The sequence below is a fragment of the Manihot esculenta genome, chromosome 1 (assembly GCF_001659605.2).
Source record: "Manihot esculenta cultivar AM560-2 chromosome 1, M.esculenta_v8, whole genome shotgun sequence".
In the NCBI taxonomy this organism is placed as follows: domain Eukaryota; kingdom Viridiplantae; phylum Streptophyta; class Magnoliopsida; order Malpighiales; family Euphorbiaceae; genus Manihot; species Manihot esculenta.
The window spans coordinates 42,150,484-42,290,675 of NC_035161.2; the positions used below are offsets into that span (position 1 = coordinate 42,150,484).

Below are 140,192 nucleotides of genomic sequence, written 5' to 3' on the forward strand. Positions count from 1 at the left end.
CTCAGTCTTTTTATTTTCCCATAACTCTTTTCCTAAAAGAGTTGTGCTTAGAACCCACTATCACAATCTCACAGATACTCAAATATCTTTATGTGATAGAGTCCTTTATCTGTAACACTTACAAATAGACTGCAGATCTTTTAAATATTATTATCTCATAATAATAAATTATTATTATTAATAATAATAACACTTATTATTATTAATTATATTAATAATTAATATTAATAATAATATTAATAATAATATTAATAATAATAACACTTTATTATTATTAATTATACTAATGGGCTTTTAGCCCATTAATATAGCACATCAACAACGTTCTTGTGTGTGACCCAATAGGCTCATATTAATTGGCAATAGGCCCAGTCCAACAAGGCCTATAAGTCATAAGTGGCCTCTAGCAAGACATTATGACTACCCAACTAATATGAGGATCAATAGTCCGATAAAGCCTATTAAATAGAACATGTATTAATCCCTTTGTCTCACGATATCTAGTTTGAACATAAATCATGGTCAATGTCAAACTTATAATGTTCAAACTTATGATTTCTCGATCTACAAGTAGACTGATAAATTCAAATGATATTGATCACACTATCAATTCATTTGAGCACGGCCATGCATTTCTCAGTCTCACTTATCGAGGGGCCCAGAAGATATCTCTCTCATAGAGAGGGACAAATCCTATCTTGATTGTTCATTTTCCTCTACATAATTTCTATTATGCTCAATCATAACCTTTATGATTGTCCGATTAAAGACAACGTTTGATTATGTCAAAACATAACAGTCCTTATGTTGGAAACTATGACAATCTCAAGTCAAAGGATTAAGACATAACTACTTTGAGATTCACTTATGACAATGACCCATGTAGTGATCTCAATGCGGGTCCATCCAATACTTTGTTCTCTAACAAGTATTTATGATTATTGATTTATATCAACATATACATAATCATCTCATGATTATCAATCAATAATCATACTAGTTATATTTTATTATTATCAACATAATAATAAGTAACCAGGGATGATAATCATTATTATGTAACATGCAAACAAATAATAATGATAAAAACCTCTTTTATTAATAACCAAAATGACATACAAAAAGGTCCAAGATAATGGCCTAAAGCATATACACTAACACAACCCTTACTGTCTAGAATATCGACCCAGGACAGCTATAAAATCTCAAGCTTTGGCTGACTTCATAGCAGAATGCTCATTCAACGAGGAGCAGGGAGGATCATCCTCAGGGATAGCAGGACGGGAACGTGAGGGGGAGCCTCATCCAGAATTTAACTGGAAGTTGTATGTAGACGGAGCATCAGGCACTGAGGGCAGTGGTGCCGGAATAATGCTTAAGGGGCCAGAGGATTTTAAGGTATGTTACGCCTTACGTCTAGAGTTCAAAGCCTCGAATAATGTGGCAGAATATGAAGCCCTGATAAATGGGATGTTGGTGGCACTGGAAGTGGGAGTAACCGATCTCAAGATAAACAGCGACTCTCAGCTGGTGATCAACCAAGTAACAGGGATGTATCAGGCTAGAGACCCCCTTATGCAGAATTACCTAGCTAAAGTAAAAACTTTGGAAGCTGAGCTCACAAGTCGAGAAGTAACCATCAGGTTTCAAAGAATACCCCGAGAAGAAAATGAGGAAGCAGATCTGCTTAGCCGATTATCCAAAGAAGAATTGGAACAGCTTCCCGATGAAGTGTACATACAACATGTCCATACACCTGCTTTTAATAAAACTAACACAATATTGCAGGTAGAACAGAACCCAACTTGGATGACCCCTTACTTAGAGTACTTGGAGAAAGGTAAACTCCCCGAGGATAAAGATGAATCCAAAAAGATAGCAGCTCGTGCCGCTAACTATCAAGCGATAAGGGGGACCTTGTACAGAAAAGGAAAGTCCAGTCCGTGGCTCCGATGCGTGAGCCCGGAAGAGGCTACGAAGGTGATGGAAGAAATACATAGAGGCATGTGTGGAGCCCACGAGGGAGGAGGGACATTAGCTAATAAAGTATTCAGGCAAGGGTATTATTGGCCCACTGTTAAAAAAGAAGCAGAAGAGTTCGTCCGAAGATGCGACGTATGCCAGAGATTTGCTAATGCCATCAAAACTCCAGCCACTCCTCAAGCTAGCATATCCAGTCCATGGCCTTTCTCGCAATGGGGAATTGACATCCTGGGACCCTTCCCCAAAACCACGGGGCAGAGGAAATTCGTAGTGGTGGCTGTAGAATACTTCTCAAAATGGCCAGAGGCAGAAGCAATAGCCACAATCACAGCTCGAAAGATGATAGATTTTGTGTGGGGGCATATCATCTGCAGATTTGGTGTACCCAGAGTGCTTATTTCAGACAATGGCAGACAGTTTAATTGCAGCACCTTCAGAGCTTTCACCATGAACATGGGTATCTGGCATAAATTATCCTCTGTGGCTCACCCTCAAACTAACGGCCAAACAGAGGTCACCAACAGAGCCATCCTACAAGGATTAAAAAAGCGACTAGATGGGGCAAAGACAAATTGGGCAGAAGAACTCAACAACATCCTGTGGGCACTCCGAACCACTCCTAGAGCACCCACTAAAGAAACACCCTTCGCACTTGCCTATGGTACAGAGGCCGTAGTCCCAGTTGAACTGCAGATTCCTACTCATCGAGTCCAATTTGCTAGCGAGAGTACTAACGATGACAAGCTAAGAAGCAACCTGGATGCCCTTGAGGAAATCAGGGAAGAAGCTCAAATCTGAACTGCCGCCTATCAACAACGGGCAGCACGATACTACAACCAAAAGGTCAGAGAAAGAAGCTTGAAAGTGGGAGACCTGGCTTTAAGAAACCTGGAAGCCACAAGAAAAAGGGCGGCAGCTGGTAAGCTAGCACCGACCTGGGAGGGTCCGTTCAAAGTAACAAAAGTAGTCCGGCCAGGAGTATACCGGATTGAAGATATGCAAGGGAACCATGAGCCCCACGCTTGGAATATTCAACACCTAAAGAGGTATTTCCCCTGATATAGTTGTAAAGAAAAACATTGTATTCTGATGAATATGAAGGAAACAAGTTATTTACACAATGAGATTATCTTTATTATCATGAATAATATTCCTCCATGAAAAAGAAAGGTAGGTGTACAGGATCCCCTAGATTTCCTGACACCGCAAACCAAATTGAGAGCACAAACAGCCGGCGGGGCCCCGAGGTCACCCCAGAACAAAAACAACCGGCGAGGCCCCGAGATCATCCCGGAAATACAAAAATGACCAGGATCCCGTAAGATCTCCTGGAACAAAAACAACCGGCGAGGCCCCGAGGTCATCTCGGAAATACAAAAATGACCAGGATCCCGTAAGATCTCCTGGAACAAAAACAACCGGCGAGGCCCCGAGGTCATTCCGGAAATACAAAAATGACCAGGATCCCGTAAGATCTCCTGGAACAAAAACAACCGGCGAGACCCCGAGGTCATCCCGGAAATACAAAAATGACCAGGATCCCGTAAGATCTCCTGGAACAAAAACAACCGGCGAGGCCCCGAGGTCATCCCGGAAATACAAAAATGACCAGGATCCCGTAAGATCTCCTGGAACAAAAACAGCCGGCGAGGCCCCGAGGTCGTCCCGGAAATACAAAGAAGACCGGGATCCCCTAAGAACTCCCGAGAAAACAAAGCAAAAAACAGCTGGCGAGGCCCCGAGGTCGTCCCGGAAACACAAAGAAGACCGGGATCCCCTAAGAACTCCCAGGAAAACAAAGTAAAAAGCAGCTGGAGAAGGCCTTAAGACCATCTTTAAGCAAAAATTCCCCATATCATATGCAGGGACAATGCATAAAAATACAGTTCCGACCTCACAAAAAGATGCGTCCAAAGGCATCAAAGAAAGGCCAAAATCCGATCTCCCGAAGGAGCTCGGAGCACTATGGCCAAAAGGTACTGAACTTAAAAAGTGATCACTAACGCTAAGCTCAGCTTACAAAGAAGTCTAGACAGCAAATAGCCCGGAAGATACCCAGGGATATACGAAGCATCACAAGCCATAGGTGTAAAAGCCTAAGTGAAGAGTAAAGAGCCGAGCTCTCTGCTCGGATATATAAAAAAAAAAAAAATTCCATATGAAGCTGAAGGACCGCGCTCATAACTCGAGTCCGTCAAATAGACATCCGAGCTCATAACCAAGGAAGCAGGAAAAAATTATTTACCCCCTCAACACTCATGTAATGAAAGGTTGAGGAGGTCAAGGGGGCAATTTGGGAAGAAAGGACCTCAGCTTCATTTCCTGACAAGACAGAACTAAAAGCAAAAAGGCAGCTCTGCTAATCACCATTAGAAGGTATGTGATCTGACTTATAAGTTCAGACAGTTAGCTAAGAATCGAGCTCATGACTAAAGGCTAATCTAGTTCAGAAAAAGCTTATGAATAAAAATATACAATGTCAGCATTACAGTTACAAGAAGGAGAGAGAAATTATAAAGCGAAAAATAGTTCAAATAAAAAGAAATTAAAATTTCATTAAGAGTACAGGGCTGTTACAATCTACTTATCGGACGAGGTTGAAGGAAAGATAGTCCTTAAAGGACTTACATTTGTAAGAACATCCTCGCCTACATTATGTTTATTTACAACTATATCTGGAGGAAGCCCGGCATCCTTTGGGTCAGATGTCTTAGTATCAACAACAGGGGCAATCTCCAACCCTGGATTGAGGTCCTCCCCTCTAGATTCGGGGTCGCCTCCTTCAGACTCAAGGGCTCTCAGGTCCTCCCTATCCGACTCGGATTCTTCTTCAGAAGATACAGCCGACGGACCTCCAACACGACAGTCCCCTCTAGGCATAGGGAAATCATCTTCTCCATACAACACCGGCTCACCATCAGAGTCCACTTCAGCCATACGAAGCTTTGCCAGAGGAGTATCAGGAGCATGCCTAGCCTCTCTTATACCGCGATTGTAACCAGTTACATACATGCGGAAGGCTTTCTGAAGAACAGCAGCTTTCATGTCTGCAGAGGCTAGATATTCGTCAAGATGCGTTTCACAGGCCTCAGCTATAAATGCCTTCAACTCAGGAGAATCCTTGTAGTCCTGAAGGTGAGCTTCACAGGCCTGCTCAATCTTTCTTTTCAGCTCCTCCGACTCCTGATATTCTGCTAGACACCTCTCGCGTTCTAGCAGGAGCTTGCCTTCAGCATGTTTCACCACCTCGAGTAGGGCTGAACATTTACGTTCCAAAGTCCTGACTTCATGGTTAAGCTGTTGATGGCGAAGTTGGGACTCCTCCGCCGATGAAGCCAGGACTCTGATACGTTCAGAGCTCGTGCTCAAGGACTTCCACCCGAGCTAAGGCCCTCTCCTTCTGAGCATTCACCTCATTCAGGCGAACTTGAAGTCCTTCAGAATCAGCCTTTAAGGCTTCATATTGGCACTGGACTTCATCCCTTCGACTTACAGCCTCATCTCTTTCCTGAAGAGCTGCTGTCATAGAGGACAGCTGCTTTAAAACTTCTACACAACGAACTTCCACCTCAGCTGTCCTCTCATCAGACTCCTGGAGAACCCTGCGAGTACGAGACAACTCTGCTTCCAGGGATTTAGTGTGCTCTGCTGCCTCAGCCGCTCTGCCTTCAGCTCTTTTAAGGGCCTCCAACGCAGAGTGCAACTCCACCTGGAGGGACTGGGAATGCTCCCGGGCAGCTAGAAGATTGCCTCTGGCATCATTGGTGGCAGATATATTCTCCTCCAGGCGCGCCTCTTCAATCCGGCGATCCACGGACTCCCGGAGGGAGTGGTCACGAGCGTCCACCTCCATAAAAAGACCTGTCACCTAGTAGGGGAGGACAACCGTCAAAAGAAAGAAATAAAGAAGACCAAAAGAGAGAGAAAAATAATTTACCATCAAAAGCATCTCCCTGATTGTATTCCCGAGCTCTTCACGAGATCGGGATCGGAAGGACGCTTGCTCCTTGGTAGAACTGGCTAAAAAACCAGTAAAGGCAAGCAGGCGTGGATCCGAGGCCTCTGTAGCTCCGCCAAACATCCGTTCTCTAAGAAGTTCGGCGACGGCATTGGCCAGAGATTGAGAGGTGATGTCGGCAACGTTCAGAGTGTCGTTGTCAGTAGAAGACAATAGAGGTACAACAGGAACATTTTTTCCCTTCCCAATAGGAGGAAGGGCAGGAGAAGATCCTTTGGAAACCCTGGGCTTCTTCTGGGCAGGAGGAGGGGCAGGTGTTCCATGAGGTGCTGGACGCTTGTCCCCAGTTTTCCCTACGGAGTCTCCAGACTCAGACCTGACCCCCACAGGGGCAGGGGCATCTTTGGCAGGCGCCTCCAAAACGTCATCCTCCACAAGGACGATCTCTTTTCCCTTCCCAGGGACCTCCTCATCCTCGGTAATGGGGGACTTAAATTTTCCCCCTGACACCTCTTCAGAAGAACGAGCAAGACCCAACTGTGCCTGTTCAATGACCTCGGTCTGCTCCACAATGGCTAGAGAAACTTCCCTCACACCCTCTGAAGAACCTTGAGCAGACTTAGACTCTTCAATAGGCTTAATAGTCAAGGCCGACTTGCCACGACTAGAGGGCCGAGATGACTTAGAGCCTCGAGAGCTCAGCTTAGGATCTCGAGAGGAAGCCTTGGTAGGAGGTCGGCTAACTTTCTTGGAAGAAGCAACTTGAGCCACCTCTGCAGCGACCTCAGGCACAGAACGCCCAGCCCGAAGGGCATCAAAAATTGCATGCATATTATCCCGAGACAGGACTAAATTCTTCGGATGCCTGATCTCTTCCATTTCAACGACAGAAGCTGCAAAAACACGAAACTATAAAGGATTAGCGCATTTTATAATATCATTTACAACAAAGAAACAGTCATTGGACGAGGCACTATACTCGTATCCCGGATATCCCTAAGATTAGACATGAACATACACTTCTCGACGTCATACTTCTCGACGTCATACTTCTTTTCAACAGAAGTCAGTCGAAGCAATCCCACCTGCTCAATAAGGCTCAACCGGGGCAGGTCATTGCAGCCCGGAGGAACATCCTCCCAACTTAGATCCACTTCCCATGATAAGGCGGATTCTAATTTCAGCTCCGCCACAAGGAAATTCTCAACCCATCCCTTTATGGAATCCTTGTAGCCCGTGAAAAGAGACAACCCACTACGGGGGGAAAAATAATAGAAATTCTGAACCGCCCTAACGAGACGGAAGAAAGTGACGAACAGACAGGCCGTGGGCGTGAAACCCCAGCTTCGGCAGATGGATTCGAAACAACTCATGAATAGAATAGAATTTGGGGATAACATCCGGGGGGTTACTCCGAAGTATCGGAAAACCTCGGCAAAAAATGGAGTAAAAGGGAAAGGTAGACCGAAATCCCTCTGTTTGAGAAAAAAGACTATACAACGCCCCCTCTGGGGATCCATCAAACCAGGGGGGAGGGTTTGGAAGAACTATCCTTTCATTTTGGAAAGGAGCTCGAATAAGATAAAGCGGAGTATCTAGATACCTCCGAGAAATATGTTTATTTATGGTAGAAGAAGTGATATGCGACCTAAGATTAGCGACATCCGGGAGCTTTGGACCCTCCATGGAAGAGCAAAGAAGCGTACCTGAAAACGCAATAGGGTGGAAAAAACAGAAGAAGTTGCAGGAAAACAGAGAGCGAGTTTCTTCAGAAGACAGGGAGAATTCGAAGTGAAAGGCAATAATGAGATGAAACGTTGTTCTGAGCAGTTTTGTCTTGGAGCGGCGCGATCATTAATTGCTCTCGAAGTTTACCCTCTCAACGGTTAGATAATAACCGGCGAGAAGGTAAAGGGGCAAGGAGATGACCGCTGGGCTTCTCCACCCCTACAAAGGGCCAGGCCCACGACAATAGCCCATCAGTCGAAGGCCCACACGCTATCTGCATAAAATAAACCCAAATTGTCAAAACCCTAAGACCGAGCTTGTAATACCCGGCTAGAGTCCGGCACCGGAATTTCTATTGTCTGATGGAATCCGGGGTGTTGGGATTCTATATAAGGGTAGGAGTTATGTTTTCTCAGTATTATGAGGTGTTTTCTGGTTTTACAGTTCTTTAGTTTTGAGTTTTGAGTTGAAATGAACCAAGGCAGAGGAGCCAAGTTCGGCCGCCGAAGATAAGTTCGGCCGCCGAAAGTGCTCAATGTTTGGCTTCCGAAGTTCAGGTTCGGCCCCCGAATGTTGCATGGTTTTGCATGCGATTCGGCAGCCGAAGCTGTGTTGGTCAGCCAGCTTTTGAGCCATCCTTAGTCCGCATTGTGGACAGGTGTTATGTCCAATTTGTTGCCAGAAGTTGGCCACGTCTCCCTTGGTTTATTTGCTGAGTTTGCGCAGCTCATGCAGGAGTTTGCTCGTTTACCAAGTTTTGAAGGTTGTGAAGCAAAAAGTGAGTTTGAGAGAGTTTGAGAGTGTGAGAAGAGGTGATCCGTTTTCAGAGTGTGTAGCTTCTTACTACAGGAGGTAAGTGATGCTCTTAACTATGTTTTGATGTGTTCTGACGGTTTTAGTGGGATTTGTGGAAGGAGATGCATGTTTAGGTTTTAATGGGAGTTTAGCTGATTTATGCATGTATACATGATTATGTGTTATGTTTGTTTTGTTGTTTGGGGTTAGTAGATAGTTTTGGACCCCTGTGATCATATACATAAGTATATGTGTGTTGAGGAGTTGGAGTAGATATGGTTTGAGAGATTGAAGGGAAGGAGAAGATGGTTTGCCATTGAAGCTGAGTTCTGGATGAACTCAGGTTCGGCAGCCGAAGGTTCATTCGGCCGCCGAACCTCTTGCATGGTGGCTTGGCTGCCACAGCCTGTTTTGCATGTTCGGCTCTGTTTGGGGGATTCGGCCGCCGAAGGTGCCGCCGAAGGTGCTTTAGTTTCGTCTCTGGAGAAGACTTTCGGCCGCCGAACCTGCCGCCGAAAGTGTTCTGTCCAGCTTTCCTTTGCTTGCTTTGCATGACTCTTAGAGAGAGGTTTAGGGGATTCTTGGGGAGTTTAAATAGAGTTATTTCTACGCTTGTTTGGTCCCTCATATGAGTCCATCTGTATAGGTACAGACCAGAGGAACCAGAGAGAGCAGCAGTGAGTACTGCTCCAGAGGTTCAGAACCTGCAGAGTCAGTCAGTCCAGATAGCCAGAGGTGAGTGGAACTAAACTTATGACTTTTAATTGAACCACAAACTGCTTTTAGCATATCTCATGCATCATGTTTATGCCATAGGTTGATTGCATTAGTAGTCACGAATATGTTGCATTGCATTGTGATTTGGTGATGTGAGTGAATGCTGAATGATCCAATAGTCTCAGACAGGAAGTCCAGGAGCCTTTGACTACGCCCTGGCACGTATAGCAAAGTCCAGGAGCCTTTGACTACGCCCTGGCAATGGTAAGTACAGAGGTGTTATATACACATATACATATATATGACAGGAAGACCAGGTGCTCGATTCTACGCCCTGGCACAGAGTTACTGGGACTATGTGGTGACAGGTTTACTCTTGATGTGGCTTGTCTGTGTTATGGTGCATTCCATGAGATCATATTTTACTGAGATGTTTTACTGTTCTCCTCACTGGGCTATAGAGCTCATCCCACTCCCTTAACCCCAGTTTTGCAGGTTCAGTGTACAGTGTACAGGGACAGTCCAGCAGAGTACAGGAAAAGTGAAGAGATCTGTAATAGTTTAGAGTGGACATGTAATATTAAAGAGATGTAATAGTTGTTGCTTGACCTAGACCTAGTGATGTATGTTTTGTACATGATCTGTATATGTATATATGTTGTCCTGTATGTGAAAACCAAGCTTAACAGGTATGAGTTAACCCATCTAGAGCAAGCTCTAGTCAGGGATACAGAGTACAGAGTACATGAGTACAGAGTACAGAGACAGTGCATGCACAGGTTAAGCCTTGGTTCAGAAAAGAGTTTTATTTTCACATAAAATGTATGATCATGTATGAGGTTTACAGGTACACAGAGAGTATAGCAGGCTTGCTACGGGTTCTGGCGGCCTTAAGCCGACCTGAATCCTAGCGCCGGTGACGGTCCATTTTGGGGTCGTTACAGATTCCAATTGAATCTCTCACTCAGGATGACCTGACACGCAAAATGCACATCATCACCGCTCAGGCAGTAAAAACTAAGGAAGAAGAGTAAGTCGTAGAAAGACCCAAGGAGACAAACAGGGGGAAGCATGATAAAGGTCAGACCAGCCTATCACCTAAGAAGGATCATCATTAAGCAAAGGGCAGGAGCCCAGAACGAAGCGACGAAGACGCCTCGGAATCTTACAAAGTTATGGGTCAGAAACTCAACCCATTGATTAAAGACAGAGCTCACAGGTCGGTTAGTCCAGCTCGGAAAAAGTAAATTGAAAGCTAAGGGAACTTAGAGCTCGGCTCATTGAACGCAGACAGAGCTCACAGGTCGGTTAGTCCAGCTCGGAAAGAAGTAAATTGAAAGTTATGGGTCAGAAGCTCAATGTAACAGCCCGGACGTGATTCCCGGCACTGTTACCGCTCACAGCCCGTGACCTTCCTCTGGGCCCAGCCACTGTGAGCAGCTCTTAACATCCCTTCACCCTCACGGGTTCCAGGCAGGATTTGTCCCTCGGGGGAGCCATTACGGCCCGCCCTAGCCCGAGTGGATTTGGCCCAATTCCTTCCTCTGGGAATTAGGTCGCCTCCCCACTGCTCGAACCCTTGACCTCCCACTTTAAGGGAATAGTCTGGTGAGAGTGAGTACCAATTGTTCCAATTGGAACAATTGGTACTCACTCTCACCAGACTATTCCCTTAAAGTGGGAGGTCAAGGGTTCAAGCAGTGGGGGAGGCGACCTAATTTCCAAAGGGAAATTTAGGCCAAATCCACTTGGGGAAGGATGCGTTTGACGAGAACCCAAGGGGACAAATCCTGCCTGGAACCCGTGAGGGTGAAGGGATGTTAAGAGCTGCTCACGACGCCAGTGGAAAGCCCGAGGTGGCAAGAGGCCAGGCGAGGGATAGCCCTGGGCCGTGAGCGGTAACAGTGCCGGCAAAGAGAGAGGGCCGAGCTGTTACACTCAACCCCTTGATTAAAAGCAGAGCTCGCAGATCGGTTAGTCTCGCTTGGATAAAGTAAACCGAAAGCGAGCCCGCAGGTCGGTAGGTCTCGCTTGGATAAAGTAAACCGAAAGCAAGCTCGCAGGTCGATCGGTACAGCTCGAAAGGAGTAAACTAAAAACTCAGACTGGCTAAATGGATTTTGGGTCGGGTCAATTAAAAGACAAGAAGGAAAAAACAATATCATAGACTTCTCAGAGACAACCACGAAGAAAACAGTCTCAACATCTCATTCATAATAAAGAAGGAACAGTTTGGATATGAGCGAAAAAATGAAAGTTTCATTACAGCACGTTACGAATACCCACATTACAGAATAAAAAGCTATCCTTAGAGGATTTACATGACCAGATACATCATCTACGTTTACATCACTATCACCCATCACACTATCCTAGTTTTCGATACAGAGGAACTCTCAGATACGGAAAACGAGCTCTGTAGGTCGGCCGAGCCCTGCTTCGTTATTATAGGGGAACTGAATAAGTTGATTCCCATAAGCATTTCTCACTGTTCCCCTATAGACAAACATTCGGTTGCCCAAGTGTGATTCACGGTACATTCGAACAAGCTCATATATTATATGCTGTTCGTATATCACGCATGAAAAATATAAGTCTTCGAGGTACGGCTTCAAGCAGATCACAGAGCATATATTCGAAGGCATCGACGGAAGCTTGACTGAGTGCAGCAGATCTCAGCCTCTCATAATACAGGTATTCCACACCAAAGGGGACAATAAATTGATCATTTTCGGCACCTCCATTTATATCAAAAGCAGACAACATGGACATCGGGGAAATTTCCTTCTCGAAGGAAGGTAAAGTCAAAACAGACCTCTCAACAGCCCATAGCCTCTTTGGAGCTCGAACAACAACCAGAGGAGGAGGCCAGCCAGACGATCTGGGTAAAACAGTTTCAACGACCTGCCAAATGACTCCACCCATCAACCGCCCTGCTAGGAGGACCTCAGAAGCAACCTTCAGACTCCCTCCAGGTAATATCAGATTGTCAAGAGGTTTGGACTGACCCATCTTTATCTCAGGTACTGCAAAAAGTTCCAAACAGAGACAAGTCAGGATAATCTTTTGTCAAGATAATGAAAGCAAGATTAAAGCAAACCCCTGGGGCAACAAAACAATGAAGCCCCAGGCTCACCTCAATCCGTTTGAAGAAGGCGTCAAATGGATCCTTTGCAGAAAAAACAGGAGAATCTCGCTGGAAGAAGGAAACAGACAGAGGGCTGGAGGGAAAGACTCCCTTTCTCCGACAAAGGGCCTAGAAGTGAAGAGGAGTCAACACTGATATATACTCAAAATCTGAAGTCTTAGCGCAAAGTAACTCTAGACTCTAAGCCCACGATGTCAGGATCTTTAAAAGATATTCATGGAAAAGGAAAAAAGAAGTACGTCCAGGCGATAATGACAGGAAAGTAAAGAAGAGCAGAGTATCTGAGAGGTAAGGAAAGGCCAGAAAGGGAAAGAGGCAGATAGGATTCAAGAAATGAGGAATGACAAAAAGATGAAAGGGAGTTATGAAGGCATCTACACGCGAACAGGCGCGGTCATAATGGTTCTCGATATTCACCCCCTCGGCAGTCGGAGCAATAACTGCCAAGAAGGTGAAGGGGCAATTGATTACCGCTGGATTTCCCTACCCCCATTCTTGGGCCTAGATTACGGCCACGGCCCATGAAAGGAAGGCCCGCACGCCCTCTCAAAACAAGCCCAGATCATCAGACCCCTGAGGCTGGACTCCACCAGATTCTTCCTCATCGAGATCGGCCCAGCCCGTATAACCTCCCCACGGATTCCTTCTCCTTTTGAGTTCCGCGTCTAGCCCAGCTCTCGGCCCAGCCCAAGATCCAGAACGAGACTCGTCATACAGCCTGGCAGATCCGCTCGAGCGTACGCACGGGGGAGAATCAGAGGCCGTTACGCATGGAGCAGACGCTTGATATCCTCGTACGCCCATATCTGTATGGCAGAGACACGTGGCCCAATCATAGGAGAGCCGTTGTACGTCATCAGCAAGCAGACAGAAAGGATAAAAGGGATACCCCTCTAGAGAGATAGAGCAAGCTTTATTTTTCAATACCAAAACCCTTGTAAAACCCTATTCTATTGGATCTCAAATCATCAGAAGGTAATTGATAAATGATTAAAATATTAATAATGATAAAAATGAAGGTGATTGATAAAATGATTTATCACATACTGAAAACCTGAAAAAGTAATAAATTTTAGTAATTGAAGTTTTTTCTTCCAAGAAATAGGATAAAATCAAAAACTATATTTCTCAAATAATAAAATTAAAATTTCTGCAATTTTTAGATTGAAATAGTAAAGTAAAATAATCGATTATATTTGATATTTATGAATTTTGATAATTGATTATATTTTATGTGTATTATTAAATTACAATATAATTTATGAGGTTAGTAAGAGCTACAGCTTTTATTGATAAGAAATTATTTAACCTTTGACTTTTTTTGTTGTTAATAAGACAGTTTTTTTTTTTTTTTTTTTTTTTTTTTGTTGAAGTCACTTAGTTAATTATAAATGTAATAGAGTAATTATTTTGTTTAAAAAATAAAAAAAATAGTACCTTGTGAAGTTATTTTTTTTATTAAAAAATACTATAGTGTAAATTATCCAAATGGTAAAGAGCACACAAAATTTATCTGAACGAAAGGATTAAGAAATTATCCAAAATAAACTTTCTACAAGCAAGGTACGCAGCTATTAGGCCTTAGCCTTGGGAAGCAATTACATTTAAAAATTTGTTTCATTTTGATACCGAAATTTGTTTTTTTAAAAATACTGGTAAATCACTTAATCTCAAGTTTTTATTATTAAAATACATTTAAACTCTATTTATTTATAAAAAAAATATTTTTTTATAATTTATAATATTTGAGACACTCAAAAATTTAATTAATAAAATTTATTTTCTTAAAAAAATTTAAGTTATTTTTAAAAAAAAATTATTTTGCACTAAAACCTTTGTATATAAATTTATTAAAGTATTTTATTTTTTACATTAAAATTAAATAATAAAAATAAATTATTTTGTTGAAAACAGTTTCCACAAAAAATATTTTCCATTTCTGCAAACAAATTAATTTCCAAATTTAAATTATTTACCTCAGTCATTTTTTCATATCCGTATACAAATAGTAATGTAAAAAGCCCCCGCCATTCTTTGTATGCGTACGCCTTCTCACACAAATGACAGAGGTAAAATGTTGAAAGACAAACTACTACCAGTGAATGCTGCTTTATGCTTCCTTTTACATTCGAGAAAATCCATCTCATACCTACTTTGTTTTTTCCTTTTTTTAATGAATGAAAATATTTAATCATACAGCAAATAAAAAGAAAAATTAAAATTCTTCTTCGTGTGCCACATTGGTAGGATAAATTCATTGCATATCCTACAATATTTTCTAGTTTCTTTTTACATGTGAGAAAAGATTCTCATAATAAAAAATCCCTATAATAAGTTTCCTACACTGTCATGTTTCTTAGATGGCGTGCTAGTTACAATTTCACTACTTAGACAATATGCCACTTCTTTTTCCAGATTGTTTCAGCCCTTAATTTCTGTATTATAGGAGATATAATTATATCTAGCCACAACAGTCGAGGACTGTGACTGCTTCATGAAGACGCATAGACAACAATGCCACCTAGATTAAAATAAATAAAAAAAAAAAAAACTCTCATTCCTGGTCTTGAGATGAAGTACAAACGTCGTCCCATCCAATGCATCAAAATATCATCGCTGCTAGTGTGTGTTTTGGGTGGATGGGAGAGGGGGGGGGGGGGGGGGGGTGGTGGGAGCCCTCCATAGCGACTAATGAAAAATATGCCAACAAGGATTCCAGGAGCAACAAAGAACCCCCTGAACTTGAAAAGTTCATCATTTTGATATCTTTGCTGTCAGTTCCCTTACCAGCTTGGCAGCAACCATCGCAGTCATCCCGTCAACTGTGTCCCGCTGTGGATTGAATTCAACCACATCCGCAGCAACAACATCAGCTTGAAGGTTGTGGAGGATGTTGAGAACATCACGGAAAGAGAGACCACCAGGCTCAATGTGAGATACACCAGGAGCAAAAGCAGGGTCAAGGCAGTCCACATCTATGGATATATAAACACCCTTTACACCTTCCCCTAATTTCTGCTTGGAAAATCCTAAAAATCAGATTCTCATTCACATGCAAGCATACAAAAGAGAGAAAGAGAGAGAGAGAGAGAGAGAGAGAGACCAGATTTTCCAAGAGCTGGCGATCTCTTGAGAAGGTTCGCATTTCAAATTGCTCAACTCCAAACCTTTTGCCCTGCTCACGACCTTCTTTTGTGATTGATCTGATACCCACCTGAAGAAGGTCAGCATTCAATTTCATAAGAATTCTAGAAACAATAGCAATAGGTCATAGTGGCCAGTGTGAGAGGAGAGTGACAAAAAGAAAATGAACTAAAATTTAAAACACTCAATTTCAAGAAACCAAAACATTTGTAACTTGTGAAAAATGACTACACATGAAGAATGAAAAACATACTATTCTCCTGAGTTATACCTCTACATAGATTCATCACATATGCCTTCTAGTAAAGGAAAGACAAGGGAAAAATGCAGGTGATAAGAGGATATCATAATTGCATGAAGGGTGACAAATTCCATCACCAAATTTATAACAATAAAAAAAATTCTGGAATGAGTGCCGTGTCCATATTCTATTAACAGCATTGTTCCTACAGCAGATACATTTGGGGTAAAGCTGCTGAAAGTATACATAATAACATAAAATGGATGAACTAGTGTAATGTTCTTCAAACCAATAAGTTTCTATAGATCAGGACAAAGCATCAGAGCAGTGAAAAGAAATGGAGAGTGCAGGACATACTTGCAAGAGCCGCCGAGCATAACCACCTTCCATTATTCGGGCAAAAGATGACGCATGAGAATATATATTTCCTTCAAAAGCATGATAGATATCTGGATGAGCATCCAGATGAAGAATATCTACAGGTCCTCCAAGCTTCTCAGAGACTGCTCGTACCACAGGAAAAGATATTGAATGGTCACCACCTAAAACTAATGGACGCAATGGATCCTGCAAGGTCAGAATATCAAAAGGTTAAAAATTAAATGTCTAAACCAAAATGTAGCATGGGAACACCTGCATCCATTGAGAAGCTGAATCCCATTAGAGAGTAAAATGGTAAAAAGCTTTAGAAAAACGTTCTAGGCATTCTGAGAATACATTATATGCACTATTACCATGATTATTGTTCATTTCACATCCATAATGTAATAAAAATAATTGGCCTGAGATATTAGTTTAAAAAGCCATGTTTATTTAGAAACATATCCAGACAATTAAACCAATCTGTCCAGTAACTTTGAATTCGAGATCATTGAATAGTCTAACTCCACAAATAATAATCAAACTACAATCCCCTATTGGTTGAGTCAACACTTAATATTCTGCACTGTTACACAACACAAACATTAAATGGTTCACTATCCGCTAGGTGATTTATTATCTCCCCAAAGTTTTGCACATTTAAGAGAGTCAACAAGGAGGAGCAAATATGACCTTTTACACTAGGCAGTCTTTCTTGTGTAGAAAGACAATGACATGACCCAATACCTCAGGATCATTGGTAGTGAAATTTTCTGAATCTCTAGTTATATTTGCTCCTATCGGTGGTAAGAATATCACAGAAGTGTTTTTCCAAGGCTTCAAACAATAACAATCTCGTGCTGCATTGTTGTCTCATGTTGGCTATATACAATGGTGCAATATAAACTCAAGGAAAATTTTCAAGACTAATATAAAAACTCTCAGACAGCTCTCACGTATTTAAGCAGGCAAGAATTGTGGATTAGAGAAGCAAGGTAAGCAATGAAACTGCTTTCTGCTTCTCTGGCATGAATAACCAATTGCTCAATTGAATAATTCACCAGTGCCGTGAAGGAACTATCAAATTTATGGAGAACATTTAGCTGCTATTTTCAGAATCTCAAATATGAATATAATTGGAAAGGCAGATGAAAAACAGCAGTCACCTGTTCCATCACTAGCTTGACGGACTCGCTTATAACATTCATCAATCTGTCATCATCTACACCACAATCTCGAATTTCTTGAACAGGTACATCACCCACATCAGTTAGAATCCGGGGGTCATTTAATTCTTTCCCTGCAGCCAGCAATGATCAGCTATAATAAGCATATACATTCAACATTATCACAAAGCAAAGCACAAAAGCAGCCAGATATGCAAAACAGGTATGAGATCCCAGGCGATTAGATATCAATGTACCATCTTTTGATTCTTTTCTCACTTGGCATAATTAGAGTAAATATAAAAGATTCTACTATCAGGACTCCCCGGTTATATTAATGTTTTAGAACATATTAATAAATAAATTGAAAGGCACAAACTTCAGATGCAAGCTCTTGGAACTTTTACATTTGCAAAATACAGTGTTTGTTCTGTTTAATAACAAGAGTTGTTCAAAAGCCGGGTTCCGGGGATACCTTCTTCCGTTGTCGAGTTAGTGCTACCACACCAAATGGCCTCTCTAATTCGAGGAGGAGCAAATGCTGGGCCCTGAAGAAATGATGAGTTATGTCCCAGAGGAACTCCAAGAAGAGTCGATGATGCTTTAACACCTCCTAAAGCACGCACAAGCTCTCCCTGGGCAACATCATCATTAAACGTCAGAAAACTAAACTAGACGACGTAAAAAGCATATAATCCCATGGAAAAAAAAAGGGGGGCTTCAACAAAAAGCTTTGCCGCATAATTAATGGCTACGGAAAATCACGCAGAGCATTGATTAAAAGGTTTGGAAGATATACCTTAAGCTTTGCTCTCTCGCGAATAAGAGTAAGAGAAGCATCAATAACGCGATTTTGACCCTTCTCTATCAACTCAGCAGGGATGTTCGCAGCTTTTAGTTTCTGCAAGTAATGAACTCCTCTCCGCCCTATAACTGACATTTCTGAAATTTAAAAGTGAAAAATTAAAATTAACATCAAAATATCATAAACTCACGTAATTACAAGGCGAATAAATTACTTTGACTATAGCTGTCTTATGAACCTGAAATTGCTCCGGGAATACCTTACAGAGGAAGAAGAAAGAAACAGATGACAGTGCGAGTAGCGAGTCGAAACGGCAACGCCTCCAAAACAAAAAAGAGGTACTGGCTGCGGTAATTTAAGGCGACGCAGGTATGCAGCTTTTCAATTGCACGCTAGCTCTCAATAGAAGCCTGAAAATGGCGCTGCAGGATTAAGATGACGATGCGTGTAATATAATGATTTGGATTCAGAATGGGCTTCTGCGTGGTGATTTGGCATTTGGGCACTCGCATAGGCGGCTCCACCTGTAAAAGACGTTATTACCCAGATAAGACGTTTCGATGAAGGGTATCTTTGTCCAGTGGAGTGGGGACTACGGAGGCACTAGGGAGTGCTTAAATCAATAGGAGGGTGGGTGGCGGTAGTGTAAACTGAGAGGGATGATTAGTGATGACGTAGCACCTGGTGATTTGCTGAGTCATGAGGCAAATCGAGCAACTAATAATCGCAAAAGTGGAAACTGACGTCACAGCGCTCCAAGCAGAATTTTCTTCCTTTTGCAGATATACCAGATGAATTGCACCGCAGGACTAATCACTCAACTCGATGTATGTGTGTCCAAATTGATGCCTCCGCTGCTTCATGACTACACTGGCGTAGCCTGCTCCAGGATTGCTGCCTTTTAGGCCTTATTTGATTGGATTAAGATTAATTCAGAATTTTTTTTAGAAAATTAATATATTTAAATCGTTTGATCGGTAATGTTTTTTACGACTTGATAAAAGTTTAAGGAAGTTATTTATCTTATTTTAAAGGAAATAACTTATCTCTAAGTAGGTAAATTAATTTCTGAGAAATTTTAGTGTTTTGATAAATCTAAATCAGTTTTAAACTTTTCATCAAAATTTAAATAAATTAAATTTAAAAAATCGAAGTTTTAACTTAAAATAAATCATGGCGTAATAAATATTATTTTAAATAGTAATTTACTATATTTAAAAATAAAAACTAAAAAATACAAAACACAATAATAAAAATAATAAATAATTTATAATATTTCAAATTAAAAATAATAATAATATTTTACTATTAAAGGCAAAGTTTATGATTCTGTTTTGTTAAAGAAGTTAAATATTATGAGGCTTACTTAAATTTTTTTCAGTATCTTTTTAGTTGTTTTCTGAAAACGTAAAAATTATATATATTAATCAATAAATAAATTATCAATAAATTTTTAATATTTTATATATTTTCTTTAAAAACATCTTTATTTAAATGTCTAAATAAAATTTTAGTCGATTATTCACACTATTTTTAGATTGAAAGAAGGAAAATATAAAGAGAGAAAAAAAAATACAAACCAATGATGAAAGAAAAATAAACTCAAACTTTTATCTCATGCTTGAATATTGAGGAAAAAATAAAATGGAAAAGTGATTTTATAAATAGTAAAATCATCATTTTATCTCATTACTTTTAGAAATAAATTTGAAAATATAAAATTAGCATTTTGAAATTTTCTTCAAATTTTCCTAATAAATTTTATTTTAATTGTTTTGCTCTATATATATATTTTTTAATTTAAATATGTAAATTGAGGAAAATATTGATACTCTTTTCCATTTTTCTTCTCTTATTTTTACCATTCCAAACAAGGCCCATCGTAGACCACACAAACATGCCTAATTCATGATAAACGATATTTCTTTTTGTTTTTTTTTTCGCAAGTGAAATGGCACAAGGCATTTGCAGAATCAAAGAACTAATGAAAGATGGGTTAATATTATCTCAAGAACTAAATAAATTATTCTGGGCTCGAAAACTAGCCGAAACAGCTACAGAGGGAAACAAGAAGTGATCAGCTCAACACAGAATAGTTATTGGTAAATTACCAGTGGGTTTTCAATCATCTTGTCAAAACGCTTGTAAAATCACAGATCCCATGAACCACTCTCATTGAGAGATCAGGAGTTGAATTGAATGCAGAAATAAAACGATAATTTTTTTCAAAAAAAAAAATCAGATTTTACTTTTTGAAAGAAAAGAAGTAAATAAAGGAAATTCGGAGAACAGTGAAGCATCAGAGTCATGGAAGTATGAGGTGAAACACTGCTGGCATTTAAAGAAATGCGTGCTTCTAATAAACCAATATCCTCATCATTTGCTTACCTTTCATCAACTTGTAATCGAAATATTTAAATCATCAACTTGACAATACTATATTAGACAAAATTGGGAGATCCACTTGACAATAATATAATAGATAAACTGGAGACAGAGAAAGATGGGGTACACGACTAGAAACTCGACCATTAGATCACCAGGCTAAGAGGGCAGTCGCTGAATTGTGTTTCTTCAATCTTATATAGCAGAAAAGAGCCCTAGGGTTAGGGTATTTTGGGCTATTCATATTGCAACGTTGCAGCACTCGAAACTCAGAATATCAATGGCCCAAATGAACCAAGCTATTACCAGATTGGGTTGGCCCAATCAAAATTTTAGTCCACTTGTGCTGCACCCAATTGATGAAGTTATGTGATCATGCAGTAGAGTCTGAGGTCCCTTAATCAGGTTGCGGTGGATCCAATTATTACACTTTTTATTGGGAATTATTTATTACTATTAATTTTAAATCCACATGCTTCCAGAATCAATGGAATGGAGCCATAGAATCTAGAACAAAGCCTAAGCGATGGTGTGAAGATGCATTCTTCAGGAAAAGGGCAACGAAGGAAAGATGCCACCGCCTCTATCTTCGAGGTTCTCTTCCCCTCTGAGCCAACCTCACTTCTGCGTTTTTCCTTCAACCGTTAAATTCCTGCCTGATATTACAGCCACCGTCTCAGCCAAGAAATCAACCCCAACCACCATGGCCTTCTCTTCTTCATCATCGCCATCGCCATCTTTAGCCGACCCCAAAGAAGGCAAAAGTCCTAAACCAGACCCCCAAAAGCTAGCCCAAGTACTAAAATACCACAACCAGACCAAACACTCCTTTACCAACTACGCCAGAGGCCCTCGCGGCCTCGACTGGGCTAACCAACCCAATCCATTTCGGCGTTACATCTCTGCTCCCCTCATTTCTCTCCTACATTTTCCCACTGGCAATGAGACCCCTTCTGTATCAACTGCCGATTCTGCTCCTTTATACGATTCTGTTTTTAATTCTCTTCCTCCTCCAAAACCCATCTCCAAATCATCGATTTCTCAATTTTTCTATGATTCTCTCGCTCTCTCTGCTTGGAAAACTACGGGCTTCTCTACTTGGTCTCTCCGGGTTAACCCGAGTAGCGGCAATTTACACCCAACAGAAGCATACATTATTGCCCCACCAATCGAATCTCTTTCTAATTCTGCATTTGTAGCGCATTATGCCCCGAAAGAGCATTCTTTAGAGCTTAGAGCTGCAACGCCACCTGATATTTTCCCAAAATTCTTTTCACAAAATTCGTTTATAATTGGAATTTCATCTATTTTCTGGCGCGAGGCGTGGAAATATGGAGAACGAGCGTTTCGCTACTGTAATCACGATGTGGGTCATGCTATTGCTGCTATTGCAATGGCTGCAGCTGGACTTGGATGGGACGTCAAGTTGCTTGATGGGCTAGGTTATAAGGAGTTGGAGAGGTTAATGGGGCTTGAAATGCATGAAGGGTTTCATATTCCAGATACGACAATTAAGGGGAAACTTCCAGAGATTGAATTTGAGCATCCCGATTGCTTGCTTCTTGTTTTTCCTAATGGGACCAATAACATGAATGTTAATTATAAGGAATTGAGCTCGGCGATAACGGAATTTAGAAACTTGGAGTGGAAAGGGAAGCCAAATTCGCTGAGCAAGGAACACGTCTGTTGGGATATTATTTACAGAACTGCAGAGGCTGTCAAAAAGCCGTTAACTGTGCTAGATAGGTTCTCGATTGATCCATTTCAGGGTAGTGGCGTTTATAGTGCAGGGTCTTACAAAGGTTTCACGATAAGAGAAGTTGTGAGGAAGAGGAGGAGCGCTGTGGATATGGACGGCATTACTAAAATAGATAGAGAAACATTTTATCAGATTTTGTTACATTGTCTTCCTTCGGGTTCTGGAAGTGGAGAAAACCAAAAGAGGCAGTTGGGATTGCCATTTCGGGCTCTTTCCTGGGATGCTGAGGTGCATGCTGCTTTATTTGTGCATAGGGTGACTGGGCTGCAAGAAGGGTTGTATTTCTTGGTGAGAAATGAAGATCATTTTGATGAGCTCAAGAAAACTACAAGGGCTGGTTTTAAATGGGAGAAACCAGAGGGATGCCCTGATGATTTACCTTTGTATGAACTTGCCAGGGGTGATTGCCAGCAGATTGCCAAACAGCTCTCCTGCCATCAGGTATGCCAATTGTTATTTGAATTTCTGCATTTTGACCTGTCCCTTCTTTCACCCCGGTCTTTCTTAATGGTTATTAGAATTTCTAGGAAGAATGTGATTTAAAACTTGAAATGGTATTTGACCAACAGTCCTAGACGTCTGGTTTATGGAATTTAAGTTGGAAATGACCACTGAGCAATGGATGGTGTAAATGAAGAAAAACTAAGATGTTTCTTTAATTGGCTTTCAATGAATCGAAGTTGATAGCTTGAGAATTTGCTTAATAAATTACAACTCAAAATTTTGCATTATTTCTAATGGGGGACGATAAGTTGATTCTTGAATTGGATTAAGCACCACTATTTTTCACATATTTAAAAAATCAATTCGATACTTTCATGGTGAATAAGAAACTGTGGCCACAACTTCTGATCATCAAAACTGTGGTGAATAGTATTGGATTATCATCAGTGTAAAGTGGTTTTTAATGTTTATTAATTGTTATTTATATTATTCAAAAAATTATGTATTTTGTCATCTGGGAATATTTCTGAAATGTAGATGTTACTGCTTTAAGATGTTCCTTCTTGTTTTGATAAGAGGATGATTACTAAAGGTGTGTGACCTACCATGCCTTGTCTCTGTCTATTGAAAAACATTACCCTAATGCAGGATATAGCAAGCGATGGCTGCTTCAGCCTGGGCATGGTGGCTCATTTTGAACCTGCCTTGCAGGGCAAGGGCGTCTGGATGTATCCTCGACTGTTTTGGGAGACTGGAGTCCTTGGTCAGGTGTTGTACCTTGAAGCACATGCAGTTGGCATTTCAGCCACTGGCATTGGTTGCTTCTTTGATGATCCTGGTATGTTTATTTTATTCACCTCCTTTTGGCCTAGGATTTGATATGTTGAGGTGAACATGCATGGTCCTGTTAACTTATTGTAGTGTTAATGTTGTTTACAAAATGGTACTATTACAGATGACATATTAGTTCTATAGAAATTTGCATAATAAACTGTACGTTGCTCGATAATTGTCCAACCTTTTCTTGTTTGACAAGTTTACTGAGATTATCCTGCTTGAAAACTCATGTGCGCTGATACCATCTCTGCAGTGCATTTGTTGCTAATAACAATTAAGGTTTAGGGAGAGCTCCAATGGTTTGCTACTATGGATACTATAGATTAACTATTAGTCAATGAAAATAAAATTATGTGTTCTCTGCTCTGTGGATTCTACTTGAATACAGAACCATTATTGTAGCCTCTATGATTTCTTTTACATGTCCTAAAAGTATAATATTGAAAAATTATGACTCTTGTTTGCAGTTCATGAAGTTCTTGGATTGGAAGGATCAAACTTTCAGAGTTTATATCATTTCACCGTTGGAGGTCCAGTATTGGACAAGCGGATAATGAGCTTACCAGCTTATCCTGGACCTGGTGTTGATGCCTGATTTCAATAGTTTTACCTGGATAAAGCATAGCTTTGGGTGCATTTAACCCGTCACAAATGGTCTTCGTTGAAAAATCTGATTATCTATCGACTCCTTGGCCTGCCACAGCGCTTTTGTTAGCATCTGTAAATGCAATTTGACTTGTACAGCTTATGCTAGAGAGTTGGTAAATATTAGTGCCTCTGATTGCATCAGGGCTCTCATGGACTTTTATGAGAATTTTAGAGTGGTAAATATATATATTTTTTTATTTTGAAATTTATTCCTTTTAATCCCTTTTAAGCCTAGGCTATTACGGAACAGAGCAATAATATTGTCAAAGATTAAGTATAATAAATTGAAAACAAAAACCACCATATCATGTTCTGTAAATGATAGAAGACAGGCGAAGAGCCCCATCGTTACAAATTTCTTTTGGTAAGTTGCAAAGTTTTCAATCCTATCGATATAAGAAAATCGAACTATAGTGTGAGACTTTGCCAAGCTCTAAAGAATCACCGATAATCTTAGCTATAGCCAAAGGAATTGGGTTCGAAGACAAAGCTTGAATGACCCGAAGAGCATCTCCCTTGATGATAATGTGTTGACTGCCCTTAGTTTGGGTCAAACAAAGAGCTTCACAGTAAGCTAACCTTTCCAAAACAACAGGATTTGTTGTTTATGATTGAGATGGTAGAACTTGTGCTTCTTCATTTATATACCTCCCTTTTTAAATATTCAACACGAGCCACTACGCCTTTCTCTCCTCTCTATACTCAACGTCAAAAAAGGCTTCTCTCACTTGAGTTTCATGGGATTGTTGTCCAGTCTTCTTTTGCTTAACCCTTCTCTTTTTTTTTTTTTTTTTCTTTCATTAATAATAACTATAAATGTTTAAATTTACGAGCAGTTTCATTAATTTAATTATCTTTCTCTTAAAACTGTTTCTAACCTCATGATAGGATCATAGTGCATGTTTTTTTAATATTTGCCTATACGAGATAATTTTCGAACAACTACAAATATTAATGTGAGCTTTTATGATGTCGCCAATCTATCTATTGTCTATTACTATACATTAAAAGAGAAACCAATTTACCATAGCAATGAGCAGTGGATGAATTGGAATGGTAAAATTGGAATGGTAAAATTGGATTGAGCTAGACAAATTGATTGGGCTTTCTTACCACTATACAGGGAGAGAAGAGTCTTTCTTGCCCCTCCATTTCCCCACAAGTGTATGAGACTTCACTATTCTGTAGGGTAACTTTTCTGTTTCTCTCTTCTTAGACCTCTATTTTATCGATAGCACCAGTAACAATCCTACTTTGCCTCTCAATCTTCAACTCGGCGCTTCATCGTCTCTAACTGAGCAGGATAAAATCACAACAACTAGTGCCATTAGTTGCTGTTAGCCTGTTGGTTAGGAAAGCCATCATAGGTTTAAGAGAAGATATGTGGGTTTTTAGGGTTTCCTCCTCATCCTCATTAGAGGTTTATTACCTTCTTCTCAAACTCCCTTTGTAGCCATGTCTTAGGTTCTCATTCTTCTCATCCTCTAATTTATTGGCTTTATATTCTTTCTTTCTTTCTTTTTTTTTTTTTTTTGTGGGGGAAAACCTAGATGATTTAATTATTTTTCTTATATGTTTCATTAGTTTATAAATGAAGATGAATAAAACAAAAATTGGCACAACCTTTTGGACCCTTTTTACTTTATTTTTCTGATATCTCGAATGCAATGAAGCTAAATCTTCAATTTACGAATATTAGAGTTTCTTTAAGTAATATATATAAATCTTCAATTTATTTAGAAAATTTTCATCTATAGCATCTCTGTATTGAAAGATAAATTAAACTAAGTACTCAATTCTCTTATTTAGATAACAACATTTGGGAAAAAATTAATTGAATTTTACGTAACTAGACATGATTTATATTCATTTAAAAGATTATTAAAAATAAATATAAAAGTTAATAAAAAAATTAACTGCACGGATTAAATATTTTAATTGCAAATGGAAATTTTTTTTCTTGAGCGGTGTTGGCGTTTGGTTACGTCAATTTGTCATGAATTTAAAATTGCTTATTTTAATACCATAAGTCTAAGCCGGACACCGATTCAGTGAGAGCGTTGAAACCCAACACCATCAACATCCCCACCCCAAAGTCTCTCTCTTTGCATTTTTTGGATAGTTATTGAACGGAAAAAGTGAATAAAAAAAGGACGATTTCCAGTTACGGTTTATTTTCGTGGCAAGCAAGCTATGGCTTCATCGAACTTCGGTTATCCATCGGTTTCTTGCCCTCGCTGATCTTCAGCGATTCTCCGGCAACATTTGCGATCAGGTATCTTCTATTCGTCCTCCATGTCATCTGCCTACAAATCAAGGGAAATTGTATAAACGCCAAAATTTACATTCGCAATTGTAAGCTAGCTTAACTGAATTTAGAGTTCTTTATCACTTTGGTTTTAAGGAATTCAAAATTTCTCTAGGGAACTCTCTTGTTTCACATGTGCTACCTAAGAAGTTCAAGTATTTGGCGTCAAATTAGGCGTTTGATACCGTTGGTGTATTTCTGTGTGTGGTGTGCTTTATAACTACGAGTTGTATTTGCCTTGTCAGTTGATACATTGGGAGTTAATATTGGGTGATCAGCTACTCTTAGCTCAATATAATCAGTTATGGGGTTTAAATTGAGAGAATCTTTGCGGATTTCGGAGACTGCTGGTAGTGGGTTTTATTCTCTGAAATTTTAACCCTTGATGTGTGATATAATTTTATTGCTATAACCATCCATAGTTTAAAAGGTAGAGAAAACTTCTATGATGTTCTAGGTTGTAGCTATCAAGCACAAATAGTGTGCAAATGGTCTAACAAGTGTTGGTTGCTCCACTCACAAATTTTTTGGTACTACTTTTTTAATTTCACAAGGAAGATAATTCGATATTGGTTCTTGGCACTCTCCACTGAACTTTATTTTAATGACAAACTGAATGTGTATTGGTCTGTATAAGAAATCATATTAGGACAGTCAGAATAAACTAATTTCTTTGATTCATCTTTCTAGGTTGGAGGCTATTATGTTTGCTGGATACATTCTGACAGTGGTCTGTGATCTTTCTTGGTAAGAAGCTCAAACAAACACTTCTTATCATTCTGCGTAATGTGAGTAATTTTTTTGAGCTTTTGTTTTGTTGAAGCAGCATTGTTTTCTCCATCTGCTGGTCTTTTCGAAATATCTTATGATATGCCATTGATTCCATATAGTCTAAAACACTTTTTATGGGATTTTTAAATACTGGCTATTGACTGTAGCAACCGAACTCCTTTTATAATGTAAATTGTTGCAAGTCTGAATTGGTTCCACTGTTTGTGTGCATGTTATTCTGCATGAGATTTTCTTAAAGATTGATCTTTTAAAGGAAAAATGGCTGTTCCAAGTTGTGCCTGCATCTTCCGCAATCAATTCAATAGCTTTTTTGTATGCATCCTTGAAGTTGCAATACCAGTAAAGCAAGAATTTTGGATATACTGATGTATTTAAAGCAGGAATTTATTTTCATAAATCATAAGATGTGCAAACTAGATTTTTACAAAATTCAAATTTAGTGTTGGTATTGGCCTGTGGTTGACATAAAGTTAGACCTTTCAATGTCCAGATCCAGACCGGTCCAACCCAGAACTGAACCGTCTGCACTCGCCTAAAATTGGTTACCAAAACCAGCTTTAAACGAAATTGGAACTGGCTGGATTGGTTCAAAACTGGAAACTTTTCCTTTTATCCCTTTCATTCTGCATTAGATTTTCTTAAAGGTTGCTCTTTTGCAGCAAAAATAGCTGTTCCAAGTTGTGACTGCATCTTCCGCAATCAATTCAATTGCTCTTATGTACACATCCTTGAAAGTTGAAATTGCTTTACCAATAGTGCAAAAATTTTGGACATACTCTTGTAATTAAGGCGAGAATTTGTTTTCATTAATAATAACATATGCAAACTAGAATTTTATTACAAGTGCAAAATTTGTGCAACTACTTAGGTTTTCACAACTGAGTTCAGGTGACGGGTTGAGTTGAGTGGTCAAATTTAGTGTTGGTATTGGCCTGTTGTTGACGTGAAGTTAGACCTGACCATGTCCAGAACTGGCCCTGTCCAACCTAGAACTGAAATAAGTTTGACCAAAACCAGCCTCGAGCCAGATTGGTCAAAACTGGCAAACATACACATGAAAATTGATCTGTCTTTAAAGTTCGACTCTCTTGGAGTGTCTGCGAGATAATATTCTACAAATTATTAGCTTGGATGCTTCCTGTTATTGAATTTGGTTTTAACAAGATATCTTCTTTTGAAGCTTTCATTTCCCATCATAAAGTCTTACCTGTTGTGATCTGGGTAAGGTTTCAATCCATGTTGTTTTAATAGTCCCCTAATAATATTAGGGTGATCAAGCAGTACAACTTGTTTCACAGAGAGTGTAATTTTGAAGGTTTATATTGAATCAATTCCATGATGGGACACCAAATTTGATTGCCTGCCTGGTTTTTGTGTGTTGGCATGCTTTTTCAAAAACTTTTGTTCACTAAGAGTGGTTGGGTTGTTCTTAAACTTTGTGTTTAGTAATCACATAAAGGTATCATTTGGCGTATGCTAGTGTGGGTTTAGATCTTTCATCAAACATTCTTCTCACTATCACAGTGGCCTTTGGTCTGAAGGTTATGGCATCTTCACATCTTTACATCATATTATTGTGATGCATGAACAATGCATCGCAAGACATGGAGACAGATATTTGAAAATAATAACATGATGTATATTAGTTTAGGTCTTATGCTCACTAACACTCTCCTGCATCATTTCTGATTTACCATATTGTTGATACACTATTTTTTGTCGCTTACACTTATTTAGAGCTTTCAGGTTGTGCTATATTGGTGCTTTTTCTGAAGGAATCCAATTTCAGCACCCATTCTTTAGCAGTAAATATGCTACCCAGTGGGTTGAAAGATAACCAACTCCGTGAGAGCAACAGCCAAAAGGTCCACCCTCAACCCATGGAAGAGTCCACTAATCAAAATCCCGAACCTTTGGAAGCCTTGATATCCAAGATATTTACAAACATCTCCTCCTTGAAGTCATCATACATCCAGCTTCAATCTGCTCATACTCCATATGATCCTGAAAAAATCCAGGCCGCTGACAAACTTGTTATTTCTGAGCTGAAGAACCTGTCTGAGCTTAAGCACTTTTACAGGGAGAAATATCCAAAACCAGTATGTGTTTCCCCTGAGGACTCTCGCTTAGCTGCAGAGATTCAGGAACAACAGAGCCTACTGAAAACATATGAGGTTATGGTGAAGAAATTCCAATCTGAAATTCAGAATAAAGATACTGAGATTCTTCAGTTGCAGCAGCAGATTGAGAAGGCAAATCAGAAGCGAGTGAAGCTGGAAAAGAATCTTAAGCTGAGGGGCTTGTCAACCAAAGAATCAGAAGGGTCTGGAGATGAAAATAGAATTTTTCCTGTAGAGCTCACGCCTGAGCTGTTCATATCTGCTGTGGAAGCGGCTTTCAAAGTCATTCATGCTTTTTCTAAACCTTTGATCAACATGATGAAAGCAGCTGGGTGGGACCTCGATGCTGCTGCCAACTCCATTGAACCTGATATTGTTTATGCAAAGAGAGCTCACAAACAGTATGCATTTGAATCTCATATATGTCAAAGAATGTTCAGTGGGTTTCAGCAGGAAAGTTTCTCTATAAAGTCAGATAATGTGACATTCACCAAGGAGAGTTTCTTTCACCAGTTCCTTGCACTAAGGGAGATGGATCCATTAGATGTCCTAGGTCAGAATCCAGATTCTGTTTTTGGTAAATTTTGCAGGAGTAAGTATCTGGCAGTGGTTCATCCAAAGATGGAAGCTTCATTGTTTGGAAATTTGGATCAGCGAAATTATGTGATGGGAGGTGGGCACCCTAGAACACCCTTTTATCAAGCTTTCTTAAAACTGGCCAAGTCAATATGGCTTCTGCACAGGTTGGCATATTCTTTTGATCCGAATGTTAAGGTCTTTGAGGTTAGGAGAGGTAGTGAGTTCTCGGAGGTTTACATGGAAAGTGTTTTGAAAAATCTAGTACTGGATGAAAACCAGAAACCTAAAGTTGAGCTAATGGTCATGCCTGGTTTTTGGATAGGAGGCGGTGTGATTCAGAGCCGCGTTTATCTCTCAGGTGTGAAGGTTGCTGAATAATGACCAACTAAATTAATTGGGATGTGCTTTGTTTCAATGTAATGTACATCCTTCTAATAAGGGGTTGTAATGTTTGTAAGGGTGTATTGTTAATTTGTGTAGGTGTAAATTAGCTTTCACATCTATCGAGTCTTAATCTCGCGCGTGTATTGGGCTTTTTGGCGTTAGGCTATGCTCTGCAGGTGGCAATTCAATTATGCTTATTATTATTATTATTAGTTACTGATGCAACCATTGTAAAACTTGATTTCTTCAAAGGAGCCGGTGCCGCCCGTACCAAGAAGGCATGAGGTTAGTGCATGTTTTGAAAACATAGATCAGGAAAAGTTTGTTTATATTTGTGGATCACGAATGTCCCTTGTATATAGTCAAAGTTGTGGTTGTAAACTTGTAATATAAATATTTCACTACGTTTTTTTTCCGTCAAATAATTATCTCAATATGTTGGATGGGAACTTTGTGAGCGCTTCTAAATGAAATATAACTTCAGTTTCTATTTAATTATATGATTGGATTGTGTATGCGGCATTGTAACAAATATATCATATCTTCATCCTCCTAGTTGCCCGCCATGTACTTATCTACTTGCTGAGTTGTAGAATTCTAGCCAGATAATCAATATTATGTCTCTCCACAGAATAATGACTTTTTAAGTTAACTTTTATACTTACGTACCTTTTTTCATTCAAATAACAATCTCTTGTTGTTTATCAAATCTTCCCCGCAATCTTCTGTAAGATTGATTTGTCAGTTGGACATTTATAAACAACAAATCCGTTGTAGTCTAGTCGGTTAGGATATTCGGCTCTCACCCGAAAGACCCGGGTTCGATTCCCGGCAACGGAAACATATATGTATTTTTAATTTGCCCATCTGGCGGTGAAATACGAGGCAACTCGACGAGCACGCTTCTTAAGATTAGGGTGCTGCAGAAATGGAAGGATCTCAAATCCCTCATCCGCGCATCGGTTCAAATGGCCGCGTCTCCGATCCCCCCCTCCGTCAACAGAATTCGATCCGTTGTAATTTGCTTCTTCTCTACATTATCTTTATCTATTTCAAGATTGCTTCATTACGATATGAAATCGCAGGGTTGATTGATTCTTTTGATTCATACGGACATGTATCAGCAAGAAGGGCAACAACATGAGCCTTTATTGGAGAGCATAGTTTCTCCTTTGATATGGACTGTGCGTTGCGTACTAAAACAATTGAATTAAGGGTTGCTTCGGGTGGCTTTCTTCAAGTAATATGCATCATTATTTATTGTTTCGGTTTGTGGATACGAGGCGGTTATCAAGTTTCCGATTTGGGACTCGCAGTTTCTCTCTTGGAGAAGTGCCATGATACGGCTTCAGCGGCGTCTTTACGATGTGATACAGGAGAGATGAAGCAAAATGTATATATGGCCTTCGATTCTTGTATTAGTTCCATTTGACACCTCCTACGACGGGTGGATTGCTGCTTTCTAGGCTTCTAACTCGACCCCATATGGCAAACGCATTTACCGGGTATTTCTCATTATTCGTATCGTATCACTGCTTACTGTTAATGATTGAAATTTTTGTTGAAGCAATAGTCAAACACTGCAGATTTTCATATATTTATAGTGTTGATTGTTGAGCTTGTTGATTGTAGTATTTTCCCTGAAGAGTACGTTATGGGTGTTTATTTTGGTTCAGAATATTTGATTACATGGATTACACTTATTTGCACAAATAGATTAGATGATTCCCGTTTGTTAGTTTTTCTAATGACGAGAATTGACATGTTAAGATTTGTCATCATAACCTTCTGCACAAGATCTTTTCTTTAACAACTGAAGATCTAAACGTCAAGCGAGTCTTTAGAGAGGGTATAAATGTGGGGGGATTGGGTTGCCTCCAGTTTTCTGGAGGGATGATTCTTGGAATACTATGGTCCCATGATGTCCTCTTTAGCTGGTCGTAAAGCCGTCTTTTGTATATAATATATGTAAAAAAGTCGGTTATGCTTTCTCTTACTGCTTTTTATTATTCTTGTTTTTTAGGGCACATACATGTAGTATTATCTTCTGGCACGGAAGATGTCATGTCACACTAAGTAAATAGTGCATTTCTTAAGTCTTGTTTTTCCCAACCCCATCAGAAAATTTTGATGTGCAATCCTGTTTTTTCTTAGTGAATAAACTATTTGTACTTTTAGTTTGTGGGGAACTAATTTCAAATTTTTCTTAATTATCATTCTATTGAACTTATCTGCCTATCAGTTTACCTTATAGACTTAAAAATCCATAATCCGACAGACCCGAAACATGATCCGAATTATATTATAGAAAAAGTCTGCACTTCATCTCTATCAGCTTCGATCGCTGTTAATGGTGGACCAAAAACCACAAATGGAAAGCATCATCGTGAATGGTGGACCAAAAAATACAAATAGAAATCTCCAACAAGAGATCATTCACATGCAGCAGAGAAGAACTATAAAAATAAAGCACAGACATACAGAGAAGAACTATAAAAGTAAAGTACGTACAATAGTGTAAAAAACTCGTACAAATTTTTTGAAACAAACTAAAGAGGAAACTTCCACAACCGCCTTTCATTTTCACCGCTAAGGCCAACGAAAATCGCCTCTAGAAAATTGATGCCAGTGAGAATGAAGATGAATGCTCTTTAGCGGTGAGCCATTTCTACCTCCAAAGAAGGAAGCCACGTAGTTTCGTAAAATGTAACCTTGTGCCGGAGAAATGATATCTGACAATACCGCACGTTTAAAGTTTTAAAGCTCTCAAAGAAGTCCTACAAGGATGAGCAGATGCCCCTATCTTACTCAAAAGGGTTTATTAGATATATGAGCGAACTGTTCAACTTTAAATAAATGATACCTATTTGGATGGGTGACGAGAATTTTGCGGAAACAAACGTATTATCGCCTCTGTAGTTGGGCTGGTTGCTGGAAAAACCTTTAATCGCTTTTTCAATCTGGGCTTGTGGCCCAAGTTAACTTAAATTGGACTAAAATTCGCTAAATGAGCTTTAGCACTGGAATTTAGGTTTGGCCTCAAAGGCCCATGGGCATTTAGTGGACTTTTGGTATTGGGCCGATGAGGCTCAAAAGTTAGTTTTGAGTGGATACTACACCTTTGCAAATCGGGCTCTCAAATCTGGCTGACCAGGACCCCAATAACTAGAATTTTGGGCCAGCGACAATGTTGGGCAGCTGAGGCCCAATACCTTCAATTCTTAGCCACTTGTTGGCCATAAAATTGGGCCGATTAGGCCCAATACCTTCAATTCTGGGCCATAGGTTAGGCTTTAAGTTGGCAGCTGGGGCCCAATACCTTCATCTTTGGGCCACCGTTAAGTCTTGAAGCTGGGCCACTGAGGCCCAATTACTTCGATTCCGGTCAAAAGTTGGGCCGTTGAGATCCAACATCGCTTCATTGAGGACCGATGGATTTCAATTTTGGGCCGCCAAAGCCTAAATGCAGTTCAATTGGGCATTTTAATTTGTTTGGTTAGAGCCCATTAACCATACAGCTGAGTCTTGAGCTTTTCCCATTCGGCTGCTGAGTATACTTTGCATTTATATTGCGCCACCGACGAGAATACTACAAATTTTGACCACATTTTACATCATTTGGGCCTCCAAATTTGGTTTGTTAGACGCTTTGAAAGACCAACTGAGCACATGAGCACCCTAGGCCCAATAACGACATTCGGATCTAAGGCCACTTTAAGGCCATGGACCTATATGTACCAGAATAAAACGTCCAAATGAAAATCCTTAACAAAAATTTCATTAATTCCCTACGCACTCTAAACCTTACCCAAGCCCCGATTCAAAATAGACCGATTTTTTCTTTTTGTAAAGGCCGAAAAGAAAGGTAAATTGTTATAAACGAGATATCCTCAGGCACTCAACCCAAGGGTCAACCATTGCAGCAGGTCCTCGTGAAATTGCGAAAAGTATGATATATATGTAACAAATATCATGAAATTACTACATAACAGGGCCAATCATGCATTTAACCATGGGAACACACTGGGCGATGATGACAGCCGTGCTGTCAGAACTTCAACTCCTGTTTCTGTCACCTGCAGTAACATACATTGAATACTGAGACACTGCAAAAGGGCATAACAGAATGATTCACAGCTATAGAGTGAGCACATTTACCAAAAGAGTGTGCTCGAATTGAGCACTGCGTTTGCCATCTGCAGTGACAGCAGTCCATCCATCAGGCCACATTCGATCTCGCCAAACCCCTATTTCAGCAAAACAAATCTCAGAATTAGCAAAAGCAAAACCGCTCCCCAATTAGAAAAATCAAAGAAATACCTGAATTAATCATGGGTTCAATAGTAAAGGTCTGTCCAGCCTTCATCACGCCAACAGCTTTATTCCCTGATTAGGTTAAGGTAGGGCCACAGAATGAAGGAGAGAGAGAGAGAGAGAGAGAGAGGGAGAGAGAGAGAGAGAGAGCGTTGCCAAAGTCTATGAATTCAACAACGTAGTTCACTTAGGATACTTCCATAATGGGGAATATTTGGTGCACAGTGGAAGAGCTCCCCAATACCATGACCGCAATATGACTTCACCTGTTGCACTATCAACACAACTAAGCTGACAAGCCTAGGCAAAGTACACAAATTTTGGCAACAGGCACATTACCACAGATAAACCTGACATTGTAGCATGACGGTTAATAACTTCTCCAATTTCACGAAATCGGATTCCAGGTTTAACTAAACATCAAACAAGAAAAGAAATGTCAGTCAAAATCTCTCATAAACTATTAAAAGCAATAGAGCATAGTGAACATCCCATCTTAGATAGGGTTTGACTATGAACTTATAAATTCAGCTTATAAGCTTAAAAAATAAAAAGGACAACCAAAATTTTCATTTTTGTAATTATACTACCATTTAATCTTAAAACTTCACCAATATATTTTTTAATATCCATTTTAGTATTAATACATGTGCTTATAAACTACTTGGTTTGAACTACTTACCCGTCATTTATAAACATTTTAACAAAATATGTAATACTCAAAATTTTAAATATTTATAAACTTTAAATAGCTTAGAAATACTAAACGTTTACAAACTTATTATTATTTCAGAAAAAAAGCAAGAGCACAAATATAACATATACCCATGGATATTGCTTTCTCCAAACATTCATAAGTACACTGGACCAACTGACGAGATGCTTCATCAACATTTCCTACGAAGTATGTTTCATTGAGATCCCCTGCATAATTCGTTGATCAACTTAACAAGAACTATAAAACAAATTATAACGATATTCAAAACAAAAACTGAAAATTTTTGTACCATGGACACCTTTGTAGTACACTGTGACATCCACATTTACAATATCACCATCCTCTAATTTCCTGGTGTGATGAAGACAAATGTAGGTTGAACTCAGACACTATTACAAAAACATTGCATGAAAGCCAAAATAACGTTACACGATGGAACTAGCAAGCACCTGGCATCAGGAATTCCATGGCAGATTACTTCATTAACTGACCTGCAACAGACAGCTAAATCTACATTATGGTCCACAGCAAAATTATGGAGAGCAGTACACAAAAGGACTACCTACGTGCAGCAAGACTTTGGAAAGAAATGATAATTTAAAGGGGACGGATATCCTCCTGCAGCAAGTAAAAATAAAAAGAAGCTTTAGAAGACTATAATTAAAGCAGCTAGTTACACCTACGGATATATAATCTGATGAATTGTGAATTAATACTGTTATAAAAGACACATACCAGCAGCAATAGTTGCCTCATGAACTACTCGATCAATTTCATCAGTAGTTACACCAGGACGAATGATCCGAGCAGCTGCATCCAAAACCTCTCTTGCTATCTGAGAATAATAATTGTTGCAGAAAATTGTTCATATATGAAATTGGAATAAGAGAGGTCACATAAATCATTCATCTGAAGAAGGCCACCAATTGTTGGGTAGTCCAAGGTCAATTGTTCCTCTTCAATTTTTTAAGCCCAGAACAATGGAAGAGAACAGTGGCAAATAAGGTTTTTAAGGAATAAGAGAGGTCAAATAAATTCTTTCAAGGAAAGCTACTTTTGTTGCAATATGGTCTCTAAGGATCCAACGCCGCAAATTGTGCAAGCATGGATTTCCAAAAGCACTCTTATTCTGACAGTCTGTGACCATGATCTCCTCATACTAGGCTTTTTCCAACAAAAATTACTGCCAGGATAAGCTGTGGTTGCTACTCATAAAATGTTTAGTTCAGTAATCATCAGATTCCATCTCATTAAGAGAATTTAAGCATATGTAGCACATTGACTTCCATGCATATACATGTTAACCCCATTTAGATAAAAATACAAAACTAGCATGAGAGTTATAAGGTAAACATAGTGGGACATAGAAAGAACTACAATGGAGGTGGAGAATTGAAGAATAGCTTACTCGACAAGTTTCTCGCATTCTTTGAATTTGATCTGGTGTTTTGATCTGCATCATATGAAATTGAAGATAAGAAAGGATCTAGAACTACAAGGAATTACAGTAAAAAACAAGTCTACCTCCACAATGTGCTGCAATTCACTGTTGGGTTCAATCTTTGGGATTCCCTGCAATTTATAGCATGAGAAAAGTATGTTGGTACTGTATCATAGTATCGAGGCACATGGTAGAATAATAGGTTCTGAAGAGACAAATAACACAAAATATTATGACAATAAATGACAAAATGGTGTTCAAATTTTCATATCAAATTGCTTTACAAATTAAAATAAAAAGACAAGTAGAAGCTGTGGGTCCAATGTAGAAAGAAGACAATGAAAAACTCACATCAACTGCCCAGTCCGGTCGATCAATGTGAGCTGGAACTACTCGTGTGGGGGATATGGGATAGGGTCTTAGTTTCCTGTGCAAAAACAAAACTCCATTATGCTTTCACAAAATGAAGAACAAAGCTGAGGTCTTATTCTGAGAAGGAAAGGAATTTTAGCATATGTACATTATCAATATCTATATTTAGCCATTTGCAACTAATTTTATGAATTAACACAATTCAACTATATCATGTCTAATAGAAAATGATTTAAAGTCATGTAAGAATGATATAGAGATAGTGTGATCTTTCACCTATCAACCTAATCAGAGAAAAGAATTTTAGCATTACATGCCAGCATGTCATCAAAACACGAAATGAGATCACAAAAGCTGGAGAAATGCTCGAGTGTACAATATAATAAATTGGCTAGATTTGTATTAAGTGGGTCATCCTAGAGAAATACCCTGTCCAATCAAAATGAGGAAGTTTTGGAGTTCGACTTTGTCCTCTCCTCAAGCAATACAGCCAACCTTCATTAAGTACAGCTAAATCTTGTTCACCTGTAGAACCAGTCCCAAGCGAGGACAGTTTTGCCTTCAAATGAACTGATTTATGAGAGCTCCAAGAAGCCTTAAAGCAGTCCTGTGTGCTGATAAGAAGGAAAAACACCCATCAATATGGGAATGAAAAATAAGGCACGTTTGACATGATTACAACAAACACATATGAAATGAATTTCTAATGAAAAATCAATCAACATATACAAGAAGACTAACTAAATTTCAATTGCATCCAATGCAAAGTGATTTAGAGAGGGAGCAACTGGATCTTTCATAATTTAAATAGGAACTGGAGATTTGAAAAGGTGATATAATGACATCATCATATTCAATTATAATAGTAAATATGATCTACAAAAGCAAAAAAAAAAAAAAAAACACGACAACTAAGCGTTAATTTCAAACTACTTGAGGTGGGCTCTATAGATCCTTTATAGCCATTTAGCTCTGTTACAAACCAAGTCAGCACTAATATTTGATCCCTGTGATATAAAGGCCAACGATACATATATATATATAAATGAAGAAATCCAGGTCTGAAAGGCACATGTCATTTACAAAAGCAAAAGTTTTCTGTGGTGACAAATAACAAAAAGGAGAAGATGAGAAAAGGAAAAAGGTATATAAATTGACTGGTAACTTGAAACTGATGAACTAGAAAGTTATATTTCAGATTGAAAACCATCAGCAACATCAGGAGTTATGACCATTAACAATTTTAAGCAAAAGGCTAGCAAAGGCCAAATACAATTATTAAGGCAACTAGATCTCAACAATTAAGACTACAAATAGGATATATATACCAGCACTCCTAGTTAGGGTAAATCCTAGCGGTGACCGAAAACTAGTAATAATCTATAAAAGATTAATGGGTAATAAACCTAAACAAACATGGAAAAGAAAACTTGGAAAACTGAACAGAAGGATTTGGATGCCTCTGCATAAATTACATACCAGAAAGCAGCACCTTCACGGGGAAGCTTTAATTCCATGCACTTTGGGCACCTGCAAATAATAAATGTTGTAAAAGAATGAGAAAAATAAGAAAAAAAAGCCCCTCTATTCAAGAAAATATAAATCGAATTGGAAGCATACAAAATCAATTGGAAAGTCTATAAATCCATTAGAACCGAAACGCTCAATCTTTCTAAATAAGAAACTGTTTGCCAACAGCCGCAAAAGTTAAAAGTAACAAGTTATATTCCCTGTGAACCAAATTCAGAACTAAGAGTACAAATTTTAAGAGATTAATACAGCAAAATACATACTGAAGGTGCGCAGGCTTCCCGCATTGAACACACGACAGGGCTGCAGTTGCTTCCGCCACATCAGAGCCGCCGGCCATCGCTAGGACTCTCTTCCTCTTTCTGTCCCTCTCGACAACTTGATTTGCCCAATTATATGTGAAATCAAGTGATCACAATCAGTAGCTACAAACACAATATTAGAAAGGAAGTTGTGCCATTTGAGTTCAGATTATTGAAGATGATAAACAAAACGAACCTCTGGTTGATTGCGTGTGGTCGGGAGGAGGATTGAGATTCGGTGAGATGTGTAATATAAAGCGACGAAACAGAATAGGGCAAAGCAGCTAGGGTTTTCTGAGGGAAGTCTGCCAACACGATAACCGTCGAAATCAAAGTGTAGTCTAAATGGTCAATTTATAACACCTGTCTTCGTTTTATTAACCCGGTAATTCAGTTTTCCACTTGGCAATAAATATTAAAATGAAAATAAAATATTTTTCTCTTATAAAAGGGCAAAAAAAGAGATGAATTATGTTGAAATCTAAACATTAATTAAATCATGTTTTATACAAAGTGGTCATATTACGCTTTAAAATTTTTAAAAAATAATGATATTGTTATATTTTTAATAATAATTTAAAAGCAATTTTAAATTACACTCTCAAATTTAATCTATGTTAATGAATTTAAGAAATTTTATATTTTACTTTTCAATCTCTAATTTTTAATTTAAAAAAATATAATTTTAAATTAAAAAATAAAATTTAATACATCTGACTTTATCTCATTAGTAGTTTGTATCCTATTTATCAATTGAAAGTTGAATATCTTGAACATCTTCTATTTTAGTGTGAGTATGCTAAAGCAATTTGATTTTTTAGCCCATGTTCCTATAAACCATAAAGGATGAGTTTTGATTCATTCAAATCGTAGTTAATTAAAATCTTAGACCAGTTTAAAGATTATTAATTAGCAGTTTTTTTAATTGCTGTGTGTTAAAATATTTGAAAAGGGAGATTTTTTTTTAGAGACATATAATAAAATTACCAATAATATGGGTGATATGAAATTAATGCTAAAAAAAAAAGCTAGGGAGCCTATTTTAAGAACTACCTCGTTTATGATTGACTCTATTTGGCACCCTTCCCGAGTTTGTTTAAAGTTTAATTCAGATGTTGCTTGGAGGTCGGATGGGTTCAAAGCGAGTATAGTCCTGGTCTACATGAACCATTTAGCACAATAGGTGGATGGCACATCTAAGATTGTCTGGACAAACACCCCCTTATTAGAGAACTCTTGGAGCGATGGGAGCACATAAAGTTATTTTTGAGACTGATTTGATTATCCTTTATAATTCAGTTCGTGGAAATTTGCATGATGGAGCATGGGAGATCCGTGCAACAATTCAAGCTATCCAAAAGTTTTGTCAAGAGTTCTCAAAAAAGTCCTTTTCCTTGGTGCATAGGTCTGCAAACTGTGTAGCAGATTGTTTAGGGAAATTGAATCCTCTTGGTAATAGTTGGATTTGTAATCCCGATAGAGTGTTGTTTTGTTCAACTTTTGATACCCACTGTAATAAATTTCCTTTCGATGTTCAAAAAAAAAATGTACAAAAAAAAATCTTTGAACACAATAAATTTTGCTTTTATCATTTCTGACATTTGATTTTTTATTTATTATTAAAAATTATTAATCATATTTATTATGAAATGACGAAATGCAGGAAGTAGGTCCATAATTCAGTGCACTGGGCTTTGAAATTATTGTAGCGCTTAGGGTCCATAATCTGGAAAAATTAGTATTTATAATTATATATATTAACGATCAAAATTAATGATTTATCCTTCTGTATTATATATAAATTCAGTATAATTAATAATTATAATAAAACATGCAGAAATTTGTATGGCAAAATTTATCCAGAATTAGGGCATCAAATGAGTTGGACTTCTTTGCATTATGATATACGTACACTTGGGTTTCTTTCGTGATGAGAAGATCATGGACTTTGTGATGTTATTAATACCCATCAAATGTTGCCTTCATCGACTGGTCATTTATGCAAAGCAGCTCTCCTAAAAAATAGCCACAAAAAAGATAGATTCCCAATAAAATAGCTCAAATCCATTTATTTACATGGAACTAATTATTGATCCAGTCAAATTAAGATTTTCTTCAATAATTTATCTTTAAGGGGTGCAAATAAATTAGGTAGAGCCAAATGTTAAGGAATTAAAATTTATTTAAGTAAGCTCAATCTATTTAAAAAAAAAAAATTTAAAGTTCCATTAATTTTATGGGAAATATTTTTTTTAAAAAAATATTTTTTATATTTTTTTATGTTTAGATCATTAAAAAATATATAGTCAATCAAAAATATATTTTTGGTTAAAAAAATTAAATTATTTTAAGAAAAATAATTTCTTTTTCTAAAAAATATGTTATTTTTACACTTTAAAATTTTTATTAAAATTTTTTTATAGAAATTTATTAATATATTTTGTTTTTTAAATTAAAATTAAATAATAAAAAATAAATCATTTTGTTAAAAAGTATTTTTATATATAAAATATTTTTTAAATACAAACTATTTTTCACAAATTCAAAGAATATAAATCAAATTGAGTTTTAATCAAACGAAGTCTCACGTGAATAGTTCTGTACAATTTTATAATCCAAAGTATTTTTAATATCCAATTGTAATAATCGAATCAAATTAATATAAATAAATTTTAAATTATTTTTTAAATAATTTAAAATATTTAATTTAAATTATTTAATAATTTTTATTAATTATTTATAAATTCATCAATTTTCTCACAGCGATCAATGTGGGACGCTGCAACGTGATTCTTCTATTAATTGTACATACAGTCCTGTCAATTTTTTTTCCCTTTTGGCTGCCATTGTTTTTGAGTGATTTTTTCTTTTTCCTTTTGGTTGCCATTGTGTTTGAGTGAATGAGGGTTGTGATCAGTATAAATTTGCTACTGATCTATAAATCTAGCTTTTATAGAAACATTATAATATAAAAAAGAATGACGGTTTTATTGGACAGCATGAGTGCGGACCGGCCATTCCGTGTAAATTTGAAAATTGCAACTGAATGATAAATGAGAAGAATGTAATTATAATTAATTAACATAAAAATGTATATATTTTTAAAATAGTGGATAAATTAGAGATGATCAGTAGTGCTGCTACTTTATAGCAGAGGATAACCACCACCTTCTTTTGTGCAAAAATCGAGTCCATTTAGAGAGAGGAAAAAAAAAAAAAAAAGCACAAAGGTACATTTCACAAGAATATTAAAATAAACATTCCGGAGTCTGGACCCTTCCATGGCGACTGACCCTATCTCTTTCTTAACCTGCATGCAAGAAACCCACTATCAGTAACATAAGCAATCACTACCTTTTTCTTGGTAGTTATGGTTCTTGTAAAGAATAGCTTCCTTAGATATTTACCCATTGATTTCCGGCAAATTGAGAGAAGAACTATTAGAACAGCCAGCCCTGCTAGTACACCAACGATGATGGCTACTGTTTTTCCCACTTCATCCTGGTTGGAGGAATCTAATGCAACCATCAAAAGCAAAAGTGGAATTACTCCTACTCAAATGGCTTGATAAGAGACTAAACAAAGCTGCCACTACCATGTAGACTTGTTTCTTAAAGCTTCATCTCTGTCATGCTTTTAATTTTTTTATGTTAATGCTTGTTAAAAATAAAAATAAGAAGCAGCAAATAGTTAAGTGAAGGAATAAAATTTCCATTTTGAGTGGTTCTGATAGATACTTTAGTTCTTTCTAGTTAATTGAATGGTAATAAGACAAAGGGAAAGTTGAATTCCTTAAACTATTCGTGCTTTGAATGATTATCCAAAAGATTCCAGCTTTCTCTTCTTTTTGGACACCTTATCAGCCATTAATATGGTACTTTTAAGGCACATCGTGTTTTTCCATTTGAAATTTGGGATTGACCTAATCAAAAAAATTAATTAATGGAATTGAATTTCATCCACCAGATATTTTAATTAACTATGGTTATTACAGAAAAACAAAAGTTGAGTAATGCTGATAGAAAATGATAAAACGGGGCGAAAAAAAGCAGGATACAGTACAGGAATGACATTAAGGAATGGGAGTGCCTAAAAGAAAGCAAACCAAAGTGCTGATGCCCCTTAATACTTTACTTTATAAAAGGAGACACTTGTTGACTCCTCGAAAAGAAAATTTCAAACAGCCTTCCGTCTATCTACAGAAGCACTAAAGTCGTTCGTTTGGTATGTTATTTTAGTTCATCTACAAAATGGCATAAGCTTAGCTCGGAACGAATACCCACATTATGAAATTTACTGATAATTGGAAAACAGAAACAGAACTTTCTGATAAATATAACTTATAAGCATGCACTTATTATTAATTTTTTGTTTCCTCTGGTATTAATTAACAGGCATGAAGTGGTTAGTAACTAAGAACTATGAACAAACCTGAAGAGAAATCATAGTAGCCCGATGCCCAGTATCGCGCATAACACTGTCCCAAGAACACATCGGCAGCCGCAGCTGAGCCGCATAAAGTCTTTAACTTCCCAACAGCATCAGCAAGGCAAGAAGAGCAATCAGCTGAATTTAAGTCCCCCAAACACTGAGCGTAACCTTCTACTAGACCTGAACTACTAACCTTAAATCCTATTGCTGTTTGCAAGTCAGCAAGAACATCATCTCTTCGCCGAAAGAATTCGGCGTCATTGTTTATACTTTTACTGCACTTCTTGTATCTCAGACTCGTATCTAGCTTTCCCAAGAAATCATTATGCTCATATCTTACATAACAGCCTTCTAGTTGTAAAGCAGCCCCATAAGAGTATGGACAAACAAGACCTATCTGGTTAACCGCGCTTTGCATGCAACTTGAACAGTCAATAATCTTTAAATCACCCCTGCACTGATACAAGCCATATATGGTAGCTTCAGGTGGGCTAGAGGTTCCATTTCCAATAGCAAAGCTATTGTAAGAGGCTTGAGAGGATGAGCTTACAACTGAGGCTAGAAAGGAGTTGAGGTTGCCTTCAAAGGGAGAGTTGGGTTGATACTTTTCTTGAGAGCAACCTGCATAGTTGAAGATATGTGCTTGGACAAGGTTGCCATGGTTAACGTCAGAAATGAAGAAGATAAGAAAGAATGAAGTGAGCCTACTGAGAAGTAGGATGATTTTGTGAGTGTAGTGAAAGTGAAGGCTTCTCATCAACATTTGTTTTTTCCCCAGTCTAGGTTTTGCTTTGTTTTTAATATGCTTAGTTGTTTGGTTTCTTGGTGGGAAAATAAGAATGTGATAGTGCTTTTCGCTTTCCTGAATTCTAGTCTCACCTGGAGTCTTTTGCAGCAAGAAAGGGCCCATATGGCCCCATGGATCTATTCTTCAAATATTAACAGCATCATCTTTTCTATACTTGACTTGCACCCAAATAAATAGCCATAAAGATGAGCATATGCTTTTTATTCTAGCCAAGACCTAAAAAAGCAAGCACTTCCATGCCAGTCTTGAATGGGGAAGGAGAGTCAATGTTTACTTTAGACAAAAGAGAAAAACACTCTGCACCACTTACAAACGATTAGCACAGTCACAAAGACCTATAACTGTAGAAAGTACTTCCTATAAGAATTTTTCTATGTATCACTCGAAAATAAATTAAGGTTTCAGGTCATTTCAAATACCTAGTGAAAGCAATGTAGTTTCTAGTCTCTACTGACTTATGCCTTCTCCAATAACTTATATTGATACCATGTAACTAATTGAATTCAATATAGAAATAAATGAGGAAGTCGGGCCACGATACTTCTATAGACTTTGAAAATTAGGGGATATCTTTAGCAATTAATTATGAGTGTCTTGAGATGATAAATTGTGAAGGTTAGTTATATTAAATGATTAGCCAATTGGTTCAATAATCAAAACTGATTGACCATTCTAATTTAGTTTTTTATTAATACGGTTCATAATTCGAATCAGACCGATACTAAATCTACTCGTGGTAATGCATTTAAGAGTGTAACTCTCTCTTCGTGATTACGTTGTTTACAAGTTTTTAAATTTTGATATAGATAAATGATTCAATAGAAAAAATACTAGTGATTATTTTGATGAATAATTAATTTTTGAAAGGTTCTATGGTTAACTATAATTAACTTCAAATGGATGAATCTTAGAGTTTTAAGTGTGGAATGTTCACTTCTATTAATCGCTGGTATTCTTTTGATTTTACAAGAGCCACTTTTAATAGATTTCAATTATTTATTTCCTTTGTGCTTCTTAATTATGATATATTTTGTACGTATTTTATATTTTAGCTTTTTCTTATAAATGAACCGCTTGACTATTAATATGATGGTTGTTTTAAGAAATCTTAGTCTATAAAACTCAGAAGTATATACATATGGTGAAGGATAACAACCCATTTAACATATAGGTTTTTTTTTTTATTCTTGGATCTATGAACTTGGTTCTTAGGTTGGGTGACTAAGTGGGTGACTAAGTTTTTGTATTTGATCTATTATCAAGACCTTGTACGCCTTATGAGTTGATTTGTAAAGAAACGTTCGACTTTGGATTTAAGAGAAGAAAAAAAACTGACGTTATTGTTCTGTTAAATGTCATAGGCTAGTAAATGTCTCCTTTTCAAATTGAGTAATACAACTCCACAAGCAATAAAAAATTAGCTCATTAAGAATCAAGCTACTAAGACGGGAAAAACACACATACACACAAACAACAGTAGGTAATTGTGAATCATAAGCTAATCACCCGCCAAAACGTGAAGTAAATGACAGAAACTCTATCAATTTACAACTACGAGAGAAAAAAAGAAAAGAAATGTAGAAACCTTTGAAGAAGTATACGAGTCACTTTTCCTAAAACATTCTAAACATCACCATCATCTACTAAGATTATCGTCATCATCTCACAAACCACCTCAGTTATGGTTGGGCTTCCACGCCAGCTTACGTCGGCCCGATCCTGCAGAGATCCGGGTTTGGACCCTCTCAAAATCGGAGTACCGGCAGGGAATTGTTATCCCACCTTGTTGATTGAACCCGTACTCATCTTCTGCTCCTCTCAATAGCTCGCCAAACAGGGGATGGTTAATGTAAATAACGGGCACCAAAACTCTGTGGAAATCGCCGTCCTTTTGCCCCACATAGATCGCCAAGTGTCCCTTCGGCACCGTCAAAGAATTTTCCGGAATAGGTTCCTCACCCACGGGGATGTAATCCAACCTGGGTATCCCGGAACAAAGTGATTTTGCTTCTGTCGTGAAGCGGCGATACCAGTTGATAAGCTTCGCAAAGGGCTTGGGCCTGCATGTTTGTCCCGGTGAGTATAGCCGATTGTAACTGGATGAGCTACGGTTCCGCCGGAAGATCCATCTTGAGATCCCGACCAGTCGTTTTCCAATCCTGAAGCCCCTTATATTTCTCATGTTTATCCTGGGGATGGAGGGAGATTATATTCAGAAACCGATCTTTTTCGAAAGTGGATTTTTGGTTTTTTTTTCCCCTCTCCTAAGTCTGGACAAACAATTTCTCAAATGGCTTTTGTTATAGTAAGGTTCAAGAAAAAGGCCATGGATCGGCGATGGACATGGTTAAACGGAAAAGGGTAAGGCACACTTCAGAAAGAGATGTGGGTATGTTTGACATCTTATTTTCTGTTAATGTACGAGAAAATCATTCGAACTTGAGCAAGATTTACCCATCCAATATGTTTTCTTCCCCAATAATCAAGGTGAGAGGTGACGGCGGCTGTTGGTGTTAGGGACGCAGTTACAGGGGAAGAATAGAACTCCTTATTGCCAGGAAGGCGTTCTTTATAAAAGATTGAAGGATAAAAGGGCGTCTAATCTAATAAAGGAGAAAAAAATACGAATGAGAATTAAATTTTTAGGGTCAAATGACGTGGAGATTGAGAGAAAAATAGCTAGAGTCTAATACGGTAGGCGCGCGATTCTGATTTTTTCTTTTTCCCGAAACGTGATTCTGATTTCCAGGACCGAGATTCTTGAGGCTATGTTTGGATGAATTCTAACTCTTAAATTATGTTTAGTTTAATTTAATTGAATTTTATATTTTATGTATTTAATTTAAATAAAAATAAAAATTTAATTCTATAAAATTAATTTTTATTAAAATTTAATAAAATTTGAAATGAATTTTACAAAATTTATACAATAATATTTTTTAGATTAAAATGTACTTTCTAAATATTTTTTCTTAATAATTTATCACTTATATTTTATTGATTATAAAAGTGAAAACTATAAAATTAATTTTTTTATTTATTATATGAAATTTAATTAAATTTTATAAAATTGTGTTATATTAAACAATAAACTTTATTTTAAACAAAATTTATTTAGTATTTAATTAAATTTTACATAATTTTATAAGTGAATTGATAGATAATTAGAGAGGTCAAAGTCAGATAGAGAACGGTCAGATGGTACTAGTTATCTGATTGGGCATATACGAATAGCAACTGGGCCAATGTAGCACCTCTCAGTTCAATTATCAAAGCTGAGGCGGGAGTCCCAAACTACCCCGTTTCTTCCAGGAACATCAATTGAGTTGCCACGTAAACTAATTCTTCAGCTTCGAAAAAAAAATATTCCTCAGCTGAACCAAACTCAATTGATGAATATTAATGGTTTAAATTTGATACCTTTATCTCACTCTTATAATTTTTTTTAAATTTTTTATTACCTTAAAATTATTATTCATTTACATATCAATTAATTATTATAGTTTTATTTTATTTTATTTTATTTTTAATAAAATTTTTAAAATATTTTTCAATATTTAATAAAAATTAATATATTTAAAATAAATATAATTAAAAATTTAATAAAAATTATATTTTTTAATATATATAAAAAATATAATAAATAAAAATTTTAAAATGAATGAAATAACTATTAATTATATTTATAGTTATCTGTAATAATTTAAAATATGATATGATTATTAAATCAATGAAAACAAATGTAAATAGTTTGAAATTCAACTGACATCAAACTGGAGTTTAATGTATATATTAGTAAGTAAATACTATAATTATTATCATTAAGTTAATACTTGGATTATATGATATAAATAATTAAAAACAAATTTCAATTAAAATTTAAAAAAATAATTTAAAATAATAATTGAATTATGTATAATTAAAAAATGCTCCAAATTAAAATGGAAAACATATATTAATATATTAAAACGGATACAGGGTACAAGTTTTCTACATGGGTGGCACCAGGGTTTGAATACGCTATAGACCCTATTTAACAACAGTAATTATTCTAATAATTTACAAAATGAACACATCTCATCATGAAATATATACAAATAGAACACTTTTTTGAGGGAGTAAAAACTTATGGTGTTATTATTATGTTAAGGGCTATATATATATATATATATATATATATATATATATATATATATATATATATATATATATTTACATATGGAAGAATAGTATGGGATTTAATTTTCCTAAATATGAAATCTGTAAATTCAAATATATTAATATATCTAAAGTCATTTTTTTAATGTTTTTTTCTGTAAAATCGACCATGAAGCGATAACTCTTATTATTATATTATGTACTTATAATTTATTATTTTTTAATAATAAATAATATTTATTTTATTATATTAATAAATACTTTAACATTTAAGCCGCAAATATTTCTAATTTAGATTTCAATATAAACAAATTGTATAAAAGAAATAAAAACTAAAGTAAAAATATATTACTTTATATCATTCCGTTTCATTTCAATTTAAACATACGGCATATAAAAATTATCGATCAAAATGTTTAAAAAGTAATTAAGAGTTTTAACACCATCAAAACAATTATAGTTATTTTTTTAGTTTAAAAAGACAATTCTGATATAATTAAAATAAAAAGCATTTTGCTCATTTCTTAAACAATTAATGAAGAAAAAAAGATAAATGAACTTTTAATTTGGCATAATTAAAATATAGTTATTAATCCATTGAGTATTGAAAAAATAATATACATAACCATATTTTTTTAAAAAATAATTTACCCACAATTAAATGTAAGTATATAGCTTCCATATGGAGGGGGAGGGGATTTGGAATTGGACTTACAAGCAAAGCAGAAAAAGTCCAAACACGCTGAAGCCCGTACACTTTTATGGGGAAAGAAATTATTTAGATATGTAATATAAAATAATATTAAAATTCATATAAATCTCTACACATTTAAATTACTAATTTGTATAACTTAATTTAAATAAAAATTATCCTATCTTTATACACCATAATTTTTTTGCCCTATAATAATTATACAGTTTAAAGGATATATATTTTTATTTTTTTAAAAAAGATATGTATTTTTTAATTAATAATTATAAAATCTTACTTTTTATGTTTTCGAGAGAATATATACTTTTTCCAATTTAAAAAATAATGTTTCAATAATATTTTGAATTTTATTATAAATAAAGTAGCTGCTGGCTATTGAAAGAATTATTTTTTTTTTTTTTTTTTTTAAAGGAAAAGAGTAGGGCCCAAAATGGCAAGTGCACAGAATTTACGAGAAAACGCGTTCAAGAGATTATACAATACACGGAGATACTCACATGCTTGGAATAAGTATTTTCCGAATCCAATTCGTTGATTATCTCGTTAAACAAAGAAAAATCGTTGATTATAAGTTTTACGAACTAATAATTTATTTGGGTTTGAAATTAATAAAAATAACTATTATAATAAGAGTCTCAACTTATTTTATTCCTGGAGTCGCCATTTTTTGTTTTAAAAAAAACTTACGATACTTATCATTTGTTTGACTAACTCAATAACAAGTATAGGTACATAATATTTAAAACTAAATTTGCTGAAATACATTTTTTAAATTCAAAATGATTTATACAGTAATAAAATGAATTAATTGAATCGAGTAGTCAAACAATACCCGTTGCATAACCAACCTTGAACACGTATTATCCGAGTTGGTGGGTTGCTGATGAAGAGCTTCATTAATTATTACAGGGGATCTCATTGTGTTTAAACAATGAATGAATCCGGGGCGATCGACTTCAGCATCTAGAAGAAACGCTGAGGTAGACTTGGCTTATTGGACCATCTGGATACCTAACATTTTCCAGTTAATCAACCTTCCTCCACTTCAAGAGTGAGGATATGATGTCATTTCAAAAAAATAAAAATAATGAGGATGTGATGTTTCTCCACGGTGGCATGAAATTCGGCTCTGCTAGTTGTTATTATCTTTTTTATGCCAAAATGGTTGGTTATACTAATGTGTGAAAGAAGAGATATATATTTCCAGCCGAACAACATAATTAATTTATTATAAATGTGGCAAGTTATTATCATTTTTTTTTAATTTTCAAAATGAGCAATTTAATTTATATTTTAAATTACATTGATTAAATAATATATGTAATTAAAATTGTGTATATTAAATAGTATAAAATTAAAATAATTTGATTAAAATTTTATTTTATAAAAGTACGTAAAAGTTTAATTTCATATACGACATTGCTTTAATTGAATGATTAGTTAATTTTAATAAATATATAAAAAAACAAAGGGGATAAACTATTCTGTACCTATTGTTTATTTGGGTTATGTCCCTCTCTAGTATAAGAAAAAAAAAAAAAAAGGCAGATAAACAATATCAATTGAAGTTCTATCATCATAAACACGAGCAACAATCGCACTTCATTTAATTTGCACATATTTTGCAAAGAATACTTAATCAATAACAAATTTTATGTAAATATTTACAATAAATGGTTAAATACAATATGGTCTGTTCCAAACCTAATAAATTAATAAAATCTAGTTGAACTATTCATAACTTTATTTGCTACTGATAAATAGCCATCGAATATGTAAATGACTGATAAAGCCTTCGTCTGTGAGAAATTAGGACAATCAACAGCTAAGAAGATAGGTGCTCTTGCTTGCTGGAGGGAAAAAGTCAACAAAGAAAAACTCATTATTTAGTATAATTTATCTTATAAAAAATATTTTAATTAATCTTTATAAAATTATATAAGATTTTAATTTTAAATCAAAATTTTTTAAATTAAAAAAAATTAATTCCTTTCATTTTAAATAAAAAATTATTAAAAAATAAATTATTTAAATTAAATTCGTTGAAATCAGACAGAGGAACAAGGCTTAGATGGAAGAAAAAGGAAGAGAATAGATTGGGCACGGGGGATGTGGATTTTGGGGAAGATAATATATAGTAAACATAATAAACTGTATTTTGAAAATTTCCTGGATGAAACTGGGCTAAACCACATTGGATTAAGGTCAATCCGAAGCTACACCCGAATAAGTTTCGGCCTGGGGCCTTTTTCTGTGTTAGATATATGGGCCTCTGAGCAATTTTAAGATCCCATAACAACTGTACAGTGCAGCCCTTTTCACTGAAATGAAGCGAATGAGAAAATACTTGTCCACAGATTACTGCCATCGACATAGAACCCAGTGACCACTTGCGAGATCGACTGTGTCTATAACCATCTCAGATCACATATTCCGGAATCCAATTCGTGGAAGATCCGATATGACAGATCCGAGTCTAGAGTTGCAGGAGTCGGGTTGGGAGGAATTGAGGAGAGAGGCTAGAAAGCTCGAAGGAGATCTCGACGTCAAGCTCTCCTCTTATGCCAAGCTTGGCGCTAGGTTCACCCAAGGAGGTTTTACTTTGCTCTTTTGCTAATTTTAACAGTCGCATTTTGGATTTTATCAACTCTACCGCTGGATTTGGTGATTTTTGTTCCTTGTTAGTTTTGGATTTGGAAAGATGCTGATCCCAATTTAATCATGATTTAACTGCGTATGTGCTATTTTGCTGTACATTAACGATTTCCTGAGCTAAAACAAAATTACTGTGTCAAAGAATATTTTTCATTGCAAATCATATTTCAATAAGCGGTTAGATTTTTTTTTTTTTTTTTAAAGTTGTGTTGGTTGATCCAATTCTCCATTACTTTTACAATTTTTATCATTTTATTTGCGTTGTTTGGATTGGTATTTCCAAAGTTTCATTCCATAGTGGATTGCTAGGTTGGTTAGGTTAATGATGTCCAGGGCTGAGAAGAGTGATTGATACTGTTTATTAAGCTGAGTAAAATTTCAGGGGAGAAGGTGCTCAGAATTTGGTGTAGAAACTGGAAAGGAGAAAGCGAATGTGGTTTCTAGAAAGGGAACCGATGTCTTACAAATCCACAGCCTATTAGACATCTGCAATGTTTACTTTTTGTAACTGTCACAAAAAACCTGGCCTTGTTGAGTTGTTTCTAATTTGAAGTTAGATATGTGGCACACCAATATGATGTTGAAACACTATCTGGCTTGGTTTAATCTTCTTGTCATATCATCTGCAGTTCTGACATAGTCCATTACATGAGTTGGTACTTTGGATATGGGAATTGCCAGCAACCATGATCCGTGATTGCTCGAGGGATGAGAATAATGTGTTAGAAATACTGAAATAGAGACTTCCACTGTATTGTGACCATCCATTAATATTACTACAGCATTCTCTCAAATCAGATTGCCATATATGTTTCGAATGCTACTCTGTCATTTCTATCGTAAAGGAATAACAGAGTAACATTACTGGTAATTCAACATTGTTGTTTGTTTGGCAATGACCTGCCACATATCTTTTAGTTGTCATTTTTCTGATTCTGTTGTTTTGTTTAACTTCTTTCCAGTTGCCCTCGCATTCACCAAGTTTATTTTGTATGCATAGATCTTTTCGGAAACACCTATGTCATATTATTGGTTGGCATGTTCTTACTATCTCTACTACTGAGAGTGCAATAATTCCACGTGCTACTACAGAAGCAGTGGGGACATGTCCTTTACATGAATTTAAATTTGTACGGTTATTGAATCAAATATACTTCCCATTATTGTAGAAAATTTTCCTGTTTCTTTTATCCAATACAATTTCATCAACTGACGTGGGAAGATTGAGTGTTTGGTTATTTTAGGGCCTTGATCGTTACTCTTCTGCTACTTCTAAACTGACATGTCATCTCAGATAATTATCTTGTTGTTTTAGCTTTAACTTGTTGCACTTTAATGGTTTTATGGCAAGTAACTTAATAAGGCTCAGTTCCCTATGATATATCCTCTGGTTGCAGGTTACGTGGATACTGGTTCACCAACTGTTGGGTCCAGCAGGTCATGGAAGTCCATGGAAATGGAAATCCAGTCATTGCTTGAAAAGCTACTAGATACAAATGATGCTATGAGCAGATGTGCTGCATCTGCTGCACCGACTACATCAGTTACTCAAAAGTTAGCAAGGCACAGAGACATACTTCATGAGTTTACACAGGTTTCCCATGAATTTCTATTATTTGAATTTATAGCAATTTTCTGCTTCTATTTGCATTTGAGATTTATTACCTTGCATTACATTGAATTTTAATAATGTCATCATTTGTTACTGTAGTTGCTAGTCCACAAACTAGACAGTGTCAAGTATTGCACTATGTTTAGCATTTATTCTGATACCTAGCCAAGTTGTAGAACCAATAATGATTATCTGCATTGGTATACATCTATTTGGATAGTCATTTTCTTGAATTGGCTATCAGATTTTTTTTTCTAAATCTTTATTGTTGTTGTTATTATTATTATTATTATCAACATCCCAATGGATTATCACAAGTTCTCGTGAGATTTGCCTTTGAATTTGCAAATAATCATATCTCTTTATAATATATGCTGGCTAATATGCTACCTTCTTAGCTGTTTTGAATGTGAGCATATGAGATCGATCTAAAATCTCAGTTACCAATTTCTTTTTTGTGCATTAGCACTTACTTTTTTTCGCTGCCTCTTGGTGTTGTGATTGAATAGTAAAGTCTATATAGCATCTCTTCTATGTGTACATGGTTGATTGAGAGAATTACATTATTAAATATGGTTAAAAATTATTAGCAGGTGCAAGCAGATGTTAGTCAGGGTAGGAATTTTCATATAGTTTTAATTTGAACAGTCCTGAATATTATTGCTCGGTGTTGTACTATGAATCTACATTCTTTCTCTTTCATGTGGAAGTGACTGAGGACTGTTATATCAATGCTTCTGTCTCATTGATAGTATAGAAATTGTGAATTTAGGAATTTAAACGAATCAAGGGAAACATAAACTCAATGAGGGAACATGCAGAACTTCTGAGTTCAGTCAGAGATGATATTAGTGAGTACAAGGTGAGTATTGCTCAATTCTTAGATATTGTCTTTGACTTTAGAATCTATTCTTGTTTCTCAAGAGTTGAGGTGGTGTTGTCTACCTTCATACAGGCATCTGGAAGTATGTCTCCAAGAATGCAGTTGCTGCGAGAGAGAGCTGCCATCCATGGAAGTATTGCTCATGTAAGACTTTGCTGCTTTCTGTTTTTAGATTTCATGTTAGATGCTTTGGGGAATTATTTTTCAAAATTCATTTGTTGCATCGTATGGCACAGTGGATAAAGAAATCCTAACTCCTAAGTATAGTGAATTAGCAATATTGGGATGGATGAGAGAGCAATTTGTCAGTGAAGATGTAAAGATGGGGCAGAGAGGGGACAGGTAGAATTTCTTCCTTAGGTTCTAGGGGTGAAAAGAAGTAGTCAATTAGAAGCTCCAAATGGATGTCAGTGCATGCAGTGAAAAATTTGTAATGGACTGAGTTCATTGCCTATCTGGCCTTAGATACTGCTGAGTGCAATATGGCAGAAAATTATTCGTGTTTCTTACTGTAAATTGAGGTTTTTTAATCTTTCTGAAATTCTTTTTTAGCAAATAACACAAATGATTATCTATTTCATGACATCATGGTAACACGTTGCACAAATATTGACCTAACATGGGTTTGGATGTGAATTTCACTTGTCATTGTGAAATGGGCATGTGGCATTCCTGAAGCACCCAACAGTTGTAGAGGCTAGCTTATTGCGCTCGGATTTGTTATGATCTAAATTCTCATTAAAAAAAGGCAGTTCATTTTAGGGCTAACTTAAAGATGTAAATTTGTGTTGAACCTTTGTCCGTGATGGCTTTCTCTGGTTGCTGGCCAATTGACAATGCTAAGAGTTGCTGTTTTGCAGATAGATGATGTCATCAATCAAGCTCAAACAACAAGAGCTGTCTTAGGTTCTCAAAGGGCCTTGTTTGGAGATGTTCAAGGAAAAGTGAAGATTCTAAGTGACAAGTTTCCTATTATCCGTGGCCTGCTTGGTACTTGATGAAATGATTAGTGTTACAGAGTTTTTTTCTTCATGGTGTTCAAATTCATTAGTAATGCATTCCTTTTTTTTATTTATTTTTATTTTAGGTTCTATCAGGAGACGGAGATCAAGAGACACCCTCATTCTGTCAGCTGTGATTGCAGCATGTACATTGTTTCTTATTATCTATTGGCTCTCAAAATGACAGGCTTGATTTGTTGTCACAGAAATTACAAAATGATGATGGTCTTCAAAGGATTTTTTCCTGTAATATGTTAGGATGGATGCAAGTTCTTTGTACCAAAGTCAGCGGTGCTTTCATGGTGCCATTATGCAACAAGAATATCATATTGCTTTTCTTTCTAATGAAAATTTTGTTACAAATACTTATTCAAATATAGGTATTGCTAAAGACTGTCATTATCAGATGAGTAGAATTACAAGTCAGATGAGTGGTTCGTTATATTGTCCTAAAGTCTAAAACTCTACTGGTTGCATAGCCTTGTTAACAAATGGAGTCTGTAGATTAGGATGTGCAGGAGGGAACGAACTATTTCTCGGACGACATGGTCAAGTGGCCTATTGTTTGCTAGGTATTTTGCATGCGAGTGCTAGGGAATAGGGATTTTGCTCTCTACCGGTGTCCCCTTTTTTTTTACACAAAATGGAATTCTCTATCCATGTGGTCCAAACTGGGATGCCATTGTACCATGTAAAGCCACCATAAAGCAAACTTTCTTCTCGACTTGTTCGAGCAACTTAAATATCCTGCTACGTACTTGTTACTCTTAAATTTACCTACCTCGGCATATTTCTCAAAACTCCATTTGTATGGAGAGGTGCGCATAAATGTCCCATTACGTTAGATTAGTAGTGCAGCCTTTTATTTATTTATTTTTTTGGGCATGTTGTAAACATACATTTCTTGAAGGTCGAAGCCAAGCCACTGGTGAACTTTTAACAACACTTTCTGAGCTGCCTCATTATAGTGCTTAAGATGAACAAAATGATTAGTGTTAGACAGGAACTCAAAATTGCCACGTCAGAGGCACGAGAGGACCTGAACTCCCGGCCTTCAAGCATTAAAGCTCCTGATACTCGGAAAAAAAACTGTGGTCCTCATTTCAATTTACCAGACATGATAGGTATTCATCATTTATTAAATTTATGAGTCAATTTTGAAAATGAGTTTGGACGAAAAAATAAAATTTTGAAAATGAATGATGACAGAGATCCATCACAACTCACAACTCATAACGTGTCTCCAATGCACATGTACTTCCGACAAATGTGCCCTCTCATGCAGCTGTCTCTTCGTTGGATACCTGCAAGTATAGGGCAGAAGCTTCAAATCTTTTTCGCTTCCTTAAAAATTTGTGAAAATGTATGGGCATGTGTTTGAAAACTTAAAAATGATAATCATAACAATTGTTTTTCTCTTGCTCCTAAGAATCTCGCATCTTAAGATTTTAATCTTGCTCATGTTTGAATATTTTCTTCATTTTCAAACTATAATAATTTTCTTATTTTTAATATTTATAACTTCTATATGATATTTGAATGAATATGAATTAATTTGTGAAATAAATAGTTATGAACTAATCAACACAATAAATCTTATTAACATGAATTACAAACAAGTAATACTATGGGCACCTTCTAATTTCATAATATGTTGAATTGTTGTCATTCTCATATACCTTAAGATTTATTTTTAAGCAATGCAACAATACTATGGGCAACATCTTTACTGGTGGGACTTGGCCGCAATGAATTCATAAATGGCTGAAATTATACCATTCATGGAGAATCAAGAAAACGTTGCCGGGTTGTATAAAAACAAGCAATTATGGATCTTACTTTCATGCTTTTTGCAAGTTACCTCAGGTTACAAGTTGAGAAAGAGACAAGAGGCTCATACAAATATATAATGGAGACTTAGCTTCCCCTTCCACCTCACCAATTACTTTCTATAAAATCGTCCAATGACGATATCAAAGTAACCGCTCTGCTCCATAGATATCATCATTATTGGATTTCTACACATTTCCCATCGGGAAGGAGAGAAAGATATAGAGGAGTTGTTGGATTTTTACAGTCTTTTTCTTGCTCAGAAAAATAGCCATGGACATATCCATTTATCTATGTGTGTTTCACGTTTGCTTGCTTTTTTTTAATGAATAATTTACATGAGATAATTTTTATATTCTTATATTTTTAATATTTTCTTTAAAATATATATATATATATATATATATATATATATATATATATATATATATATATATATACTTGGCTATTTGCTGAGTATTTGAGTAGCTTGCTGTAAAAAACATTTAGAGCAGCTCAAGTCATTATCATGTTACCTCATAGTACACTTCCATATTTACACTATACCTGCGCATAGCTGCAGTGCTCCGTCACAAAGCCTCCCGGGGAAAAACGATGGTTTAAATTAAAACATCTTGCTTACTCCTTTTACTTTCTTTAATTGGACATATTGTGAGCAACATAATTTATTCAAATAACGTTAATGAATATTAATAAACATTTTTTTTATAACCCTCTTTTCATTTAGTTTATATACATAAAAAAGTTTTCAATTAGAATATTAAATTATTTTTTAAACCCTCATCTGAATTTTTGAATTGAGTTAATTATAAACACCCGTGTTAGGATTTGAATAAAAATTTCAGTATTAAGTTAAAATATGCTTGAGTTGGGCTTTCCATTTAAATGAAAATTTATTCTTAAAATTTTCATTTAAAAAACTTTAAAGTTGTAGATTTGAGGAATTTCTTAATTCAACAAAGCTTTTCACATCCATAAAGCACTGCATATGGTGCTTTTAATGTGATAGGCTGTATATATTTCGTAGTAGCTAGCCTAGCGATCACATTCTTACCATTCTGAATGTGAGACAGAATTGAAGAGAAGGTTCCACGTGATCATCACATGGCAAATTTACTGATTGATCCAGTTCCATCGATATAAATTTACTGACTGTGATATCGTAAGCTGTAAGAAATTAATGGCTGTATATATACCAAAAGGGGAAGAAACAAAATTGGTTTTCATCTCACACAAAAAAAAGGTCAGAAATGTACTAACGGAATGTAAGGTATCCTTTAATTTTGGACATAGTATAATTCAGTTTTAAAAAAAAAATTGTTTCAACCGAATTAAAAATTTAATACGATTTATTAAATAATTTAATTTAATTTTAATTTTTTAAAAATTCCATTTAGTCAATTTAATTTTTTTATATAAAATATAGTGTTTTTTTCATAATTTTTTTTATATAAAATCATGGTAGTTTCATTTATAAGTAGTAAAAAAAAAAACTTTTCTTAATAAAAAATAATAGCATAGGTAATTAAAGAATAAACGCTTTTATTCAGTCTAGCGACAAAAGTATATCGGTTTAGTGACTAAGGTATATAACTCAGATAATATACCTGAAGTCCTCATTTCTTGAAATCTCTAAAAAAAAAAAATCATGTCCATTTAGAGTTGAACTAAGTGAAAATAAATTTTTTATCTATTTTCAATTTGAATTGAAAAAAAAAAACTTTCTATAACATTATTATTTTGAAAATTTAATATTTTTGTGGTTGATAAACAAACTTACACCACCCATTATGGAGAAATGGGTCATACTGCTAGGCTGATTCAAGTCTAACTAACTAAAAAGCTTACTTCAACGTGTAAATCCCAATGTGTGAGAATTATGAAATATATTAGTAATAAATCTTATTCGGTGAGAATCTCACCGTAGATATTTAGGGAAATAATAATAATAATAATAATAATAATAGAGAGATGGGGGGCCGAAGAATTCCATTTTTGGTAACCTAATAATATCAGGTGCGATGAATTATATATATATACGCCATGGACTTATGTCCCACGATTCAAAAACAAATAATGTAGGAAGGCGCTGATATGTCCAGATCGATGTTTTCATCTACTGTCTGCCTTTTGTCTCCTATTGTATATATCTTATTCACATTTGAGGATGTAATAACATTTTATTCAAAGTTCCCTCCTGGAATTAATTCAATGAAACCTGCTTTTCTATTTCCCTCCTCCCTTTATGCAAATAAATTATACTAACCATAATTCTCAATCTAAGACGTCTTTAAGTTACTTTTTTTTTAAAATAATAATCAAATTAATTTTAATTTAAACTGTATTTCCATACTTAGTTTGAAGTGTATCTAAATAAATCTGAGAAATATCATATTATATTTTCTCAATTCTCAATTTTCATTTAAAAAAAAAATAGTAGTAAGGTGAATATAAATTAATTATCTTTAATAGATTCTCATTTTTTAACTCCCATAAAAATTTAAATGAGAAAGGAAAAATATTAATTCAACTAAATCAAAATTTAAATCAAATTAACCTAATTTCAATCTAAATATTCAGTCATTTAATAGTTATAATTGAAATAAAAAAAAACTATTTACATTAATAATTAATTAATTACACTATAAATAAAAATAATAAATATTACTTATTTTTTAAAAAATAATGATTATAAAAATAAATATTATTAACAAAATTATAAAAAAAAGTTTGTTACGATAAAAAATTATAATAAAGAATAATTACAAATAATATTTTATTAATAAAACCATATAATAAACATATTCGGTTAATTGTGAGGGTGAAGGAGAACAAAATCCTCATAATGTTGTATATTAAATAAATTAGAATAAATCCAAACTCTTAAAAAGTCTCTTTTGACTTATATTTTTTTATTTTATTTTTTAACACATATTAAAAAAATATTTAATTATATTCATTTTAAAAATATTAAATTTATTAAATATTAAAGAATATATTGAAAATAGAATAAAATAAAATATTATTATAATAATTAATTTTATATATTATTATAATATAAAAAAAAAACATGAATAATAATTTTTGGACGATCAAAAGAAAAAAATAAAAAAATTTATGAGACATAATGAATAATAAAATAACATTTAAGAAGTCTTAAAATGATTTAAAGAGGAGGTCGCTGCCGCGTGACTGAGATTTTTCCCATAGTGAGAAAATCTGAGAGGTTTGCGAGCAAAAGGGCGGATGGCGATAGTCTTAAAAAATGTTAGGGAAAGAACAGGCATCATTTTCAGCAAACATATATAGGGTTACTTTGCAGCTTTGTTGCAATGATCAGGTCCAGGGGAGTCAGCAAATAGAGAACGAAGGCCCGTAGCTTAAACTGATTGTGGCAGCAAGCAATTGGTTTTTTCCAAGGTTCCTATCTGGTGGAATCACCGCGACCTAGCATATGAGGGTGGGATTAAGGGTGGTGAAGCATTTTCTTCCAGAGAGGCTCGAGTATTTCATCCTCTTCCCTTGGTTGCTAATAACAACCTCATGCAGTTTCTCTCCATACTAGAGGCTGCTATGCTTGATGGGAGTATCTTGGAAGATGAGTACAGAAGGGCTTGAAGTGATCTGTAGAAGCTTTCATGTCACCGGCAGATCTACGGTGCCATCTCCGATGATAGCTAGGGTTGAGCTGCCAACATGAAAATTTGTTATTTAATCTGAATTGTGGTACTTAGTAGGGCCGTGTAACTAATTAAAACAAGCTAAGAAAAGAGCAAAATACACACTAGCAATCTATGCATTCTGAGTACAAAGAAAAGTAAGTTGAATTTAATTAAAGGATATTTTCCTCTTCTGGGACAACTACGAATCCCTGTGCATATCCGAGTGGTCAAATCGTTAAAATATATAAAGCTTTAATGCTTTTTGTTTGATTTTGTTATAATTGTGAAAATAATTTGATGGTGAAACCCTCACCACACACTTACATGTATTAACTGTATGCCTTTTATTACTCAAGTGAAGCCACATTAGGAAAACTATGTGATGACCTGCTTTCTGCCATGTCCTTGTACCTTTTTACTTTGGTTTAATCAATTTCTTTTTAACAGGTGAAGGTGAAGGTGGTAAAAAAAAGGGATCAATCAACTAAGAATTAACTAAATAATAGCTAGCTTTGATTAGCCAGTTTATGTTAATTGATTAAAGCAAGAGAAGAGTCGGAACTGATGGACAATATACAAAGGTTTAGAAATGCACTTAGCAGCTTTAGGAAACAGTCGCCAATGAAATCAGGGCGACTTGTGGGCTAGAACAACACAACACAGCACTGAAAAGACAGATGAAACCATAGCAGATTGGACTTGTGACAAAATAGGAGCTGACAAAAGCTACAAGCCCGAAAAAAAAAAAAAAGAGAGGTGTGGATGTGCTATAGAGGATATGTGCCCGCTATTTAGGGCTTTTATTTAATCAAAAGAAAGTTAACTATGAAAGATTGAGTTGGGTGGGTTCTGAGGGGTGAGGCATGGATGGAATTGTAGACAACCAAGAAAAGGAGTTGGCAGCCCGCCGGCCCCCCCGACTTATTAACTGTGAAAACAACAGGTGAATGAGCCAAAGCCCATGCACACGTCCCTTTCTCACTCCCTTCCCTCTTCCCCACATCTATGCTCTCTCTATAAACACAAATCCATAGGGAATGCGAACCATTCATTTCCTTTCTCTCCTTAATCTCAGCTGTTTATGACTTAAAACTTACTCCCCTACCTCTCTCAATCTCTCTCCACCGCCTCCCTCCCTGTTTAAGATACATTAACCAACTGTACAAATTACTAAACATGTATATACACACATCCGTATAAAATGTTATGACAAGAAGCAGAGAGAAGGCAACGCTTTCTGCTTCTGCTCAATTCTCTACTCCTACATTAGTATTTAGTGGTAACTCCTTTCTCTTTCTCTTTTCTCTTTCCCCTACCTATATATCTCTCTTTCTCTCTTTCTATCCTATAGTAACAACTCAACGATCAAGAAGAACAGATCCAGGAAGAGGAACTGTCCATCAAAATATCCATTGTTCAGTCACCCCATCAATCATATCAAGAATCAAAATCCCAAAAAAAAAAAAAAGTAAAAAACATGTCCTCCTCATCAGCTGCCTTTTCACCGGACCACCTCTCTCCCTCCGACCAGCTCTGTTACGTCCATTGCAACTTTTGTGACACGGTCCTCGCGGTATCATTTCTTTATCTTTTGTCCTCTGTGTGTTCTTATCCCTCATCTGCATGAGCCCCAAAAACCTTCTTCTTCTTCTTCTTCTTCTTTATGGAAATCATAAGGACTCCAATTGTATCTTTATTTTGTGTCTCAGGTAAGCGTCCCTTGCTCTAGCTTGTTCAAGACTGTCACGGTTCGATGCGGCCACTGCACCAACCTCTTGACCGTGAACATGCGTAGCCTGCTTCTTCCTGCGGCTAACCAGCTCCACCTTGGTCATGCTTTCTTCAACCCGCAGAATATCCTGGTATATCGAGAATTTAGGGTTTCCAGCAGAAAATATCAATGCTTGATTAGTTCTTTTAAACATTCCTTTATTGGTATTATTACACTTCCGAAATTAGGGTTTCGAAGCACGAAAAAAGGGGAAAAATCAGATAAATATAGATAAAATTCTAAATTATCTGTATAAAAGTGAACTCCATGTTTAAATCTCATGGTTACTGGGTGATGGTAGGAGGAGATCCGGAGCGTGGCACCACCGAATATGCTGCTAAATCAGCCAAACCCAAATGAGCCGCTTATGTCTGTGCGAGGAGGGATGGAGGAGCTCCCTAAGCCACCTGTGGTTAATAGACGTGAGATTATTCAAATTTTTGTATTATTTAATTAACACGGCATCTGGCCATTTAAATTGCGAGAGTAGGACTCCAACGTTTCAACATTTTTAGGTCAATGGTAGACCTTTGTGTTGTTGATGACGTGAAAGTTAGTGAACACCCTTGACTGTTTCTAGCTCTCGCTAGACTCTCACTAATTAAGAACAAAACCTGTACTGGGAGTTTTATAATCAACAGTGCCTGAGATTTCTTGGTGTATGTCAAGTGGCAAGAATCTTTAGGATACTCTCGTCTTTCTTCTTCATGTTATTCTACATTTATATGGTACAAAGCCTACTTCAGATCTGCTGGTATACTATAACTCATCGCATTTCTTTTGAGAGACCCATGTAGCTACACCCTATATGCACCATTATTTTATTACTGCTTTTTAGTTTTTTCCTGTGTTCTTCCCGAGTCTCATACTTACAAAGAGAATCTCCAAGGATACTTTATCCTCACTGATCAAATGGGTCCTTGAATTGCTGTCATGCATGTTTCATTTCATTATCACAATGTATAAGGTATCTTGCTTCTGTTTGATAAAAGAGAGATTTTCTCCCCTCGAAATATAGATATGGGGGATCCATGGATTGACAGATGAGATATAGATATAGATGGATCGCTAGAGATGATGATTAAGTAATGATGAAGAGAGAGGGAAATGATAAGAAATCTTTTACAAAGTCAGCGAATTGATTTTTAATATCGTTGTCTTTTTGTTTGTCTTTGTTATGTCTACGTTTTCCATGTCCAGCTCCGGAGAAGAGACAGAGAGTCCCATCTGCCTACAACCGCTTTATCAAGTAAGTCTCACATACACAAAAAAGATGCATGGAGAATTAGAGGTTGAATTAATTAGTACATAAGATCTTGTGTGAATTAATTTAATTAGAGTGAGGAATTTGTATGTTTCTATATATGAATCATATGCATGATCTTGACATATCGAAGTAATCTGCAGGGACGAGATCCAACGCATCAAAGCTGGAAACCCTGATATAAGTCACAGAGAGGCGTTTAGTGCAGCTGCAAAGAATGTGAGATCCTAGAAGATAGGGTTCCATTCAATATATTATGTGCAACTAAATTTAGCTGGGGATATATACGATTGATTTGATAAATAAATAAAATATTATATAAAGTTGTCTGTTTGTTGCAGTGGGCACACTTTCCACATATCCATTTCGGACTTATGCCTGATCAACCCGTGAAGAAAACTAATGTGCTCCAACAGGTACGTACTAATTTTTGAAATCTCTCTCTCTCTCTCTCTCTCTTTTTTTATATTATTTGATAATACATTGGCATCCATTAACATATTTTGTGTTGGTTTTGAAATAGGAAGGAGAGGTTGGTGCAGCCAATGTGGGAGTTGCCCCCTACTAATAAGCGAAATTCTTAGGGTTTCTTTTTCAGCTCTCCAGCTCTTCTCTTTGTGTTGAACTGTTAAGTATTAGTACTGAAATCTATATGAATCCTACTACCTAAGTATTCAGTATCCTATCACATTTTAGTTTTTAGGCCACTATACCTTAGGACTTTTAGCTTTCTACATTTAAATGGAATTATTTGATAAATATAGGTGGGAAGAGTTCTGCATTAATTTTAGATATTGGGCGTAAATGAATCAAATTTTTCGTGAGTTATTTAAGGTTCGGTTTGGTAAAAATTCGATCGAATTCGACTTAATTTCTACGTGAGCTAAACTCAAACTTAAATTTTAAGTTCGTTTGGTAAACGAGCCAAGTTCAATTTTATAGTATTCGGCTCGTGAGCTCGATTCGTTTTTGAGTTAATGAGCAGACTTGTGATAGGCTCGTGAACAGTCTCGTTAAATAGGCTGAGATTATTATCATAAGAGAAATAAATTCAAATTCTACATATACTTTCTAAATTTTTTAAAATTCAGCTCTATATAGTTTAATTACATTCTTGAACTTACATATATTTGGATCATTAAAATTTAAAAATTTATATTTATAAATTTATGAGCTAATTTGTAAATAGATTTATTTAACTAAAATTATTTTAATTTTAAAATTATTAATTTTAAACTTAAACTTATTATACATATAAATAAATTGAACTAGTAGTAAACTATTTGAAATTAAACTCAATAAAAACTTAATTCGTCCAAACTCGTTTGCTAAACGAGCCAAACTTGAATTTTTTAATATTTTGCTCGAGTTCAAAATGTGTAAACCTCAAATTCGGCTCAAACTCGAAAAATTTTTAACGAATCAAATTTGAAATCTTCAAAACTCGACTCGACTTGATTCATTTACACCTCTATTTAACTTTTAGATCGCAACATAAACACATAAATAGAGGGTTATTACCCAATAACTCTTATTGAAAAAGTCAATTTTTTTTCCAAACAAAACCAAACATAAAAATAATTGTATTTTAGTTTGACTCTTAGTTCTAATTTATTTCATAAATAAACTATTTTTATTTAAATATATTTTTATTCACTAGTGATATTCACAAACCATACCACCACATAATTAGTCAGTTTACTCAGCATTGTGCGGATATTTACTATATTAATTATTTTAATAATATATATAATTAAATTAATTTTTATTTTTATTTTTTTATACCTTTTCAATTGAGAAACAAAATTCTCAATTAATTATGATATTATTTTAATTATTAATTTATAAATTTTTAGTGATATAATATATTTTTAATTGATAAAAAAATATAAGAATATTACATGTTTAACTTTAAATCTTGAATAATTTGATTAAGAAATTAATTTATGCTATTTTAAGAATTATCTGATAAGAAATAAAATAGAAAAGAATATCATGTAATTTTAAAATATCATTTAAAATTCTTAAATTTTAATTATAAAAAATATTTTTTAAAAAAACAATTCTTCAGTCAATAACTATTTACATATTTAAATAATTTTTAAAATAAGAATATTTATATTAATCATATACACTTTAATAAATTGTTATTTTAATAACATGATGATTTATAATGCATCAAGAATTTTAAAATTTTTAGCAAATGCAATTTAAAATCTTATAATTATGACATAAGTTTTAGTTGAATTTTGAAACTGTGTAGATAAAAGATATTAATATCTAATATGATAAAATATTTATTATATAAAAATGAGTAAAAAAAAAATAATATACCACATGGTAACTTTTTAAACATATTTATTAGATTTTTAGTGTTATTTTTAAAATTAGTTGATATTATCAATAAAAGAATAAATAAAATAAAAAAGCCATTTACTGATTTTAAAATATTATTATGGATAAGAAATGTTTTTGAAAACCAACAAAAAATAATGAAAAAAAAAGAGAACATATCGAGTTAGATGACATATTCTAATTACTCTATTTTCATTTTATTTTGATTGATTTTGATACGAAAATTGATTGCATTTCTATCTACAAACTTACCCTAATTTATTATTGGCTAACCCAACCCAATCGACCTCGTATAATAATTAGGAAGATTTGAACTCAATAGAACTTGATTAGAGTTGCTTAAGATATTTTCTTAAGTCTTGAGACTAGATGTCTGCTACAGCCTACAGAGACCATCCCTCAAAGGAAATTGTTAAGGATTGAAGTCAGAAAGAGAGGCAAGGCCAAGGGGAGAGAATTAGAGAGGGAGATAGTAGAAAATTGATAAATTCTTGAAATAGTTCCCCTTTGGTTACAGTAACTGTTATTTATACTGTTTTCAGATCTCTAAAATAATTGTTCCCTCCACTACACTCTCTAACTAATTCCTAAGTTCTGCTCTATCCTTTTATTACAATTTCAACCCTCAACACCTTCTATTTATTTTCTAACTGCCCTTTATTCTCCTTATCATAACAGAAGTGGAGGCCTTTGGTTCATGGCTGCATTGGGGCATCTGTCACTGTAAGGATAACAACTTAACGAGTAAACAAATATCCAAAGTTTCCATACTCCAGGGCCCCAAAATGACTAAAACCCCAGTTCATATGTTCCAACAAACTGCCGCTCATCAATATCCATCTCCATTTGCTTACTCATTTTGTTAAAAACACATGCCTTTTCTCACCAAAAACCCAAGCCAGAACCCACAATTAGAGCTATCTCCGTATTCCATAGCCACAAACAAACTTCACAAAATAGCCCAACAACAATAAAACCAAGCACCATAAGGAAAAGCTAGTAGTCTTAAATTCTGCAGTTCACAGGATTTGAAGAAATTATCTCCAGCGCAGACACATCAAACTGTTATTTTTATCATCACCAAGAAAGAGAAAAAAAAGAGTAACATCTAAAATAGCAAGATACACATATGCAATAGCAGGGACAATAACGATCATACGTCCAAAGCCTAGATGAATCCAGAAGCACGTAATTAAATGGAAAGAGAATGCAACTCCATGTTGAATTGTTGTGGATCAAAAGTTAGCTAACTGTGGATATACAGTTTCCAGACTCAAAAAAAAAAAAAAAAAAAAAAAACGTGGATACACAGTTTTTTTTTTTTCCCTTGTCAGAAGGGAGCTTGCAAGCAAAATCTATAAGAGAGAAAATAAAACATAAAAACTTTACAGCAATTTTCACATAGCACCTGTCATAAGGAAAAGAAAGATGAAAGAGAAGATTAAAACCACAACAAAGATGAAACTGTAACTACACATGACAAAGTAACGGAGAGCTGCATACCACAATTGCTCCAAGTGCCCAGCACAATGATGCACCAAAGGACTGGGTTCTCCTAATTTTTTATATCTCAGAATCCTATCTAGCCATACTTAACTCAGGCACCCATTAAAATGGCGAAGAAATCCTTCGGATTCCTTTATTGCTGTCACCTACTCTCAATGGTTGTGGTGCACAGAGTCAAACCTAAAGCAAGATATAGATTATCTTGCTTAAGCTGCGTAATTCCTTATCTTCTACATGATACAACCTTGAATACCAACTATTCTGTACAGCAACATAAATAGACTTGTGACTGAATAACTCTTCTCCCAATCTTAAATCCTGGAACTACTGTGAACCCAACCTTCATCCGGGTTTTAGCTGGGAAGGGACATCTTCTAGTTACATCATCCATGTACACCATTGAAAAATCAACCCCTTTTTCCACCTGGAAAATCTCAACAACAGGATCAAATGAAAATGCTAGCTTATGAAGCGTCCATACAGCACTAGCCATGTCAACAAATGACTCATAGAATATTCGAAGTGACCTCCATGAACTCAAAATAACTTCATTATGATCCAAATTGCTGAAAATGGATGATTCCATTGTCGGATGAACAAGTTCTTGATACTTCTTTTCACAAAATTTTGAAAATTCACAGTTAGGATTCCTATGTAGCAACTCCACAGGACTGCTAGACACATGCTCAAGCAACTCCTTCAATGAACTGCGAGTCTTAACAGAATCAGAAATATGCCCATTACAAAGGATTTGGGCATCACCCTCATCCAAACCAAACCTCTTTAAATGAAAACCTTGAAACATGCCCAAACATACATATGAGAGAAAAGCATAGCGATTATGCCCTGTTTTTGCATATTCAATATCAGCATGAACTGAATTCGCTGCCAAATCCAAATCCCACCCAGCTTTTCTCATTAAATCTATCAAAATCTTAGTGAATTTATGCATAGCTCTATAAGCATCATTTAACACAGAATCGAAAACCCTAACAGACAACAAAACATCACAAGACGAAGGCAAATTTGAATTACCAGATAATCTCTTTGCCAACTTGAAATTAGACTTTTGTAAGTCGCTCAATTTCTTCCTTAAAGCCGAAACGTCGTTATCTTTTCGATCAATCTCTGCTTGTAAATGGTCCGACACAATCCCCAGTACTCTCAGCTTGCTTTGATTTTCCTGTACTTGAGCTTCCAAGCACGACCCAATAGGCAAAGCTGCTCCAGAGTCAGGATTCCTACACATATCCCCATAGAAATGCTTGAAATCAGATAGACTCTGAAGATGCGAAACCAGAGCTTCATCCGCTGCCTTTATACCCTCTTCATTAAAAGGCACATGAGCAGTCTGTAGCTGCAGATACGAAGCTTCAAACGAAGAAACCGTCGCAAATACGGAACAAATCAAAGTTTGAACGAACTGGGCGTTTAAAGGCTTGATCTGGGACTGCTCCGTAGGCTTATCTATAGTCGATTGGTGAGATAATTGTGGAGGCTCCCTCGATGTCGAGGGAGTTGGAGAGCTTGCTGAATTTTGATAGATGGGTTGATCGGGCTTTAGGATAATAACTTTCTGATTGGGAATAAAATCTTCGGCGGAGTCAAGGAGGGAGAAACCATCGACATCGGAGGGGTCATCGGCGGCAGTCTCCTCGGCGAAGAATTCGAAGGTTTTGGTCTTGAAAGCGAGGGCGAACTTCTGGAACATTTCAGAGATTGGTGGGGCTTTGGGAGTCGGTGAGGTGCCATCTATCATTTCTGTCATGAGAAATTGAGGGAATTTCTTGTTTTGGGTCGTTAGGAATGGGATTGAATTCCAACCTTTTCTCTTTCTCTTGCCTGAATTTTGTGTCTGGAATAAAAAAACGAGTAAACAGAGAGGAAAAGGGAAAGAAAGTGAGGGAAAAACTGTTACTTTTTCCTTCTGGCTGTGCTTTGGATGCCTTGGAAGGAAGGTATTTATTTGCTTCTCGTCAGTGGGTTTTGGCTTGCTGGCTGCTGCTGCGCTTCTGCCCTTTTCTTTCTTCCTTGTAGGAAAAATAAAGAAGAAAAGAAAAGGAAAGAAAAAAAAATCTCCTCCTCATTGGTTATGTTAAAATAAAAATATATAATTTTAGATTTTTACTTCTCAAATTGAATATTTTTGTGTTTATTCTTTAAAAAATAATTACAATACTTTTAAAAATACGTTATTTTCATTACTAAGTTATATTAAAATTAATAGTTATTCTCTTTAAATTTATAAAATTCAAAAAATATATATATATATATTTTTTTCTTGTTGACAGAAAAAGTAAATTTAGTTAGTAAACTCAAAATATATAAAATAAATTGTTAAAACTTTAAAAATGAAGAGCGAGTTAATATAATTTAAAAATAACAAAATAAACTCCCTTAATAATACTGTACACCAATGAGAGTCACTGACCGATGATTAAGCAGATAATGCTTCAAACGGTCAAAGTTAGGAGTTAGGATCTCAAAGAAAAAAAAAAGCATATGAACTAAACATGTGATTAGTGTTATTATTATTTTTTACACATGTAACTCCAAATATACTTTAATTATCATGTACCATTCCTGCAAAAACTCCCTTTATTACAAGTTCCCTCTGAAATTTTAAATTATCAAGTTTATATTTAGAAATTAACAAACAATAACATCAAATGTATTCTTAAATTATTAATTTTTTTATTATCGAATGATTAATATGAAACCGAATAATTATTTCACTAATTAACAAAAGCAGCATTAATGAATTTAGGGGGCTTAAAAAAAAATAAAGAAAACTTTACGTTTTTACTTAAACAAGAAAGTAGGAATAAAATAAAAATGATAATAAACCATTTGGTATAATTAAATTGAATTTATTATTCTCTGGGCATTGAAAAAGACAATTCTTATGCTGACATGTAAGTATTTTGTTGGTACGTTTTTGTATAGAGCAAAATGACAACCAAATTCATTCTCAAAGTTGCTTTTTAAATGCCTTGCGGAACTTAAATTTGCTACGTTTATTTAAAAACTGTCTTGTGATCTTTATATGCAGCTTTAAATCATTTGGGAAGCTTTTAGCCGACAGATTTGAGTGGAAAGCAAAGCTTAACAAGCTCACAGAATCAGATACTGAGTTTTGTAATTTTTATTTGCTTGCAAATTGGGAGTGGATGCATTTTGTTTCAAATGGCTTCATCAAGTGGATATTGAATGAACCACATATTTTGCGTGGATTGCAAAAGAGTGGCAAAGAGAATAGGTTTGAATCATTGCAACTACCAACCTAGAAACACACTCTAGGAGTAGGTTGAGGTTGTAAGTTGACTCTTTGACAACCCCCACTCAGCCTCAGTGTAATGCTTTGCTGATTTCTGGAGCCATGATTAGAGGGTTGGTTTTTGCCTAATTATTTGATAAAACTATATTTTATAAATAGTTATTTACATGCTAAATGAGCATAAAGAGTATAATTTGATTAAAATTATATCTACGCTAGCAGGGTGGTTGTTTTTGAAGCAAAATGTTTATACTTCCTGGGCCAATGGGCTTGAATGTTTAATGGGCATTCAGTTTGACTAGAAAAGTTGGATGTGAAATAGAAATTGAGGAGAACTGGACTTCATACTTCAGCGCGCCTCTATAATATGGAAGTTGATTAAATTGGTTTCTCTGATTTTTTTCAAATATGAAGCCAAAGTCGAAGAATAGTCATGGCAATGCGAAAAACAATCAGGCCTTTGATGTGATAAAGAAGCCTAAGAAGAAGACCATTTCTCCTTATGACTTCACGGAGCTCTCGAAGGCGCTTTCCATTGTTTTAATAGCCAACTGAAGGTCATGAGATACAAAAAGGTGAAACCCTAGAAAACGTACATACTAATTGGTTGATGTTCGAGGAATCAAGAGGGAGGGAGCACTGCCGATGAACCATTTTGGTATTTTTTTCGGCGGCACTTAATAAGCCGTTGAAGAGAAAAAAGAGTTTTCAGACTCCTGATTAAACTTCCCGGGGAGTACGTTTGGCTATGATTTCTATGGTTCTCTGTTGCTTCTGCTTGAATGGGATACAACGGCTTTGTGCTAATTGTTGTTTATTTTACTAAAACCTTGTTAGATTATCAAAAGCTTTTTGAAACATTTGCTTAACTTCTGCCTGTTTGATTTGATTTCTGGTTTGGGTCATAATCTTCAATTCCAACTGTTATAATAATTTTTAACATTTAATAGTATTTACCTAAGAATTAAGGGTTAGATTTTCATTAGAAAAAAAAAAAAAAAAAAAGCTGTTGCCGACACTCTTCTATAGAATTGAAAACATGAAGCCCTTGACCATTTTATAGAGTTGAAAACAGGAAGCTGAAGGAGATGATACAGTGACATATCAGTTTTCGCTCTCAGCATTTGTTATTATGTTTTGTCTTTAGCTATCTCAGTCACTATCTTACCAAATTTAACATTTTATAGGTATAGGATTTTGGTAATTAATACAAGCTATCGGCCATGCCTACAAAGTAAAGCCATAAATCATGAGATGTAGACCTGATTTTGTCTTTGATACAACCATTAAATACTTCCAGATCGAGTTCTTAATCGTGACAAAATCTACATTTTTCACAAACTGCTGCTTTTTATTAACTTGTGTTTGCCCCCCCTCGTGCAAGTTCAAGGCCCCCAATTGACATCCGGGCAAGTCTTATTAATTTCCATGCACATGTGATATCACACTTCAGAAATCAACTAGGGCTCAGACAAAAAAAAATGCTCACAAATCTTTGTCTAAGACGAATGGGTTTTTATTTTACCTTTGATCCGGTTGATCATATATATGAACAGCGTCCAGATTGTAGCAATCAAAAAGAAAGTCCTAGCTAGTAATTAAACATGTAAGAGAAGCATTAATGAATGCGTGAAGATTGAGTTTCCTAGGAAAAAATTATTCAGTAGACACCCTTAGAGGCTTAGACTATTATTACACGTGAGAAGGCATAAAAATTGAGTTCTCAAGCGCATTAGTCAATTCAGAATAATGGAGGATATGTTTGGTTGGTGAATATCCGAGTGAGAGGCATAATGGGGGGGAGGGGGGAGGAGGATGGGTGTGGGTAATGAGCTGCCCACCACTGTGGTCAGAGCTGTCCTATATACTGCTGCTGAGTTCTGATACTGTTTGCTAATTCGTACGGTTCTGCACCTCCCTTGTCTGCAACTGCATTCCTTTCGTTATTTTTCTTTGCACCCACTAAATACCAAAACCATCTCTTTGCTCTTTTGAGTTGTGACATGCTTCCCTTGCAAAAATTCACCATCGCTACTCTGCGAGCCTCAGACTACACCTCACTCATTTCGTTTCTCATTCCAAGGCCTGTGAACCTTTTGCGATATCAATATAAAATTCTCTCTCTTTTTTTCCCATTGGAAATAGCCTACTTGATTATTATTTCAAGTGGTTTTGTTAATTAAATAATTAATTTGGTTGTCTTCTTTATTAGCCCAGAGTTTCTCTCAAACTGTAAACCACAGATTATTGTTACGTGTATAATCCATGATTTTTCCACATTGACCTCTAGTTTGTTTTATTTACCAGTGAACCATAACATGAGACTGAGCAGAACCTATGAATTGCTCAGTTTATTTGCTGAGCATAACATAAATTCATCACCTAAATTACTGTTGCACCGGCGAAAAAGTACATACAAATTAAGCAAAAAGAATCGAATTTTTTTAGAAACTGAGTTTCATGGATGCAGATTTTTTCTTCATTTTCCTTTCTTCTTTTCATGGCCCTGGTTTGACATCATCAACTGAAGAATCCGGTTAGAATCATTCCATATTTATGAAGCAACCTTAAATAAATTGTACGCAAGCAGAGGAAGTCGAAGGGAATCAACGGTGATCATGATGTTTCATGGCAGACGCAAGCAAAAAACTTCAACTTTTTGTCTATAATATAATTGATTTCTCGCCTCAAGTTGAGGAAAATGTACATGGAATCACTATAATATATATACACAAATAGGGTAGTGTTGCCCAGCAATGCTCTTCTACTGTTAATATACTCGAGGAGAATTTGGACTTATCCTGGAAAATTTTGGTATAAATCTGCCAAAATATATAAAAATGGCGACTTTTGAAGACCCAATGCCACCTGCCCCATCCTTTTACCGTTTTCCACCGAGAACTGAAAAAAGTGGCTGTTTCAAGTCTTGTCATTTAGCACTAGCTTAACAGCGAGCAGAGAGAGAGAGAGAGAGAGAGAGCCATTGACAAAGGAGCAAATGGTTAGAGGTTTAGGGTTTTGGGGGGACGGGCGCATAGTAAACAGCAATAGAAGAGGAAAGTCTATTTTGATTCGAGTTGAAGCAATATTATATAGTTTTCCTTTTATCATGTAAAATATTGTCTTCTTTTCTTTATTTTTGTTTCATTTCCAAGCTCGCTTGCACTAAAGTGTAGAGAATAATATAATAGTCCTATGTAGAAACACAAAAACAAGCCACGCACACCCTCTCCATTCTTTAATGAGCCCAACCCCCTCCCTCCTCCTCATCCTCCTCCTCCTCCTCTCTCTCTCTCTACTGTTCTTTCATTGGTAACAGTAACCCCACACCAATAGCATCAGTTGACAGGCGCCGTTTCTCTCTCTCTCTCTCTCTGCAATTATAGTTAGTCCAGCGCTCTCTTTATAAACCCTGACCAAACTCTCCCTGTCTCTCTCATCGAAATTCAAATACAAAAAGAAATCATGGTGGGATTTTCATTCTTATATTTTTCTTATCCTTTTTTTTTATTTTTCTAAAAAAATCTTCCTTTTTCCTTTCCTGCTAGAGTTGATTGAATTCATGTTTTGGGTACAGTTGGTTTCTTCGCACCTACTTCCTCACTGGCTCCAAGTTCTTCTCACGGAGAAGTTCTTCAACGCTTGCATAATTCACGAAGAAGCAAAGAAGAATGAAAAGAACATATATTGCTTAGACTGTTGCATCAGTATCTGCCCTCACTGCTTATCTCCTCACAGCTCTCACCGACTCTTGCAGGTTAATTCACCTTTAATATCTGCGAGAGGATCCATTATTTATGAATAGCAAACGCCTGATATGTAATTTATTGGAACTTTTTTTATGTTGCACTTGTGTTTCAGATAAGAAGGTATGTATATCATGATGTTATAAGGTTGGGCGACGCTCAGAAGCTGTTCGACTGTGCTTTAGTTCAAGTAAGTAAATTCAGTTTTCAGATGGGTAATGAAATTAGAGAACCCTCGGAAGGGAGGAGGACTGGTTAAAATTGCACTCTCTTATTTGCTAATTTTAATAGTGCAAACTTTTCACTCACTGTTTGCATCCTTGTTCTTTCTCGACACATATCGAGAAATTTATGTACGCTGAACGGAAAAATCTTTGACAACAGTCTCATTTGCCTAATTGTTTAACGTTGGGGGTCTGTAGGAACAAAGACCTTCCATACATGTTGGAATTTACCTGTTTCGGAACATATTGGCCTGAATCGAGTTTCATTTTCTCTTTCTGTACAGTCCTACACCACTAACAGTGCAAAAGTGGTATTTTTAAACCCAAGGCCTCAAACAAGACAATTCAGGGGCTCCGGCAACGTCTGCGGAAACTGTGACAGAAGTCTACAAGACCCTTATCTCTTCTGCTCGCTTTCCTGCAAGGTCTCTTACTAATCTCTCTCTTATGATTCTCTCAATTAACCATATCATTACACCACTTCTCTATTATCTGCTTATTAGTTTCCTAATTATGCCGTCTCCTTGTAGATTGACTGTATCGTTAAAACAAAAGGTGTGGGCGGGCTCTCAAGTTTTCTCTTTGATTGCAAGTTCTTGTCCTTACCCGAGTCGGGTTCAGACGACGGTTTGATGACTCCGGACTCGGTGCTTGAACCGGCCGCGTCAAACCGGACATCTTCTAGTTCAGGTGGGTATGGAGGGGTTGGGTGCAGGACGCTTGCGTGCACTGCTACCACTGAGATTGTAAGAAAGAAACGAAGTAGTTTATCGGCTTGCCGGCCAATATTCCCACGGATATCAGAAATATCGGCGGGTTTGATGAACCGGAGAAAGAAGACTCCTAACCGTGCTCCGCTCTACTGAGTAGCGTAAAACAACGGCGACTTTGAGAGGGAGAGAGAGGCGAGGGTGGAGGAGGAGGTAGAATTGGTAATTGATTGTTTATAGGAGGGTAGTTTGGGGACAAGATAAAATTCCTCAAAAATTTTGTGTAGGAGTTTCTCTCTCTCTAAGGTGTAGTGGTTTGGTTGGGGCAAATCAAAAGGTTTTTTTCTTTTTAATTTTTCCTTCTTTAACAGACTTTGGCAACTGTAATAGTGACAAGAGGACCCTGTTTTGCTCCCTTTTCTTCTCCCCATTGATGAGAAGTTGTTGCCATTCCCATATTCATACCTTCAATTATCTGTACCTTTTCAATTATTATTACTGTTATTGTTATATATGTATATTGTAAAAATAAATATAAATATAAAAATAAAATAAAATAAATTTCAAGAATAAAAAGGACCAGAAATACAAGTTATCCGAGAGTAATGTGATGATGATTTGATTTAGGGGAGAAACGGTGGCAGTAAACATGAGGCCGAGGTCCAAATGCAATTGCAAACCCTATGCATGTGGTGTGGTCTCTCCTTGTTGCTTCACAAATTTCATCTTCCCCTCTTTTATTATTCCCAAGGAGCCACAATTACTAGACATTTAATTATTCTATTATTTGTTGATTCGTCTCCCAACGTCCTCTATTTTTTAGAAGAGAGGCTCTGCACCATATGCTATAATTCCCTACTTTATTTTTATTGGGAACTTATGACACCCTTTTGAAGGTCACTAATCGTACATATACTATACTATACGATGAATTATCATGATGGACTAATTTTTATATTCTCCACATTAATAAAAATTAGTGGTCGAGTAAGTTATGAAGAAAATTATTTTTTTAACCATGAAAGTTTGAACTCTTTTTATTGAGATGAGCTTTCCTCGTCAGCTACAAATTCAAGATTAATCATGTAATATCTGTGTGGGTTATCAAACCATTAATAATCGCTTTCATACTATTTCCTTTTTTGGTCTTCAGTTTCCTACTAGCATTAATTGTCTTATTATGTTTTTTTTATACACAAGTAAGCCATTGTCTTATTATGTTTAATTAGACCATGTGATATACACAACACATGAAGAAGGTGAAGGAGATCAATTAGTGAGTATAGATAGCTGTAAATTTTGCGCGCTGTAAGGGAAAAAACCATCATGTGACTTGAAATTTCCGGGTGAAAAAAAATAAAAGAAAAGAGAAAAAGTGAAAAAATGTGAAGTACTTTGACAGTGACAGATAATAAAGGGATTGAGAAAAAATCATTGAATTAATTAATGATTTAGATATAGGGGACCGACTAGGCTTTAACATACGAGACTTGATATCCATAGACCAAATCTTTAGAAGGGACTGAGAAGATATCCACATCGTCCTCTCTACTTGTCCAATTACACAGGAACCTCCATGAAAATTATCAGCAAAAACGAAACCCTGGAAGGTGAGTTCAGTGGCATGCAGTTGAGTTGAGATATATTAACAGAGCACGTAGACGAATATGGTCTGGATTGGCACGTAAAACTTCACCTGAAATGAAGACAAAAATGGGGTGGGCAGGAATTGATGAAGGCTGATGTGGGATTTCAGTAACCAGGGCATAGCATTTGCCTTTAGTTGTGTCTATACCTGGAGCGGACACATTTTTGTACCATGGTTCAGTGGGCAGCCCCTGCTAGCTACCAGTCCACCTAATGTACCCATTTATGAATTATAAACAACCATACTCGCCCCTTCTTACTTGCACCTGTATTTTATTTTGATACCATGGGACCACCATAACCCCTCGTCGTTCGATAATTGCCTCCATACCATGCAACATGCTTCTCCAATGCCGGCTTTTGAATTGGTTAATCACCGGTGCTTTACACGACGATACGAAACAAAAGATAAAAATGAAAACTCTCTGACACCGAATTAATCAATATATGTATGGTTAGCTAGTTTCCTTGGCGTTCACACAAACTCATCAGGGTCCTTTTGGACCACATTCATATTGGTCCCTTGTTTTCCTCAGTTCTTGATCTATCAATATCCCCACAATTACAACGAATATAATTAATAGGCTGCTATTTCAGGCTTTTAACAAATGCTGGATAACTGCTAACCTTAGCTTAGTAATTAATATGTTAAAACTTTTTATCAAATCATGAACACTAGCAAAAATCCAGAGTCTGAAAAACTTTTTTATCTCATTATTCTGAAAATGACTCGATACTGATAGACTAATCCCATAGGTACAATATCTAAAATTTTGAACGCCATTGTGCCAAAAGAAAGAGAGGGAAAGAAAAAACATTGAGAATGACACCAGTCAAAGAAATAGATCAGCAATTTCACAAATTTAGTGCTTCAGGGATGTGAAATCACGTAAATACGGTCTCCTTTTGCTTGAGCAATAGCACATTATTACTACTACTTATCTTCATTACCTTAGATCTTAATAATGGAGGAAAAACAAAGTCAGAAGTGGTTCAGAGCCGAGGCCTCTGGAGGCAACGAAAGCCTGCTCCATATATAACAACAGCCTTGATCAGGTCTCTCAGACTCTCGCAAACGCACTTGAATAGCAACAATATCAGGCTTCTCCTCGTGACCAAACATTTGGACAACGTCTGCCACACCTGCTGCACTTCGATCCTCACTAATGCTGTCAGGCGATTAGCTCCTGCTCTTAAGAAACCTTACTTCCCGGAGGCTGTGAGTCTTACCACATGAAGCATTGCCTCCAGTTCATCCAGCAACTATCTTCTGGTAGCTTGAACCATAAGATCCGCACCCTTTAGGCGCGACAAGAATTAAACTGGGAAACCAGACTAGAAATATTGATAATTCACGAGACAACACGCATGTATAGCTAATCTAGGAATTTCTAAGAGCAGCTAGACATCTAAATCGCTATATAGATTTAAGGACAACAGATAGACATGACGAGTAATAAAGTAGACAAGATCATTTATAAGATAATACCTGAATAGCATCAACTATGAGAAGGGCAAAGATATATTGGCAAAAGCGCTTGCTGTCTCCCCTGCATCGCAGGCTCTATGTGCACTGGCGATGCGGGTTGTTGTTAGACGCTGTATTATCCCTTTAATTTGGCTTTGGCAAGTGCCAGTTCGAGCAGCGATCGAAGAATTAATAAGCATTTGAGAACATTTAACTCACCAGCGCAGCATTCCTCTCCATGGCCTTCGCCACAGGCCCACAGCCAGTGCTGTTCCGTTGAAAGCCTTCCTAACAACATGCACAGACAATTTTCGAGTAAGATCCATTGTTTAGGCTAAAAACGACACTGTTTCATGACAGGCTGAGCGGCTTTCGCAGACAAACCGTAGGTTCTACAACGGTAGGTGCCCTTTTTGCTTCTTTTATTTTTGACATTCCCCCCCCTCCCCTCAGTCTCAGATAGATGGCTGCTCGATCAAGCAGCTATCGAATATTAACCGTACGCGTGGCCTTCTTTTGTTTTTTTCCATCAACTTTCCTGGAGCCCTCGAATCACAGTTAAGCTGCACATTTCGAGTTCTTAATCTTTAACCTCAGCGATCCATTGTATTTGAATCAGTTCAGTCTTCACCGCGGTCTCAATCTGAGCCATCAACTTGCACTCGCGAGTCACGAGTCATCTCAGCCTTCATTAATTTCAGCCGTCAGAATTCGTACTTTCGGTCAAGCCACTTCATCTCTGGATATTTGATCTCAGTCGTCCACGTGTACCTCCTATCTTCTGCCCTTGTAGTGTTCGATTGAATGCCACATCCAAAGCAGTAACCAAACATCTCAAAAGATGAAGAAGGTGGCATCATTGAGAGTTGGGCTATGGTGGAAGAAATGCAAAGAAAAGAGGGAAATGTGTTGCTGTAAAGAGGAGATGGTGAGGTTTGAAGAGTTCGAAGCTTACTGAAGAGAGACATAATTGCGTGGTGGGCTCTCCGCTGCGCACAGAGAGAGTTTGCAAAATTTTTTTATTTTTGTCGAAGAGTTTGCAAATTGACGATGACGGAAGCCAAGGATTAGAGAGGTGAGATAACTGGAGCAGGGTGCGCAGAGTGTAGGTTAGTGGTGTCAAATCAGAAGCATATATGCAAGGGTAGAATGGAGATTTCCGAAATGTGGAGCAGCACCGACTGTACGCATAAGATTCTTTGAAAAGACCTTTTATCTTTTCCATTACTATAAATTAGCTTCTAAAAGGCTATGGGTATGGGTTAAAAATGATGTCAAAATTTAAAAATAATTTATCTTAGAATGTAAAGGCAACGAATTAAAATATTATTTATTATTTTTTCAAAAAAAATAACTAAAATATTTATGTTTAGTTAAGTTATAAATAATTAAAATTCTGAATATTTAGAAAATAAAGAAAAAATTAGCTATCCAATATTTATAAAAAAAATTAGTTATCCAATATTATATATTGAAAAATTGAAATTTCTTTTTATGATGTAGAAAATGATAGGCATGGAGCTTGAATTATTCTTACCTATTTATCATTAGATATTCATCATTATAGTAAAAAAAAGAAGGATTCCTCTTATTATATATCTATCAATTATTACTTCTCAAACTTACTTTCTCTCTCTACATATACATATAAAAGTAAATCAGAGTCAAAGGCAAAATAAATCATTCCAAACCCATTCATAATGTAAATAAAAAATATTTTTAAAAGGAAAAGAAAATAAAAAAGTTATTTTCTAATAATAAAATACTTATTTTACCCTTTATTTAGACAGTTAAAATAAACTATTGTAAGAATAAAAAGATAATTTTTATTATTCCATATTTACTTTTATCTCCAATTTAGAAAGAGTTTTTTTATAGGTTGCATGATTTATTTTTTCAATTTATTTTTCTCTTTTTCTTATTTTTCTTCTATTCAAATAAATAATATTAAAAAATAAGTTTATTTTCTTCTTTATTTTTTTCCCTCATATTTTTCCTCAATCCAAATATATTATTAAATTTACAGTAAAAGAAAAGCGTAAGTCCAGTAATTGAAACCCCTTGAATAAAACGGAATACATCAACTGGGCACAAACTGCGAACAAACTAACAGTGTTGCAGTCATGCACCAAGAGAAAGAAGTTAAGCATAAACCGGAGTCTTCTCTCACTGAGAATTAAAGGTTGTCTCCAAACACAACCAAACCCACAACTCCAAGATTGCGCAAAAGCCAGCTAAGAGGTTTTAAGGGAAATAGCTGAAGACTGAAGGAGCAGGCAAAGTTCTAAGACGATCTCAATAGCCATCAAGGACCAAAGCCGTTGGCGAAGCTCTTACAAAACACTACCCCAACCAACTGAACGAGTCTTTGCGTTATGGAAACTCCATCCTAAATAGCCCTCACCTTGAAGCCTATCATTCGGTATGCAAATTAAAAATCAAAATTTTATTCTCTTATTTTAAAAAGTTGACTTACGTTTAAAAGAAACTCACATAAAATTTGCAAAATCAATGACTTTTAATGTATTGATTTGGGAGTTTGTTTATAGGATTGGAAGATTTTGATTTATTATTTTTTATAGTAAAACTCTTTTAACATAGGGTTCTATATTTAGTAGCCAAGTAAATGTACAGGGGCTCATAACTCACCAAGGGTTACCTATTCTTTCAAGTCCTACAATTTGAGATTTTATTTTAAGTTTTTGTAATAATTTCCTATTCGCAAATCTATCAATTCCTTTTTCATTTAAAAAAATGTAATTTTGGTCCATAAAAAAATTAAAGAAAAACATTTATAATTATGAAAAATAATTTTTTTACTAATATAAATTACATTTAAACGAAATAATAATAATAATTATTAAGGATAAAATAAATATTTTTTATTTTTTAATAATAAAATACGGAATAAATCATTTTATTTAGATTGTTGCAAATTATAATCCCGCTAACGATATTCATACAGAATAATAATTGAAAAATCTTAAAATAGTTATCAGAGATTGAGAAATAAAATGTTTTATATGCTAACTCTCTATATTTCCTATAAATTTTAAATTCTCTCAAAAGATTTCTTACAAGTAGGCACAAATTCTCCTAACATGTCCTTTTATAATTAAATCTTAAAATTTCAGTATAATATTATTTATTTATTTAATTAAATAAATAAATTATAATTATAATTTAAAATTTTAATAAACAAGTCATATAAATATTTAAAAACTTTTAATTAAGTCATTATTTAATTAATTAGATCAAAATCGTAATTTTTTAAAATTATAATTTTATTTCAATATCAATTTATATATAATCAAATCTTACTTAATTTAATTTCTCATTATTCATTTCACTTTGTATATTAATTTTAGCATTACTTTGTATATTAATTTTATAATCAATGCTAATAAAGAATAAATGAGATATTTCCTAATTTAAGTTAGGGTGATAAATCCTATCTCAATCACTTAAATTTTTTTTTTGAAATGGAGATTGGGGATTTGGGGAACCTGAAACCTCTCATATTTATACACTTACCACCAGATTAAGTCTATGAGTACAATCACTTAAATACATTTATATAGTTCCTAATATATCAAATTTATCAACTTTGTTACTTATAAATCAAATAACGTATAGAATGAATCAAAACAAAAAATTCTATATAAAATTATTTATTGATTTCGAGTTAAATGATCACTTGCACAACCATTACTTGAGTAATTCATAGACACATGTTATTTTTTATATGCATTTCTCAGATAGGTCAATTGAGTGCACTTATTCATAAAATAAGTATTTACATATTAGTTATAAATATCTCACATATATGATAAAAATATCGATAAAAAATATTTAGAGACTTTATTTAAATGCAATTAAAATCTCACAATTATAATCACATTATAATTTTATTTGCATAATAATATAGTTTCATAGATTTTATTTTTACTTGATGTTTAATTAATTTAACACTAAAGATAAATAACAGCCTTTATTTTAGATTGAAAATTATATAAAATAAAATGTCCGGCTACAACAAACTAATTAGCTGTAGTGCACATCACTAACCGTCAGAGCAGTTTCTTTTGATTTTTCTTTAATTTTTTGTTGTCTTTCTGGTTTTTTCTTTTACCATCAGATTCGGACTTGCGTGTTGAGGGATTTTACTTGATTTATTATTGTGTTGTTGAGGGTTTCGATTGGTTGTCGGGGAGAGTATTGTGTTGCATTGATGTGGCATCTAGGAGCCGCGCCGCTATGTCCGGCGAGTTTCGCTCCCGTATGCCATGATTGGCATGTTCTCTTCTCTTGTGGCCGGTTGGGTGGTCGTTTTTCCAGTGGCCTCTCAGTTTAGTTCTATTTGCTTATGCTTTTTTTCATGTTTGAATCTGAAACCATTTGCAGTGGTGGATTGGTGGCGACAAGAAAAGAGTGGGGTTTGATCAGTGGCTTCATTGGTGTGGTGGTGTCCTCGGTTCTGATAAAATTTAATAAAATAGTGGCGGATCTGTTGTGTTTTTCATTTTGATTTTTAATTGGTTCGGTCGAGTATGGTTCGATTGAGTGTTTGATTTGATTTGTTCTAATCTTCATATTGGTTCCTTTTCTATTATTTATTTCAATTGAAACTTTTACTAAATCCTGATATACATAGTCCATTGGACCTTATGTAATATATATTACACATTTGTTTTTTAAATGGGGATTTGTTCTAATAAAGCAATGGCTTCAGCATCTGCTGTGTTTTTCATTTTGATTTTTAATTGATTCGATTGGATGTTTGATTTGATTTGTTTTACTCTTTCTGTTGGTTCTTTTTCTATTTTTTATTTCAATTAAAACTTCTACTAAATTCTGTTGTATATAATTCATTGGACCTTATGTAATATATATTACACATTACTTTTTTTGTATAAAAATTAAAAATTAAAGAAATAAAATTTAAAATCTTTAAAATTTATTCAGATATATCATTAGGTTAAATGTGAGTTTATATAACATTGTTAAAATGAAAAATAAAAAGTGAGATGAATAATTTTCTTATGCTTCAGGGTTTTTCTCGACACCCGGTCAATGGTTGATTGGATCGTCCGACTCAGCCCAGGAGATCTATCACATACTCCACATCACAGCCCATTCAAGTTGAATGCATGTGGACCCACTTTCTTCAAATCCTTCGGTGCCAAATTTGTTGCTGTAACCATTTTTTCTTTTTCTTTCTTTACCAAATTTGAAAAACGTTAGAAACGCCAAAACTGTTTTTTCTTCCAATAATCTCTTCGATCACACTGACACTCAAGAGCTCAGCAAGTTATTCTTCACCACCACAAACCCTAATCTTTATATAGATTTCAATTCTCATAATCTTAACTGCTTTTTCAGATTGGGAAGTCATGACCACTGGAGATCTTCTCGACATTCAACCAACTGAACTCAAATTCCCATGTAAGTTTCCGTGTTCGTTTCCTTTTCCTTGTTTGCTTTCCGAAATAACTTGGTGAAAGAAAGACAATTTCTTAGGAAGCAAGTGAGATTAGATTCGACGTTATGAGAGTATCACTTCAATTACATGGGGGGCTGAGAATGTGTGTTTGTTCGCTAGGAAAAGGAAATCAAATAAGTAGGAGGAAGCTGGAAGTTGAAAGATTTAGATCGAAACTTTTAACTTTTTTTTTTCTTTTTTTGGGAGGGCAACTAACAGAGCCAAATTGTGTTGTGTTATTGTTTCCTATCTTTGTTCCTTAGTTGAATTGAAGAAGCAGAGTTCATGTTCTATGCAATTGACTAACAAGTCAGACAAGTATGTTGCCTTTAAGGTAGGTTCTCTTTTCTCGTTGTCCATATTAATGCGGGTTGATTGCGATTTTTATTGCCTAACTAGTTAGAATTGACTAGGTTAAAACGACCAATCCCAAGAAATACTCTGTTCGTCCCAACACTGGCGTCATTTTGCCTGGGACCACTTGCAATGTTTCAGGTAAATATTCAGTAACCACTGATGATAAAAAAAACTTTCTAATCATGGGTCACAAATTGCTTGCTGATGCGTTTCTTGCATCTCATCTCTTTAGCTGGTGATTTTTGCGTATGATATAATTCTACATGTAAATCTTGGTAAACTTTTTTGTTCCATGAACTCTTGTAGTTTCGGTTAATATTTTCGCTTGACAAATTAACTTATTATGGAGTGGATCCTGGCAGTTACAATGCAAGCTCAAAAGGAGGCACCCCATGATATGCAGTGCAGGGACAAATTCCTTCTTCAGAGTGTTGCTGCTCCTGAGGGTGCAACCACAAAAGATATAACTGCAGATATGGTAGGAATGGATAGCTCCTCATTAGGTCTTGTTTTTCTCCTCCTTTTTTTCCACATTAAGACTTAAAATGTCTCTAATTTGTTTTTGCAGTTTAATAAGGAGGATGGTAAGGTTGTTGAGGAGTCCAAATTGGGTGTAGTCTACATCCCTGCTAATCCTCCCTCACCTGTCTTGGAAGAATCTGAAGAAGGGTCCTCTCCGAGGGCTTCTGTGCTTGAGAATGATGATCAAGATTCATCCTTATTTGAAGATGTAAGTTTTTTTTCTCCTTGCTGCATTTGCTTCTGTGAAGATATCCACATTTGTGCACAAGGTTTACCATAACCACTCAACATAATGTTGTAATTTTCAGGTATCCAGATCTTGTGTGGAGTCTAAAGAGAAATCTTCAGAGGTAAGTTGTCATTTTCATTTTTGCAGAAAATTTGATCACTGGCTTATTTTATGTATTGCATTTTAATATATCCCAGTGGGTCAAGTTCTTCAATGGCTTCAATATTTCCGAGTCAATACTTGTTCAAGGAAAAATGAAAATTCAACGGCTTCTTCACTGTTTTAAAGATTTTTCATGCCTTGAATGTCTGGCAGAAATCCACAAATTCAATACTTGCAAAAATTGTCTACAAATTGTTCTCTATGAAGTGTTTCATATTTCTTGCTTGAATGGAGGGTTTCGAGGGTTTCATATTTCTTCTTGTGGATGGAAGTATTCAACACTGTTCCACTTGCATTGTCTTCCCTTTTCACATTGTTACTTAATGTTATTCTCATTGAAATGCTCAAGTATGGTTTCCCTTAGAGTGATCCTGTAGTTTGCTTGATGAGTTCTTGAAATTTTATGCTGAAACATAAAATAGACTTGAATATCGAGTAGAGCTTTAGAAACATGTTATGAACCCAGAGCCCATCAATATGATGCAATCTAATATTTTATGTGTTTCTGCGGTTGAGAAGGCTTTTATAAGTGAATCTGAGTAGAGCTTTATAAGTTAATTACTTTTTTTTCTTTCTTATGTAATTTTGCGAAGCAATTTTTATGGATTTTTCAGGTATTGTCAATGATTTCGAAGTTAACTGAAGAGAAAGCTTCTGCTCTGAGGGAAAATCAAAAGCTACGGCAAGAAGTTGTATGATTCCTTTGCCACCTTAGATTGGGGAACTCTACTTTGTAGTTGTTGCAAACTTGTTTCTCCTTTACTTTGATAGGGAAAATATTGTTGTCTTATTGACCATCTTGCCTTCATGTTCTAATTACTTGTCACAGGAAAAGATGAGAAAACAAATTAGCAAAAATCGTGCTGGTGGCTACTCTTCATTGTTTGTATTGCTGGTTGGTTCATTAGGCATCCTGGTTGGTTATCTTATGAAGAGAACGTAGGAAACTACTAAATGAAGTGTTATTTGTTTGGTTGAGTGCTGGTTTTAAAGTTTTCAGCCTGACCCTATTTTTGGAACTTCTAGAACCTAGTTATTATTTTGTAAAATCAGTCTGATGTTTTGAAGACGACGAGCCCAACTAGTGAATTGTGGTTGTGGCACAGTTATTGTTGTTTCAGTCGCGAATGGATTGGATTGATTATAAATCCATTTATTGCTGCTCTGTATTCTTCTACCTATTATTTGAATGAAATATATTTTTCATTTGATCAAAGGTTGGAACAGGCGCGACCGCACAAGGAGCTTCTTGGCGTATTCAGGTCCTAAATTGTAGACGCGATTCATTCAATTTCTACTTCGGGTATTGCAATTAATAGGTGAATTGAATTTGAGAGAAACTGAGATGGCAGTCTCAGATAATTCAACTAGAGGTTTAATTGAATCGACCTGATGATGGATGGACAAAGCAATACAAGACGAGCCATTTAACATAGCTTGTACTAGTCTTGGCAAGGCCTGAGTGGCAAGTTTTCTTATGTTAGGAATGTTGTAGTTTTGGGCGATGAGTAGCCCTGTGCAATCGGTCGGTTCGGTTCCGAACCGAACCGAACCGATAAAACCGAAAACCGATTTGTTGAAAATTTTAAAACCGAAAAAACCGATTCTGAAGGTATAACCGAACCGAATCGAACCGATAAAAATCGGTTCGGTTCGGTTCGGTTAAAACCGAAATTTTTTTTTAATTTTTTTTTATTTCAAAAAAATAATTTAATAAACATTCTAGACATTTTCAGATGAGAAAACTGACATACCAGAAAAAAGAAAGAGAAAAATTACAGTAATTTGTAATTAATTGAAGCAGAAAAAAGAAAATCCAGCTGCTACCCTCCATGCATTTTGGCGAGTCACTCCAAAAGGCTAAAATTGGCTGGCTGTCCTCTCCATTATTAGAGAGAGACCAGCAATACAAGGTCTAGAAGCGTCCATTATGATCATCTTAATTTGGTTATAGAGATAGACGAAAACAACCATGGGAACCTCAGCTCTTCTCGTATACATATGGAAGAAGGGAACCAGAAACATAGCATATAAGAGGAAAAGATTCTACTGTCAAGAAATTAAACCGAAAAGCGGTAGTACCTCTGCTCTCAAGAGATCAGTCCACGGTCGGCGGCGAAACTCACCAAATCGACGGGAAAGAGGTTAATGGTCGACGGTCAGCGGTCGGAGGTCGACGTGAAAGAGAAAGAGAGGCCAGGGGGAGGAATCGGGATTCGAGAGAGAGAATAGGGTTCGGGGGGGAATCGGGTTCAGGAGAGGAGACTGCAGAGGAGATCGGGATGAATGAAGGGGTTCAGGGGTTGGGCTGCTGAAGCGTACGATAGGCTAGGTCAGGGGAGGGCTCGGGCTCAGGCATGGGCTTGGGCCTTGCCAAATCGGTTTTTCGGTTTGATCGGTTATTTAACATGTTTAAATCGAACCGAACCGAAAACCGATTAATTTTAAATATACTAATCGAACCAAACCGATCAGACCGATTAACCGAACCGAAAAACCGAAATTAATCGGTTCGGTTCGGTTTTTTGGTTTAAACCGAAATCTGCACAGGCCTGGCGATGAGGCTCCGCATGGTGTTCCTAACATGAATGAGAAGATTTTCCTTGCTTAGCCCATTCATCCTGTCAATATTTCCTGTTGGGAATTAGAGCTAGAGAGGTTTGTGCAAGAATTTATAATTTCTCATGTCGTAATTCTCATGACTCTTATTTAATATTAGGATAAATTATGCTGAATTTTAGTATAATTAATAAATTAATTTTTATATTTTTAAAATTAAATATTTAATTTTTTTATAATCAATTCATTTAAAATCAGAGATTTTTAATTATTTTTACTGTTAAAACTGTGAAATATCTTTATTATTTTTTTAAATGGATAAATTATATTTGAGTTGATAAATTTTAACATAATTAATTGATTAATCTTTATATTTTTAAAAGCGTATACTTAAATCTCTATAATTAATATGTTTTTATTTATTATAATTTAAATATTTTGATCTTTCCTTTTTTATTTAAAATAACACTTAAAATTTCTATTAACTTATTTATAATATCTTAATTTAATTAATTTTTAATATTTTTTATTCTTTAATTTTTATTCATTAAAATATTTCGATACTTATAATTTTAAAACTTTTAAATTTTGGCTATTTTTAAGTGGTATTAAATAACTTTTAAATAGGTTGTAAATTTTTATAAGGAGCATAGAAAAAAATTATACATGCAGAAAAAATTTGATCATTTACTAATTTTAAACTAATATTTATAATAAATAAAAAAATTATAATTAAAAATAGAGAAATCGAAAGATTTAATTTAAAAAATATAATGACTGATCCATTAATTATGTTAAAATTTAAAGACTAAAGTGTAGCTTATTCAATATAAAATTATTCACTTATTGTACATAAAATTTTAATAATTTAAAATATTTATTTTCTTTTGATTATTAACTAAAATTTTATAAATGGAAATTTTTGAAATTGGACGGATTAATTATATAAAAATTTAAATATTTAATTTTAAAAATATAAAATTAATTTTTTAATTATATTAAAATTTATAGATTAGAGTGTGATTTATTTAAAATATTAATATAATTATTAAATTTGTGTGGGAGTTACGAAGATTCTAACTCCTCTTCCACGGGTCAGCACCCGCTTGCTCAAGTAAATTCGGACAAATTAAATTCTTAACTCCTCTTCCAAGGGTCAAACCCCACTTGCCAAGAAATTTGAAAAATTGGAGGGTGGGCATGAGAAGGAAAATATATTTTAAAAAAAAAACTTAATTGTACGGTTATAAAGGATATTTTAATATAAAAAAAACATCGAACTAAATAATCAAATATAATTAAATTAATCTGATTTGAATCCTTCTAATTTATACACTTGAAAGTTTTTAGCTTATCTTACTGTTTTTCATAAATCATAGGGAAAATTTTTAGTTTCCAAATTAAGACACCCGGTTGTTTCAAAGATTTTGCTTTAATTTTTTTTTTTAAAAAAAAATTTCCATCAAAATTGAACTATATTAATAAATTGATTTCGTTTTTACACTTTAAATTTAATTAAATTGAATTCATTAATAAAATAAAATAAAATAAAATAAAATTCTAGTGAGTGTTGACACCTATACATCATACGCGTGGACGAAGTTAATAAGAATAGAGTATTTCATCAATATAATATTAGAACAATGGCCTTTCAAAGAAAATGTACAAACTCCGCCACTGAAAGTAATGAATTAATGGCGTAAAATTAAAATTTGATAGGAAATCTTAATAACTAAATCAACCAGAATCTTGCCTTTTTATTGGAAAAAGGGGTGGACTTTAATTTTTTTTACAGGAAATATGAAAAGAAAAACAACAAAAAAACAAAAGGATTGGTATGCTCATAAAAAACAGAATTGACAGCTATTCTAAATAGTTATAGATATAACAAAACACATATATTTATCCCTTACATGTAATTTTAATTATTAAGTAAACAACGTTTACATATTAATTTATTCTGGCACTCTTGTGGTCAAAAGTATAATAATTTCTATAAGCGCATAGAAGAAAACCATCTAAATGCAACAAATCCGAGCCTTTGAGGGGGCTAAAAGTCACTAAATTCCAGCCATTTATCAATCATGTTGGAATCCATTAACAGGAAAGATCTCAAACGCAAGGGAGAATGAATCCAAACATTGATCGCATGAGGACACTTGAAGAAATATGATCAATGGATTCTCTCTCACCACAAAAACTGCATTCAGGAGATACATCAGGGAGGCGCTCCTGGAGGAGGTATTTGCATGGCAACCGTTTCATAATTCAACATATACATCTCATAAGAAATGACAGATGATTGAGTTTCAGGAGCTATAGGTGCTGGCCCTGGTCACCGGCAATCATGGCGTCATCGGAATCCATGGCGTATCAACAATTTCCTTTGTTCGTTTAGTAGTAAGATTTGCTTGCGATTTAATTTGAATTAATATTTAAGATAAAGAACAAAATCAAAGCTGTGCAATTGAAATGACAGAGGGAAATAGATGAATAATCATTTATTGAGAATACAAATACAACACAACACATATATAATATCAATTACTAATTCAGATGTGCATCAGATCAGAGCACGAGCATGCAACTAAAACTAATTCTGAAGGATGGGCGCGGGTGCAGGCGCAGTGACGGTCTGATCACTTGGATTCTTCTGCGCTTGGCGTTCGCGAGGACAATTCCACTTTCTATGGTTCCCTTGGTCATGGGAATGTTGTATTCCTCGTGTTATAAACCCCCCGAACATGGTCCCGAAAACAAACGCAACAACTGGCTTCATGCTGCTGCTCATTGATTTGGTTTAATAACCCCAATAATCAAGCTAAAGTGTCAAGTAAATATGGGTTTGCTTTGCATATCTGGGAGGTCAATCGGAGGGGATTTATAGGATCCACATTCTTAATTTCCAGGGACGTGATGCCCAAGCCTTACTGTCGCAGCAGCTGCTGTCGCGTGTCCTGCACTCCACTTCGTGGGTCAAATTGATTTTCTTGTAGACAACTTGGATTTGAAAATTATTACACTAAATTAATCAACGACAGCGATATGTATTCTTATTATTATTTTTTTTTAATGAAGAATTGAACAAAAGAGACCAGTAAGCCTTGTTTCCTTCCATGATTCAGTCATGACATACAAATCCCACAAAAAAAAAAAAATAGTCCACGCATTTTCCTACTCAAGTTGCTTCTTCCCTATGGATTTAAATCTCCTAATTTCGGACAAGGCGAGGAATTTGTTTATGATCAGCTGGTATGGTACAATAATTATCCTTTGTTGATTAACGCTAGAAGTCATAACGATGCATTAAGTAAATGATTGTTATAAAATTAAAATCTTTTGTTAAGGAAGAGAAAAAAAAAATCTGGAATCTGGTCTGCTCCCAGGCTGGAAGAAAGAATACAAATTAGTATAAAAAGCTGTAGGTAGGGACCTGAAATTATATCTTTTGGATGTTTCTGCCATGATTAAATCTAAAAGATATTACATAAAGGATATGTAAGGTAAGGTTATTATCAGCTATGGACCCAAGAGTTTGGCTGCTTCAGGCGATGCTATTCACACTCCACCTTAAAAATCTAAGCTTCATCACCTTTCACTACCAATATTGGCCACAACTGCCATGCACCCACATGGTGGTTGCTAATTATATGTGCGCTATAAAATGTACAGAATCTTTCTTCTTTCTTCCCAGTTAATTTTCTTGAGAATAGCTACTTTTAAATGGGTTGTAAGGCAGCGGCTCTTTTGATTCTTCTTAATCTCATATTTCTCGCTTGCGCTTCTTCTGATAAGGCACCAGCATGTCCCCCTCCAAAAGTGCCCTCTTCATCACCTCCCTCTGCACCAAAGAAGCAGGCCAAATGCCCCAGGGATACGCTGAAGTTTGGGGTTTGTGGCAGCTGGTTAGGGTTGGTTTACGAGGTTGTTGGGACTAAACCAAGCAAGGAATGCTGTAGCCTCATTAAAGGCCTTGCGGATCTCGAAGCTGCATTGTGTTTATGCACAGCTATAAAGGCTAATGTGGTAGGAGTTGCCAAACTTCAAGTGCCTGTTGCTATTAGCTTGCTTCTTAGTGCATGTGGGAAACAGGTTCCTGAAGGCTTCAAGTGTGCTTAGAATCTGTGTCTCTCCATATCTATAATCCATTGAACTTTAGTTTTTGGATTGAAATATGTAGAAGCTCTGTTTTCTTTTTAATAAAATCCATCTAATTAATGTCCTCAAACCTTAGGTGATTCTAGAATATTTTTATAATATTTTAATAATAAATTAGAAGAAAGTACGTGGAGACCCATATAAACATTATATCTTTTATATAATAATAATTTTTCACAAATTATGACTCATGTGAGCATGAAGATAAGGAAGCAGAGTGTGGTTATCTTAATTGTCTTTTTATGACGGTGAGCAACAAGCTATTTAAAAAAAAGTGTTTTCTTTTTTAATAAAGGATCAGAAAACTAGAAATTTGAATAGGAGTCTGTTAAATAAATAAAATTATTTTATTGCTATAAGTTATGATTTAAAGGATATATAAATACTTTTAAAATAAATGAAAAATATTTTGGGTTAATTAATTAAGGAAATTTGGGGCTTTTTTTTCTCTCTCCTCTTTGAGAGTTAGAAATTTTTATTCTCTCCCCTTTTTTCTCCGTTTTTCAAAATAAAAAATAGAAGGCAAACCAAATGAATTTAAGTAAAAAAGAAAATAATTAATAGGTAGCTGAACGTTTTCTTTGGGGTTTAACTGGGATTTTATCAATTTGGTGCCCTGAGAGAAAATTTTTTTGTAATTTAAATTTTAAAAGAACTTAATTGCCAATTTGAAAACGGACCGCCACTTGGAGCAGCGCTTTTAATATATTATATTTTTATAATAATAAATATTTTTAATATATTTTATTATTAATAATTAAATAAAAAATTATTGATATTATAATTTCATCATTATAAAATTAATATTATATTATGATTAAACATATAAAAATAATCTAGTAATATAATACATATTTATCCAATAATAAAATTTTTTAATTATTTTTTATAATATATTTTATTATTTTTAATATACTAATATTACTAAATAATATCAGTGATTTGAGAGAATAATTATATTTGATAACACTAATTTATTTGTTATCATATTTAATATAATAAATTATATTAAATATATTAATTATATATTAAAAAATTTATAACTGATATTATTTTTAATTACGATGTTATTATTATAATATATTAAAAATAATATTATATAAATATATTATTATTATGAAAAATTATATTATTAATAATTAAATTATTTATAATTTAAAAAATTAATTAATTAATATAAATATTTAATATTATAAAATTAATTTAAATTGCTCTTGTGCAACGGTAGAAACACTGTAATTAAAAAATATAATAATGGTTTATCAATAAATTTATATCTATTAATTAAAGTATTACTACACTAATATGTAAAAAAAATATATTATGAAAATAATTAAAAATATTTATTATTATAAAAAATTATATTATAAATAATATTATCAAATTAATATAATATAAACATGTTATTATAATATAACAATAATTAAAAAAATATAGCAATTATTTTTTAAAAAATTAAATTTATTAAATTATTTATACCAGTTAAAAATAATTATCAATTTAAACAGTATCAAAGTACTATTTTTAATAATATTATAATTAAATAGTATGAGTCATAAATTTATTAATATATAATTATTATATTTTATTATTTTTAATATATAAAAATACTATCATAAAAAAATATATTTAAAATTATGATATTATCATGTTAATCATGTATTGGATTGCTTATAATTCATTAAATAGAAATAAATAAATTTAATTATTTAATAAATTAAATGTTTAATTTATTTATTTTTTTATAAATAATAAATAATTCAATGATCTTCTATATATCTAATTATAATATAATTTCATTTCATAACTGATATGTTAATATTTAATATATTTTATTATTAATATTTAAATTAAAAATATTATTTATTTTTTTTAATTTTACTATCATAAAATTAATATTATTTTACTATTAGATATACAGTGCTATATAAAAATAAATTAAAATATAAATTTAATTTTTATAATTTTAAAATATTTATATTAATTAATTTATTTATTTATTTATTTCTCTTTGAAGAATTATAAATAATCTAGTAATTTATTTTTTATGCAGTTTTCTTTATTATTAATTTTTATAATACTATTATATATTAAAATAATAAAATATAATAATTATATATTAATAAATTTATAATTGATGTTATTGAATTATAATAGTATTATAATAATATATTAAAAAATAAAATAAAATATAAATTTATTATTATTATAATATATCAATAATTAAAAAAAATGAATGTGGACTGCCGGTCGACATATTTTTTTTTAAAAAAAAATTTAGCACTTACGTTAAAACCGCAAAAAATGAATTAAATCCTAAATCAGTAAATATTTTCTCTTAATCTTAAATTAACAAATTTTTTTCTTCCAACTGTGAATTGATAAAAAAGCTTTTTGAACTGTGAGGAGACAGGGCACGTGAACTTTGGAATTTTATTTTATATTTTGTATCCAAACACTTTGGCAGAATCATCACTCAAAATTTCGAAACTGCATGAAAAGACCAGACCTACCCAAACAATCGAATATAGATGATGACACACAGATTTCACCTCAAATCCAAATAAATAAATAAGCACTCATGCCCAATTAAATCAACAAGGAATTTTAAGTTAATGAAAAAAAGTCTTTAGGCGCACTGGAATCCTGCAGGAATGCCCTTTCCACAGTAATTCAAGAGCAAGCTTAAGGAGATAGACACATTAAGATTGATGCCCAGAACATTGGCCTTAATAAGGGCAGTGCAAAGGCAAACGGCGGCTTCAAGTTCTACAAGTCCTTCAATCAGAGGGCAACATGGTTTCTTTGGTGGGGTTCCTACTACTAGATGCAGCAGATCGTCCAATAGTTTAACACATACTCCTAGCTTTAGAGCGTCTCTTGGGCAAGTGGCTGTAGGAGCTGGTGGTGGTGGTGGTGGACAAGCTAGGGACCTTGTGATGATGATGATGGGTTGAGCTAACCAAAGTGAATAATAAAAAGTTAAGGGAGAGAAGAAGAGCAGCAGTCGTCTTGGAAGCCATTATTTTTATTCTTTTTTGCTTGTATTGAAGTGAAGTCGCTAGGGTTTATATTATATAGAATGAAACCCATGCGCACTGCCTTAGCTGTCATAAGAGCAACTTGGCCAACAGCCCATCTTCATTCCTTGGAGGTTTCTATATTATTAAATGGTGAATTACTATCTTAATGATTAATTTTTTTTCTTATGATAATATTTAATTTATATTTCACATGATTTATTTGTATGGGGTCATTTATTTTATATTAAAAATTGAGATGAGATTTCTGATGGAAAATGGCTCTTCTTTTTAATGTTTTTCTATTTTCATTTTAATGAGATCCAAATTTGCAAGAATTTCTAGTGTAACTAGAATTAACCCAATTTCTTTTCAAATTTTTCTCCAAATAAATTAAGAAAATAAGTGGACGATTCTATAAATAAGTAAATTTCATTTAATTTTTAATAAAAATAATATTTTGAATTCACTCAAAGAAACAGTAATTGCGCTAGAGTTGATCTAGCACAAGGAGGAACGGAACTATATATATGGTGGTCGGGGCCAAACTTTGTAAAATTTTCATTTATATCCATATACATTTTAGAATTTTTATAAAAATTATACATATATTCTTATATTTTTTTGGTCTATTTTGAAAATTATTTTTATTATTATATTTACCTATAATCATTTTAAATTTAATTTTCAATTGACTCTTGGAATTTTTATACTATTAATTTGTAAGCAACCCAATTGTCATATTTTCTTATAGTATCTTTAAAGAGAAAATAATTTACTTATCCTAATCTAAATCATGTTTTAAAAATAACACATTTAAACTAAACAGAATCTAAATGTCTAGACATCTCAATTAAATTAAATATTGTATAAATACATTTTAATCTCTTTAGAGTCTATTAATATTTAATCTCTTTAATTAAGAGTGAAGACGTTAAACAAAAAACAGCCGACTGTATTGTTTTTTTTTTTGGAAAAATTACTTCTTAATCTCTAAGGTTTAACGTAATTAACACTTTTGTCCCTCTATTTTGGCGACCCAACACTTAAGTCCCTCACTTTCTCTTCCATCCAAATTCGTAGTCCTTCCGTCCATTTAAACAGTTTGGTCAAAGAGTCAAAGGTGAGGTGATAATTTTTTTTCAAAAATACCCTTCTCTCAATGTAAAATTCCTATTTCTTTTCTCTTTCATGTTTTCTCCAGAAGAAAAAGTTGCAGAAAGGATAAGAAGAAGAAGAAAGAAGAAAGGGTAAGGAGAAGAAGAAGAAAGAAGAAAAAGAAGAAGAAGAAGAAAAAAGAAGAAAAAGGATAGGAAGAAGAAGAAAGAAGAAGAAGTTGCAGAAAGGGTAGGAATAAGAAGAAGGATAAGAAAAAGAGACATTTGGGTTTGAATTTTGTGATTTTAAAATAGCGGGATTTTTAGTGAGAGTTAATTTTGTCAATTCACGTGTCCCAAACGGCTATTCTGGACGGAAAGACTACGAATTTGGACAGAAAAGAAAATGAGGGACTTAAGTGTTGGGTCGCCAAAATAGAGGGACATAAGTGTTAATTATATTAAACCTCAGGGACTAAAAAATAATTTTCCCTTTTTCTTTTAAAGCCTTGGCGTTTCTGTTTTGCTAGTGTTTACAGGTCGGAAAATTGGTATATAGTATAAATACCCCTTTACTTTCTCTGTTTTTGCTACTTCCCAACATTCATCTTATCATTCACTACACAAGAAATACTATTAACTAAATCTAAATTTCATTTTAATTTCAAATTTCTTAATTCCAAACATGGAATTAGCAAATGATTAGATAATTTAACACACTTAACGATAAATTATTTACTAATTCACATCATTTACTTTGTACAAAAGAATATGTACAAGATAACCGTGGTCTGTACATGATAGACATGCAAGGTTATTGAAATTAGACAGAATACTATAACTGTTCAAGGCAAGGAAAGACTTGCAATGCTTTTGCCAAGTCATTATGAAGATATGAAGATGAGGCACACATGACCACCATGACAGTGGAGACAACACATTTGGGAAATTATTAGATGGGCTTGGAGTACTACCCTTACACTCACATGCGTCGCGGGGGAAGGATCCCATGTACATGTGAGAGAAGGAGCACTGCTCCTGCTGCTGCATTTTATAGTCCGCCTTGAGCAACAGCAGCATCTGCTCTCCCAAAGGTGTTCTCACCGCTGTATGTCACATACAGAAATCCATCTGCATCCTTCTTTTCATCGTAAATTGTTGACATTACTGCTCCTGCAACATATTCGAATTAAATAGTTAGTTCGTCATTGTTATTAAATTTCACAAACTGCAAAAGTTCAGTATTACCAGCACCATAACATAACAGAACTTATGCACATAACTATATCATAGAATATACTTTTTTTTTAAACAAAAAAAGAAACTTCTTCAGAAAAGGTCAAATACGTAATGCACTTCTATATATAGACCCTGTTCGGTCAACAACTTTTAAAGAAGTGTATAATCTAAAATACTAATATTTAAAGGTTGAGGGAATGAATTATGAAAATTACTTCTTTTAACTTCCAGAAGTGTTTAATCTAAAATACTAATATTTAGAGATTGAAGGAATGAATTATGAAAATGACTTCTTTTAACTTTCAGCTAACCACTATTAGAACAATTATTAGCTACCAAAACGGCTAATATTGCCGAACAAGGCCATACTTTCGCATATAGTTCACATGCATGTATGTACAAACCAGGTGGAAGAAAGAGATTGCTACCTGTTGGTGGGAGTACATTGTCCACAAATATGAAAATAGCCTTTTCTGCGCTCAGTTTAATTCTCTTCCGGATTACATACACAAACTGACCCACTGTCAGATCAGCTGGGACTAGGTATCTGAAAAGATTTAACCAATATCAAAATGAAGACATAGCATTTAAGTGCTGATATCCATCAAAGGAAGATTCAAAACGAATTTCATGGCTACATTCAAGAAATTGATGTGGGTAAAATATTTGCAGCATGATAATGGCTCTTACTTTTTCTTGTCAATGGTGGGAATATCACTTCTCTCAGCCTTCTCCACAATTACCTAGAAAATGCATGAAAATAAAGAAAACTGAATAAAATTGAGAATACAAAGGTGTGAGTTGATGCTAACAATGGTTATAAAGATAAACCATTGCATAATGCAATCAGTAAACAGCATGCAGCCTGAGCAAACCATAACAGTCCAGCAAGCAAGGAATCCAATTAACACCCCTCTAATTGAGTAGTAATCATTAAGTGAACAAAGAATTGTGCTTAGATTGCAACATCAAACACTACTGATGTTATCTCCTTCCAACATTATTGTTTTCCTTTCTTCTTCCCTCATTTCCGTCAGGGAGAGAGAGGGAGGAAGAGAAGGAGGCACCTTTAACAGGCTCAGCCTTCAGCCTAACAAATAATCAAGCTTATATTACTATAACCCCAAAATATGCAACACCATCAAGTCGATCCTATCAGCAAACAAATTTTTAAAATTACTCTTGTTGAAAAGAAGACATGATAGCAAAAGCTTTTGTTCTATTTATTCCAGGCAGGATATTCCCAGCACAGAGGATAAACAAGAACAGAACATTCCATTAAAAGCCCCAGAGAGCATTTGTTAAGAATGACTTATAAAATCTCTATTCACTATCACTCCACTTCAGAATGTAAATGATAAGTTTCTACTCAGCAGAAAACTAACATGAAAATGATGTAGATGCTTCCTTATATAAGCTTTAGACACTTCAGCCATCACAATTGAAGTGAAAAACATTCATTAATCCTTTCTTTATCCTAACTTAGCTGCATTAAGTTACTTAGTGCATCCCCAAAACACAACATCAACAGATAAACTGGAACATCAATTGTAATTATATTCTAATCATTCAATTTGAGTTGAATTCGGAATACTCCATTCATCAACACTGAAAGCATATTCAAAAATCAAGTAACCAAAATTCAACAATCAATTCTCACCGGAATTCTATCTGGGTACTTATCCCTAATTCTTGCAGCCTCAGCGCGCCTCTTCTCTGCAGACGCGTTATTATTTTCAATCAGAAACTAAAAAACCAACCAGAAAACGATTAGGTTTATGAAATAGTAAGCTAAAATCATATGAAGAAAAAATAACCAAAATCATGCTCTAGCTTGAAGCCGCTCCTTGCCATTTTGCTTCAAACTCCTGCGAACTATCAAACACATAAATTCAGGGCCCAAATGAATAAATTAAATATGTTAAATTTAAAAGCTACACCAAATTCAAAATCAATTTAAGAATTAAAAGGAAAAATATCAAATCAAATCATATCAAAACGAAATAGAAATAGACAGAGAGATCCATGAATGAATAACTTTGTCGCGACAACCAAACAGAGTAATACATAAGTTATGAAATAAATAGAGAAAAAAGAGGCAGCCATCGAAGGCTTACACGTAAACTGGATTATGAGACGAGAGATCGAAGGCAAGGCAGTAGCCAGACGCTGCTATCCAAGTATTTTTTCGGTGATAAAAACGGTGGTGATCAATCAATAAGGATATAGGCTACGGCACATGAAGCTTCTTTGATAATCACACGGGATCATTTATTATATTCCAAAAAGGGATAATATCAAAAAGAGACCCAAACTTTATTAATTTAATAATTATACCTTAAACTTATTTAATAATTATCCTCTAATTTTCGCAATTGATTCAATTGTATCAAGTCATTGTCAATAACTTATATTTATCAGGTATTAAATGGCAGGCTATATTGCTAAAAGTTATATTATAATTATAAAAAAATATAAATTTTAAAATTCTTCCACCACTTCTCTTAAAATTATAAATTTATTATAATTTTTTTTATTTTCTTTACTAAATATAATTTTTTATCATATTTATTTTTTTTAACTTTCATCTAAATAAAATATTCTTTAAAGGAATTAATTTCCCTTTTCTTCAATAAAAAGGAATAATAAAAAAATGTATTTATTATTTTCTTTATTTTTATTTGTAGAAGAAGTATTTGTAGTGTAATAGAAAATTTTTTAAAACAGTAAATCATAAAATTTCTCTCATATATAAAATCTTGTCCTTTTTCCACTGTATGGGGGACATAAGGCTATCAAATTACACAAGAAATGGCTATGGGCCAAGACTAAAAGAGGCTATTCATAGCTTGGGCTCACATTAAGCCTTTTTCATGAAATACGAGCATTCAATTCAATTTATAAACGAGGAAAATTTAGCATCAGCTAACTCCTCCTCACTTCTCCAATCCTGGGCTAGGGTCACCAAGTAGTTGCTGGATAATCTTTGTGAATTTTGAGAGATTGGTTCATGGTGTTGAAAGAAACATTTCATTTCGACTAGACTTGCAAGGGAAAGATGGCAAATAGCCTTCTTTATCCCTTCTCTTATACATGTAAATGCTATTACTTCATATGAGGTAGAAGAGAAGAGTAGTAGGCTTTTGCATGGAATTTTTTGTTGCCCACATCAAGGATTCTTTCTTTTTATATATGTTCAATTTTATCTCATCCTTCCAGCTCAACCCTACCTACATTCTCATATATACACTTTCTTTTTTTGCCCTTAAATTCTCCAAAAGGGGAAAAACAACTCATTTATACAAACTGTGGATGACTGTAAGCTGGACTAAATCAAAATTAACGGTTTGATTCTCATCATTAGTGAAGCATGATGGGAGATAAGGAGAAAAGCAGAGAAGTTAAAGAAACAAGTGCACGTGAAATTGCAAGAATATGGAAAGATGGTCATGGTGTCCATATGCATACAGCATTCGAGTGTGTATTATTACTATATCCCTCTCTTATGAAACTTTCTGGAAAAAAAAAATTGAATAACCAACTGGATTTCTATAGTCAATCATAACAGCAATGCAATCAGGGCTTACAAATGAGAAGGTAATGTTTCCTCGGAATAGAATTCACTTTGCGCTCATTATTGCAGCCAATAAACAGCAAAATGTTCACTGCCAACTAAGTTTCTACATCTACAGTAGATATCACCATCAATCCATGTCATCTCAGAGGCCCACCACATCTGGATTGCCGCAAAGGATAAGAAACAAGGTATTCTCTTGAACCGGTTTCCACTTGATGATGAGGAAACCCGGTAGAGTTGCAAATGTAAACCTCACCGCCCCTGTATTTGTTTTTTAAGGACAAGAAAACTTTTCAGTTTGCTCCATGGATGCTCCAACTTCAATCAAGTATGTGCTTGTTGGTGGTTCTAGCTATCTACAATGGAACTCAGAAAGTTCAGTCTTTCATGTTTTTTTTTTTTCTTGCTGTTGGTGAATGGTTTTCATGTCAAACTCCATAAAGTGGTAGGAAGGTTTTGACAAATGAGTACGCAAGTGCACCCGTGAAAATGTAGCTGTCCACTCGGTCCAGTATTCCACCTGTATGTAGTACCAGTTTCACAGAAATATTAGAGACCAAAAGCATATCAAAAGAGGAAAAAAGGTTCCACTTGGTGCATTTGCCCTGTCTGTCTGTCTAATTATTGTCCAACAGTTGAACAAGGTCACAGAATTCACATTTTAAGGATGGAAAACTAATGAAGTAGGTTACCTTATATAATCAGCCTAACAAATTAATTGAAAGAGAACAATATTTCATAAAGAGCAAAACCAAATACTGATACTTATTTTATCTTAACATGTTTAAAGGATGGTCATACTAACAAGCAGGCAGGACTTGATTCCAAAAGTTACCTGATTATCCCATCTTAAGATTTGATTTTCAAGCGCTCGAAATAGAAGACTAAGGGGAAGTCCCCATAGCCATTTCACAAAAGATTAAAAGAAAAAAAAAAAAAACAGGGAATGGGGAGAAGGAAAATCTACATTTGCTCTCCCTGTTTCTTCTTCAACCTAACATATCCATATTTATCCTTTCATTGCCCAGTCCCTTGAGTTAGCATGTTCATCTCCATGTGTCCTCTTCTGAAGACATTTCTTTTTGAGTGACAGTCTTGATTTTCATTCATCAGTGGAATTGGAGTACATGTAACAGGGCCTCTAAGGTGCAAGTTTAGGGTTTTATATTATATTCATGAAGCATATAAGAACATTTTAATGTAGATAAAAATTCAGGATTCTAGTATCTCTAATTAATCAGTTAATGGTAGAATGCTCTCTCTTCTCTTAGGACATAGGCAGCCAGAACCTAGGCATACCAAGGATTTCATGCAATTCACAATATCAAGATATAACACTACTGCAATCTTCAAGGGAAAGCTGTAACTGAAGAAATTACCATACAGCTACAATCACTGTACTCACTGATCCTTGTTCAAACAAAAAGCTCTCACCTATAAAGTCTTCTTTTTTTATCTTCTTCATAGTTAGTTAGTTTTCAAGTCATATGGAAGTTGGAAACAGTTGGAGACTGAGAATGAGTACTATGTACCTAAGAAAATACCATACAGTTATAATCACCATACTCACTGAGCATTCCTTTTCTCAAGCAAGAACCCTTAGCCACAGAGTCCATTATGTTTGTTGATCTTCATAGTTGTATTTTTTTCAAGTCATGCAGAAAGTTGGAAACAGTTGGAGACAGAAAATGAGTACTAAGTAAGAGAAACTTTGGTGATGGAACATATCCAAGAGGATGATAAACTAAAATTATAAAAAGGTGACTAAAAAGATTTTCATTGAGCAACAAACAACATATCAAACCAGCTACTTGTCTCGCAAAATAAATAAATGAATAAAAGATAAAACAAGTATCATATATTCTTTCAGATAATGTCTGATCAGAGAAGTTAAAAGTGTGCTGAAAGTCATTACCGTGTCCAGGTATGAGAGAGCCAGAGTCCTTGACACCCGCATCTCGTTTGATCATTGATTCCGTAAGATCACCAAATATAGACCCAAAGAAATTCAGAAACCCAAAAGCAAATGCACTGGCAACCAATAAAGAGGATATGTCAAATTAACTTTGATATATTTCACTAAATAGATGAAATGCATTAGCACTATCAACTTTGTATACACCAGCATGTTAGAAGATAATGACTTCCAATTGCAAATTCAACAATGTCACCTACTTAGTTCAACACCACATAAGGAATTTAATCACCTATTGCTGAACATAGAGAAAAATAAATGCTTAAACTCACTAAGCACTTCTCTGCAACTAACCTCAGCTACTTAAAGGGACATTCCTAGCATGCAAAGTATCCACATGAAACATAAAAACCTCATAATAACACTACTACATTAAAATGGGAACTGAATCCTTGTACAGAAATAAATAACAAATAAATGCATGTCCAACATTCAATTCTTTCAGCGCAGCTCTCAGGTATGCCTGACAAAGCATGAAACAATTTGCTCAGGAAAGCCACTGAATATATTCTTATAGTTTATTTACATTGTAGATAGTTTGCCATTGATAGAGATTACAAGAATTTGGAAACTGAAAAGGTCTGTCCATGTTACCCCATTTCCACATATAGACACACCAAGACATTTATGCATTAATATGCAAAAACATACACGGTGCGATAATTTCTTATCATTATCAAATTCCAGAGGTTATTTTAACAAAACATAAATTTTGTATTCACAATAGGCATGCTTATTGTAATACCCGGCTAGACTCCGGTATCGGAATTCCTACCGTCCGGTGGAATCTCGGATGTCGGAAACCTCTAGAAGGGTAAAATCATGTTTTCATAAAATGTTTTAATGTATTTTAAGGTTTTAAGTAAGAAAGAAAATGAGTTTTGAATGAAAAAGACCATGGAGGCATTTCCAGGTTCGGCCGCCGAACCTCAAGTTCGTCCGCCGAACGTGGGATAGTCTAGGGGGGCACGTTAGGCTTCCGAATGTGGCTTTCTTTCGGCGGCCAAACCCCATGTTCGGCCGCCGAACATGCATGCGTTTTGAAGTTGCCTTCGGCTTCCGAAGGTGGCCTGGCTAGCCACCTATAAAAGGACCCATGGCCGAAAATGGGCGAGCTTTCTCCCCTATTTTCGGCCAACGGTGAGTCCATACTCTCCCATGGTTGGTTTTGGTGATTTTCCTCAAATCTTTCAAGTTTTAACAAGTGGTTGCTTAGTTTTTGAAGATTTGTGAGCTTAGAACCAGTTTTTGGAGTTTGGAGGCCCAAGGAGCTAGATCTCTCCCACCTCCGAGTTGGATCGCCTCTCCTCTCGATCTTCAAGAGGTAAGAGTAAATACTCACCTCTTTTCATGTTTTGACTAAGTTTCTTGAAGGTTCATGGGGTAGAAATGCATGTTTAAGTTAGTTGTTTGTTGTTAGGGTAAATGTTGAGTTTATGAGCAATGTATGATGTTTGAGTTGCTATTTGTGTTTGTATTGGGGTTTAGGATAGTTTGAGACCCCTAAATGCTTTTTGCTTGTGTATGCATGTTGTAGAATAGCTAAAACGCATGTTGGAATGGTTTGGGAGGCAATTGTGCATAGAATGGCTGAGTTCTGCCACTTTGGAAGAACTCAGGTTCGGCAGCCGAAGGGACTTTCGGCCGCCGAACCTGCCTGTGGAGGCAAACTTTTGGTTGCTGAACCCTACCCCCGAAAGTGGACTTTCGGCTCTGGAGGGGAGATTCGGCCGCCGAAGGTGCCGCCGAACATGCATGAGTTTCGGCTCTGGAACCACTTTCGGCCGCCGAAAGTGGCTGAGTTTCGGCTCTGGAGGGATTTCGGCCTCCGAACCTGCTGCCGAAAGTGCCCTGTTCAGCCTTCTTTTGCATGTTTTCTATGATTGTTTTAAGGTGTTTTAGGGGATTTTTGGGGAGTATTTTAGAGTCATGTTCATGTATGTTTGGTCCCTCATTTGAGTCTACCTGTGTAAGTTCGGACCCGAGGAATCGAGGACCCCAGCAGTGAGTTAGCTGTTTTAGTGTCTTTTCAGAGCTAGCCTCAGGTGAGTAGAATAACTCTTTATGTTTCAAAGTAAATAAATCAGTTTTGAGCATGTTCATGCATCACGAATGCCATGAGATCTATTAGGTTGTTTGCATTAGAATTCACGAATATGTTGCATTGCATAATATGATGATGATGTGGATGGGTATTGGATGATCCTTTTGTCCTCGTATGATGTGATATGATGATGATATGGTATGGTATAGTATTGAAGTCCAGGTCGAGGCCCATTCTACGCCCCTGGCACTATGTTAAGAGAAAGACCAGGTCGAGGCCCATTCTACGCCCCTGGCACTATTGGAATGTAATGTTATGCTATGTTATGTTAAGAGAAAGACTAGGTCGAGGCCCATTCTACGCCCCTGGCACTAATGGATACGTAGAGGACTATTGGTGACAAGATCATCCTTGATTGTGATTTGTTTGTGATGCGATGCATTCCATGAGATCATATGTTTTAAATACAATGTTTTATTATTCTGCTCACTGGGCTCTAGTAGCTCACCCCCATTCCCTTAATCCCCCAGGTTTGCAGATACGGGATAGATCAGGAAGTCGTCCAGAGTAAAGTTATGAAACCGCCGGACCCAAACTGGCCCAAATAACTTTTGAACCCACTTTCCACGTGGCCCAAAATGGTTAACCCAAGTTATTTAGTAGTTCTGTGCTAGCTATTATATATAAATCAATTTTCTTTCAATTTTCCGATGTGGGACGGATTTGCGCCGCAAATCCGCAAGCAGGCAGCTGGAAGCAGCTGACCGTCACACTCGGTCCCGCTAAATTTTGCGACGTCCTCGTCGCAACTGAATCCATTACAATTGCTAACCAGAACCGGACCCTTAGGTATTGTGGTTCACTAGTACCTCGGGTGGCTCCACCTCGTCTCTCACGGGTAGCCCTTTCCTCGTAGGTCCACTAGCTCCGCACAATTTTTTTATGACCCAGGGTGGCTCTGATACCAATTGAAACAGCCGGACCCAAACTGGCCCAAATAACTTTTGAACCCACTTTCCACGTGGCCCAAAATGGTTAACCCAAGTTATTTAGTAGTTCTGTGCTAGCTATTATATATAAATCAATTTTCTTTCAATTTTCCGATGTGGGACGGATTTGCGCCGCAAATCCGCAAGCAGGCAGCTGGAAGCAGCTGACCGTCACAAGTTATGTGTTATGTAATAGTTAGCTGTGGACATGAGAAAGACATTGTAATGTGTTGCATAGTGATGTAATAAATGTAAAGAATTGTATTAAGGATAGAATTGTGCTTGGCCCTAGAGTATGTTAATCCCTTTTTGATACATGATCTCTTAATGAAATGATTTAATGATGTTTTATGTAAACCAAGCTTATGATATGTTATGTTACCCCATTGAAGCAATTGTTGAGGGCTCCAGTGTGGGGTTTTATGTTTATGACTATGAGTAGTGCATGTACAGGTTAAGCTTGGTGAATGAAAGATAAAGTTTAAAATTTTTATGTAAATGTATGATCATGTATAGGATTAAGCAGGTATTCAAGATGTATGTTAGGCTTACTACGGGTCCCGGCGACCTTATGTCGATCTGGATCCTAGCGCCGGTAGCGGTCCGATTTCCGGATCGTTACACTTATATTAATGCTTCCTCAAATTACTGGCCCACAAAAGTTTATCCACAAGAATGTGTTTTTTAGAGTGGCCCGTGTGAGAAAACACATCAGCAAAGACGTTGGCTACATTTAACTTAAGACTATGGTAGAGGAAGATTTGATACCTTAGCAATGATGTTGGCCAGGAAAAAATCTTCGATAGTATCACAGTTGTTGCTATACAGCCACCCAAGCCTGCAATAGTCCCTTCCCATGTCTTCTTTGGACTAATACTAGTTAATGGTGTCCTGCCAAATGCCTGCATTAAAGTAGGAAAAGTGTCTCATGTTATCCAACAATGGCATGGCCAGGAAAATAAAATAAAGGTGAAAGTGATAATAAAAGAAAACATATTAGCGCGACAATAAAGTAACACTTGATATGCTTAAGAAAGGAATTCTATTTTCCCATGCATTAATCATTAACTTTACCTTTCTATTTTTGAAAATAGCTTTGGCTGTTGATACTACAATTTAATTTTAGACTTTAGAGTGGAAACTACTGAAATGAAAAATTTTCATTATGAATGAGAAACTCAATAATTTGGGAAGTTTTCAATAGAAAACACTTCTAAATCGTTATAGGCTTTAGGAATAATAGATTTGGCCCAAGTTTCCAGGAAGGCAAATACTCATTTGTTAGAAGCTAAGAAGAAATGAATGAGTCATAATTTTAATACATTCTGCAAATGAATGGCTGAGAAAAAGAAAAAAACATTAGGTTACAAAAGCAGGAGAAATTATAAATAAATGTCTATACACATAAACATATGCAGGATTGTGATTTGGGTTTGTTAAATTTGGGCCAGGCCTAACTCACCCCAAAAGCTAGCTCAAGGGAGAGAGTGCCTGTAGCCCATATAAGGGATCCATTACCCCTTTCCACAACCGATGTGGGATTCAACACACCCCCTCACGTCTAGAATTTTTACCGGTGCGTGGCACATTTATGGGGCGCCCAACATCGGATGGGGAGGCTCTGATACCATGTTAAATTTGGGCCAGGCCTAACTCACCCCAAAAGCTAGCTCAAGGGGGAGGAGTGCCTATGGCCCATATAAGGGGCATATCACCAGACATGATAATTGTTACGTCTAGTATAATGAATATCCAAGAGAAGCTAGAGATCTGCTGAGTATTTTCAAAGTCCAAATACCTTGCCACCTATAAAAGCATAGGTATCAGCAGCTATGATGCTGCTAAAGGAAATCAGGGTTGCCACAAGGCCCACAGTCCAATGAGCTTGCCCCCCCAAAAGAACAGGCCATGATGCTCCTATTCCTGTCAAACAAAAAGCATGCAACATTTAATGGGATAAATTTATTTTCATTCGAAAGAAATAGCATTAGAAATCCAGCAAAGCATCTCCATGCACCATTTGACATTATACCTGTATTTTCATTAGAATATGAGATCCTAATCCTTAATATCTACATATGCAGGTAAAATAGAAACTAAATGAAAATTGAAACAGATATAACTATAACCAATGGGATTGGTGAATGTGATTATATTAGCTCTGAGTTATTATTGAAAAATTATAAATGTTACATTAATCCATATTATACATACAAAATTGACTTATATCCATGCTCTCAGTAACCAAGGAACCATTGCCATAATATTGCAGAACAGTATTTTTACATCTGTGAACACAAGAAATACATGGGTGACTCGGAATTTATCAGCATTTCATGAATCATAATTTGCTAACCACAAGTGAAATGAAAAAAGAATGTCATTTATGACTATAAAATATGCTTAAAAATAAATTCTTACTAGTGTTCAAGGCTGGGGCGGCCAACCCACATCGAAGCTTTACCCAGAAACATGGAAGATAGCCGCAGTAAAACAAACCAAACATAGTACTGCTGAGCTGAGCAAAGCGAGGATTGCCTCTTTGCAGAAGCAGTGACATTGCAACAATGAAAGCAGCAAATGTCACCGGAATGTCAATCTGACCAAAATACCTGACAATATATTGGACAATATCAATCAACAACTACTATCAGATGCATCCTTAAACCCCAGAATGAAATAGAACGGAAAACTGACAGTCAAGAATTAATGGATTCTCAGTCGAGTTAGCACAACAAATAAAAGCAAGCTGCCAAACTTACAAGGTAATTAGAGGCATCACAGCACATATAACAGAGCAAACTCGTGATGCATAACGAGGAGGAGGTGTCATCCCTGATGCAATTCCACGGCTTCTAACCAATTCAAAGTACTCACGTGCACCAACAAATACAACAGCTGCGAAGAATACAGTGAAAACCCATCCTCCAGCCAAGACGACACCTCCAACGGAAATTCCAATGCCAAGCCCAAAGATGATTCTTTTCCTCAGTTTACTCCCTCTCTGTTGAGGCTCCGAAACAGATTCCTCTTTTCCTGGGAATTTATGGCCTTCGTTGACTTCCTACAACTAACCCATTTCAGTAATCCCATTCAATTATCAATATATACAAAGTAACTAATGAGATAAAATAAGTAAACTGCATGTACTGAATTAAATTAAGTGCCACCCACTTCCCAGTTAACAATCACTGTTCAATCACTTCAACAAGGGCTTGAAAAATTCACATTTTTCTCATAATCAAAACTGAAATTGAAATGTAACAAACAATCTCGCTACTCGCGAAGCATAAGTTCCATATAGCTAAATCATGGATGCCAAATTATTTTCAAATCGCAATTTAATTGATATAACAAAAAACAATATGAACCGGAAGAAGCACCAAATAACTATGAGGTTATATGAAAGTAGATGAAGTTAAAACTACCTCTTTAACGTCTTCGTGGTCAAGTCTATCTGGCTCAGAACTGGCAACGGCCGATACCAAGTGCCTCATAGCTGAAATGCTGTTTGCCTTGACAGGAAACGCAGATTTGGATCCATTCAAGACCAGCCTAATGTTTAATTGCGAACATCGTCGAGAGAGAATTAGGGTTTTCTTCGGTAGAGAACGGCAGGGGCGTGCACATAGACAGGTCACTGAAAGTGGTATCAAATTGTATCTCCCAATTTCCACAAGTGAAGCCATGGAAATCAGAGAGCATGCAGCAGCAGCAGCAACAGCAACAGCAACAACAATAATAATAATGATAATATCGAAAATTGGTCAGCTGTATTTCAAAAGCATGTTGATATTCGGGGCTTAAGAATAGAGAGCGCGTTCTGATGCACTGAAGCGCTGCAATTTAAGAACAGTGGTTTTAATGGTGGCGTTGAGGATAGAGGATTTTTCTTTTTCGCGGTGGTTTGTCCTTTTATAGGACGACTACTGAGGTATGAGCTCAGAGAAAGGCAAACCACGCATCTTGGGTTGCGCGTGACATTGTAAACACCGTCTGCAGTAAGGTTGGGACAATACAGTTTGGATCCTTTATTGCATACGTGGCAACAATTGGAGGGTAAATCTTCGGCTGTTTCATAATTGAAATCATATTCATCAAATGTAATCCGGAGCCGAACGAAAATAATTGGAATTCAGGAACCAAAATCTGATTTAAACTAACCGTGGCCAGGGGAAGGAAGGGTGAGCTTTTGATTTCTTCTTTCTTTTTTTGTTAATTATTTCTTTAATTTGGCTCAACTCATATATCACAGCTCTATAAATAATTTCCGTGCTGTTTAGCTAAAACCTTATTGGTTGATTTTTAAAACGTGCAGCTCCTCTGTGCAAATGTAAATGGATAAATCCATAGAAAACTCCAACCCATATAAAAATTTTGATGTAAATAATTAATTTAATCATTATTATACGAAATCTAAATTTCTAAATACGAAGGTCTGCCTTTATTTTCCCATACACACATCTTGGTTTAACAAGTATGAAAAAACACAACATGTATTCTTTAGATAATAGGTATGGGGGAGCTGAATTGTAATGATGGAATAAGATCAGAGTCTGGCAAGTTGAGAGGAGGCAAAGAGAAGTGACTATAAGTAGAGCTGCCTCTTCTAATTTCTTGCATGGTCAATAGAGCTGCAACAGTGTTCCTAAAAATTCCCTCTCCTCCTATTCCAATTGTTATCGCTTCTCTTCCTTCTCTCGCCCTCTCTTCTTCATCTATAGGAAACACAGCATCTATGGTGTTTTCGCATTCCTTGACAAGCTTTGAAATAAGATCCGTTGTGAAAAAAGGTTGCTGCAGCACCTTCTGAATGAATGGCAACCGCAATAATCCTCCTGTTCTCTTGTCATACTTCTTCAGTATCTTGCCCAATCCTACAAGATTCTTAGATTTCATATGAGAGAATTTTATATCAGCCTCTTCGACGAAGAATTAAAGGTAGTGGATTTAGTGTTTAAGTACCCGTGTAATTTATATTGCTATAGTTCTCCAAGAGCACCATTTCTCCGTGGAAATCGATGATGTCTTTTCTAATTTTACTGATCTCCTTTTTATACTCTGCTTCTGAAGGGTGACTTCCATTTGGCCCCCAGGAATCAATCACACTCTGAATCCTTTGCTGTAATTCCTGAATTCACAGGAAGAGGGAAAATATTTTTATTTTCCGTCCAAATTTTCTTTCCCCTCTTTTTTTTACTCCCATCCAAACATAGCATAAGATTATACAATATAATGCTTCTAAAAGCATATTTCCATTCATTATCCTCGAACCCTTTTCACTTATTTTATTTTCAAGACATTCTGTGAGAATTATCCTTCCTACTAGTTCCTGACATTATAGTTTCATGTGCCAAAAATGGTTAATTGATCTGGTTCATCTTCTCTCTAAAGTCCAGTTTAATTAAAACCCATGAAGCGTAGACAGAGAGCGGAAGAAGAGTTTACCTTATGTCGTATAATGAAATCTTCTTCTTGTTCCATGAAAAAGGAGTTGAACTTGTCGATCTCATTGTTCAACATATGCACAAACTCAGCTTCTGCCTTTGCATACTCAATTGATCCACCCGACAACAGGGGAGCTGAAGAAAGTAACCGAACAAGCTTCTTCAATTCCTTGTACGACAAGTACTTGTCACGCCAATCCGGCAACGTTTCTTGTATTTGTTGCTTCAGTCTCTTGCCAAACTTCATTGCAAGCTCTAGCCAATTTTCAGACTATAGCTAACCAAAAAAGCAAAGAAAAGAAAGAGCCAGCCCAAAGCTTTTGCTGTGGTAGAAATTAAGAGAAATAAAAATGGGAAGGTGTTGTTAGCGAAAAGACTTTCAGAATATTAAAGAGCATATGCTTGGTGTGACGAAGTAGCGGTTAGAAAGGGATATGAGAGAGTCGTCGAGGTAAGTGAAATCCTCGGCATATTCGGTTACTGTTGTCATCCTAAGACCAAGGTTGTGAAACACTTTTGACTTTTATGTTGCGGTAATGGTGGTGCTATATTAAATTTATAGCATATGGGCGTTTAACAGGACTAGGGAATTTCTAATTGAACTTGCCTGTGAGCTTTTCATTGGTGTTGGATCTGTCACCTAAAATTATCTTATGTATATAATTATGGTACAAAATAAAAACTTGATTATACCATTGTGATTGTATAATAAAATTTGTGTTTTTGATAAAGGAGATTGGTTGGTGAAGAGTTGGGTTTGGGTGGAGGATGATCCTGAGGAATCCTCTGAGAAGCTTCCGTTGAAATGGAGATGGTGCACTCGGTATAGAGATGCAACCTTGGAGAAGGCTTTGGACAAAACCAAATACAGGGAATATTTTATTTCTGAACTAGGAAATTTCGCTTTCTTTCAGACTGGAACCAACAAGACAAAAAAGGTGGTAGCCCTACTTCTCCAAAATTAAATGGTAAATGATCACTTTCACATATATATTTATTAGAAATATTTAATTTAGATATCGTTTATTTTTATATAAATTAGTTCAAAATTTTTAATTTAAATTTAATTTAGCATAAAAATCAAAGCTTATAAATTAATTTTTTAATTTATTATTTAGATAAAAATAAAAGATCAGTTTTTCTCGAATGAATAAGGGCCCAATTGCCGGGAGGAGACTTTTCATTTCATGTGGGGTCCTTTACCTTATAAGAGCAGTTTGCAGCCTTTAAATCCTCCTGAGAGGCCCTAACACTGGCAGCCCAGCAAGACGGTCCACATGGAGAATATTACCTGTCAGGTTGCAAGTATATACAAGTCAAAACATTACATAAAATAAATTTTCAAAAATAATTTGCACATAAAATATATTTTATAATATTTATTTTTCAATTTTATAATAATTACTTTTTATTTTTAGTTATATGTATAAACAATTATATTAAGGAATTTATATATAATGATTATATTTTTATTACTTTAAAAATTAAAAGTATAAAAAAATATTTTCTGTACAATAAATAAATATTTAAATGCAGATTTGTTCAATGTGACAAATTTATATTAGAATTAAAATTTTAAATTTGATTTATTTAAAATCATTATTACTATTATGCTAAATAATTATTTTCCAAAATATATTAATTTATTTTGATAATATATTTTTATTATATGAAGTATACACAAAGTAATTTGTATATAAAGAAATTTAAATGTAAAAAATATTATAAGACGATCCTTTCAAATTAAATTATATTTTGAATAATAATAAATAAACTTTTATTACTTGAATATGGTTTCTGTTACTTTTTTTATATTATAAAACTATCGCAGATTATTTTTATATAATAAAAAAAATTAAACTTTATTTTTTAAGTAATCGTATTCTTTTATATCAATCTAATGGATGTATTATTAAAAAAATAAAATAAAATATTATTTAATAAAATAAAAAAAAAACATCAATAGACTTCAACTTATTAATACTAAAATTCTCTACAAGCCATGAGAAATCTTAAATTTGAGTCGCTAAAATTTTATATTTGGAGAATTCGACAGCTACACCGCTGTGGAAAATAGACTACTCATAAATAAAAAAAAAATTATAATTTTTTACTGTTCCTTTTGCATGCTAATTCTAATATTTAATATACACACAATTTCAATATTTATTGAATAAAAAATTTATTGCTATTTAATTTGAAAATATAAATTTATCGTATTTAACTCAAATTTTCTTCCAAAAAGTCTATCGTATTAATATTGTTCAATAAAACAAAAATATTTCTTTTATCTGCAAGAAAAATATTTACCATGCCTCTAAATTTCTGCTTATTAATTGATTTCCAATCTTAACTTATTATTTTTATTTGAAAAATGAATGAAATTATACTATGCTGTCATTAGTATAAAAATCAAAGTTTATAAAATAAAATTTTAATTTATTATTTAGATAAAAATAAAGAATAAAAGATCAGTTTTTCTCGAATGAATAAGGGCCCAATTGCTGGGAGGAGACTTTTCATTCCATGCGGGGTCCTTTACCTTATAAGAGCAGTTTGCAACCTTTAAATGCTCCTGAGAGACCTCTTGGGGATAGGAGCCAGGGCACGCGCTTCAGCAGGAGGAGGACGCTTGCTCCCGACTCTCTCTGTAGCGCTCTCATCATCAACTGGTCTGGACTCCACTCCCTCAGTAACAGGGGCAACCTCAATAGGAGCCTCCTGGACACATTCACAGGCCGGGATAACCTCCATCCCCCTTCAGGAGCCCTCTCCTCAGTTGCGGAGGTCTCGAACCTCTCCTCAGGAATGTCCTAGAAGACAAGGTAAAATTCGTCCTCACCAGCTCGGTGCCTTCAATCAGCCTGGCGGTGACCCTTGGAGCCTTTTTCGCCCCCTCAGTAGAAGCCCGTTGGGACCTGGGTGTTTGAAAAGACTGAGGAGCCGAGCTTGATCTGTTGCGGCTGGAGGGCCTGGAAGACCTGACACCTCGAGAGCTCAGCTTGGGAGCTCGGGAAGAAGCAGGAGCAGGAAGAACGGACCGGCCTGCCGACCAGGAAGAGATGACCTGGGCCACCTCCTGAGTGGCTTTCGACACAGATCGCCCAGCTCGGAGGGCGTCTAATGCAGCATTCATACTCTCCCGAGAGAGGGTGAAGTTCTTGGGGGCCTTGATGTTGTCCATATTTGTCCGAGAAGCTGCAAAAACATCAAATCAACACAAGTTAAACATCTCTCAAGAAAGGTTAAAAGAGGAGAAACAAAACAATCAATGAGAGGTTAAAAGAGGAGAAACAAAACAATCAAACAAAGTACAATACCCGTGTAACATCCAAAAAATAAAATGAAATAAAATAAAATAAAATAAAATAAAAAATAATAAAGAAATAAATAATAAATAAGTAAAAAGAATATGAATAAAGAAAAGAAAAAGAAAAGAAAAGAAAAATTAATTAAATTAAATAATTTAAAGCCAAGTGGCACAACCAAATAACATTAAAAAAAAAAAAAAGAAAATAATAAAGGAGAAAAGACTAGAAGCTTTCCCATTTTTGTTTTCTCCTCCTCCCCGTGAATAATCAACCATGAAACCGACTTCTCCCATCTTTTCTCTTTTACACTAATTTCTTCAAATTTCATCTCTAATCAACTCTCCATCTTCTCCCAACACCTTTCCAAAGAAGAATTTGAAGAAAAGAAGGGAAATTAAAGAGAAATTTCAAGGGTGAGGGGGAATGAATAGTAACCAAGGATTAGGAATTGAAAGGTATGTTAGGGGTTTTTGTTGTAGGGTTATTTCTTATTATTTTATGTGAATATTTATGAGAAATATTGTATTAATTTGATTTATTGGTTTTTTTTTTTTTTTCATGAGAAAGAAGTGGAAAGGAAAAGTGAAAATTCCAAAGGGAAAGAAAATGAAGAGTAGAGAAGTAAAGCTTGTAGAATATTTTGGAAATTCTAAGGTTTGTGCTCAACCCCATTTGAATCAATTCAAGAATTTGTTAATTAGGTTTTATTTGAAATTTTACTACCCTAATAGAAAGACCAAGTGAATAATAGATTAATTATATTTGTATAATAAAAGTTTGAGAAATAATAGATTTAATAGATAGAAAATTTTAAAATTAATATGTAATTTAATCACAAATTAGGTTATGGAACAAATGAAATGACTTATATTCTTGGATAGAAAAAGAACTTGGTTAGATATAGGAACAAGAAAAAAAAAAGAAGAAGAAGAAAGAATTTTAGAAAAAAAAAAAAAAGAAGAGAAAGGTATTAGATTAGATGAAAAAACAATATATAGAAATTAAAGGAATAAGAAAGGTGAGATATAGTGTAAATATGATGTTTAAAAATAATAATAAGAATGTGAGATACAAATAGAAATTCAAAGAAAAAAAAAATGAAATAAGGTATATTGTGATAAATAAATAAGTAAAAAGAAAAAAATATTATATTAAAAAAAATAAATAATAATAATAATTAAAAAGAATAATAATGAATTAATTAAGGATTAAAGTATGAATTTATAATTTATGTAGGTATATTAATGTAATACCCGGCTAGACTCCGGTATCGGAATTCCTACCGTCCGGTGGAATCTCGGATATCGGAAACCTCTAGAAGGGTAAAAGCATGTTTTCATGAAATGTTTTCATGTTTTGATGATTTTAAATATGTTTTTAAAAGAGTTTTGCATGAAAAGTCTTTGGAGGAAAACTCAGGTTCGGCCGCCGAAAGTCAGGTTCGGCCGCCGAACTTGCATGCGCTTCGGGAGTGCTTTAGGCCCCCGAAAGCATGAGTGAGGGAAGTCCAGGTTCGGCCGCCGAAAGTCAAGTTCGGCCGCCGAACATTGCATGGATTCGGAGGCACATTCGGCCCCCGAACGTGGCCTGGCCAGCCACCTATAAAAAGGGGACTTAGCCGAAATGGGTGAGTTTTCTCCCATTTTCGGCCACAGCTAGCCTCCAACCTCCCTCTCTCAAATCTTTTGTTCTTCCTCCAAATCCCCATCATTTTTCTTAAGTTTTGAGCTTGCATTGAAGGTTTTGAGCTTTTAAAACAAGTTTTGGAGCTTTGGGAACTCAGGAGCTCATTTTTGTGGATCTCCAAGTTTAGGTCGTCTCTCTCTCGATCTTCAAGAGGTAAGAGCCGATCTTAAGCTCCTTATGTGTTTTAAATAAGTTTTATGCAAGATCTATGGGTAGAAATACATGTTTAGGCTTATTGATGAGTTTATGGGTTTTGATGCTTTGATAAACAATGTAGCTTGTGTATGTGTTGTTGGAAGTGTTGTAGATGGGGTATATGATGGTTTGAGACCCCTAGGTGTGATGTATGTGAGGTATGCATGTTTTAGAACTAGTTTTTGCATGATTTGAGCTTGGGAGGCAAAATGCGCATAGAGGAGCTGAGTTTCTGCCCTTCGGGAGAAGCTCAGGTTCGGCCGCCGAAGTGACTTTCGGCCGCCGAACCCCCTTTGTGGAGGCAGCATTCGGCTGCCGAAGTTGCCCCCGAAAAGAGACTTTCGTCTCTGTCTGGGACTTTCGGCCGCCGAAGGTGCCGCCGAAAGTGTCTGACTTTCGGCTCTGGAGGGACTTTCGGCCGCCGAACCTGCCGCCGAAAGTGCCCTGTCCAGCCATTTCATGCATGTATTTCTATGATTATTTCAGGATGTTCTAGGGGGTTTTTGGGGAGTTTATTAGAGTTATGTTTATGTATGATTGGTCCCTCATTGGAGTCCACCTGTGTAGGTTCGGACCCGAGGAACCGAGGACCTCAGCAGTGAGATAGCTGCTTCAGAGTCTGTAGAGCTTCAGCTAGAGGTGAGTGGAATGAACCTTAAGTTTTAAAATAAATGAAATATAACTTTTTGGAGCATGTTCATGCATCATATATGCCATGTGATATTTTAGGTTGTTTGCATTAGTATTCACGAATATGTTGCATTGCATAATATGATGTGGATGCGGATTGGCTATTGGATGATCCTCTAGTCCTCCTATGGTATGATATGATGATGATACGGTATGGATTGCCAGTGAGGCCCATTCTACGCCCCTGGACTATGTTAAGAGAAAGACCAGTGAGGCCCATTCTACGCCCCTGGCATATTGGAATGTTATGTTATGCTATGTATGCAAGAGAAAGACCAGTGAGGCCCATTCTACGCCCCTGGCACGATTGGACTATGTTGAGGACTATAGGTGACAATACCATCCTTATGTGATATGTTTGTGATGTGTTGCATTTCATGGAAGCATGAAATATTTAATATATGTTTTCTCTATTCTGCTCACTGGGCTTTATAGCTCACCCCTCTCCCCTAACCCCAGATGTGCAGGTGCAGGGTAGATCAGGAGGTTAGCCAGAGCATGGAAGTTATGTTTATGTAATAGTTAGATTGTGGACATGACAATTGTATTATGATGTAATGTAAAAGTGTTTTAAGTTATGTTATGTAATTTGAATATTGAGGATAGAGTTGTGCTTGACCAATACAGATTGTTAATCCCACTTGTATATACATGGTCTTTATGATATGAGATATGAGGTTATGTTTCAGCCAAGCTTATATATGATGAGATACCCCATTGGAGCATTTTGGTGAGGGCTCCAGTGGAGGTTTATGTTATGTTCATGTTTATGTACAGATTGAGCTTGGTTGTTATATGTGAATGTTTACAGGTTTATGAGTATTGTTGATCATGTACGGGATTAAACAGGATTACAAGTTATGTCAGGCTTGCTACGGTTCCCGGCGGCCTTATGCCGATCTGGATCCTAGCGCCGGTAGCGGTCCGGATTTCCGGGCTGTTACAGAGTGGTATCAGAGCCCTAGGTTCATATGGTCGGACCTAGAGTGTCGGGCTCATAGAGGTTATAGCAGGTCAAGCACAATAGGAAAGGTCATGTCCACTAGGATAGGATGTGGAGTCCTGTCTTACATGATGATGTGATATGCCATGATTATATGCATGTGCATAAATGATATGTTATGCTATGTGATGTATGTGATGAGGGTTCATGTGTGCCCACATGAACCATATGATGCTGATGTTTGTGCTATGTGTGGTTTTTCAGAAGACAGGATGAGAGGAAGTCGTCGATCAACAAGATTGACTGGAGTGCCACCTGAGGATGAGGGCATGAGCGCCCGTCCTCCAGCATTGCCTAGGGCAATGTCTAGCAGGTCCAACAGGGACCGAGCAGTGAGAGACCCTAGAAGGTCTTTAGATCTGGGAAGAAGCAGATCAGTACGAGGAACAGTTCAAGGTGGTATGTCAGAAGATGTGGGAGATGACATGGATGTGGACCAGAGGAGGGATGGCAGTTTGGGGATGAGTATGTCAGAGGAAGGCATGGGAGAGTCCCAAGGAGGCACTCAGGCCTCGGGTTTTGTTCAGCCACCTCATTACCCACCTTTCTCACAGAATCCCGGGTATTCGATGGGAGGTACTTCGGATTACCCTAGTTTTAGCCCTTACCCCACACAGATGCCATACCCACCATATTACCCACCATACCCACAGTATCCTATGTATCCACCACCACCCTATCACCCAAATCCAGCAAACCCTATCTCAGGGGATGTTGCACCTCCTCCACCACCAGCAGCACCTACTGTCCCAGAAGCCCAAATACCTCAACCTAGCTCATCTGGAGGGAGCAAGGTCAGAATGACTGATTATATGAAGTTGGGTGCTCCCCAGTTTGAAACCGGTGATGACCCGTTTGTGTACCTTGAGAGGGTCAAGGCGATAACAAATGAGATAGGGGCGGATGATAGTAGAGCCATTCAGATGGCTGGGTTCACGCTAAAATGCAAGAAGGCCCGTGAGTGGTTTAAGAGCTATGTGAAACCGAGGGTGGATAGTCTATCATGGGAGGAGTTTGCTAATGAATTTGCAGGGTGGGCCTTCCCTGATAGTTCAAGAGAATTGAAGATGATAGAATTCGAGCAGTTGAGGCAAACTGATGACATGAGTGTAGACGAATATACTGACAGGTTTATGGAGTTGCTGCCATTTGCTGGGCAGGACCTTAATACAGACCAGAAGAAGTCAAGGAGGTATATCATGAAGCTCCATTCCAGGTATTCCTCCTTGATACAGTCAGCAGATAGAGAGAGTTTTCATGCCATAGTAGACATGGCTAGGAGGATGGAGGCTAGTGCTATCATCGAGGGAAAAGTCAAACAGTCAGCAGCACAGCCTTCTGGTTCCAGAACCCCAGGTAAGGGAAAAGTGGATCCTTCTTCCTTAAGCTCAGGTAGCAAGAGGTGGGGCAGTACCACCAAGAAGTTTAAGAAGAACAAGTTCTGGAACAAGATCAAGTCAGGTCTGGGACTAGGAAGTGGCTCGAGCTCAGGTGCAGATAATGCAGTATGTAAGAAATGTGGGAGACCGCACAGAGGAGTATGTCTGGTTGGGACGTCAGCCTGCTTCAGATGTGGGCAGGAGGGACACATGGCACGAGAGTGTCCTAGAGCAGCTTTTGTGACACAGTCACAGCAGACAGCTTCTGGTAGTGTGGCACAGCCAGTAGCTCCAGCCATGACACAGGCCAGTGGTAGAGGCAGAGGGAGAGGGTCAGCCTCTTCTCCAGCAGGGTTCAGAGGTGAGGGTCCGTCAGCTCCAGCAAGGATCTTCACCATGACACAGCAGGAGGCAGATGCATCTAACACCGTGGTGGCAGGTAATTTAGTCATTGGGTGTTCTGATGTGTATGCATTAATGGACCCTGGTGCATCTCATTCTTTTATTGCTCCGAGGGCCGTAGAGAGGTTGGGATTAATGGTCTCTGGGTTAGAGTGTCCTCTCTAGGTCAGTGGACCCAAGTGTGATCCATCAGTGGCAGAGTCAGTCTGTCAGTGTAGTCCAGTTTTTGTTGAGGGGAGATGCATGTCCGCCGACCTTGTGGTTCTAGAGTTGACAGATTTTGACGTCATTCTAGGGATGGACTGGTTATCTACCCATGGCGCTACCTTGGACTGCAGGGACAAGGTAGTCAGGTTCAGAGGTCAGGATGGATCAGAGGTCGTCTTCAGAGGAGACAGGAGGGGTACACCTAGAGGTTTGATCTCATCTCTTCAGGCTCGTAGGTTGCTTAGGAGGGGATGTCAGGGGTATTTGGCTCATGTGAGAGAGCTAGACAGTCAGATTAGAGAGCCCGCCGCAGTGCCAGTGGTCAATGAGTTTTTAGATGTGTTCCCAGACGAGTTGCCAGGTTTACCACCTGTTAGGGAGATAGAGTTCGAGATTGAATTGATGCCTGGAACTAGACCGATCTCTATCCCTCCCTACAGGATGGCCCCAGCCGAGTTAAAGGAATTGAAAGAACAGTTGCAAGAATTGGTAGACAAGGGCTTCATCCGACCGAGTACCTCACCTTGGGGTGCTCCAGTACTGTTTGTGAGAAAGAAGGATGGATCCCTTAGACTTTGTATCGACTACAGGCAGTTGAACAAAGTCACTACCAAGAATAAGTACCCATTGCCAAGGATCGACGATCTATTCGACCAGCTAGCAGGAGCGGGTTGTTTCTCTAAAATAGATCTGAGATCTGGGTATCATCAGTTGAGGATCAGAGAAGAGGATGTGCCAAAGACAGCTTTCAGGACCAGATATGGGCATTTTGAGTTCCTTGTGATGTCGTTCGGGTTAACTAACGCCCCTGCAGCATTCATGGACCTCATGAACAGAGTGTTTAGCCAGTACCTGGATCACTTCGTTATTGTCTTCATAGATGATATCTTGGTGTATTCCAGGAATGCAGAGGAGCATGCCCATCATCTTAGGTTGGTTCTACAGACCTTGAGGGAACATGGCTTGTATGCCAAGTTCCCCAAATGTGAGTTCTGGCTAAGGAGCATTTCATTCTTGGGGCACGTAGTGTCAGAGAATGGGATTGAGGTGGACCCCAAGAAGACAGAAACTGTGGCTAACTGGCCTAGACCCACTTCAGTAACAGAGATCAGGAGTTTCTTGGGTTTGGCAGGTTACTACAGGAGGTTCGTTCAGGACTTCTCAAAGATAGCAGCTCCTCTGACCAGACTAACCAGGAAGAATCAGAAGTTTCTGTGGACCGACCAGTGCGAAGAAAGTTTTGAGGAGCTCAAGAAGAGGTTAACTTCAGCACCAGTGTTAGCTCTACCATCTAGTGGTGAGGACTTTACAGTCTCTTGTGATGCGTCCCGTGTGGGACTGGGTTGTGTGCTTATGCAGAATGAAAGGGTGATTGCTTATGCTTCTAGGCAACTGAAGAAGCACGAGTTGAATTACCCCACACATGACCTTGAGATGGCAGCAGTAATCTTTGCACTCAAGATGTGGAGGCACTACCTCTATGGGGTAAAATGTGAGATCTTCACAGATCATAAGAGCCTGCAGCACATCTTGAGTCAGAGAGATCTAAATTTGAGACAGAGGAGGTGGGTAGAACTGTTGAGTGACTATGATTGCAAGATTCAGTACCATCCGGGTAAGGCGAATGTTGTGGCAGACGCCCTAAGCCGGAAGTCACTAGGCAGTTTATCCCACATCACGGCAGAGAGGAGACCGGTGGTGAAGGAGTTTTACAAGCTCATGAATGAAGGTCTACAGTTAGAGTTGTCTGGTACAGGTGCTTTGATTGCACAGATGAGAGTGACACCCGTGTTTCTGGAGCAGGTGGCTCAGAAACAGCATGAGGACCCAGAGTTAGTGAAGATTGCCAGGACTGTTCAGTCAGGCAAAGATAGTGAGTTCAGATTTGACAGTAAGGGGATCCTCCGCTATGGGAACAGATTATGTGTACCAGATGACATAGGACTTAAGGGAGACATTATGAGAGAAGCTCATAATGCAAGATACAACGTTCACCCTGGAGCCACCAAAATGTATCAGGATCTGAAAAGAGTATATTGGTGGCCAGCTATGAAGAGGGAAGTGGCACAGTTTGTGTCAGCCTGCGAAGTATGTCAGAGGGTGAAGCTGGAACATCAGAAGCCGGCTGGAATGCTTAACCCGCTACCTATTCCAGAGTGGAAATGGGAGAATATAGCTATGGACTTCATAGTGGGGTTACCGGCAACGTCCAACAGATTAGACTCCATATGGGTGATTGTGGACAGACTTACTAAATCTGCTCACTTCATTCCAGTTAGGAGCAACTACTCTGTGGATAAGTTAGCACAGGTGTATGTTGATGAGATTGTCAGACTGCATGGGGTCCCGGTATCTATAGTGTCAGATAGAGGGCCCCAGTTCACCTCCAGGTTTTGGCGGAGTCTGCAGAGTGCTATGGGTACTAGGTTGGATTTCAGCACTGCCTTCCATCCACAGACAGACGGACAGTCAGAGAGGACCATCCAGACCATAGAAGATATGCTAAGGATGTGTGTGCTGGACTTTGGCGGTTCTTGGAGGCAACATCTACCTTTGGTGGAGTTTGCTTACAATAACAGCCATCATGCTAGCATCGGGATGGCTCCATATGAAGCTTTATATGGGAGGAAGTGCAGGTCACCTGTTTGCTGGGAGGAAGTTGGAGAAAAGGCCTTGGCAGGGCCTGAGCTAGTAGAGATCACCAGCAGGGTGGTACCCTTAATCAGAGAAAGAATCAAGACTGCTGCAAGCAGACAGAAGAGTTATGCAGACATCCGCAGAAGACAGGTAGACTTTCAGGAGGGGGATCTAGTATTGCTCAAGGTGTCTCCAATGAAAGGGGTGGTTCGGTTTGGTAAAAAGGGTAAGCTAGCTCCACGGTACATCGGACCCTTTGAAGTCTTGCAAAAGATTGGGAGTGTATCGTACAAGTTGGATTTACCTGCTTCAATGCAAAGAATCCATCCGGTTTTCCATGTTTCAATGTTGAGAAAGTTCGTGTCAGATCCGGGCAAGGTTCTTAGTGAGCCTGATGTAGAGATCCAAGAGGATCTCACCTATGTAGAGCAGCCAGTGCGGATTCTTGACACTCAGGTCAGAAAGTTGAGAAACAAGGAAATTCCGATGGTGAAAGTCCTTTGGAACCACCACAATATAGAAGAATGTACCTGGGAGACACGGGAGTCCATGCTCCAGCAATATCCCCACCTCTTTTAAGGTTAGTCCCTATGTGTTTTATATGTATGTTATGTTGTTTTACTATGCATGTACTAGTTGAGGAACATTCGGGGACGAATGTTCTTAAGGGGGGGAGAATGTAATACCCGGCTAGACTCCGGTATCGGAATTCCTACCGTCCGGTGGAATCTCGGATGTCGGAAACCTCTAGAAGGGTAAAAGCATGTTTTCATGAAATGTTTTCATGTTTTGATGATTTTAAATATGTTTTTAAAAGAGTTTTGCATGAAAAGTCTTTGGAGGAAAACTCAGGTTCGGCCGCCGAAAGTCAGGTTCGGCCGCCGAACTTGCATGCGCTTCGGGAGTGCTTTAGGCCCCCGAAAGCATGAGTGAGGGAAGTCCAGGTTCGGCCGCCGAAAGTCAAGTTCGGCCGCCGAACATTGCATGGATTCGGAGGCACATTCGGCCCCCGAACGTGGCCTGGCCAGCCACCTATAAAAAGGGGACTTAGCCGAAATGGGTGATTTTTCTCCCATTTTCGGCCACAGCTAGCCTCCAACCTCCCTCTCTCAAATCTTTTGTTCTTCCTCCAAATCCCCATCATTTTTCTTAAGTTTTGAGCTTGCATTGAAGGTTTTGAGCTTTTAAAACAAGTTTTGGAGCTTTGGGAACTCAGGAGCTCATTTTTGTGGATCTCCAAGTTTAAGTCGTCTCTCTCTCGATCTTCAAGAGGTAAGAGCCGATCTTAAGCTCCTTATGTGTTTTAAATAAGTTTTATGTAAGATCTATGGGTAGAAATACATGTTTAGGCTTATTGATGAGTTTATGGGTTTTGATGCTTTGATAAACAATGTAGCTTGTGTATGTGTTGTTGGAAGTGTTGTAGATGGGGTATATGATGGTTTGAGACCCCTAGGTGTGATGTATGTGAGGTATGCATGTTTTAGAACTAGTTTTTGCATGATTTGAGCTTGGGAGGCAAAATGCGCATAGAGGAGCTGAGTTTCTGCCCTTCGGGAGAAGCTCAGGTTCGGCCGCCGAAGTGACTTTCGGCCGCCGAACCCCCTTTGTGGAGGCAGCATTCGGCTGCCGAAGTTGCCCCCAAAAAGAGACTTTCGTCTCTGTCTGGGACTTTCGGCCGCCGAAGGTGCCGCCGAAAGTGTCTGACTTTCGGCTCTGGAGGGACTTTCGGCCGCCGAACCTGCCGCCGAAAGTGCCCTGTCCAGCCATTTCATGCATGTATTTCTATGATTATTTCAGGATGTTCTAGGGGGTTTTTGGGGAGTTTATTAGAGTTATGTTTATGTATGATTGGTCCCTCATTGGAGTCCACCTGTGTAGGTTCGGACCCGAGGAACCGAGGACCTCAGCAGTGAGATAGCTGCTTCAGAGTCTGTAGAGCTTCAGCCAGAGGTGAGTGGAATGAACCTTAAGTTTTAAAATAAATGAAATATAACTTTTTGGAGCATGTTCATGCATCATATATGCCATGTGATATTTTAGGTTGTTTGCATTAGTATTCACGAATATGTTGCATTGCATAATATGATGTGGATGCGGATTGGCTATTGGATGATCCTCTAGTCATCCTATGGTATGATATGATGATGATACGGTATGGATTGCCAGTGAGGCCCATTCTACGCCCCTGGACTATGTTAAGAGAAAGACTAGTGAGGCCCATTCTACGCCCCTGGCATATTGGAATGTTATGTTATGCTATGTATGCAAGAGAAAGACCAGTGAGGCCCATTCTACGCCCCTGGCACGATTGGACTATGTTGAGGACTATAGGTGACAATACCATCCTTATGTGATATGTTTGTGATGTGTTGCATTTCATGGAAGCATGAAATATTTAATATATGTTTTCTCTATTCTGCTCACTGGGCTTTATAGCTCACCCCTCTCCCCTAACCCCAGATGTGCAGGTGCAGGGTAGATCAGGAGGTTAGCCAGAGCATGGAAGTTATGTTTATGTAATAGTTAGATTGTGGACATGACAATTGTATTATGATGTAATGTAAAAGTGTTTTAAGTTATGTTATGTAATTTGAATATTGAGGATAGAGTTGTGCTTGACCAATACAGATTGTTAATCCCACTTGTATGTACATGGTCTTTATGATATGAGATATGAGGTTATGTTTCAGCCAAGTTTATATATGATGAGATACCCCATTGGAGCATTTTGGTGAGAGCTCCAGTGGAGGTTTATGTTATGTTCATGTTTATGTACAGGTTGAGCTTGGTTGTTATATGTGAATGTTTACAGGTTTATGAGTATTGTTGATCATGTACGGGATTAAACAGGATTACAAGTTATGTCAGGCTTGCTACGGTTCCCGGCGGCCTTATGCCGATCTGGATCCTAGCGCCGGTAGTGGTCCGGATTTCCGGGCTGTTACAATTAAATTAATAGAATTATATAATATGACAATTTTAAAAGTAAGGTTTTAAAGTGGTGCTGTAAAATGATAAAGTATTATAGTTGCATAATTGACAGTGACACTGTATTGCACGTTTTTGTCCCTGTTTAAATGTATAAATTATTTAAAGTGTGGCCCTGGTAAGTTTGATGGGAATTGTGAGTTAGTTTAAGGGTGTGGCATGCCATATACAGATCTTGCAGTACTGCACTACAGTTACACTGATTCTTGGGATACAATGAGGTATCCTACAGTTATAGAATCGGCTTTTGAGCCATACAGTTATTTGGCACATTGTGCCCTACAGTTACAGTTTCCTTATCTGACTTAACAGTCCCATTTAAATTTATAGAGGCCAACAAAAATATAATAAATAATTAACAGTATTAAGAGAAAATAAAACTTTTTACATGATGAAGGAACAAAAAAAAAAACAAAACAAGGATTATGAAACTAAAACATGTATATATATTTGTGCATGAATAATAGGATTTGGATTATTTCAAAATATTTGTTGTATAGTTATTTATTATTTGTTGGCATTACTGTTATTACATGAAGTTTGATTTAAATGTTTATCTAAAAAAAAAAGGTTGAGCACCGTTAAGCAAATTGCTTAGCGCGTTGGAATTTATTTTTCCTCGCGCAGGTTGTAGATTTAAGGAACAGTAGAGCAAGATCTGCATCAACCCAATCAGAGTTACATCATTGAGTATCCTGGGGTATATTTTGTAAATTTTTATATGAACTTGATTGTGGAAATATGGCATGTACATAAAGTTTTAGAGATAAATGTGTATATGGTTTGAATTAGATGTATTTGAATATTTTAATGTTGATGTAAATATTGGTTATTCGTATACATTTTTGTGTTGAGATTAATGAGATGGTTTATGAAGTGTTTGATCTGAATTGAAATTGTGTTGTTGGTGAAAGGAGTTTGGGGGTTAAGATTGAAATTGATAGAAGTGTGATATTACTATTCACAGGTGGGATTAAGTCCATATTTTAGAGAAAACTCTGTCGAATTTTCGGTTTTAAAAAAAAAAAAAAAACCCATGATTTACATGATATAAAATAAAGGAAAAATAAGAGAATTGTTACAGAATGTAATATCTCCGGCTCAGTTAATTAAATAACCGGGTAGGGGGTGTTACAACCCGCGTCCTTGATATCCCGAAGATTGGACGCGAACATACACCTTTCGACATCATACTTCTTCTCAACAGAAGTCAGTCGAAGGTACCCGACCTGCTTAGTGAGACTCAGCTGAGGCAGGTCGTTACAGCCTAGAAAGACATCCTCCCAGGAGAGCTCCACCTCCCAAGACAGCCCGGATTCTTTCTTCAGCTCCACCACTGTGAACCCCTCCATCCAGCCTTTTATCGAGTCCTTATGACCCGTAAAGATGGACTGTAATACCCGGCTAGACTCCGGTATCGAAATTCCTACCGTCCGGTGGAATCTTGGATGTCGGAGACCTCTAGAAGGGTAAAACCATATTTTTATAAAACGTTTTAATGTATTTTATGTTTTTAAACAAGAAAGAAAATGAGTTTTTGCATGAAAATAGCATTGGAGGAAAACTCAGGTTTGGCCGCCGAAACTCAAGTTCGGCCGCCGAACATGCATGTGCTTCGAGAGTGCTTTAGGCCCCTGAAGGCATAAGTGAGGGAAGTCCAGGTTCGGCCGCCAAACATGGCATGCATGCGGAGGCACGTTCGGCTCCCGAATGTGGCCTGGCCAGCCATCTATAAAAGGGTCCCTTAGCCGAAATGGGTGAGCTTTTCTCCCCATTTTCGGCCAAGGTGAGCTCTCCGCCGTCCCTTGCCGATTTTGAGTTTCTTTCTTCCATTCTTCATGATTTTTACGAGTTTGCAACTTTGTTTTGAAGATTTTTGAGCATAAAGAAAGTTTTGAAGCTTGGAAGACTAAGGAGCTCTCTCCCTCCGTTCTCCAAGTTTAAGTCACCTCCCCTCTCGATCTTCAAGAGGTAAGGGTCGATCTTGAACTCTTTTTATGTTTTAAACAAGTTTTAAGTTGATCTATAGGGTAGAAATGCATGTTTAGGTTATTGTTATGTTTATGGGTTTATGTTGGTTTATGAACAATGTGGGTTGTTGGATGTGTTGTAGTTGGGGTTTAGGATAGTTTGAAGCCCCTAGAAGCTTATGTATGTGTCTATGCATGTTTTGGTTGAGTGGTTTGCATGATTGAATGTTTGGGAGGCATTTGTGCATGTTGGAGCCGAGTTTCTGCCATTCTGGGAGAAACCAGGTTCGGCAGCCGAAGGGATTTTTGGCCGCCGAACCTGTCTGTGAGGCAAGCCTTTCGGCTGCCGAAGCCTGCCCCCGAAAATGGACTTTCGTCTCTGGAGGGCACTTTCGGCCGTCGAAGGTGCCGCCGAATCTACCTGACTTTCGGCTCTGGAGGGACTTTCGGTCGCCGAACCTGCCGCCGAAAGTGCCCTGTTCAGCCTTCCTTTGTATGTTTTCTATGGATGTTTTGAGGTGTTTTAGTGGGGGGTTTTGGGGGATATTTTAGAGTCATGTTCTAGTATGTTTGGTTCCTCATTTGAGTCTACCTGTGTAGGTTTGGACCCGAGGAACCGAGGACCCCAGTAGTGAGTCAGCTGCTTCAGTTCATAGTCAGAGCTAGCCAGAGGTGAGTAGAATAAACCTTTATGTTTAAAAGCAAATAAATTATAAATCTTTGAGCATGTTCATGCATCATGAATGCCATATGATATCCTAGGTTGTTTTGCATTAGAATTCACGAATATGCTGCATTGCATAAGTTTATGTTGATGTGGATGGATGTTGGGTGATCCTTAGTCCTCAATATGATGCGATGAGATATGATACGGTATGGTATGGTATGGAAGTCCGGTTGACCCATTCTACGTCCCGGCACTATGTAAGAGAAAGACCGGTTGACCCATTCTACGTCCCGGCACATTGGAATGTTATGATATGCTATGTTTAAGAGAAAGACCGGTTGACCCATTCTACGTCCTGGCACTTTGGAATGTAGAGGACTATTGGTGACAACACCATCCTTGATGTGATTTGTTTGTGACGTGTTGCATTCCATGAAAGCATGAGATTTTAATGTATGATTTAAATGTTTTATTATTCTGCTCACTGGGCTCTAGTAGCTCACCCCTTTCCCTATATCTCCCAGGTTTGCAGGTACGGGCTAGACCAGGAAGTTAAGAAGTGTAAAGCCATGTGTTTTGTAATAGTTAGATGTGGACATGATAAATTGTAAAATGATATAAGGTTATGAATAGTCTTATTATGGATTATTGATATTGATATTGAGTATTAGAAATGTACTTGACCATAGTATGTTTGGTTAATCCCGTTTATATACATGATCTATGTTTTATAATGTTTATGTTCAACCAAACTTAATGTATGTATGTTACCCCATTGGAGCATTGTTGAGTACTCCAATGTGGGGTTGATGACTATGGTTATGAGATGTGCATGCACAGGTTGAGTTTGGTGAATGGAATGGGAAAAGTTTAAAATTTTTATGGATATATATGATCATGTATGGGATTTGACAGGTTCTCAAGATGTATGTTTGGCTTGCTACAGGTCCCGACGACCTTAAGTCGATCTGGATCCTAGCGCCGGTAGCGGTCCGATTTCCGGGTCGTTATATGGACAGCCCTCCACGAGGGGCAAAATAGTAAAAGCCTTGACTCGTTTTCACTAACCGAAAAAATGTGACAAACAGATGCGCTGTGGGTGTGAACCTCCAGCTCAGGCAAACTGACTCAAAGGAACCCATAAAAAGGATGGAGTTAGGAGCCAGCATCCGAGGGGTTATCTCAAAGTACCAGAATACCTTGATGAATAAGGGAGAGAAGGGAAATGTTAAATTATATTCCCTTTGTTTAGTGAAGAAGACCAGGCTGAGGTCCTTTTATGGGTCAATTAAACTGGGGGGAGGAGGATCGGGAAGAACGATCCTCTCATTCCAGAGACGGGCCCGGATGTAAAAAAGGGAGGTATTCAGGTATTCCCTGGAAAAGAAGTTTTTTAGAGTAGCAGGGATGATGCTAGACTCTAGATTAACGACGTCGGGGAGATTTGGGCTATCCATAGAAGAATGAAGAGCGTACCTTGAAAATAATGAAGGTATAAGAACGGAGCTAGCAGTGCGCACGGAGAACAAAGGAAAGCAAGAGTTTGGAGAAGATTGAGAGAATTCGAAATTTGAAACAACAATGAGACGAAAAGATGTTTTGAAGAGAACTGTTGTAATACCCGGCTATTGCAGACATCGGAAATTCTATCGTCCGGTGGAATTCGGGGATGTCAAAGATTTCTAGAAGGGTATTAGAAAGATTGTCTAAAGTATTTTTACTGTTTTAAAGTGTTTTAACGGTTTGATTAGAAAATAGTTGAATTTTACAGAAAAAGGGTTATGGGAACAAAGGCCAGGTTCGGCCGCCGAAGTTAAGTTCGGCCGCCGAAAGTGCCCAATGTTCGGCCCCCGAAGGGTAAGTTCGGCCCCCGAAAGTTGCATGGTTTTGCATGCAGTTTCGGCAGCCGAAACTGGGATGGTCGGCTAAGTTGTGCATGCTCCTCAGTCCGTGGTTTGGCCAGCTGTTGCCTCCAGATCAAGGCTAGAGGATAAGGCCACGTCTCCCATGACTCATCTGCAAGCTTTTATCAGCTTAGGCAGAAGATTGGTCGTGATTTGAGTGAGTTGAATGTTTTTGAGAGAAAAGAAGAGTTGTGAGGGTTTGAAGCTTTGGAGGAGGAGTTGCTGCGTTTGCTTGTTCCTCTTCTGCTTTCAGGAGGTAAGGGACGTCTTAAAGTGTGTTTTAATGAGTTTTAACAGCTTTTTAACGAGGTTATGGAAGTGTATGCATGAGTTGCATGCTTAGGTTAGTTTTGATGTTTTAATGGTGAAAGCATGATTATGTGTTGTGTTAGTTGTTTTGTTGGGGTTAATAGGTAGTTTGGGACCCCTTTGTGCATATACCAGAGTATATGTGAGTTGAGACGCTGAGTTATGCATGTTAGAATATGTTGGAGAAGTTGTGCATGAGAGGAAGCAAGGTTCTGCCTTCTGGAGAACCCAGCTTCGGCCGCCGAAGTGAAGATTCGGCCGCCAAACCTCTTGTGGAGGTAGTTTCGGCTGCCTACGATTGCCTCCGAAAGAATGGACTTTCGGATCTGTCATGCACATTCGGCCGCCGAAGGTGCCGCCGAACATGCATGAGTTTCGGCTCTGGAGAGGACATTCGGCCGCCGAACCTGCTGCCGAATGTGTTCTGTCCAGCCTTCTTTTGCATGAGTTATGTGATTATGTTCAGAGGTTTAGAGGGGATTATGAGGATTTGTTTAAGAGCTATTCACAGTATATGTGACACCTCATTCGAGTCCATTTATGTAGGATTGGACCCGAGAGTTCGAGGAGGTCATCAGAGTTAGAGATATCAGAGTCAGTACAGTATCTGCCAGAAGAGCAGAGGTGAGTGGAACTAAACTGAAGATTTTATATTGAGAAATGACACACTTCTAGCATATTTCATGCATCATCAAATACCATGTTATGTATTAGGTTGTGTTGCATTAGAATCCACGAATATGCTGCATTGCATAAGATGATATTTGTGTGGATGAATGTTGAATGATCCATAGCCCTTGATATCAGTTGAGACACCATGAGAGCATATAAGATATGGCATGAGATAGCCATACCAGGTCGCCCCTGGATAGTCCAGGTCGCTCCTGGTACTATGAGATAGACAGTTTGACCTGACTCGAATAGAGAAGTCCAGGTGAGGCCTAATCGCCCCTGGCACAGTTGGCCTTGTGATAAAGTCAGGAAAGAGAAGTCCAGGTGAGGCCTAATCGCCCCTGGCAAGTTGAACATATTGTTATATGTATACACTGAAGGGCTATTGGTGACAAGTTCATCCTTGAGATGATATGTTTGTGATATGATGCATTCCATGAGAGCATATAATGAATGAATTGTTTTATTGTTCCTCCTCACTGGGCTGTAGTAGCTCATCCCACTCCCTTAACCCCAGTTTTGCAGGTTTTGAGATTAGCTGTGAGAAGTCAAAGTCAGCAAGAGTAAAGAGGAAGGATATGCATGAATGTATGTTTGTAATTGAATAGTGGACATGATGTAATTAAAAGATTAGTTGTCATGTAATGTATCGATATGTACTGACAGTTACTGGATAGACTTGTGCTTTCTCTAGTGTTATTGCTATAGTGTGATGTATGATCTATCCCTTTGTACATGAATCCTGTTTTACGTTTCTTGATGAGAAATGTGTGAGTAGGCTTAATGTATGGCTTTGATGAGATACCAGTGGATTGTGTTATAGATGAAAAGGGTTTCAATCCCTTGACCCACAGCAGATAGTAGTCCCTGGTATAGGCCCTGAGGGCCATTTCAGATTGACATATCTGAGTAGCAGCAGTTAAGCCTACAGAGTTTTACAGGATTGTTGAGTCGATTTGTATCATATATGGGATTTATCAGGTACACAGAGAGTATAGTTGGCTGACTACGGGTCCCGGCGGCCTTAAGTTGATCTGGATCCTAGTGCCAGTGATGGTTCGGACCGTTACAAGGGGTACCGGTTTCCGGGTCATTACAGATTGGTATCAGAGCATAGGGCCTCTAGAGTACGATGTGCTGAGTCAGTATACTCAGGGATCAGAGCTATCTCACATCGGAAAGAGGTTAAGATGTCAGACGTGTAGATCTTCGAGTACGGTGTGTTGAGCGAAGATGCTCAAGGATCAGATTCCCACATCGAAAAGAGGTGTTGTCTTATATAGAAGGGAAAGCACAATAGGTACAATCATGTCCACTAGGATAGGATGTGGAGTCCTGTCTTGCATGATGATGTGAAATGCCATGATGAGCTGCATGTGCATTATTGATATGTTTGATATGTGCTGTGGATTCATGTGTTCTCACATGGATTATTTGATGATATTGTGTGTGATGTTGTGCTTTTCAGAGGTAGGATGAGAGGAACTCGTCGATCTGCTCGATTGACTGGAGCTCCGTCGGAGGATGAGGATATGGATGCTCATCTCCCAGTTCTGCAAAAGGCAACATCAGATAGTTTAAGCAGAGAAGGTATATCAAGGGACCCTAGAAGGTCTAGTGATGAGAGTAGAAGGGGAGTTGTGCAGAGTGGTATGTCAGGATTTAGGAGAGTCCTAGAGGAGGATGTGCAGAGCAGAGATGGTAGCTTTGGCAGGAGCAGGTTAGGAGGAGATATGGGTGAGTCTCAAGGAGGCACTCAGGCCTCGAGATTTGTTCCACCTCAGTATCCACCCTACCAGTGGGGGGTAGAGTACCCGATGAGAGGTACATCAGAGTTTTCAAGTTATCACCCATATCCCACCTTTATGCCCTATCCTTCCTTTTATCCGCCATATCCACCGCCACATCCACAGTATACCATGTTTCTACCCTTCTGTAACGACCCGGAAACCGGTACCCCTTGTAACGGTCCGAACCATCACTGGCACTAGGATCCAGATCGGCTTAAGGCCGCCGGGACCCGTAGTCAGCCAACTATACTCTCTGTGTACCTGATAAATCCCATATATGATACAAATCGACTCAACAATCCTGTAAAACTCTGTAGGCTTAACTGCTGCTACTCAGATATGTCAATCTGAAATGGCCCTCAGGGCCTATACCAGGGACTACTATCTGCTGTGGGTCAAGGGATTGAAACCCTTTTCATCTATAACACAATCCACTGGTATCTCATCAAAGCTATACATTAAGCCTACTCACACATTTCTCATCAAGAAACGTAAAACAGGATTCATGTACAAAGGGATAGATCATACATCACACTATAGCAATAACACTAGAGAAAGCACAAGTCTATCCAGTAACTGTCAGTACATATCGATACATTACATGACAACTAATCTTTTAATTACATCATGTCCACTATTCAATTACAAACATACATTCATGCATATCCTTCCTCTTTACTCTTGCTGACTTTGACTTCTCACAGCTAATCTCAAAACCTGCAAAACTGGGGTTAAGGGAGTGGGATGAGCTACTACAGCCCAGTGAGGAGGAACAATAAAACAATTCATTCATTATATGCTCTCATGGAATGCATCATATCACAAACATATCATCTCAAGGATGAACTTGTCACCAATAGCCCTTCAGTGTATACATATAACAATATGTTCAACTTGCCAGGGGCGATTAGGCCTCACCTGGACTTCTCTTTCCTGACTTTATCACAAGGCCAACTGTGCCAGGGGCGATTAGGCCTCACCTGGACTTCTCTATTCGAGTCAGGTCAAACTGTCTATCCTTGGGCGGCGCGGTCATAATGACTCTCGATATTTACCCCCTCATCATTCGTGCAATAACTGATGAGAAGGTAGGGGCAATTGATGACCGCTGGATTTCACCATCCCGTTACGAGGTCGGGCTCATAATGACAGTCCCCATTTTAAGGCCTCTAAGTCTTCTTAATAGGCCGGCCCAGTCCGTTCGGCCCTAAGATTAGACCTCCCCTGGGCTTCAGTCTTGATCTCATCTTCCAGCCCAGTCCGGAGGAAAAGAAGTAGCAAGCCCATCCGCCTAGTGGGCATGGGTGAGCACTGTTCGGTTAGAACCGAAATAACCGACCGAACCGATTTAATTTAATAATTTGTTTCGGTTTTGGAGACAAAATAATTTGGTCGAACCGAACCGACCGAATTAGCTTTAAACGTTGCGTTTTATGATAGGGTTATTATATCACTTTGGCAATCGGCACTTCCCAAGTTCCCACCTACCTCCCTCTCTCTCAAACCTCAGTCTCAGACGGCCGCAAGACTCCTCACCATTCTCATCCCTTCTCCGTTCTCGTCCTTCAGTTCAGTCCCGCAGCCACGGCCATCCACCCACCCAGTCGCCAGTCCCGCAGCCACCCACCCACCCACTCGCCAAAGCCAGCCAGAGTCTCTTCTCTCCATCCTTCGCGTCTTCAGTCCCGCAGCCACAGCCACCCACCCACCCAGTCACCAGTCCCGTAGCCACCCACCCACCCACCCACTCGCCAAAGCCAGAGTCTCTTCTCTCCATCCTTCGTGTCTCTCTCTCACGGCCATCGCTCGTGGCTCGCGTCTCTCTCTCACAGCTGTCGCTCGCGGATTGTGTCTCTCTCTCACGGCTGTCGCTCGCGGCTTGAATCTCTCCTTGATGGCCGTCGCTCGCATCTCTCCCTTACACAATCGTGGTAAATTACTTACTGTTATATTTTGATGCTGTTTGAATTATTTTATAATTTAACTATTATATTTGATTAAGTATATTAGGTTAGAAGATGTTGATTAATTTGGATTTTATGATTAATTGATTGGATTAGATTCAAATCAATTCTTATTATGCCCAAATTATAGTATAATTTAATGAAATTAGAGAAAAGATCAAAAATCGATTTCGAACCGAACTGAACCGAACCAATTCGATTCGGTTTGATTCGATTTTTTATCTTATTTAGTTCGGTTCGATCTACAATTTGAAAAAATTCGGTTAAATCGGTTTTGGCCGATTCGATATCGAACCGAACCGACCGATGCACATCCCTACTAGTGGGTCCATCCGCATGTGTGTCAGGAGAGAATTAAATGGCTGTTATGCATGGAGCAAATATCTGATATTCTCGTACATCCATATCCGTATAGCAGAGACAGGTGGCCCAATGGCAGTAAAATCGTTACACGTCACTAACAGATAAAAGAAAATAATAAAATGGGAAACATTCTCCTCTGGAAAAAAAAAAACTTACTCAACCCTCATAAAATCCTATTTTCTGAAACTCATATCATCAAACAATAATAAATAAACTTTTATTACAATATTGTCTTTTATTTTTTGAATATGGTTTCTTTTACTTTTTCATATTATAAAACTATCCTCATATTTTTTTATATAATAAAAAAATTAAACTTTATTTTTTAACTAATCGTAATAGGGATTCTTTTATATGGATGTATTATTAAAAATTAAAATAAAATATTATTTAATAAAATTACTTGAGCTTATTAATACTAAAATTCTCTACAAGCCATGAGAGATCTTAAATTTGAGTCGCGTATTTGGAGAACTCGACGGCTAAACCGCTGTGGCGTGTGGAAAATTGACTACTCATAAATTGAATAAAAAATTACAATTTTTTACTGTTCCTTTTGCATGATGTAACATGCTAATTCTAATATTTAATATACACACAATTATAAAAGACAATTTCAATATTTATTGAATCAAAAATTTATTACTATTTAATTTGAAAATATAAATTCTAAAATTTTCTTCAAAAAAAGCCTATCGTATTAATATTGTTCAATAAAACAAAAATATTTCTTTTATCTGCAAGAAAAATATTTACCATGCCTCTAAATTTCTGCTTATTAATTGATTTTCAATCTTAACTTATTTTTTTTATTTGAAAAATGAATGAAATCATATTATGCTGTCATTAGAATTTTCCATTTTTAAGGGCTAGAATGGTGGTCAAAAAGAATATATACAATGATGATTGATATTTTTGCATTAAATGCAAGTGTTTGCTCTTCAATATTGGGTATTTTGTATTTTTATATATATATAAAAAATTGATTTTCAATATAGATGATATGTTAATTAAATTACAAGGATAAATTCATAATGGCAAAATATGTCAAACTAATTAATTAATGCAATAAAGAAAAAAGTTTTTTTTTTTTTTTTCATCAATGGATTGGTAATATGCAAAATTGATTATATACAATTTATAATACGTGGTTTCTTAAGATGGTTTCCTGACGCCAAAACTTTCTTTTTTTTTTTCCTTGAAAGTGTGAACGTCTTGACTAATATAAAATAGTATAATACGAGGACCTTTTAATACGTGGGACTTGCAATTTTATGATAAAGCGCAGGGAAGCTCACAAAATGGAAATTAAAGCTACTCTTCCCTCTCCTCTCCTCTCTCTCTATATATTAACCAACTCTTACACAAAATGGATACCCGTTGTAGTCTCTCCCTTCCATCCTTTATTCAACTAAAACGAAGGAAAAACTGGAAACGATGCCTGTCGACCACTCTGCAGCTCTCCGCAATCACAGGTCTGTACGATCGACTCTATCTTTTCTTGTTTCTATCATTTCTTTTTCCTTGATTATCCTCAGAGTTGCAAGGCTTTAGCTGTTGTATGTGTGCTTCATCATTAAATATGTTTTGTACATTCTTCTTCTTCTTCTTCATGAATCAACGTCATATCTTGCTACCTCTGCTCACCTATGCACACAATCAGAAAAGCACAACCTCAGATTCCATTTCCTATTATCACAACTTATTCCCTACCATTTCGAATTCATAATTAATTTCAACAATGGAGCTGAAGATACACAACTAGGGCCGCTTGCTGGATCAGGGAGAGATGAGGCAAGAAATAAGAACCGAGTTGAAACCAGTGGCGGCAACATTTTATTTATTTCCTTATTTCAATTATATTGGTGATAAAACCACGTCTTATTCAGTTCATAACGATCCTATTTTGGGACCCATCATTCCTGTGAGCCGCGAAAAAAAACAAAGAGTTTGGATTGAGTAGGGTCCGCTATATTTTCAGTTTTTTTTTTTTTTAATTTTTTCTACAACTAGAATCTAATTGGTGATTTTTCTTTTGAATTTCAATCCGATTTTAATAAAATGTAATGATTTTTTTTTTTTTTATAACAGTACAAACGAGCAAACTCTAAATTTAACTGTTGCGTTGCATGGAATTAATTTTTCTGTGATGATGGTATTATGTCCTCTGTTACAAATCAAATACCAATCAGAATCAGCAAAAACTTCACTTGAGAAGAAGAGCGGCATTATGGTGGCATTCTATGTGGTTCTTATATCCTATGTCCTTACTGTGATGAAGGAAATCAATCTCCTAATTCAAAACTCCGTTCACCATGCAATAGTTATCAGAAACTTGAGCTTGTATTTTGGAAGTCTTGCAAATGTTTTGCTTGTATCGATCATCGAACCACTGTTTGGGGTGATTGTTTTTGCCATATGGTTCTATTGCTTCGTGATCGCAGCGTATGCCTCCCACGAAGAGTGGTACGAGACGCTAATGGGTCGCGGTTCCACTGAGGAGCAAAATCGTCCACCTGTTTAGCTACACGACCAATTTTACTGTTTCTTTTTTTAGATGAACTTACATGGGGCTTCTTGTAACATTTCATTTTTATTAACAAATTAAAAATATAATTGAAATTACAATTAATTAAGGTTGCCGTTTGAATTGAAAAAAACTCCTTAATTCTGTTGGATGAATGACTGAATATTCCTTTGATACAGAACTACCGTTGGGCCTTGCAATATCTTCGGTGTTTTTAATTGTTGGGCCCAACCGATAAAAGGGTTTTACTTTTCAGAACTTTTGCTTTGGTTAATTGAAAAGTATTCCCCTATATACACATAATATATATTTTCATATTATAAAAAGAGCAATAAAATTTAATACAGTTAAAAAATATTTTATAATTTTATTTTGGGTATCTATCTCAATCTCTCTTTTACAAGAAAAGACAGATTAATTGAAGATGAGGACAAAAAAATTGATCATGGAATATACGAGATGTATCCAAATTGAGAGGTTAGAATGTGGTTTGCTGATACTAAAGTAAGTAAATGAAGTAGACTTGATAATTAATTTTTTTTAGCGAAGTAGCAACATCACTAGTGGCAATTGCTGCTTGGATTAATTTAGTGGTAGAGAATTTTGAAACGTTGTCAATACTACTTTTCTTTATAACTTTTTTTTAATATTGCAATTAAAATTTGAATTTAAAATTTTATATATTTATAATTTGTTTTTATTGTGATCCTAAAAATTTAAATTATTGCAATTCGTATTTTTATTCGAATAAATTTAATAAGTTAAATCGCCCTTTTTAAAATTTATTAAAATTTAAATCTATAACTTTAGCTCTAATACTAATAATATGATCGATCACACAACATTATCTCGATAAAATTACAATTTATCTAAATTTTTTTTGAATTGAACCTTTTATTGTAATTACCTTACAAATTTTCTATAATATGTCTGTAATATAATATATATATGGATGATAAAATAAGTAACAAGTAATAATAATAACTCCATATGATTATATGTGAACCAGAGTACTGAATAATCACTCCTTGCCTAGCAAATATATTATACATGGGCTTTACATTTGGCTATGGAATAGATTTTATATATTTATATATATATAGATATATATATATATATATATATATATATATATATATATATATATATATATATATATATAGCACGCAAAGAGATTTTACATAACACCTTTTCCTCCCCTTTATTTTTTTACAGAGGTAAGCTTCCTGCTACTTTCCTTTTATATCAATATTCATGATTTACAAAGAGAACTGGAGGACTTATATCAGTGAGAGACCGCTTAGACACTGATGAGTACCATTTGTGCAACACCTAATTGCGTTGAAATATTGATCCGGGTACATAGTTTACGAGATTAAACACTTGAGAAGCTGACTGACGAAGCAAATGGGGTATTAAAGGCAACCAGACATGTATAATATTGTTGTATAGCTGATGGAGTGTCTGGAAAAGCAACTCGAAGTCGCTTGCTACAGCTTCATATGCTCGATTTGCTGCATCATGGAGCAACTGGACAATCTGATGGTACGATCCAATCAATATTCTGAGAGCTAGGAGTGCACATAAGGCAAGAACCAAGTACCCAAATGGAGGGCAAAGGATTAGGATTAGTGAGTCACAGGCAAGCGTTCCAGAAACCACAGAAATTTGTTTCAATATGGGAAGAACGTAAAAAGTGTAGTCATGGTGGTTTTGGATTAGAATTAATGAAGAAAGAAAAGACACAGTGTAGATGAATGCAGCCACAATGAAAAGCACCATGATTGCTTCATGAGTCTCAAATGGAGAATCTTGTTTATCTTGATACTTGACTTGCACAAGAGTCAGAAGCACCAAAATGAGAAAGCGGACGCTGGTGTGAATTTCAGTGGAGGAGCTGAGCAGCCGTCGATGATCACTTGCATAACCAAAACAGAAGAAAAGGGAAATGCTTCAAAATTAATTATGCA

General features: G+C 36.3%; 16 protein-coding genes, 2 long non-coding RNA genes, 1 other non-coding gene and 1 pseudogene across 30 annotated transcripts in view; 9 read left to right on the top strand and 11 right to left on the bottom strand.

Moving 5' to 3' along the window:
- Window positions 1-14,532: 14,532 nt before the first annotated feature.
- On the bottom strand, window positions 14,533-18,737 carry LOC122721611 (arginase 1, mitochondrial). 3 transcript variants are annotated; one of them, XM_043949896.1, is made up of 7 exons: window positions 18,305-18,737; window positions 18,040-18,182; window positions 17,716-17,875; window positions 17,241-17,374; window positions 16,072-16,281; window positions 15,433-15,543; window positions 14,533-15,344 (listed from the first exon to the last, which is right to left on the bottom strand). In XM_043949896.1, the coding sequence occupies exons 2-7, from the start codon at window positions 18,178-18,180 to the stop codon at window positions 15,084-15,086; spliced, it is 1,017 nt and encodes a 338-aa protein (XP_043805831.1). In that variant the 5' UTR covers window positions 18,181-18,182; window positions 18,305-18,737; the 3' UTR covers window positions 14,533-15,083. The 3 variants fall into 3 exon arrangements, with proteins under 3 accessions (XP_043805831.1, XP_043805837.1, XP_043805834.1); XM_043949902.1 differs by having other exon boundaries at window positions 18,284-18,501; XM_043949899.1 differs by having other exon boundaries at window positions 18,260-18,501.
- A 2,121-nt stretch (window positions 18,738-20,858) lies between these two features.
- Window positions 20,859-24,323, top strand: LOC110616352. The gene is made up of 3 exons (XM_021758753.2): window positions 20,859-22,630; window positions 23,282-23,471; window positions 23,938-24,323. The coding sequence occupies exons 1-3, from the start codon at window positions 21,002-21,004 to the stop codon at window positions 24,063-24,065; spliced, it is 1,947 nt and encodes a 648-aa protein (XP_021614445.1). The 5' UTR covers window positions 20,859-21,001; the 3' UTR covers window positions 24,066-24,323.
- A 1,795-nt stretch (window positions 24,324-26,118) lies between these two features.
- On the top strand, window positions 26,119-30,799 carry LOC110616359 (protein GRAVITROPIC IN THE LIGHT 1). 4 transcript variants are annotated; one of them, XM_043949909.1, is made up of 3 exons: window positions 26,119-26,393; window positions 27,117-27,214; window positions 28,956-30,799. In XM_043949909.1, the coding sequence occupies exon 3, from the start codon at window positions 29,030-29,032 to the stop codon at window positions 30,293-30,295; it is 1,266 nt and encodes a 421-aa protein (XP_043805844.1). In that variant the 5' UTR covers window positions 26,119-26,393; window positions 27,117-27,214; window positions 28,956-29,029; the 3' UTR covers window positions 30,296-30,799. The 4 variants fall into 4 exon arrangements, with proteins under 4 accessions (XP_043805844.1, XP_021614466.1, XP_021614472.1 ...); XM_021758774.2 differs by having other exon boundaries at window positions 28,965-30,799; XM_021758780.2 differs by having other exon boundaries at window positions 27,117-27,173.
- A 269-nt stretch (window positions 30,800-31,068) lies between these two features.
- TRNAE-CUC lies at window positions 31,069-31,141 on the top strand. Its single transcript has one exon. It is a non-coding gene; the product is annotated as a tRNA-Glu (tRNA).
- Window positions 31,142-34,171: 3,030 nt separating this feature from the next.
- On the bottom strand, window positions 34,172-39,333 carry LOC110616385 (methionine aminopeptidase 1A). Of its 2 annotated transcripts, none has more exons than XM_021758782.2 (17): window positions 39,175-39,333; window positions 38,940-39,054; window positions 38,626-38,676; window positions 37,575-37,760; window positions 37,126-37,201; window positions 36,858-36,905; window positions 36,742-36,786; window positions 36,069-36,168; window positions 35,900-35,951; window positions 35,783-35,824; window positions 35,623-35,684; window positions 35,441-35,539; window positions 34,955-35,028; window positions 34,812-34,881; window positions 34,622-34,687; window positions 34,460-34,548; window positions 34,172-34,377 (listed from the first exon to the last, which is right to left on the bottom strand). In XM_021758782.2, the coding sequence occupies exons 2-17, from the start codon at window positions 39,014-39,016 to the stop codon at window positions 34,300-34,302; spliced, it is 1,215 nt and encodes a 404-aa protein (XP_021614474.1). In that variant the 5' UTR covers window positions 39,017-39,054; window positions 39,175-39,333; the 3' UTR covers window positions 34,172-34,299. The 2 variants fall into 2 exon arrangements, with proteins under 2 accessions (XP_021614474.1, XP_021614475.1); XM_021758783.2 differs by having other exon boundaries at window positions 38,940-39,101; window positions 39,175-39,328.
- Window positions 39,334-42,035: 2,702 nt separating this feature from the next.
- Window positions 42,036-44,351, bottom strand: LOC110623120 (plasmodesmata-located protein 8). The gene is made up of 3 exons (XM_021768021.2): window positions 43,410-44,351; window positions 42,386-42,493; window positions 42,036-42,288 (listed from the first exon to the last, which is right to left on the bottom strand). Exons 1-3 carry the CDS (start codon window positions 44,317-44,319, stop codon window positions 42,284-42,286), a joined length of 1,023 nt encoding a protein of 340 aa, XP_021623713.1. The 5' UTR covers window positions 44,320-44,351; the 3' UTR covers window positions 42,036-42,283.
- Window positions 44,352-45,560: 1,209 nt separating this feature from the next.
- Window positions 45,561-46,840, bottom strand: LOC110619992 (auxin-responsive protein SAUR36). Its single transcript, XM_021763530.2, has one exon. It carries the CDS (start codon window positions 46,397-46,399, stop codon window positions 45,893-45,895), a length of 507 nt encoding a protein of 168 aa, XP_021619222.1. The 5' UTR covers window positions 46,400-46,840; the 3' UTR covers window positions 45,561-45,892.
- Window positions 46,841-51,389: 4,549 nt separating this feature from the next.
- Window positions 51,390-55,613, top strand: LOC110616421 (Golgi SNAP receptor complex member 1-2). Its single transcript, XM_021758784.1, has 6 exons — window positions 51,390-51,681; window positions 53,140-53,336; window positions 54,127-54,216; window positions 54,310-54,381; window positions 55,098-55,227; window positions 55,325-55,613. The coding sequence occupies exons 1-6, from the start codon at window positions 51,549-51,551 to the stop codon at window positions 55,420-55,422; spliced, it is 720 nt and encodes a 239-aa protein (XP_021614476.1). The 5' UTR covers window positions 51,390-51,548; the 3' UTR covers window positions 55,423-55,613.
- Window positions 55,614-61,795: 6,182 nt separating this feature from the next.
- LOC110620973 (axial regulator YABBY 1) lies at window positions 61,796-64,555 on the top strand. The gene is made up of 7 exons (XM_021764935.2): window positions 61,796-62,303; window positions 62,440-62,592; window positions 62,803-62,923; window positions 63,702-63,750; window positions 63,909-63,984; window positions 64,107-64,181; window positions 64,289-64,555. The coding sequence occupies exons 1-7, from the start codon at window positions 62,208-62,210 to the stop codon at window positions 64,331-64,333; spliced, it is 615 nt and encodes a 204-aa protein (XP_021620627.1). The 5' UTR covers window positions 61,796-62,207; the 3' UTR covers window positions 64,334-64,555.
- Window positions 64,556-66,577: 2,022 nt separating this feature from the next.
- Window positions 66,578-69,673, bottom strand: LOC110616437 (protein GRAVITROPIC IN THE LIGHT 1). Its single transcript, XM_021758785.2, has 2 exons — window positions 67,624-69,673; window positions 66,578-67,528 (listed from the first exon to the last, which is right to left on the bottom strand). Exon 1 carries the CDS (start codon window positions 69,392-69,394, stop codon window positions 67,883-67,885), a length of 1,512 nt encoding a protein of 503 aa, XP_021614477.1. The 5' UTR covers window positions 69,395-69,673; the 3' UTR covers window positions 66,578-67,528; window positions 67,624-67,882.
- Window positions 69,674-74,068: 4,395 nt separating this feature from the next.
- Window positions 74,069-76,039, top strand: LOC110628818 (protein RGF1 INDUCIBLE TRANSCRIPTION FACTOR 1). Its single transcript, XM_021775631.2, has 5 exons — window positions 74,069-74,371; window positions 74,481-74,660; window positions 74,765-74,839; window positions 75,158-75,298; window positions 75,404-76,039. Exons 1-5 carry the CDS (start codon window positions 74,369-74,371, stop codon window positions 75,737-75,739), a joined length of 735 nt encoding a protein of 244 aa, XP_021631323.1. The 5' UTR covers window positions 74,069-74,368; the 3' UTR covers window positions 75,740-76,039.
- A 1,991-nt stretch (window positions 76,040-78,030) lies between these two features.
- Window positions 78,031-79,773, bottom strand: LOC110622815. The gene is made up of 2 exons (XR_002489177.2): window positions 78,720-79,773; window positions 78,031-78,529 (listed from the first exon to the last, which is right to left on the bottom strand). It is a non-coding gene; the product is annotated as an uncharacterized LOC110622815 (long non-coding RNA).
- Window positions 79,774-83,887: 4,114 nt separating this feature from the next.
- Window positions 83,888-86,666, top strand: LOC110620212 (vesicle-associated protein 1-3). 4 transcript variants are annotated; one of them, XM_043949934.1, is made up of 10 exons: window positions 83,916-84,008; window positions 84,081-84,143; window positions 84,444-84,514; window positions 84,594-84,675; window positions 84,770-84,812; window positions 84,900-85,015; window positions 85,106-85,267; window positions 85,368-85,409; window positions 86,065-86,142; window positions 86,280-86,666. In XM_043949934.1, exons 3-10 carry the CDS (start codon window positions 84,501-84,503, stop codon window positions 86,391-86,393), a joined length of 651 nt encoding a protein of 216 aa, XP_043805869.1. In that variant the 5' UTR covers window positions 83,916-84,008; window positions 84,081-84,143; window positions 84,444-84,500; the 3' UTR covers window positions 86,394-86,666. The 4 variants fall into 4 exon arrangements, with proteins under 4 accessions (XP_021619550.1, XP_021619559.1, XP_021619541.1 ...); XM_021763858.2 differs by lacking the exon at window positions 84,770-84,812 and having other exon boundaries at window positions 83,888-84,008; XM_021763867.2 differs by having other exon boundaries at window positions 83,892-84,143.
- Window positions 86,667-91,598: 4,932 nt separating this feature from the next.
- Window positions 91,599-92,237, top strand: LOC110622214 (putative lipid-binding protein At4g00165). The gene has a single exon (XM_021766649.2). The coding sequence runs from the start codon at window positions 91,733-91,735 to the stop codon at window positions 92,126-92,128; it is 396 nt and encodes a 131-aa protein (XP_021622341.1). The 5' UTR covers window positions 91,599-91,732; the 3' UTR covers window positions 92,129-92,237.
- A 2,338-nt stretch (window positions 92,238-94,575) lies between these two features.
- On the bottom strand, window positions 94,576-95,199 carry LOC110628973 (annotated as a pseudogene).
- Window positions 95,200-96,994: 1,795 nt separating this feature from the next.
- Window positions 96,995-99,799, bottom strand: LOC110616460 (autophagy-related protein 8f). Of its 2 annotated transcripts, none has more exons than XM_021758823.2 (6): window positions 99,641-99,799; window positions 99,341-99,398; window positions 99,184-99,239; window positions 98,214-98,266; window positions 97,952-98,070; window positions 96,995-97,457 (listed from the first exon to the last, which is right to left on the bottom strand). In XM_021758823.2, the coding sequence occupies exons 2-6, from the start codon at window positions 99,375-99,377 to the stop codon at window positions 97,336-97,338; spliced, it is 387 nt and encodes a 128-aa protein (XP_021614515.1). In that variant the 5' UTR covers window positions 99,378-99,398; window positions 99,641-99,799; the 3' UTR covers window positions 96,995-97,335. The 2 variants fall into 2 exon arrangements, with proteins under 2 accessions (XP_021614515.1, XP_021614524.1); XM_021758832.2 differs by having other exon boundaries at window positions 99,341-99,391; window positions 99,641-99,782.
- A 1,125-nt stretch (window positions 99,800-100,924) lies between these two features.
- On the bottom strand, window positions 100,925-109,996 carry LOC110616449 (phosphatidate cytidylyltransferase 4, chloroplastic). Its single transcript, XM_021758797.2, has 7 exons — window positions 109,537-109,996; window positions 108,871-109,172; window positions 108,530-108,720; window positions 107,907-108,031; window positions 106,877-107,010; window positions 103,016-103,131; window positions 100,925-101,620 (listed from the first exon to the last, which is right to left on the bottom strand). The coding sequence occupies exons 1-7, from the start codon at window positions 109,795-109,797 to the stop codon at window positions 101,529-101,531; spliced, it is 1,221 nt and encodes a 406-aa protein (XP_021614489.1). The 5' UTR covers window positions 109,798-109,996; the 3' UTR covers window positions 100,925-101,528.
- A 308-nt stretch (window positions 109,997-110,304) lies between these two features.
- LOC110616455 (SPX domain-containing protein 3) lies at window positions 110,305-112,197 on the bottom strand. The gene is made up of 3 exons (XM_021758811.2): window positions 111,557-112,197; window positions 111,074-111,239; window positions 110,305-110,985 (listed from the first exon to the last, which is right to left on the bottom strand). Exons 1-3 carry the CDS (start codon window positions 111,800-111,802, stop codon window positions 110,612-110,614), a joined length of 786 nt encoding a protein of 261 aa, XP_021614503.1. The 5' UTR covers window positions 111,803-112,197; the 3' UTR covers window positions 110,305-110,611.
- A 2,887-nt stretch (window positions 112,198-115,084) lies between these two features.
- LOC122721621 lies at window positions 115,085-117,373 on the top strand. Of its 2 annotated transcripts, XR_006348317.1 has the most exons (3): window positions 115,092-115,321; window positions 115,434-115,520; window positions 117,315-117,373. It is a non-coding gene; the product is annotated as an uncharacterized LOC122721621 (long non-coding RNA). The 2 variants fall into 2 exon arrangements; XR_006348319.1 differs by lacking the exon at window positions 117,315-117,373 and having other exon boundaries at window positions 115,085-115,321; window positions 115,434-115,832.
- Window positions 117,374-139,474: 22,101 nt separating this feature from the next.
- LOC122724389 overlaps window positions 139,475-140,192 on the bottom strand; it is a 1,027-nt gene continuing 309 nt past the window's right edge. The window contains exon 2 of the mRNA XM_043959161.1: window positions 139,475-140,140. Coding sequence (XP_043815096.1) covers window positions 139,555-140,140 — 586 coding nt within the window. The 3' untranslated portion in view covers window positions 139,475-139,554. The remainder of the gene's footprint in view (window positions 140,141-140,192) is intronic.

Bases quoted from the DNA above. Each gene is read 5' to 3' on its own strand.
- LOC110616437 (XM_021758785.2), bottom strand. From the start codon at position 69,394: ATGACAGAAATGATAGATGGCACCTCACCGACTCCCAAAGCCCCACCA.
- LOC110616421 (XM_021758784.1), top strand. From the start codon at position 51,549: ATGACAGATCCGAGTCTAGAGTTGCAGGAGTCGGGTTGGGAGGAATTG. The intron at 53,337-54,126 runs GTTTCCCATGAA...TTGTGAATTTAG, and splicing joins TACTTCATGAGTTTACACAG to GAATTTAAACGAATCAAGGG. The intron at 55,228-55,324 runs GTACTTGATGAA...TTTTTATTTTAG, and splicing joins TATTATCCGTGGCCTGCTTG to GTTCTATCAGGAGACGGAGA.
- LOC122721611 (XM_043949896.1), bottom strand. From the start codon at position 18,180: ATGTCAGTTATAGGGCGGAGAGGAGTTCATTACTTGCAGAAACTAAAA. The intron at 16,282-17,240 runs GTGACTGCTGTT...CTGACCTTGCAG, and splicing joins TCAAGCTAGTGATGGAACAG to GATCCATTGCGTCCATTAGT. The intron at 15,345-15,432 runs GTCTCTCTCTCT...TTTTCCAAGCAG, and splicing joins GCCAGCTCTTGGAAAATCTG to AAATTAGGGGAAGGTGTAAA.
- LOC110616352 (XM_021758753.2), top strand. From the start codon at position 21,002: ATGCCACCGCCTCTATCTTCGAGGTTCTCTTCCCCTCTGAGCCAACCT. The intron at 22,631-23,281 runs GTATGCCAATTG...ACCCTAATGCAG, and splicing joins AACAGCTCTCCTGCCATCAG to GATATAGCAAGCGATGGCTG. The intron at 23,472-23,937 runs GTATGTTTATTT...TCTTGTTTGCAG, and splicing joins TTGCTTCTTTGATGATCCTG to TTCATGAAGTTCTTGGATTG.
- LOC110616455 (XM_021758811.2), bottom strand. From the start codon at position 111,802: ATGAAGTTTGGCAAGAGACTGAAGCAACAAATACAAGAAACGTTGCCG. The intron at 111,240-111,556 runs GTAAACTCTTCT...CTGTGAATTCAG, and splicing joins ATTTCATTATACGACATAAG to GAATTACAGCAAAGGATTCA. The intron at 110,986-111,073 runs GTACTTAAACAC...AGAATCTTGTAG, and splicing joins TAGCAATATAAATTACACGG to GATTGGGCAAGATACTGAAG.
- LOC110616385 (XM_021758782.2), bottom strand. From the start codon at position 39,016: ATGGCCGGCGGCTCTGATGTGGCGGAAGCAACTGCAGCCCTGTCGTGT. The intron at 36,787-36,857 runs GTAGACTTGTTT...CATATGATGCAG, and splicing joins AATTGCAGCACATTGTGGAG to ATCAAAACACCAGATCAAAT. The intron at 35,685-35,782 runs GTGCTTGCTAGT...TCATCACACCAG, and splicing joins CATGGAATTCCTGATGCCAG to GAAATTAGAGGATGGTGATA.
- LOC110620973 (XM_021764935.2), top strand. From the start codon at position 62,208: ATGTCCTCCTCATCAGCTGCCTTTTCACCGGACCACCTCTCTCCCTCC. The intron at 62,593-62,802 runs GTATATCGAGAA...GGGTGATGGTAG, and splicing joins TCAACCCGCAGAATATCCTG to GAGGAGATCCGGAGCGTGGC. The intron at 62,924-63,701 runs GTGAGATTATTC...TTCCATGTCCAG, and splicing joins GCCACCTGTGGTTAATAGAC to CTCCGGAGAAGAGACAGAGA.
- LOC110622214 (XM_021766649.2), top strand. From the start codon at position 91,733: ATGGGTTGTAAGGCAGCGGCTCTTTTGATTCTTCTTAATCTCATATTT.
- LOC110620212 (XM_021763858.2), top strand. From the start codon at position 84,092: ATGACCACTGGAGATCTTCTCGACATTCAACCAACTGAACTCAAATTC. The intron at 84,676-84,899 runs GTAAATATTCAG...GGATCCTGGCAG, and splicing joins GACCACTTGCAATGTTTCAG to TTACAATGCAAGCTCAAAAG. The intron at 86,143-86,279 runs GTATGATTCCTT...TACTTGTCACAG, and splicing joins AAAAGCTACGGCAAGAAGTT to GAAAAGATGAGAAAACAAAT.
- LOC110616460 (XM_021758823.2), bottom strand. From the start codon at position 99,377: ATGGCAAGGAGCGGCTTCAAGCTAGAGCATGATTTTG. The intron at 99,240-99,340 runs GTTATTTTTTCT...ACGCGTCTGCAG, and splicing joins CAAGCTAGAGCATGATTTTG to AGAAGAGGCGCGCTGAGGCT. The intron at 98,071-98,213 runs GTAAGAGCCATT...AAATCTTTTCAG, and splicing joins CCCACCATTGACAAGAAAAA to ATACCTAGTCCCAGCTGATC.
- LOC110619992 (XM_021763530.2), bottom strand. From the start codon at position 46,399: ATGAGAAATATAAGGGGCTTCAGGATTGGAAAACGACTGGTCGGGATC.
- LOC110616359 (XM_043949909.1), top strand. From the start codon at position 29,030: ATGCTACCCAGTGGGTTGAAAGATAACCAACTCCGTGAGAGCAACAGC.
- LOC110616449 (XM_021758797.2), bottom strand. From the start codon at position 109,797: ATGGCTTCACTTGTGGAAATTGGGAGATACAATTTGATACCACTTTCA. The intron at 107,011-107,906 runs GTATTTGGACTT...ACTTTAATGCAG, and splicing joins ATGCTTTTATAGGTGGCAAG to GCATTTGGCAGGACACCATT. The intron at 103,132-106,876 runs GTATCAAATCTT...ATTGGTTGCCAG, and splicing joins TGGCCAACATCATTGCTAAG to TGCATTTGCTTTTGGGTTTC.
- LOC110623120 (XM_021768021.2), bottom strand. From the start codon at position 44,319: ATGGGCCCTTTCTTGCTGCAAAAGACTCCAGGTGAGACTAGAATTCAG. The intron at 42,494-43,409 runs GTTTGTTCATAG...TGGTTGCATTAG, and splicing joins CTACTATGATTTCTCTTCAG to ATTCCTCCAACCAGGATGAA.
- LOC110628818 (XM_021775631.2), top strand. The intron at 74,840-75,157 runs GTAAGTAAATTC...CTTTCTGTACAG, and splicing joins TCGACTGTGCTTTAGTTCAA to TCCTACACCACTAACAGTGC. The intron at 75,299-75,403 runs GTCTCTTACTAA...GTCTCCTTGTAG, and splicing joins TCTGCTCGCTTTCCTGCAAG to ATTGACTGTATCGTTAAAAC.